Source organism: Lepidochelys kempii, chromosome 6 (genome assembly GCF_965140265.1).
Source record: "Lepidochelys kempii isolate rLepKem1 chromosome 6, rLepKem1.hap2, whole genome shotgun sequence".
Taxonomy (NCBI): Eukaryota; Metazoa; Chordata; order Testudines; family Cheloniidae; genus Lepidochelys; species Lepidochelys kempii.
This window is the reverse complement of record NC_133261.1, coordinates 23164575-23273520: the sequence shown is the minus strand read 5'-3', so window position 1 is coordinate 23273520 and position 108946 is coordinate 23164575. Positions and strand designations below refer to the sequence as shown.

The 108946-nt window shown below is 45.1% G+C and overlaps 3 protein-coding genes across 3 annotated transcripts; 1 reads left to right on the top strand and 2 right to left on the bottom strand.

Moving 5' to 3' along the window:
- Positions 1-7699: 7699 nt before the first annotated feature.
- TMEM80 (transmembrane protein 80) lies at positions 7700-22020 on the bottom strand. The gene is made up of 5 exons (XM_073347139.1): positions 20951-22020; positions 13725-13741; positions 11648-11741; positions 11443-11535; positions 7700-9135 (listed from the first exon to the last, which is right to left on the bottom strand). Exons 1-5 carry the CDS (start codon positions 20967-20969, stop codon positions 8930-8932), a joined length of 429 nt encoding a protein of 142 aa, XP_073203240.1. The 5' UTR covers positions 20970-22020; the 3' UTR covers positions 7700-8929.
- On the top strand, positions 21009-64917 carry DEAF1 (DEAF1 transcription factor). The gene is given in 16 exon segments (XM_073347137.1): positions 21009-22030; positions 24576-24673; positions 25100-25229; positions 27280-27426; positions 28872-29011; positions 29793-29858; positions 30572-30698; positions 32775-32903; positions 36530-36658; positions 48688-48938; positions 53218-53293; positions 53296-53325; positions 59112-59134; positions 59136-59177; positions 60831-60920; positions 64191-64917. Coding segments are annotated over 16 exon segments (1851 nt in total). The 5' UTR covers positions 21009-21762; the 3' UTR covers positions 64296-64917.
- Positions 64918-75465: 10548 nt separating this feature from the next.
- DRD4 (dopamine receptor D4) lies at positions 75466-107567 on the bottom strand. Its single transcript, XM_073350613.1, has 4 exons — positions 106813-107567; positions 83039-83151; positions 79900-80447; positions 75466-75797 (listed from the first exon to the last, which is right to left on the bottom strand). The coding sequence occupies exons 1-4, from the start codon at positions 107122-107124 to the stop codon at positions 75595-75597; spliced, it is 1176 nt and encodes a 391-aa protein (XP_073206714.1). The 5' UTR covers positions 107125-107567; the 3' UTR covers positions 75466-75594.
- Positions 107568-108946: the final 1379 nt, after the last annotated feature.

Here is a 108946-nt window from a genome sequence, read left to right as displayed (position 1 = left end):
TGCTATATCCTATGGCTGTGGTTCTCAGCCAGGGGTCTGGGGCCCCCATGAGGGCTGTGAGCAGGTTTCAGGGGGTCCGCCAAACAGGGCTGGCATTAGACTTGCTGGGGTCCAGGGCAGAAACCTGAAGCCCCACCTTATGGGGCTGAAGCCTGGGGCCCCAAGCCTTGCCACCCCGGGGCTGAAGCTGAAGCCTGAGCAACTTAGCTTCATGGGGCCACCTGTGGCATGGGGCTCCAGGCAGATGTCCCACTTGCTACCCCCTAACACTGGGCCTGGCTTTTATATGAAGAAAAACAGCTGCTGTGGCACAAGTGGGTCGTGGAGTTTTTATAGCATGTTGGGGGGACCTCAGAAAAAGTTTGGGAACCCCTGTCCTATGGGAAAAGGTACACGGCTTTAGGCTATCAGTATAGACTCCTGAGAGTGCTACTGCCCTGGTAAGTAATGAGTGGTTAGCCTCAAGGAAAAGGAAAGGGATAGAAAACTGGAAGGGCAGGGAGCGACTTAGAGGATTAGGAAGTAGTCTAAGGGCCTGATCTAACCTCAGTTGAAGTCAGTGGGAATCTTTCCACAATTTCAGTGGGCTTTGGATCTAATGCCAGAGCTGGAAATAGTCAGCACGCTGTGTATCAGCAAAGTCAAGACTGTGGCCGCTTTGACTGCCCACTCAATGGTATAAACCAGAAAATGATCACTAAGCATGGAGGAGAGTTTGGGGCTGGAGGGGTAGGCAGTTCACGCCTGCATGAAATGAAATGAGCTCCTGTTAAGCATGAAGGGGGAAGAGGGTAATGTGAACCCGTATCAGATAATTGTATAGAAAAGGTAGAGAGGGCGAATTGCAGTGGCCATTCTCTTATTACAAGGGGACATTCAATTAAACGAAAGGCACCAAATTTAAACTGAATAAAAGAGAGGCTTTTCCATACAATCAACAGTTAACTTGTGGAACTGACTGCCACAAACCATTGAGGCCAAGTTCTTGGTGAGACTCAAAAAGGGATTAAAGACTTATAGGGCTAACCAGAACATCCAGAGTTAGAATAGTAAATATTTAAAAAACAAACAAGAGTTTGGGCAGGGATAGAAATTCTCCTGCTTTATGGCAGAAGCCATCCTTGAACTATTAGAGCTTAGGAGGGAACAGTCCCACTTGGGGCAGGTTATCCCATAACTCCTGAGTGCAGGGTTTCCTGCACCTTCCTCTGAAGTAACTGGTGCTGTCTACTGTCAAAGCATGTCTGCACTGGAAAGTAAAGGTGTGTTTGTAGTGTAGGTAGGCCTACCCATGCTGGCTTTAATCTAGCGAGCTTGGCTACTTGATGGCAGCATGGGTTTTAGCATAGGCTAGCAACCAGGCCCTGGCAGGCTTCTTAGGTTGCTAGCCCATGCTGTAGCCCGAGCTGCTGCATTTTCGCTACTATTGTTACCCCTGCTAGCTAATTTAACAGGGTTTTGGACTAGATTGGCCCTGGTCTGATCTGATATGGCAATTCCTATGTTCCTACAAATAAAGTTTACTAAATTCCCACAGGCAGATTAAACACACACACACATTCTCCCTAAACACAAATCTTGCTTTGTTGTGGATAAAGCAGCTGATGAGTTCTTGAGGAATGCGGAGCTTTGTTTGTATTTCAGTTTTCAGTTTTGTTATTGCTTGCAAATGAAGGCAGCCCATGAAACAATAAGGCCCGAAATATCTCTCCAAAATATCTCTCAGTGCTAAACCCCTGGAGGCTAACTTGCTTCTAGGTATTGGTTGTTTCATGCTGGCAGCAAACACCCCAAGATGGCTCGACAACAAAGGCCTTTTCCCTGCAGCATAAACAACACCCAACACTCGATCTAAGCGTTTTAAAATACGCATTCCTCTTCCTTTTTAGAGGCAGTTTTCACCACACTTGCTCAGCCTGTTTCAGAAGGGCTGGCCCTTATAATTATACACGCCAGCAGGCTTGTACATTTGCAAATATTATCAGTGGCTTGATTATGCCATGCCCAGGCTCCAAACAGTGAGGCCAGATCTCAAAGGGTGTTACTGCTTAGAAAGATGTTCTGAGGTGAGGGGCCTGATCCTCAATAGTCATTTAGATGAATGCAAAGAGGGTATAAAATGCCAGCATGTCAGAATGGTAGCGTTTTACACCCAGTTTGTATTGGTGTAAATGAGACAGTGCAAGGGCAGTGGAGAATCAAGGCCTAGGAGTATGTAGGAAGGCATAGACTACAGTGGCCTACACTGTAGGATACAGTCTTCTTCCTTAAGCTGATTTCCTTGATGAGGCGGAATCATGGCATGAGACAGGCTGCCTGAATCAGGAAAGGAGTTTAACTACCACTGTGGACTGCTTTGTTGCAAAATAGCAAAGTAACTGGGAACGTCCTGACTCTTCAAGGGCTAAACAGAAGCAGAGCCATATCTATGAGTGCTACAGTGACACAGCTGCGGTGCTGTAGTCATGCCACTGTAGCTCCTGTAATGTAGACGCTTCCTATGCTGAAAGATGGTGGTTCTCCATCACTGTAGGACAGTAATCTACCTCCCTGAATGGCTGTAATTAGGTTGGCAGATGAATTCTCCCTTTGACCTACCCACGTCTACACAGGGGGTTAGCTTGGCTTAGCTACAGCACTCAGGGATTTTTCACACCCAAGAACTATAGCTATGTCGACCTAACTTTTAAATGTAGACCAGTCCTGTTACTGGGTTTTCTGCAACCAAAGTAAAGGTATAAAGCAAAGCTCATGAGCCCAGTCCAGAGAAGAGATCTAAAGTATAGCTCCCTGCAGCCAGGGGCCAGAGAATCAGAGACACCCATCTGCGTTCTCCTGGTTCTCCACTCATCTCTAGCCTTCTCTTTAGAGTTCATTCCTCCCTAATTCTCAGTCAGACTCTGGTCTCAACTCCTTACAGCATGTCCGCCATGTATTGTGCTAGAGGGGGTGTGATCCAAGGACTCATTGCCATCTGGCAGAGGGCACAGGAATACAAAGGGGCACAGGGATCCCATGGGTTCATCAAAAGGGGCCATGTAAGGTCTCTACTGAAAGCTTGTGTTACACCAGTCATCATAATCATTGCACAGAAAATATGTGAGGAGCTAAATGGGTATATACAAAAATTAAGTTCTCTAGGTCTGTAGTTAAAAGCAGGTTACTCAAATGTAGATTGTCTTGAGACAAACTTCTCTCAGCAGGGCATGGGAGACACTTATCTCCATGATGGACCACTGTGAATTGTATATCATACAGTAGGAGTCTATTAGCATACTAAAAATGCTAATGAAGAGCTGGTGGAGACTTCAGAAGGAAATTAAACAGGAAGAGGTAAACGGCAGGTGAAAAGACCCTAGTTTAAGGTGAACATCAAAGGTCTGTTCTGGTATATTTGGCAGTGCAGAGAGACACCCTGGCATCCTTCAGCTAGGAAGTAACCTGACAGTGGGTTTGCTTTATGAAAAAGAGATCTCAGCTAGGCTTGGCTGAAAACACTGGGAAGAAGTTTGGGAGAAGGAATCTGCTTCAGACAGGTTAGCTTGGTTAGGTTTAGTCTCTAGAATGAGTGGTATGATTTTGTTTTATATGTAACCATTTGTTCCCATCTCTCACTTCGTTTTTTATTTGAATCTCTATTCTTTCTTAAACAAACTTCCTTTTGTTTTATAATTGAACTTGAGTGCTGTGCATAGTGGTATAAGGTAAAGTGGTGAACTGTGGTATGCTGTTCCTTTGGGAACAGAGGATGTGGGATTTCTGAGGGTATACCGCGATCAGGGGCTGGAGACCACACGGACACTTTGAAGGGACCTGGGGCTGAAGTGCATCTCTTGTCAACCTCCAAAGTGAAGACAGGGTTGTGTAGCCCAAGGGAGAGTGCCTGACTGGCTGACAGGCTGGTTGTGGAAGGGAGCTAACACCCATCTAGCACAGGTCAGACTCCATCATGCTGAAGGCAGGTGGTAACAAGGTGACTCTCAGCCCTGGGTATCCTGAGAAGCGCCACTGGGGGGTATAAAATGAATTCCCTCAGCTGGAGCAGCCCAGCTACCCTGTAAATCCCTGCACGCAGGGAAGGCAACTGTTCTTCCTCTAGGTGGAGAGGGCAAATCGCCTCCCTGCCAACATCTGAATGGGGTTTATATAACCTTTGGATCTTTTCCTCCTTTCCTTAACACTGCCCTTGGTCATTGCTGCATCCTCCTCCTTTCTGGCACTGAAACATCAGAGAGAAATCAGCTAACAGATGACCTCAAGAGACTAACAGCTCTGACTAATGCCAGGCACAGTGCAGGTACAGAGTAAGCTTTCCCACCCAGCTCTGCTCGTGCACCTACTATATAACCTACGCCAGTCAGTTCCTAGACTTCTCCTGAGCAGACAGTGCCAATTGTATGGTGATTTTGTGACATGAAGAGAGATCCACTAGGGATTAGGGGCCTGATCCAAAGCCCCTTGGTGCCAATGGGAAGACTCCCATTGACTTCTAGGGGGCTTTGGATTAGGTCCTATTTTGAAACCACCAGCCGCATTTGAAATATTGACCTAAACAAGATGATGTGAACTTTGAACTCCAACACTGAACGCTAGTGAATTAAACCATTGTCTCCCCCAGTCCCTAAGATCAGTCCCTTTTAAAGGTGCCTTGCAAAGGGGAAAACAGTTGGGCTTGCACACTCCTTTCTACCAAATAGAAACCTTTTTTAAAAAACCCTTTCAGCTCCATAAAGAATATGAAAATAGCACAAGTGTCATTTCATCCTTTACAGGGCACCTTTAAATCAGCAGAAATAAAGTCAAATATAGGAACCCTGCCAGCCTTTTTCCTATATTTTTCTCCACTGACTCAGAGAAAGGACTTGCAGAGCCTGAGACCTTGTCTGTCAGTATTATTTTTAACTGCAAATAAGAGATATTAATCAAAACTTGGCTCCATCTAGTGAAAGACAGTATTGACTTGTCCACCACCGTTTCTGTTTAACAGGATATTCCTGTTTTGCTGTTGCTGGGATACTAGAGGAAATCCAAAATATTCTCTCACAATATAACTGTACTTCATGCTGTACAGCAGGTACAATATACCAAATAAAGTTAACAAATTTCTGTCCCAAAGAGTTTAGTCTATGGCCCTGATCCTGAAAGAAGCTCCACACACAGGCAGTGATCTGCTTGGACAGAGCTCGTTGCAGGATTGAGTTTAACTATAGGAACGGGCAGAGTAGCAATGGCAAACAGAGAGATGAGTGTGAGCATTATGGCTTGCTGGCTTCATGGAACCCATGAATTTTCTGAAGTGTGAGAGGGAGAGTGCTTGGCACATGCTAACCAGGAGATTGTTCAAAGCATAGGGGTGGCATACAAGAGGGCATAAAAGCATAACTACTTAACATTCCATGGATGGTATAAATCCGCTAGTTCAGTGGTTCTCAAAGCCGGTCCGCCGCTTGTTCAGGGAAAGCCCCTGGCGGGCCGGACTGGTTTGTTTACCTGCAGTGTCCACAGGTTTGGCCGATCGCGGCTCCCAGTGGCCGCGGTTCGCCACTCCAGGCCAATGGGGGCTGTGGGAAGGGCGGCCAGCATGTCCCTTGGCCTGCACCGCTTCCAGAAACCCTGGTAATTTCACGTCCCCTGGTACCAAAACTTTGCCCTGCCCATATGCAATTGAGGAGAAGCCTGGCTCTCAGCACTCCAGCACTTCTGTTTAAACATGCTCAAGCAATAACACACAATTTATGGAGAGAATGTCCCCCCCCTTGCTCTAGGCATCCACGATTTTCTCATCCACAAATGAGTGAATGAGATCAGGTAAAAGATGAGCTGTGATGACTGCCTAATCACGAACATGGGCAGTGGATTGAGGCTGCACTAGCAAGACAGCAGAAAAGAGGCTGTCGGACTTTTAACTCTGTGGTCACTAGCCTCCCACTTCTACAATCTCATTTCTTCTCTCTCCACCTACTGCCAATATAATCAGTAAGATCAGCCTCTGACCCAGAGAGTTGGGTGTGTCAAGCTAATATTATTAATAGAGCAGTAGGGCTCAGATTCTTCTCTGGAACATTAGACCCTGCTCTGATTATTTGATGCTGCTTGGGAGTTTAGGGCTTACCTACAAGGATAGTCACACTGGCTTAACTAACGGTGTGAATTTAAATCAGTTTAAACTCCCATGTAGTTACTTATTTTGATTTAAGAATGGCTTCAATTCGCCTTAAGTACATTAGGAACAAGTTGAAGCTAAGCCAAAAATATACCCACTCTAACCAAAATATGAGTATCGACAAGGGGATTGCTCCAGTTTAACTTCACCCGTGTGAGGGCAGGTCAACAAGGCCTTAGATGACTTCTTGGGTTATTAGTTTTCTTAAGTGTTACACTAGTTTCTTTCAGAGAGAATTTCAAAATGACTGACAGTCTGTACAGAGAATAATGCATACAGGTGACAATGTATCACAGAACATTGTGCTCCAGATGTAGACCCCATCTACCTCTATGGTGAAAAAGGTTGCAAAGAGCATGGAACACCAGGAGACATTGGATGGGTACTTTATCTGCACCAGAGCGCACATGACTTCAGGCATTAATTGTGGGACTCAAGACAACACTTGGAAATAAGAGAAAAAGTGTATTTAAATTATTAATGAAGTTAGACATTTGTTACCTCTAGCTGGACTAGTCTAATGTGCTCTATTTACAGCTACCCTTTCAGATCACCAGCGCCATGTAAAAGAGGGACGCGAATATAGGAACTCAGAGTTAACTATAAGGTGTGCTATCCCTGTCTGCTCTAATATAGACAATCAAGTAACTGTGGTTTTGTTTACATCGTTTTTCCTTTGGATTCTGTTAAGGGCCCCTGCATTTCTACCTTTGACTGAGATGGGTATAACTAAATACCAGGAAATGAACTTTCATTTATTTGCACACATACAATAAATCAAGGTATAAATATGCATGGTATGCTTTCGTGATATGCTTTCATCATGCATAGGGTGAGTGAAGCAGTGTTATATGTTTTGAATTTTGCTTTATTAACAGAAAATGTATGTCAGGGCAGATTCCATTATGCCAGGCAAATTTAGAAGAACAAAAGGACTGCCATTTGACTTATGTAGATTAAGCATGAAAGCATTCAGTCACTCATTTTATCTGCTGCCTCTTAGGACGCACTTCCATAATTCTCGCATTGACTTTGGGGTGAAATTCTGACCCTACTGAAATCAATGGGAAATTTTGCCATTGGCTTTAACAGGGCCAGGATTTCATCCCCAGGAGATCTGCCTGCAGAAATGCCGATTTTGACGTTAGTTACACTGTAGGTATAATGTGGCTCTGAAGCAGATGTTAACTAGCTCATGGACAATTTCCCTAATTTAAGATTGATCCTTTGGTGGCACAGTGCTGCCACATGGGCTTTTACATCACTGCCCCCCTGCTGCCATCAGAGCAGGGAAAAGGGTGTGTGGCTGAGCCACTACCAGGCAACACCAGTCCCTGGCTGCATTTTCAGCCCCCTGAAGTCATTGCAGCCTGGTGTAAATTAAAGCAGACCTCAGGATAAACTGGCCTGCACACAGAAGCAGCAAAATCAAAGGAGTTCTTTCCACACACTCTGCCTAACCGCCCCAACTTGTGCTCTGTGCGCTTAGCCATACCCCAGAATCTGGTCCAAAATATTTTGCACTTGCAAACAGAATTAGGGTGTAATGAATTCTTTATTTTTTTTTAAAATGATACAAAAATAAAACATATGAATATGAAGACTATAATTATGTACAAAAAAACCCAATGATTACACTGTTACAAAAACCCATGGTCATCTGCAAATCTTAGCTTGCATTTAGTCAAACAGATTTTAAAATAGTCATTTAACAGAACAGGAAAGGAAAGTTATAAAAATAGGTATATCATGTAGAGACTATAAAAACCTTACACAACATTAAAGCTGATCTTTCAAAAGGAAAAATCAAGGCCTAATTCTTATTTATAAAAAGGCCATTCTACACTGCTCAGGTAGTACAAAGGGGATGTAACATTCATGCCCATTTTAAAGCCCCATCTTTTACATTGCAAAGCAGAGATGTGGCCTCAGTGGAAATGAGGAGTGGTCGGACCTGTAGTTCCCACAACAGCTATAACTCAGCTCCCTTTTGCATAGAGGAGACCTGATTCGGCTCTCTCACACACTGGTATCAACCAGAGTAACTCCACTGAAGTCAGTGGAGTTACGAAGGTGTAAAAGGCACAAGTGAGATCAGAATAAGGACAACAGGACAAAATTCTGCCCTCACTACCCTGTTATCTTGGTAGTGCAGAACTGAGCCCACAGTATTTTCTTTTAATGTAGATAGGGTCTGGTTGACCTTTGCATTACTCCAGTTTTATGCCAGTGTGATTTCATTAAAATCAATGGTATTGTACCAACATACAACTAGAGTAACATCTTGGTTTATATTTGTTCTGATTTGGATACAAATATCTGATGCAGAATTTTGATTAAATACACATGTACCTCTTTAGGCACAGCAGGTCAGCACATGGACCTAATTCAGGAATACACTTGAATATGTGTGTAACTTTGAGCCCAGAAGCACTCCCATTGACTGCAGTGGAATTACTCAGACTTAAAGCGGAGCATGTACTTAAGTGTTTTCCTGAAGCAGGGACATTGCCACTAAATGAACTACTTAGTCAAACTACTTATTGGAACAGAACTACTGTACAGGATATTCTACCTGGTTATTCATGGGGGTCTGTGCCGGAATAGGGCTATATTAAACCTTGTAATATAAGGATGAGGTTCCCCTCAGTATTTTACACTGGAGAAAGTGAAACCAAATACCTTTACTGTTTAAAGATGCATGTTGTCCCTTTACTGAAGAAATGTTGGAAGCAGATGTACCTTACAACTTTGAGCAGCAGAGATTTAGCTGACAAATGCAGCAATGGCTATGATCTGTAGTAGTCCCTCAAGCCCGTATGTAAAAAGAAGAATAGCATTAATAATGACATCTGCTTTCAGCACGTAAGTCTCCCACAGCAGGAAGTAGACAGACAACATTATGCTGCCAACAGTAATCATTAGACTGATGCCTAGTGGAATCTCTTCTTCTGTCAGGTTACCCTTTGTACCTTGAGGAAACAAAAGGGTTACATGAATCTTTGACTGTTTAAAGGGACAATGTCTTGGGCCCCAACTCAGGAGAGCAGCCCTGATCAGTAAGGGCACTTAAACACATGCTTAACTGTAAGTACATGCTTAAGACTCTTTGAAGTCTATAGGACTTAGGTACATGCTTAAAGTCAAGCACATGCTTAAGTGCTTTCCTGAATCAAGGCCCCTGTCTGTAAGTTTAAGAACAAATCCCAAGACAGATAAGCACAGTCATTTCAACACTGACCAGGATGGTAGTTTGGATAAAAGACAATCTACTGGTACTCTAAGACTTGGTCTACACTATAGACTTCTATCAGTATAACTACATTGCTGAGGGGTGTGGAAAATCCATGCAGCACATGTGCACAAGCCCTAAGCACAACTCCTACATTATTTTCCCCAGATTAATAGATTTTAAAGTTAGATGTGATCATTACGATCATCTAGTCTGGCTTGTTGCTTGAAAGGCCATCAAATTTCACATAATTCCTGCACTGAGCCTGACAACTTGTTGACTAGAACAGAGGTTCTCAAACTGTGGTCCGCAGCCACGAGCTCCTTTCAGGTGGTCCGCGGATAGTTCCCTCTAAGATGCGTGTTTGGGCGGCTGCACATGAGAGAATGAAGGGCCACCCACTGTGTGGCTCCACTAATTAGGTGCCTGGACCCTGGAGAAGACGCACGTGTAAGGTGAGGTGGAGGCCTTGGGGTGAATAGAGAGTAGGTGGGAGAGGGCAGTGGGGTGAGAAGAGGGGGTGGGGGGAATTTGGGACGTGCAGGACTGCGGTGGCCAGAGAAAGAGGCAACTTTCCCCAGCTCCAAGGCTGCGGCTGCTGGGGAGTGATGGCCCTCCTTCCCAGCCTCAGCCATGTGGCTGCTATGGTGGAGGAGAGACACCCCCCCTTCCCAGCCCCAGCTTGGGAGCTGCTGCGGCAGGGGAGAGAGGGCCCATCCATCGCATTAGAAAGGTAAGACTACTGATATTAAAATATGAGTTGTGTGCTTTTATTTGTAGAACAAAAAAGTGTATTATTATTAAGTTTTTTTTATAGAGAGAGCTTTTATGCAAAGCGCTTTACAATAGTTAGCTAACGGTACAAACAACACTTGGAAAGATCATTAAGTGGTCCGTCAAGACCCTCAGCAATTTTCAAGTGGTCCGCGAAAAAAAAAGTTTGAGAACCACTGGACTAGATTATATCTTTTATAAAGAGATCCAAATATAATTTTAATATTTCAAGTAATGGAAAATCTACCACATCTCTTGTCATCTGTTCTAATTGTTAAGTGTCTTCGTTAAAATTTTGTACCTTATGTCCAAGCCAGTTTTAGGGTCAATAGTTTTGTGATTCATTTTTTAATTGCCTCAGACTTGGAACTTATTTTTCAATTTATAAAATGTTTTCATCAAACAGGCTCTGAGCACATATGCAGAGAATTTACTTTTAGACACATTTTAACTATAAACTGAAGACAATAGGCTAAATTCATCCCTGATGTAACCTAGCTGAATTCAGCAGAAGCCCATGGTGTATGCTGGTATAAATGTCTCAAGAACGCCTGGCATATAAAAAAATTAATCCCTACCCCCAACAAACAAACAAACCCCTTCTGACTGACTCAGTAATGCCTATGGTGGGAGTTGGAACCGAGGCTTATATGGCCCGTTATGCCACTCTAGCCCATTAACTCAATGCAAAGGGGCCAGAGTCAAAGTGAGCATCCCTCCTGCCCCATACCCTGCCCTCCAAGTGTAGTGCTGGAAGAAATGAGGGCTGCAAGAAGGAGGGGTGTGGAACAATTGTGGCAGCTCAGGTTGCTCAAGGAAGTCTTCTGTACTGGGTAATCCCCGGGGGCTATTTCCAGCCACTTGACCACTTTTATGCTGCTGGAGCAGTGTAAATGAGCCCTTCAGCAGAATCAGGGCCTCTGTGTTTTGAGCTTTATTCTCTCCCACAACATACATACTTATAAATAGCACAGCAATACTCCAGTGTTACATTTCCAGCAGTTCTTGTTATCTGTGAATCTGTCCCTTTTTAGTGGTACTTAAAAATTATATTTAACCAATATATAACTACAATCATTTGCCCTTCTGGCAATACAGATCAATCAATCAATTAATGTTCAGCAACATACATGTTTAACAGTCTGTAAAATAATTAGTTACGCTGCTAAATCAGCAAGTTTTGACATCCACATTCATAACATGATTAATGTGTAAAGACTATGAGGCAAACATTCCATCTTAAAGTGCACAATGATATTTAAGATCAACATACCCAAGTATAATCGGATTGCTTCTAGAGTGGCCATAATGAACAGCAGTGCAAGATCAAGACCCAAGTAATTATCTGGATAACTGAAAACTTGACCTGTTGAATAACAAAGCGTAAACAAACCAAAACCATTAAGTACATCAAGTCATCACAATATAACACGCACACTTCTGAGTTTTGTGTTTAGAATATGTATAAAGTAACTGACTTTTATAGATAATCATTAGAAGAGTTGCCAAGAAATAAAAGATGTAATAAAATCCATTTAAATAGAACAGTATCTGTAAAGGAACAGATGACAGCTGACAAATGTTATTAAGGATCTGTAACAGTAATGCAGTCAAGATCTATTTTATAAATTATCAGTTACAGCATATTAACCTCAAAATGTTACTATCCCTTATTTTCCATAGCAATCTATGCATGTACAGGTTTATATTGGCACTTAAGATACCAAGGTGATTGATATCTTGGAAATACCTAAAATCAAATTTTAAGATTCCAAATACTATGAATGTAGGACAATAGCTTTTTGGTTTCTTGTCAGTTTTAATACTTAGTTGTTAACAGGGCCCTCATTAGCATAGTATCTGAGCACCTCACAATCTTTACGGTATTATCCTCACAACACTCCGGCGAACCCTATTATTCCTAATTTTACAGCTGAGGAACTGATGCACTAGGCAAATAGTGAGTTGCACAAGGTTGCGCAGGAAGTTTGTGGTAGAGCAGGATCTTGAATCCAGGTCTCTTAAGTCCTTGGCTAATGCCCTAACTTCTGGATCAGCCTTTCTCACCAAATTTCCAGTTAGATCAATATTATAAGAGTGTGTATGTTGGGGAAAGAGTCTTCTAGCCAGCAGCCATTTATTTAATTTGTATTTCCTTGGTAGTCTGTTTCATTTGTTTATTATGCATTGTTTAAAGGGGGGGAACCACAGGAGCCAATGTGATACACATTTCAAATGCTGACAGCGCCTTCAGTAAAATATAGGAGCCAAAATCATGGAGCTGCACCCATTTCAACCAAGAGAGAATTTGGCATGGATTTCTAGTGACCATTTCGTTCTACTGTCACCCAGGTTTAAGATGATATTAAGTTTACATACGGAATATTTTAGTGTTAGTGCCCACCCAGTTTGGATGAGAATACCCGCAAGTCATGGGACTAGTCCAGTTCCCAAGCATGTTAATTTTAATAAGGCAGAACTTGGTTTTCCTGTTTCTCTGGTTGAAGGAAGGTGGAGCAAAAATGCTGGAGAAATTCCAGTAGCAGAAGTCTTTGAAGAATAAGGTGTCTGTCTCTTTTCTTAGGAGGTTATCACTGGGGGCGGGGAGAGGAGGAAGGGAGGGCGGAGCACCAGGAAAGAGAGACAAAGAGTGTGCTACAATGCTCTTTTGGCACCCCTTGTCAGCTATGGAATGTCAAGTCTCAGGGGTGTGTGCTGCATGGATTTCATGTGGCTCAGTCTACAATTTTTTAGATTGTTAGTACAGACCAACCAGTCACTCCTTCCTTCTCCTCTAATCTCCCTCATATACCTCGAAAGACCATGGATCTATGGTGACTGTTTTTTGTTTCAATTCTCTTTCAATTACTCATCTACACATCACTGACTTAGGATATGTCTTCATTCAGGTGAACAGCCCCTAGCTTAACCTACCCAGGATGTGAGCAGCCACATTGCAAAACCATACCTGAGTTACAGGGTCCACGCTGATTCATGTTTTGCTAGGACTTCTAGGGGCATATCCCATGGTTCTTAGCATTGCTGTAAGCTGACCCACTCTATGATTCTTTCCCAGTGAACTGTAGGAGAATGTGTCTGTGCTTTTCAACACATGGGGGAGAGGGAATTTTGGGAAAGCATCGAAGGAGTTGGACTATTGGCATTTGACTGGTTTAGCCTGCGCTCTGATTGCAAAGTGGGTGGGTTACCAGTACGAGTGAAAGCAGAACTTGACTGTCAACCTATAGCACCAGACCAGCCAGCTAGCCCAGGCTGAAAGCATAAGTATTTTCATGCAAGAGGGCTTCATGTGTGTATGGGTGCTGGGATAGCAGCAATACCCAAGTAGGAGCCTGGGATAACTCTGCTGTGAAGACATACCTTTAGAAGCTATCACCTACCAATAGTAGCTCAAACGGATGGTGTTGATGGTTGATGCCACACAAAAAAGGATACCAGTGAAAACTATGCTAATATAAACATTGTGCAAACTTATTAGACACTGATCTTGCAGGTCATCCCGAAGTGCAAGGGATGGGATGTCCAAAAGGATACAACTGATGAAGTTCTTCCTGCCATCGGAGGGAAAAATAAGGAATAATTAGGAGAAAATCAGCCTACATTTTCGTTACCAACAATGTTGCAAAATGCACATATGACTGAAATTTTTCCACATCAGCTACTTCAAATTTAGAAAATAACTTGTTTTAGGATCCATTAACCCTAAAGTCATTCTGTGAAAACTTCATGGAGAGAACACACCTTCTCTGGTGTGTACATCTCTTTGAAAACTCTTTGAAGCACTATATAGATACTAAATATTATTGTGTATCCGTACCTTCAGAGCACTCATTATGAATCACCTGATGACATTTCCCTGTTTCTGAACTGTACAAGAACCAGAGAAGCATACAGGGGAATCAGAATATGTCATTTGTTGTTAAATTACAACCAAAGGTTGATTAAGTCAAAACCATGGCCCCAGCCACCACAATGTTGCCCCTTTCCCCATCTCAAATGACACTTCCTTCTAACCATGCTCCCCTTACAACCAATCATTGAAAGTCCAGATAAATCCTTAACACACTGCAATTAAAAAAAAAGAAATGTATGAGCCAAGCAATAATTTTTCTGGAAGTGTCTAATCTAACTTCCCTGTAAAACACAAATTTAAGTTTTCTTGAAGTGTGGCAGTATTGACCTAATGAAAGCTCACCTGGCCATTGTTATCCCTTTTAGCACTCCATAGGTACATACAGAATTGAGAATTTCTTATATTAGCCCTATTTTTCAGAAGGCAAAACTAAGGCACTTTGTGATTAAGGCACTCATCCTGCAAAGATTTATGCCTCTGCTGCTTAATTTTACACATTGACTACTTACAACATGTAAAGTTAAGCTGATGTGGAAGTCTTTGCAGGATTGGGGCCTAAGGACTGGGCTACATGCAAATTTTGTATTGATATAACTATGTCAGTTAAGGGTGTGATTTCTTACCAAAATAGTTATACCAGAATAACCTCTAGTGTGGATAGCTTACTCCCTTTCCCAACAGGAAAAAGGGCTTGTCTACACTTGAAACTTGTTTCATTTTAAGGTAGAGTGTTAATTTAAAGTGCAATAACTCCATGTGTGGATACCCTTATTGTGGAATAGCGATAGCTCTTATTCTGGAATTCCATCTGAAAACAAGCCTAAGATACACCGTATGACACATGATCAGAAAGGGTTAAGCAGCTTGCAGGATAATTGACCCACATTCAACCGTTAGGGACATATTGGTAGATAATGTTTGTGTTTTTGTGTGTTTACATATATATTGTTAGAGGTTAACAATGTAATCGAGCAGTCCCTGTCTATGCTGTATTCTGTTAATTCTTTAATTCAGATATCAAAAGGAAATATCATTTAAATGAACTGTAAATATAGTGATATCACTGTATTATTATTCATCTCTCTTTGAAATGTACAGCAAATTACCTGTGAATGGTGGAAAACAGGCAATTGTCTTATGTTAATCCATGTAGCTAATTACCAGTGATGCTTAGGAAACAGGTCTACTTCAAAGTCTCCATGATTACCTATTGTTCCCCTAAGTCCTCCGAGCAGTCAAAAGAAGGCCTGGTACTATATAAAAATGTCTTGGTTCCTGATCCTTTTTATCTCAGATCTGCTTGATGCTTCATGCAGGAAAAGCTTAAGTCCTAAGACTGAGATCTCCAGAGTCCCATCTGAATCACCCTGAATGTGGACATAGAACTATAGCTTTGGACTAATTCTGAAAAATTACAACTACAAAAGCTCACCATCTCTACTAGGAATCTGATCTCAGAATTGTACTCATGTCTGTATGTATATTGATCTTTTAACCAATAGTCTCTGTCTTTTCTTTTTTAATACATTTTAGTTTAGTTAATACAAATTGGCTGTAAGCATGTATTTGGGTAAGATATGAAATATTCATTAACCTGGGAGATAATGTGTCCGATCCTTTGGGATTGGTAGAACTTTTTTATATGATGAATAAACTTTTCAGTAATCCTCATCATATTTGACTTGGGTGTCTGGGTGGAGGCCTAAGGCTGGGTTACTTTAAGGAAACTGTGTTGTTGGCTTCTGAGTAACCAGTAAAGTATTATAGAAGCGGTTTTGTGCTGGCTTGGTAAATCTAAGTATTGGAATACTCAGTAGCTTTGGGGATTGTTTGCCCCATTTTTTGCAGTTCACCCCAATTGAGTAACCTCAGTGTGGCTCCCCTGGGACTCTGGTCACACATCTGTATAACTGACTCCATGTTACAGGGGTTGTACCACTTTAATTATACTGGGCTAGATAAAGCAGTACAATTTTTGTGTATAGACAAGCCTTTAGGGAATTGCCCAAAGATCACACAGTGAGTCAGTGAAAGAGCTGGATTTAGAACCCAGAGCCCTGATTCTCAGTTCCCTGCTCTAACCACAAAACCGTATGCCATTGTCATTAGCCCACAAGTAGGCATTAACCATATTCCTACATTTGTACCAAGGACAAATTATATAATATCTAATAACCCTACTTAGCATCTATAGAATCTCAGTACATTTCACCAACATTAATTGCTTATGCCTCACAACACACATTTGTGAGATAGGTATTGTAATTATATAGTAATTAGTAATCTAGTAATAACATATCCACTCAATTATGAGAGTTGAAATCTAATTTTCAATTATTCTAAATTAGTTTAGACTGCCAAGTGCAAGATCACTTTGCTTTCAACGGCCTATAACAATGCTTGAATATGGGTCAACTCTATCTTTGGTGTAACTCCAGTGAAGACAATGGGTTTATACCAGGGATGAATCTGGTGCACTAATTCCAATTTTCAAGAAAGGATACAAACATGGTGCAAATCTTACATTCATATATGGGAGTGGGCTCTTAGGAGCATGGTTATCTATCTGCCATATTGTCCTGAGGGCCTTTTTGCACGTACATATGCTTGAACTGCATGTGCGTCTTAAGAAAACAGTTTTGAAATTTGTGCTTTTAGTGCTGGATCGTGCAGATACTCCATGAGCAGAATCCCACTGACTTTACTGGGAGTTTGATACACTGAACAAATGCAGAACCAGGTCCATAAAGTCTGTTCCAAACAAGTGAGTTTTTTAAATGTAGCCCCTGCCAAATTTTCTTAAAGAACACTGTGCGTGTGCATATTTGAAGGCAGAATTTGGCCCGTTTTCTATAAATCTGTTTCAGGATTCAGCATTTCTGATGCCAAAAATGTGTTACAGATGGTGCAGGTAGCAATCCCTATAACTAGGTTTGCCCAATGCTTCCCATTATAAGATCCTGTTTTCACTTACTTATATCTTTGCCCAACTTAAACCATTCAGGTTGAAATTTTCCATGCCAGGCATCTACCTCAAACTGATTTTTTTTTTTTTGAAACTTTCAGCTAAAATGGTTCAGTCATTTTGGAGAATGAGAGCATGGAAAATTTCATGTTGCCCATGTTAATGAACGAGTTGTAAGATTATTATCATATTTTAAGAAGCTTTCACAACTCCTTGCTTTGGATTGGAACTGGACATTTGACCGGGGGTCACCTGCTGTCTGGAATGTGCCTTTTGTTGTTGCTGTGAAAAACACCCAAGTAGGACCAAGTTATGAGTCACTGAAAAATCTCAGTTCACACATAGTCAGCTGATGTTGGCTACTAAATTATCCACAGATTTTGTTTGTATTGCACATGCTCCAGCCCATGGCAGCTCCTATGTATGATTGGACTGCACTTGCGCCATCCCCACAGAATGACTGAGCACACTCTGGGAAGCTGTGCCACTACCATAAGAAAAAATAGTATGTGATCATGTAATTAAATACTGTATCATAATGCATATGCACAAGGGAGCTGAATTAAGGTTGCACGACCATCCTTAAATCTGGCATTTCCCAACTTCTGAGTGCTTGACTTTGCAATCTTATTAAAAGAACATTGTTAGGCTTTTTTAATGAAGTATTTATAACAGTGAGAGAATAGCCGGATCTTAGCACACAATGGTAAAAATGCCTGAGCCCTTTCTACTAGCAGCTTAGCACTCATCCAGCTGCACCGTTGTTAGCAGCTGCTAAAATACAGATCCTACTTTGCTAGTATAGAAGTACACCATGAGAAGAGGAGCCAGGAGTCCTGGGTTCTATTTCTAGCTAACTTATCAACTTGTTATGTGACTTTGGACAAGCCACTTACTGTCTCTGGGTCAAATTCTGCTCTCAGTTACATCAGTCTAAATCGAGGGAAACTCTACTTATTTCATAAGAGTCCTTCTGGATTTAAACTGATACACAGCAATATCTGGTCCTTTGTACTTGTTTCCACATTTACCTATGTCACAAAGGTATTTAGAGGTTTCATTCATTAGTGTTTGTCAAGTGCTTTGAAATACTCAGCAGGAAGGTGCTAAAATAAGTATAAAATATTGTTATTAATAATAAAATGAAGGTTGCCCCACTCAGCAAAGGTCAGTTGGGAGGCTGGGTGTTACTGTTTACATTTCTTTTATTCATATTAAATTAAAATAATGAAAAACAACATAATACTGATTAACTCACTCTAAAAGTAGCCAGGAATGCTGTAATAAGTCAAGGAGAGTTTTGCCAAATACAAAATGTATGGCAGGGGACAAAATTTTACTGACCAATAGTTAATAATGCATTCATCACAGCTAGTTCACTGGTGCAGCATTTCTCTCCCTTGCTTTACCTCAATTTATAAGAGTATCCCACATGGAGAACAAATTAAACAGAATATCCATGCTGTGTTATGCATGTTGCCAGAAGAACTCATACAAAGAAAGCATGACAAGTTAGTCAGGATACGAACAATTCAGTTATGCTTAGTGGGGCAGATTCCTCACTAGAGCAGCAGCTGAGCCTCCCAAGCACATCCCCAGGCTGAATTCAGCGATACCGTTAGTAAAGCTGATTGGGAATTTTTCAACTAAATTTTTTACTGGAAAATGCTGATTACTAAAAACAGAAACTGTCTGTGGGAAAATGGTTGGGTTTGATTAACTTCTTGACTCCAAAAAATGTTGAAAAAAATCCAAATTGCCTAAACAAATCATTTTTGAAACAAAAAATCCTGTTTTCTGGTTCTAAATGACTTTTTAAGTTAGAAAAGCAAAAAAGTAAAAATGGTCAAAATCAAAATGTTTTGATTGACCTGAACTGAAATGGGGGGAGGGGAATAGTATGGTTCATGACAATTTTCAAGATGTTGGTCCAATTTTGGGTGAGAACATTTTTCAGTGTCTCAAAAAATTTCCTGGTACAAGAAAACTATTTCCTGCCCAGCTGTGGTTGTTAGCAAGAGGCAAGGCCCTCTGTGTGCAAGTGGTGAAGGGATGTAGCTTGCACAGATTTGAACAGGTCAGAGGGGGGAACACCAGGCAGTCCCTACCCTGAGGTGGGAGCTCTGCACACAGCTGAAAGGCAGACATTGGAAGCGCTCGTGCCCTCCAGTCACTCCACACATGTAGCTCTAGGGAGCAGCATGAGTCGGGGGAGGCAAAGCCAACCTATCCCCCTTCGCTGAGGATTGGGATGCAGCAGTGCAGAGCATGGAGCCTCTGGCTCCAGTCTAGCTGAGTTCAGCAAGTAAAAGTTGGAAGCAGGCAGGCAAGGGGCACAACAAAAGTTCCCTGGCTTGGGGAAGGGAGTCCACACCACTCCAGGTCTCTCCTGGAGAAAGGGAAAGAGGTCCTGGTTTCTCAGGCGGGGGGGAAAGAGGTCAGGGCAATGTGAAGGAGGGGAACCCCATACACACATGAGCCCCTCCTGGGCCCCCCTCAAGAAAATTCTGGTTGTACCCTTGCAGCCATCTGGTGCTTGCTCACAACAGGGGTGTGCACTGGGGACAGGTGAGAATGAACCAGGGTAACCCCTGTCCCTCCATCTCTTCCAGACACTAGCTAACCCCTGCCTCTTCCAGATACTCACCACCCACTGTCTGTCCCCTTAGACACACACCACCTCTCTCCATAGGTGGCAAGTTACATGGGCCCGTGGTGCCCATGCTCCACCAATATGTAGGAACGTGGGCCTGGCTCCACCAATGTTTGGGCTTACAACGCTTTGGGGGGGCCCATGCTTCAGGGGCATGTGGGGTCCAGCGTGGGCTACGGGGTTCGTGGGGGGGCCTGGTGCTGGCAGCAGTGAGTGACCTGGCCCCAGCCTGCCCCCACTCCACCCCTTCCCCCAAACCCCATCTCTTTCCGGCTTCCGCCCTCTCCCCCAAGCGATGGCAGGAGCTGGTGGAGCAGAGCTGGGGCTGGGTTGTTTGCTGCTGCCTTTACCAGGCCCCCCACTAACACCCCAGGCCGCCCTGGACCCCACGTCCCCCTGAAGTGTGGGGCCCCCCAAAGCACAGGGCCTGGGGCGGCTGCCCCAGTCCATCCTACAGATGGGACAGCTCTTCCTGGACCCCATATCCCACCAAACCAGGGGGCCCCCCAAAGTGCAGGGCCCAGGGCGGTTGCCACAGTCTGTCCTATGGACGGGATGGCTCTGCTTGGACCCGTTCTGGGCAGCACCAAAACTTATACAAACCTGCCGTCCCTGCCTCTCTCCTTAGTCCCCTGAGCTCCCTAGAAACCCACCTCCCCCTAGACATACAACAGCCCTCTCCTTCCTGCCCGGCATCCTTCGCCCAGACACCCAGCTCCCTGAACCCCCTAGACACTGATCCCGCAGACACCCTTCTCCTCGGAGTCCCCTCGCCCAGCGCCCATCGGCTCCCCTCAGGCACTGATCGCCCCGGAGCCGCCCCCTTTCCCGATGGCGGGCCGTAGGCAAGGCTTGCTCCGAGGCGAAGCGCAGAAGAGAGCGAGAGGCGGCCCTGGCGCCGGCGAGGCTGTTCCGTGAGCGTGGGAGCGAGCTGGGCGAGGGGGGGGGGGGCAGGCCTCCCTCAGGCTGTCCCGCCCCAAAGGGAGGTCGCAGTGCCCTGCATCGCGCCCGCCCAGCTCGACCCCGGGGCTAACTCCGGAATCGCTTCACATTCCCTTCGCGTCTGAACGCTCGCCGCGGCACTAACGCCGGGTTTCTCGCGGCGACTTAACCAGGGCCGTGCAGTAACCATGGCAACGCGGCAACAGAGAGACGGGGCCCATCATCCCGGCAGGGGCAACCCCCCGCACCCCGTCTGGCTGGGAACCGTCACCCGGCCCCGCTCTGAGCCCACCCCCTGCCCCATCGGCCGCGGAGCTCGCGGTAACGATGGCAACGCGTCCGCTCACCTCTCCTAACAGCAGCCATGTCCGCCTCCCCCTTCGCCACCCCTCAGTCCTCCAGCATCCCGTCACCCCGTGCGCCGCTCAGGCTTCGGGCGCCTTCGGCCATCGCCGCTTATTCCGGCGTGCGGTGAGGGCGGAGAGGAGCCCGCCCCTTCCCCTTCAGCCCCGCCGCCTTCGGGCCGCCTCGGAGCCCTTCGGCGCGCTCGGCCGGGTTCGTTCTGCTTCGGGCTGACTCGGGCGCCGGCCGTTCGGCTCCCCGGCCCGCCCGGCCGTTCGGGTGAGATCGGAGGGGGCTGGGCTGGGCTCGGCTCCTCGCTGCCATGGGGACGAGCTGGGAGGACTCGGGCGGGCTCGACTCTCATCGGCCCTAGTCCCCGATCGCCTCGGGCAGGTTCGGGTCCCTCCCCCCCGCCCGCCTGGGCTGGCTCTTCGGGCGACGTTCCGGGGAGCCTGGCGAGGACTCGGAGGGGTTCGGCTCCCCGGATCGGTCCGCATTCGGGTCACGCGGGAGGGGCAAGGGGATTCAGTCGAGCTCGGATCCTCGACTAATTCGCCTGGAGCGGCACTCGGGCGAGCTCGGAGGGACTCGGGGCTATTCGGGCAGGCTCGGAGCCGACTCGGGACAGTTCGGCGACTCGCTTTCGGCAGCGCTCGGCTACTTTCGGAGGGACTCGGGATCGCTCGGGGAAACTCGGAGCATTCTAGGGTAGCGCCGCGCCCCGCCCGGGGAATCGGGCTCGTGTGAGATCGGAGAGGGCTCGGGCCGCGCTCGGCTCCTCTCGGCCCCCGGCTACCGCCGCCTCGGGCGGGCTCGGATGGAGGACTCGGACTCGGCGGCGAAGCAGCTAGGCTTGGCCGAGGCGGCGGCGGTGGCTGCGGCGGCGGTGGCCGCAGCAGTGGCCGCGGAAGGATCCGAGCACCAGCGGGCGGAGGCGGCGGGCTTGGAGGCGGAGCCCGAGGAGGAGGAGGAGGCAGCCGCGCAGGTGACGGCGGTGACCGTGATGGCGGCGGATGCCGAACACATCGCGATGGGAGCCGAGTCCCTGCCGAGCGCGGACGATGCCGCCGCCGCCGCCTTCGCAGGTCAGAGCGCGGCGCATGCGCGCAGCGCGCGTGCCGCCCGGCCACGCGCTGCCGCCGGTACCGCCCCGCGCGCGCCGGGCCGGCCTTTCTAACGGGCGAATGCGCGCGGGAGAGCCGAGCCCCGGGGTCCGCGTTGGGCCCCCGGCGAGAGCGCTCAGCGAGAGCCGAGCGGAGATGGGGCGCTGCTCGAGGTCGGCAGCCCTGCACCCGCGTCCCCGGGCCAGCTCCCGGCAGGTCCCAGCGCTGGGGCCTGGGTTCCTCCGCAGAGAGCGAGCTCGGGGCGAACACGGCTCCGCCCGAGGGAAGGGGCCGCCTCGGTTCAGCTGCGCTGCTGGGTTTGGCTTGCTGCTGTCCGCCGCTCTCTCCCGTCCCGCGTGTCCCAGGGTGCGCGGTGCCCGTGCGGTCAGCCCCCCCCCCGTGCCTCTCGTCAGTGCCGCAAGTCCTGGGCTCGCCGCCCCCAGCTGAGATACACGGTTATCTTGGTGTTACAGCTGGGGAGGCAGAGCGGCGAAGTCACTTATCCCAGGCCACACAGCCAAGACCTAGTAAATTCAGAACTAGAAGTAAATAGTGTCTGACTCTTCCGCCCTTTTGCTAAGGTTGCCAGGTTTGGTTGGGTTAATACTTGGAGGTTTCATCACATGACACAGACTCCAGGGTAATCCTGGAGAATTGGCAACCGTACGTTTTGCCCACACTGCCTGTCTTCACAAAACACTGAGGAGTCTAGTGGCACCTTAAAAACTAACGGATTTATTTGGGCATAAGCTTTTGTGGGTAAAAAACCACTATTTCAGATGCGACGGCAACGTACTGCCTTCACAAGTATACCGTACGCTGTTTCCCCCCTTGAGCAAGAGGCTTCTTTCTGCACATCAGATCTTGACTTTGACCTTTTGCTCACGGTGTGTGCAGAGATCTCTCATGGGGAGTTTTGTCTCCCCCCAGATAAATGCAGAATATTGGAGACAAGATCTGTCATGCAGCCAGGAGCAGAGACTTCAGCCCATAATCAAAATTGAATTCTGTCAAGTCTAATTTTCTTTAATAATTTCAATGGTTAATATCAATGTTTTATTTTTTATTTTTATCTATTCAAATTTTCATAGTTGTGGGAAATTAAGGGAGGGATCAGACAGTAACTGTTTAATGACAATAGACATTGAGATTCAAAAAGTAAAGCTTTACAACTATTAACACAAAAATTGTGAACATCACATGTCAAACTGTACAAAGTAAATATAATTAAACTGTAATAAGTTGTCAAACAGCATATTTCTTACTTTGCCTATTTGTAAATTACAGTTGTTAGAATGAAAATATTTTTATCAGTTTGTGTGTGAAAAATAAAATCTGTGTTTACCGATAAAAATCGAATACATCCAAGGTTACCCATAACTAGCTGTCCATCTTGTTGCACGTCTGTCTAGGTGGGTTTTTTTCATGCCTTTCCATTCCCAGAACACAGAAATCCTTTTTTTTGTGTGTATACCATAAAATATGGCAGCAGGATTCAACCTAAGTATTCTGTATGTGCTCTGAACAGCTGTTACTTTACAAATTTTGTATGTAGTATAGTTGTAGCAATGTTGGTCCCAGGATATTAGAGAGACAGGACCTGAAGAAGAGCTCTGTGTGGCTTGAAAGCTTGTCTTTCTCACCGACAGAAGTTGGTCCAATAAAAGACATTACCTCACCCACCTTATGTCTCTACTTTACAAGTGTGTCAGACTCAGAGAACTTGTAGGATCTTAATTTGTGAAGCCCCACGTATTTGGCATACAACACCCATCTTGGATTCCCTTAGTTACAGGAGGGAACCCTTATGCCTACTCAAGAAGCTGAGTTTCATATACCTTGTAATTTATGCATAAACAGAAGTTGATATAAACCATGAGCGTCTATTGGCTTATACCAAATTTTCTTTAAAAGCAAATTTTTATAGATAGCAGCAGGAGAGAGACAATCTGGCAAACTTTCCATAACTAAATATGCTGTCAAACTTTATGCAAAATATAATTTTAAAAATTGGATACATTATAGCTGGTGTGCTAGCTGGCTCTGTCATGATATTATTGAAGTGGTAACAATTAATATATAGACAGAGGCAGGCAGCAATTCTGAGGTTTTCTCTTCCTTTTATCTTTAGGATTGTAAGTCAATCCCCTTTTACAGTTCTCATGCACACTGAAGCAGCTTCATTTTTCCTCCTAGTTAATCATATGCTGTTAAATACTGTCTCAGCCTCAAGAGCATTCAAATGATTAAGCCCAAGCCAGTTTTGACGATAGATAGCAATAATCAGAATGACATTTATTTCTAGTATAGATTCTTTGAAAAGATTTCCAGAGGTAACGCCAGAAGTGAAGTTGGGAACGTCCTCTGTGGATGATCTTATTCTCAAGGGGGTGGGAGGACCTGGAAAAAAAAATTGGAAATAATATAGGGAAAAAAGGAATACAGTTGTATTTTTCCCCCCTTTTAGCTTTAATGAGGTTCTGTGGATACAGCAGTATATTAAGTTCACTTCTGTTTTATGTTGTAGAAGTGACAACAGTAACAGTAGCCAATGTGGGTGCCTCTGCAGACAATGTCTTTACCACATCTGTGGCAAATGCTGCATCTATATCTGGACATGTGCTGGTAAGTTAAGGGTTTTTTTATTTTATTTTTTTTCCTTTAGAATGTTGTGGGCCCTATGTTGATAATCTCAGGATATGTAATATCTGCGGATGCGTACAACTCTGATGTTTAGTCTGTGTTAAGATCAAAGGAGGATTCTTCATTTCAACATGCAGGAATTTAGCAACATAACCAGCAATAAAGTTAAGAGTTACACAGCTAGCTCACTCTGAATATGTCCCCCCATGTAGCGCTGGTGACCTGAAGCACGTGGCCTTTGATTCACTGTTCTGAGGCCAGAATTTGGTTGACTTGAAAGCACGCACACACATCTAGCTACTCCCATACAGTTTAGAGTTGTAGGGGGTCCAGAGATAAGAATCTGAGAGGCATAAAAATAACCAAGGTTTTAATTATATTAATTAAAACTCTTTATTTCTTTTGTAGTCTGGCAGAACAGCCCTTCAAATTGGGGACAGCTTGAATACAGAAAAAGCCACTCTGATAGTGGTTCACACAGATGGCAGCATTGTAGAAACCACAGGGCTAAAGGGGCCCTCTGCACCTCTCACACCAGGTATAACACAATCCTGCTCTGTTTTCTAAACGTCACTCAGCTGGGCTAGCCCTATATCTCCTATTCCTATATTTGGAACTAGAAACTGTCATGTGTAATTCTTTGAAATCATGTTATAAGCATTGACTGTCACCTCTTGAAATTCTGTTGGTAGATCCAAGAGCAAAGTATTTCTTGGGAGTAGAGGAAGACTATTTTCTCCCCATTTTTTCTATAAGAAATCTATTTCTTTCGCGCAATCCTTGAGTTTGCTTTCACAAGCACACTCAGGAAAATCTTGCCTTTTTTCTTTATTATTCTCATGTTCACTTGTCTCTGCATTCCACCCAGGAAGATGAATTTTTATTGTAACTATTGATATTGGAAAAGGATGGCAACATTGATAAGTTCCGTCTCCTAGTTCTGGACTCATTTATATTTTAAACTTTGCAAATGGTCATGATTCTACCAAGACCTTTTGTTGACATTTGAATGTCAAGATAACACCGTTTCTTTGTTTCTAAAGATTATTTCTTAATTCAGGTGTGTGCACTGGCAGCTGCATTGCAGTCTCCTTTCTGTGCACAAGGTGGCGCAAAAGCTCTTTAACATTGAAAGTCACATTTGCTAGAAACAAGATATGGAAAATACCTAATACATCCATCCTCCCATAGCCATTGCAGTTTTAAATGACTCAAGTAAGAACAGTCATACTGGATCAGACCAATGGTCCATCTAGCCCATTATCCTGTCTTCCAACAGTGGCCAATGCCAGGTGTTTCAGAGGGAATGGAACAGAACAGGTAATCATCAAGTGATCCATCCGCTGTTGCCCATTCCCAGCTTCTGGCAAACAGAGGCTAGGGACTCCATCCCTGCCCATCCTGGCTAATAGCCGTTGATGGACCTATTCTCCATGAACTTATCTAGTTCTTCTTTGAACCCTGTTACTGTCTTGGCCTTCACAACATCCTCTGGAAAGGAATTCCTCAGGTTGACTGTGTGTTGTATGAAGTAATGGGAGTTTCATCATTTTCCCAGGAGACTATTTCACTGTCCATTTGAACTCACGATTAAGATACATTTCCTAATGCACACATACAAAATGGGAAATGATTGCCTAGGGAATAGTACTGGTGAAAGGGATCTGGGGGTCACAGTGGATCACAAGCTAAATATGAGTCAACAGTATAACGCTGTTCAAAAACAGCAAACGTCATTCTAGGATGTATCAGCAGGAGTGTCGTAAGCAAGACACATGAAGAAATTCTTCCACTCTACTCTGTGCTGATTAGGCCTCAGCTGGAGTATTGTGTCCAGTTCTGGGTGCCACATTTCAGAAAGGAACAAACTGGAGAAAGTCCAGAGGAGAGCAACAAAATAATTAAAGGTCTAGAAAACATGAGGGAAGATTGAAAACTGTTATGTCCCTCATTGGTCTTCTTTTCCAGATTAAACAAACCCATTTTTTTCAAACACATAAAAGGTTGTTACAAGGAGGAGGGAGAAAAATTGTTCTCCTTAACCTCTGAAGAAGAAGAACAAGAAGCAATGGGCTTAAATTGCAGCAAGGGAAGTTTAAGTTGGACATTAGGAAAAACTTTCTAGCTGTCAGGGTACTTAAGCACTGGAACAAATTGCCTAGGGAGGTTGTGGAATCTCCGGCATAGAAGGTTTTTAAAGAACAGATTAGACAAACACCTGCCAGGAATGGTTTAGTTATTAAGTAGTCCTGTCTTGAGTGCAGGAGACTGGACTAGATAACCTGGTGAGGGTCCTTCCAGTGCTACACTTCTGTGATTCTACGATTTTGTCTCCTTTATTTTCTTTGATAACATTATACCTAACCAGGGCTCCTAGAAGCACTCTAAATAATCTCATTGGTCTGAAAGATGCTGTTAACAGACTCTAAATTAAATTATATGTCATTTAGTATGTTTCTCTGCTCATTATGGACCGTCAGAGCTGTCTGAGTTAATTGCATTACAGTCTGGATATGACAGATATTAAAAATCCAAAGCTATGTTTGTGGGCATTTAGTATGTTTCGTCTTTCTTTTCTTAATCCAAAGGTTCTCAGTCTCCTCCCACTCCTTTAACACCTGGTCAAGAAAAAAATGGCACGAAGTATAACTGGGACCCATCAGTGTATGACAGCGAACTCCCTGTGCGATGCCGGAATATCAGCGGAATCCTGTATAAAAACAGGCTTGGTTCAGGTAAAAAGGCCCTTCCTGCCTTCCACAAGAGAGGGATGGTGACTCATGTATCTTTGTTCTGTGCTTGTTTTAATTGTGCTGCTCTTAAAAACCGGTTATGAAGGGAAGGGAGAATTTCCAAGCCAGTCTTCTCCTTTTGGATATTGCTCTCCTTGAGTGCTTTGGCCTCTTGCTACCCCACTCTGTTCCTTTGAAGAGTAGGAAGCCTGACTCCCACCCGGATTCTTTGGTTGTGTCAGAAGCTCTCCTATTCTTTGTTGCGTCTGCTGAATCTTGCCACAGCCACAAGCAGCACAGAGGCACTGGAGCTATCTGCCTGCAGATTCAGGCATCCATGATTGCCCTTTTGTTCACATATGGAAGCTTTTCTTCACAACCATAAAGGCTAGAAACTTAAAAATAAAAGTAAAGGAGAGCATTACTTCTGGAGAAGTCGATGCCATTTGCCTGGGAAAGCTTTGTACGTACTGCAGACATATAATTTAATTTAGATTCCTCCAGCACGGATCTAGGTGCTAATGAGACTAGGATGTGGAGCAGTCTAAGCCAGGAGTCTCAAACACACGGCCTGTGGGGTTATTTTCTGTGGCCTTCCAGCTCCCCACGGCACCCCCGGCCCCCAGCATTTACCTAGAGCGGCTCTGGCCCGGCACGCACCAGGGGCAGGGCAGGCTCCCTGCCTGCCCACCCTGCCGCCACGCCGCTCCAGGAAGCGGCCGGGACCTGGGGGAGGTGGGGCACAGGAGTCTGTGTGTTGCCCTGGCTGCGCCTCCACGTACCTCCCCCAAAGCTCCCATTGACTGCGGTTCCCTGTTCCTGGCCAATGGGAGCTTCGGGGGAGGTACCTGGAGGAGCGGCCAGGGCAACACACAGACCCCTGTGCCCCCACCTCCCACAGGTTCCGGCCGCTTCCCGGAGCGGCATGGGGGCAGGGCGGGCAGGCAGGGAGCCTGCCCTGCCCCCGGTGCGTGTCGGGCCAGACCCGCCCCCCTGAACGCCTCTTGCAGCCGAACCCCCTGCCCTGAGGCCCCTCCTGCACCCCACACCCCTCCTGCAACCCCTGGGGGCAGGGAGGGGGCGGAGTTGGAGTGGGGATTTCAGGGAAGGGGTTGGAATGGGGGCAGGGAAGCGTGGGGAGGAGGGGCAGTGGTGCGGCCCTCGGGCCAATGTACTCGTACTCATGTGGCCCTCGTAGTCATTTGAGTTTGAGACCCCTGGTCTAAGTATACACAAATGAACAGGAGGTGGTAAGCACTGGTTAATACAGCCAAGGTCTTAAATGAGTACAATTATTCTAATAGGGTGGGAATTACTAGACTAGTGTGCCAGATATTTGCATGCTATGGATTAATTGCTTCATCACCTGATGGTTTCAGTGCTTACATCTTCAGAAAAGTGAAAAAGTTATTCTTAGCCACTAGATGCCTTCTCTTGCCTTGTTTTAGGAGGCCGGGGCCGATGTATTAAGCAAGGGGAGAACTGGTACAGCCCCACTGAATTTGAAGCCATGGCAGGAAGAGCCAGTAGCAAAGATTGGAAAAGAAGCATCCGCTATGCTGGGAGGCCACTGCAGTGCCTTATTCATGTAAGATCAAGCGTGTGCTTATCTCTGCTCCGGGGGAAGGGAGGGCAGTGTCTGACTCTCCAACGTCCTGGCCAAATGCTTGTGTTCTGTCAGAGGGATGAGGGGGAGAGAGAACACACTGACCTAGTCACAGGAGTATTAAAGAGAAATCATTGTTACAACAGGGCACTTCATTAACAGTGATTTGGTTTTGCTGAGAACCAAGGGGTAGAACCTTGGCCAGGTTCCCAAGTTAAGTCAGTCCAAATGTTTGTTAAGCGCAAAAAGGGTTATAGCTTTATTCCAGTTAGAAGCTAACATGGGATAAGTTCCAGCACTGAACTCCATGTGGCAGAAATGGGGAACTGATAGCCTTAAAGGCTCCCCACCTGCATTACATACTTCTAATTCTATAATCGAACCTCTTTTACTGTTGTTTGGCTGGGAACAAGTGGTTCCCTTGCTCCTTATTAGGTTACTCCAGATATTTTACATCCCATAGTGTTAGAAGGGAGGCCCATTCTTTATGGGGCATTACTATTAAACAGACAATTGGGCAGAGATCCTTTATACTATTCTACTCACATTCACCTGCCCTTTGTCTTTGCTTTTGGAGTTCTTCCCTTGGTATATTCCCCACCATTCCCTTTGTTTCTGAAGAGTTGTCCTTTTTACTGCTACCCAGGGTCTTCAGGGAGTGGACAGATTCTCAGGAGAGGCCTGAATCATTTGCTAGAGTATGTTCATGCTTTGGGTGGTTTGTGACTCTTTTAATGCTGTCCTGGTAACTTCCCAATTTCAGGATGGGATTTTAAATCCTCATGCTGCCTCATGCACTTGTGCTGCCTGCTGTGATGACATGACCTTGGTGAGTTGCAAGTTTACAGCCACTAATTTGAAAACTTTCAGTGTTGGCTTTATGGTCTAATGATAATCAGTTAGGCTGTCACATGGCCATCAGAGTTTGTCATGAGCAACCTGAGACAGGAAGGGGTTGGGAGTGTTGTGGATGCAGTGTGCTTTGTTCATGACTAGAGTAAGGAAAGGGGTAATGAACTCCCTCTGTTTGATGTTCAGAGCTGCTCCTTAGATAATGATGGTAAGATGCCAAGTCTGGTCCCTTTTAGCTGGAGCAGACGTTTTGTGTGAGTGAGTAACATAATGGGGGTAGGAAGGTAGAGATTTTGTTGGTTTGGGGATATGCTCTTTGCTGAGACTGGTGATACCTTAGCCTTCAATTTTGACCGTCTTTAGTGCTGACCATGGAGTGACACCACCAGCTGTACTGAAAGGGTTGAGATCAGTAATACCTTAAATATTGTGCATCTTAACTGTTCTCTTTGGCCTGGAGAGAAGAAGCAAATATCTCTGCTGTAGTCTTAATTGGCATTTTGACAAAATGCAGCAGCAGGAGAACCCAATGGTTTGTTCGCTCTGTCTTCCTCAGGAAGAGCTGCTACATATAAAAGAGTATGCTCCCAGCTGTGTCTGAAGAATTAGAGCAAACATGATCAAGCTGAAAAAGGACAAAAAGTCTTAATAAGAAAGCTCATAATAATTGCTCATTTCTCTTTCTCTCAGAGTGGCCCAGTACGATTGTTTGTCCCTTATAAAAGGCGAAAAAAAGAAAACGAATTGCCTACAACGCCAGTGAAAAAGGATTCTCCCAAAAACATCACCCTGCTTCCTGCTACAGCTGCTACCACTTGTAAGTTCCCTTCTGGAATAAACCTGCCGGCTCTTTATTAGAGGAGCATTGTCATGATAGATCATATTTTGTCTTTTTTGCTTGATTTCCATATTAATTACATCCTAGAGAATCCAAACGGAAAGGCTTTAATAAATTTGATTGTTAGTTTAGCTTTGGTATGTCCTTTTGATTAAACAGTGAAACTAGACGGGTCTGACTAGTCCGTTTCGTTTGTTAGTTCTCGTGCATGAGCACAGTGTTGCAATAGTTGAGTTGTAAACTCAGTAGAAAAATGTTCAGCTCTGTTTCTAGGAAAATATTTTTTTAAGAATCTTGAAAACCTTTTGTTTGCTAAAACGTGGGTTGTATTTTTTTTCTTGCTGCTCAGGAAACCTAGATTTCCATCCCCATCCCTTGTCTTTTGGTCCAGTGGGCCATCAAAAGCTTTGGAGCCCTGGCCTTGTTCCGTAGAGGTTTAGAGGTAGATTTTTCCAGAACTAGTGCCTAACACCTGTTGGTTTGACTTTCACTTTCTGAGAGCAGGCAGGTTCTGTATATTCAGCCTCACGCTGTTTCTTGAGACATACTAAAAGAATCTAAGCTGCTGGAATGGTCTCTGATTTGGAAGTTTTTAGTGAGAGCTGCTGTATGGGCTATCTTCACCTTCAAACAGGTTTCTCAGAATATATTAAGCTTAACTCCTATCTAGATACCATGTAATATTTCTGTATTTTGTTTCTCACTGTTTTTGATTACCAAGATACTTGTGTGAAAACAAAGGTTCACTTTTATAAACAGTCTGCTTCCATTTCCTGTTACCTTCAATGATGTCATAGTTCAGTGTATGCGACTTTCCAGTCTCTTCCTGGTAGTGAAGTCTCAGGATTTGGATTGCAACTATACTGAATGAATTGGGCAGGAAGGGAAATACCTGTATTGCCTGAAGGAAAATTTTTGTTAGCCAAGAAAAATATTTAACTGTCAACAATACTGAGAAAGAAAATGTAGAAAATAGAAGTATATGGCAATTAAGTCAAAGTTTGTTTGAATTGTAAAGTAGTTCGATTTTAAGGGAAGAGGTCCAGAATTTGGGTCGACTCGGTCTCTTGCAGAATCCTGCAGACTTCAGTCTCATGATCAAAGCCTTGTGCTCAGGGGGTTCCAAAATTGGTTTTTGTTGATCAGTTTTGTTTTAAAAACACAACTGAACACAGGTTCTCTGGCTCTCTAACATGCTCAAATCAGCTTCTGAAATAAAGATGAACCTATTTGACTGTTGCTAGGAGCAGCCACCATCTTGTAACAGGTCCTTGCAAGAATGAGTATCTGCAGCCATTTCTCAAGCTTGGTATTTGTGTTTTTTGTGAAAAGATCTATCTGAACATATAATAGGCGCAGGAGTGAGCCCAAGATGGCAGGTGTGATTCCTTTCCTTGGGCTTGATTAGGGGAGTTAAAAAATATAGGGTTGTTTTAAGATCTTTCTAAATACCCTAGTCCACTGTCTTTAGAATTTTGGTATGGAAGGATTTTGTGGCTTTAGCGTTGCACATTATTCATTGTCTCAGAGTGGTGTGGGTCACCTTTTAAGGGAAATAAGGTGGTAATAGTCCAAAGAACCAAACCATAGTGGAAGTATATTGAGGTGACTCTAGTTTCTCAGACCAGTAATAGCTGCTCTCACTAAAGTTTCCATGAATTAGAAATCTGCCTTGTTGGATTTCCTAGCCCTGTTGCTTTATTTTCCGTTGGCTACTGTGTTGTGGCATCACTTGTGTAGTGATTTGAAATTGTTGTAATGCAATAGGAATAAAACTGTGCAGGACTGATCTGGGTCCCACGCTTCAGAGACTAAAATGAGCCATAACTCTGGGAAGCTGATGTGTGCACAATGAATTCAGAAGCCAAAATGAGATTTTTGTTTCCATTTACCATTCTGTGCGATGGAGGTGTTATCCAAATATTGATAACACAGGTCAATTACTGATCTGTGAATTCTGTGACTTAGGATGATTCAGAACAGGGAGATCAACAGCTAAACAACCAAGGCTTCAGAGTTGAGCACTAATTATGAAAGTGCTTCTGCTATTTCCAGTCACCGTGACTCCGTCAGGACAGATCACTACTTCTGGTGCTCTGACCTTCGACCGTGCATCAACCGTGGAGGCCACAGCTATCATCTCAGAAAGTCCATCCCAGGGTGATGTATTCACTGGAGCCACTGGTAAGTCCTCAAAACACACATGCAGTTTGCAGTGGTGACGTGTGTGGGGTTCTGAACTCCCATTGCCATTGAAAGCAGCTGTGAGACTTTTCTTCAAGGGTTTAACCAAAGGGTGTAGATTATTTATTCTCTTTTCCTCAAAATGACACCATCACTTTGAAATCTTGTCAATTTCATAAAATGAGTTAAAAATACTTTGTTACTGCACCTGCCACTGCGTCCTCCTTGGTAATTTTTGTGTTTTTTTACAAACCCATCTTCCACTTTTGTTTTCCTCTTCCCCTTTTACTCTGAAAAAACAACCCCCCAAAAGGGAAAACTGTCTGTGCAATGAAACTGACTGGATGAAAAATGCTGTCAAATCTCCAAAGTAAACTGAAAAAATAGAAATATTTTCCTTCTACTCTTTCAATAATAATTTAAGTATTACTTCCGCACAGTGGAAGGCAAAACAGTGTAATGAATTAATAGCTCGTCTGGCAATTCAAATAGTTCTGACAGAAGGAACAAATACCAATGTCAAAAACATACCCAACAATAGCATAGTGTCTCTTGCTTTAGAGTTTGGATTAAATAAAGTCCAAGTTATGTGAATCCTGTAATTTTTTTTAAAGTCTTCTTTCTATGTGTTTTTTTGTAAAACCTAAGGGGTTTTTCACCTTCTTCTGCAGCATGGGGTATGGGTCACTTGCAGTATTATCTGGGTATATCTCACTTAATCCTTTCCCTGCAGTTGTACCAGTGCCCAAGGCCCCTGCAACTTGATCCCTCCTATACTCTGCCTGTGTCACATAATAGTCTAGTATCCTGTAATAGTTTTAATCTCATTTCAGTTGTTGGATTTAGTATGCGGGTGCTGCACGGTGTAGGTGGCCAGTGATATACTTGTCAGGCTAGATGATTTGGTGGTCCATTCTGGTTTTACACTCTGTGCCTCTAACCCAGTGGCTCTCAACCTTTCCAAATTACTGTACCCGTCAGGAGTCTGATTTGTCTTGCATACCCTCAAGTTTCACCTCACTTTAAAACTTCTTGCTTACAAAATCAGAGAAAAATACAAGTGTGTCAGCACACTATTACTGAAAAACTGCTGACTCTCTCATTTTACCATAGAATTCTAAAATAAATCAATTGGAATATAAATATTGTACTTACATTTCAGTGTATAGCATGTAGAGTCATTGTATGAAATTTTAGTTTGTACTGACTTCGCTAGTGCTTTTTCTGTAGCCTGTTGTAAAACTAGGCAAATATCTAGATGAGTTGTTGCACCCCCTGGAAGACCTCTGTGTACTTCAAGAGGTACATGTACCGCTGGTTGAGAACCACTTCTCTAATCTATGCGCACTACCAGCCTGCATATTACATACAAAAGGAATACAGTCTGAAGGCAAGTTCCGTGGAACTAAAGTTTTATTTTTATTAACCTTGCAATGTGCAGAATAGTTGCACTGAAATGTAGTTACCATACTATGGGCAAAACTTCTGAAGGGGCCTCAACCCGCACTCTAAATATCTCCTGAAGTCTTGTGGTCCACTTTTTGTGCAGACATTTTTGCATGGCCGTGTTTTGGTGGGTGCAAAACTGGTATGGGACGTTTTCTTTAAGATATAGTGGTATGGTGATAGAACATAGTGTGATAATGTTTGAGGGGCAGTGTGGTATGGTGGAGAGGGCACTGGAATGGGACGCACAAGACCTGTGTCTCTCCTGCTGGCCTGCTGTGTGACCTTGGGCAAGTCATTTCACCGCCGTGTGCCTCAGTTTCCCCATCTGTAAAATGGGGATATTGATATTAACCACCTTATGTAGAGTGCTGTATGCTCTAATGATGACAAAAGTGCTATATGAGAGCCTGTAAGTGTATTATTTAAAGCATATTGAAAATGAAAAATGTGGCTGCAGTATGAGTTATTTATTCATAAGTGATTATTAGGTACTAGACTTGAGTTATGTACAGTGCAGTTTACAACAGTTCTTTTCATATAACAGCCTTCATATGAAGCCTCACCAAATATTTTTTCCAGGGAGAGGTAGGCTAATGAACTGTAATGCAGTGCAGTGGCTTTCAGATAGTTGGAGAGGAAACACTGTGCACAGAGGGAGGAGAACATAAGATAATGCAATCTGCGAGGTGGGATGTGAGTTTTGGGCTTTATTAACTTTCTCTCCTATAGTTTAATACAGGCTTTTGCCTTCTATGCAACATTGAGGTGCACAACAGGGAAAGAGAAGGGAACGAGGAGAATAGGGTATTCCGAATCACTCTAGTACAGTGGTTCTCAGCCCACGGGCCACTTGCGGCCCAGTCAGCACACAGCTGCGGCCCATGTGACATCCTCACGGTCATATGGGTAGTATATATTTTGTTTGGATGCGGTCCACATATGCAGCTCTCTCGGTCTTATGCGTCCCACAGTGGTAAATAGGTTGAGAACCACTGCTCTAGTATAATGCAGACCAATTTAAGGTGTGGTGTGAGAGATTTCAGAACATTGCCGTTCAGCTCCATGCTCGCTTACCAGTAGTTATTTAAGGTATAGTGTCTCGAACACAGAACGGGCAGCCAGGAGACCTGGGTTCTAGTGTCAGCCCTGCTTTAGAATTACTGTGTGACCTTGGACAACTGTGCCATCTTTGAGAATCATAAAACCTTTGTCAAGCATTTTGGAATCTTTGGATGATCTTGACAATATAGAAGTAAGTTTGGAGGGGAGGGGTGATAGTCTTTGTAGAAACCTTAAAAAGTGAAAGAGGAGACTCACATGGAGTAACAGTGGATGGACTGCCTGTCTGGCAGCAGTGTCAAATCACCGTAGGCAGCGAGTTATATGGGCCCGTGGTGCCCGTGCTCCACCAATATTCAGGAACGGCGGCACAATGAATTCAGAATGTTTGGGTTTAAACTTTCAGAGCCACCCTGTCCATAGGACAGACTGGGGCAACTGCCCTGGGCCCCATGCTTCAGGGGGACACGGGGTCCAGGGTGGCCTGGGGAACTTGCAGGGGGCCTAGCACTGGCAGCATCAAGCGACCTAGCCGCCCTGCTCCGCTCCACCTTGCCTCTTCCCACTCTTGCTCTGCCCTGCCCCGCCCAGCCCCCATTCCACCCCTTCCCCCAAGTCCCCGTCCTGCCCCCACTCCACCCCTGCTCCACCCTGCCTCTTCCCGCACCTGCTCTGCCCCCTCCCTGCCCCCATTCCACCCTTTTCCCCAAACCTTCACCCAGTCTCTTTCTGGCTTCCGCCCTCTCCCCTAAGCGATGCTGGGAACTGGCGGGGCGGGATGCTCACTGCTGCCGGTGCCAGGCCCCCTGCTAACCCCCCAGGCTGCCCTGGACGCCGCGTCCCCCCAAAGCGCGGGGCCTCACAAAGCGCAGGGCTCAGGGTGGTTGCCCTGGTCTGTCCTATGGACAGGATGGCTCTGCTTGGACCCGTTCTGGGCACCACCAAAAATTATACAAACCTGGCACCCATGCAAATCACACCACTGTTTCCAGAAGCATTCATAATGCTTATAGTTACCACAGATTTTGGAAACTCATGTCAATCTGAATACAAAAAATGTCAAAGCAATGTATAACAAGTGCTTTATGGGCTTATAATACTGTTCCTTCTTCCAATAGTACAAGATACTACTGTCCAGCAACCTTGCCGTGTCAGTCATCCAGAACCTCACTATCCAAGTTATCAGGACAATTGTCAGATTTCACCTTTTCCAGAAGCTGCACTGCCAACTTCCCATCCCAAAATAGGTAAGTTTTGTCTCTCTAAAATAATGGTTCCCAAACTGGGGTTTGTGAAATGTTACAGGGGGTTCTTGGGGGAAAAAAATCCCTAATGGAGGACAGTGCTGTCCCTAGGGACCCCGGGCAGCACGGGGCCAGCGGCATGGAGCTACTGGATTTCCAAGAGTTAAGCAGATCAAAGCAAGCATATCTATCACAGTGAGGAGATTTAAACTTCAAAACTCCTTATAAGAAATGGAAAGGGAGGTGGATATTTTTTGCTCTTTTTAAAATTAAATAGGTAGCTAGTATTGTTTTTCAAATTATTATGAAGAACTTGTTATAACGTGGGTTGTTTGCCTAGACTGCTCAAGACCTGAATGCTTGTCTAGGAGGAGCTCTTTGAGTTGGCTTCTTAAATACCTTCATGCTGTTTCACATCTGATATTCCTTGATGAAACATAGGAGCCTTGTCTTATAACAGGCTTATTCAAAGTGATACAAGCTACAAAAGTGAGAACTTGGAAGAGTGTTGCTGTTTTCATAATGTAATAAAAATATTGTAATGATAAATAATAATGAATAGTGTGTAATAAGCCTTCCATAAAAACAAATTTTATATTTCCAAGATCACTGCGTTTATAATTTATACTCAGGTAAAGGAGAAAATCCCTGGAAATATTCATTTTTAGGAGGGGGTTTGTGAGACTTGACACTTCAGTGAAAGGGGTTCACAGGTTGTTAAAGTATGGGAACCACTGCTCTAAAATAAACCACAGTTTGCAGTACCTGGGTTTACCCCATAACCTCAACTTCTTCCTTAGCTAATGATTGTACAAAGAAGTAAATTTACTCCTGTGTTCCTTAGCTGGACTGATGTTAAGAATGGGAGAGGGCAGAAATCTGTTCTTTGTAGAGGGTTTTCCACTTCTGTCTTGAAACCTTAAGAACCTTTTTTTTTTTGGTTTGTATCACACAGGGTTACATTAAAATCCCACTTCCTAAATCTGATAGAGGTTTCCTTTAGCAGCTTTTCACAGAACTGTGTTTCAGTGTTGTCAGCCAGGAGCTTTGGCTGATTTTGACTAATAAAGTCCTGTATTTGAGGTACCCTTTCCCCCTCTCCAAATACAAGTTCACATGCAGCTGACTCTAAAATTCCCATTCCTTTCTGTGGATCAGCAGGTTTTCGGTCACCTTCCCGGGAGGCTTTTCTTTTTTCCCCCAGGTATAATCTTATGATTCCATGACTCCAAAATCAGTTCTCCATCTCTTGAGACTATGAGATGTATCATCCCAGAATGATATTTGTGGTTTAGCAAGTTTCACAGCAGATCAGGGATCTGTTCAGCTGAGGACAAAGCTGCAGAAGGCAAATCATGTTACATTGAGAAGATGAGAATAAAGGTGCTAGATGAAAATCAGGCATTTAGTGACTTAAAGTTCAGGATAAAGTGGTTTGCTTTTGTGTTGTCTATTTTGCTGTATATATTTTTTTTTTCTGTAGGATTAATACAGTCATCTCAGAAAGTTTACACATCTCCAGAAATCTTTCTGATAACTGCATTAGTCTGGCCAAAGTTGTGTGTACATACATGGTTTGGAAAGGGATGTAGCCTTTGTTGGTATCTTACTGTGTATTGTGGGAGTTTTGGAGAGAACTAGTGGAGTTCTGCAGCAAATGCTACAAAGCTCCTTCCACATGACAACTGCGTTGTGTTATATTGTCTCCACGAGCAGAGTTCAAAAATAGTTTTGTAAAAGCTTATTGTGCAGCTCTCTTTTAAACTGTGCTAGTTTCCTTAACTGGTCTTGAAAGTTGTTGTGTGGACAGAATGTTAGAATTAAACTTTAAAAAGAGAGCACAGTAGATTTTTCCCTCAAAAAAAGCACACACCTAAACTTGAGTGTTGCAGGCAAAACAGGTGCATGCCCCTGCTCTGCTTCTTCTGAAAATCTAACCTTTAATGTAAGAAACAGACAACATGGGGGAGGTAATATCTTTTATTGGACCAACTTCTATTGGTGAGAGAGAGAAGCTTTCGAGCTTACGTAGATACTAAAGAAAAGCTCTGTGTAAACTCTAAAACTTGTACCACACTCACCTTGTCTCTCTAATATCCTGGTACTGACAGGGCTATAACAATATTGTGCACTTTAATGTCCTCTTTCTTGAAAGAGGCACCCCAAAAAATTCTACATAACTGATAAATAGGTGTTTTTAGAAGTGATCGATTGGGACACTGCTTTCAATTCCATTGACGTTCACTGGACTGGGATTGCTTTCCACTGGGAGAAAGGAAAATAACAGTATTATTGCTTAAGAATAGGCCTTGTCCCTCCTAAATGTAGAGTAGTTCATGCTTATTGCTCAGTGAAACTGTGGTGTGCCTTATGACTTCTAAGAAGAAAAACACTGGCCCAGATCATTCCCTCTGCATTGAGTATGACCCCTTTTAGGATCCCCTCCCAGCTCCCTGTAATTGTGGGAGTCATGCTGCTAGGGTTTCCTTTAGCTGCAGTGGTCACACCGAAAAGTTCATATAGACTTGGGGATGTATTATTTTCACTTGATCTCTCCAAGTCTGGATAGTGGACAAAGTACATCTGCTGTCCCCTCCCATTCCTCAGGTCAGCTTGTCTCCGTCCCCTTTCCCAGTATCAATCACAGAATGCACAGTGAGGCCTTTGCAGGCCTTTGGAGAGGTAGCAGGCCTTTGGAAGGAGAGTGGTGCTTGTCTGAAGGATTCCTTTTAAAAGAATGGGGAATTTCTCCTTGTTTGCCTCACAAGCTATCTTCTACACCAAAACAACAGTTGTAAAACAGGGATTTGATTCAGTAAAACTTGACACATAGTCAACCTGTCAAGAAAACCTCAACCTGTCAACAGCAAACTGGGAGTTACACAGGTTGATAACTGAGATGCACTTAGTGCCTTTTAACCAGTCCCTCAGGAATGGCAACTGACAGGTTTTGTGATATATCTGAAAACTGGGGAAGGTGTTTACCGGATTTGAAAAGGGGACAAGCTATTTCCAAAACATTGCCACTATGCAGATTGGGAGCTGCATGCGTTTTCTAGGCATAAAGTCTAAATACTTGGCTGATAACCTTTTATTTTCCCAAAATGTGTGTTCTCTAGTGCACTCAGTGCAATATAATGCATAGGTGCTAGAGTCCTTCCATACAGCACTAATGACCTGATGCCAGCATAGCAATGATTTTTTTAGTGGATGTAGGATAAGATCTGAATATGACTGACTTGTGCCCTTTATATATTTGTTTTCTGAAGTCAATGTGATAATAGTATTCTGAACAGAGAAAAGATTTACTTTCTACTAATTAGTTCAAAAAATTAGCACAAATCTTATGAACTGCAATGTTTTGTCTTACCAGTTCCAATAATCAGTACAGAAGAGTTCTGGTAAAGTAGATAACCAAAGTATGGATTCTTGTGCTATCTATCAAGAAACATGACAAGTTTTTGTTCAAACAGAATTATACTGTATAAGCAAAATAACTTTCCATCCGTACTGTTTAAAAGTATCAGTCTGAAAGAATGGGAAAAAATTTTGTGATCTAAACATATCCCTCCTTCACAATGTTTGTCTCTTGAATTCCTGTTCTTGTTGCCGGGGCAGATCTTGGTTTGAAAATAATTGAATATGTAGATCCTGATTGTATTGACAAGTAAGGTGGCATCTTACAGATGCTGTGTCCTACACATCAGTGGAAGATTTTCTTAATATATTAATTTTGTGTGGCTTATCATTGGTAGGTTGTTTTTTTTTTTTTTTGAAAAGCTGTGTACATGGTGCGATTTCAAGAAAGAGCTTAGTCACTAAATGTTGGCAAAATGCTTTATGTTCATAGAGCTTGCCCCATTGAAATTAAGGGGAGATGTGCTGCTGTTATTTATATGTATTGCAGTAGCACCTAGAGGCCCCAGCTGACACCAGGCTTCAATGGGAGCGGGAGCAGGCCCATAGGGTTCCATAGAGCTATTCTGCATAAGAATTGGTAAGGAGTACAGTGATCACTGGAATGCAAATTTCCTTTGGCATAAGTGGTTCATATCTTTCACTATTTCAGCCCAAAGGTGAATTTAAATTTATTGTTTAAAAGTCTGACCTGTCTCGAACTTCAGCCATTTTTCCTGTGACTGGGAAACCTGTAATAGCACTTTGCACTTTTCTGTTGTGCCTTTCCTCTGATTATCTTAAAGCATTTTACAAATAAATAACCCTTACAATACCTATGTGCTGAGAAAGTGTTATCATTCTGTAGATGTGGAAAACTGGTTAAATGACTTGTCCAGTCACATGACAAATTAGTGGCAGAACCCAGAATGCCTGACTCCCACAACTATGCCCATCCTCCTCCTCCTAACTAGTCTATAGCCTATGGTAGGCTTGGGAGGGTGCAATTTAAAACCAAAGTTAATAAGCAATTGAAAAATCACATCCAAGCATGCTCAGTGGGGTCTGAACACTTTTTATATAATTATTTGATGCAAACTTAATGTTGTATTAATGTAACTTTTACATTCAGCTATAGAGTGGTCTCTAACACTGATCTCTTCCACTTAATCTTTCATGTCACTTGTAACAATTACTAGGGAATAGACATTCCAGACAGAAGTGTTGGGTTGTTCTAAGTTCATGGTGTCCCTTTAAAACAGTGGTCCTCAAATTGTGGGATGTGCCCCCCCTCGGGGCCATGGAGAAACATTCGGGGGGCACAGCGGGGCCTGGGCCAGCCCCCACGGGGGACAGGGAGGGAGTGCCACCAACCCTACTCTGCCCCTGGCCTTGGCTGCAGCTCTGGCCTCCACCACAGCCTGACCGCAGCTTTGACCCCAGCCTCGGCCCCTGTCCAAGTCTCTGTTCCTGGCCCCAGCTCTGGCCCCCTTACCCACGTCAGTGACCAGTCCTCACCACCCCCCTGGCAGTCGTGGAGTGCAGACAGGAGTAAGGGGGAGCATTACCCTGAAAAGTTCGGGGGCCACTGCTTTTAAAATGAAGCTGGACAGCAAGCATACAGTAGGCAAGTACTCTGCTCGGGCTGGTTGTTGGATTAGATGACCTAATGGGCCTTTCGCTTCTCTAATTTCTGATTCTATGAAGCCATTCAGGATGGAGCCAAATGGATGTTTATTCATGTGGCAGCTAATGAAATGCGGAGGTTATTAACACTCGGGAGCTGAAGGTGAACAGTTTTTAAGCCCTTTTATTAATTCTCTTATGTTCCAAGAAATGGATATGTAAATACAGAAATGAGCCGGGCAGCTTGTAAACCAGAAGGAAAAATTAATTTCCTCTTCCCTTTTTAACCCTCATCAGGCCTTTCTATTTTTTAGTGCTTTTATCAGATAAACTGAAGTCCACATTACAAAGCAAAGATTTGATAACATAATTACCAGGCCACTCATATTCTTCAGTATTTGCTTTCTGTTTTGACAGAGTTGGGTTTTGGCACAGTGTGGTGGCACAGATATTTCAGGACAGGAAGCACATCTGCAAAGCCTGTATTCACTTGTTTTGGAGTTGTGGCCTGTAATACAAGATGTTACAATAACAATATTTTTAAAGCGAAGCTAGGCCTCTGCTGATCAGTTTGTAGGCATGTGAGAATTTTTGTGAACTGCGAAATTATTCAGTTAGTTGGCTACCTTGTGTGCTTTGGGATAACTTTTAAATATATCTTTCCAGACAGATTTTGATTCTCTTTAATCCCGAAGTAGCATATGACATTTTATAGCTACACTTCGCACTACTGGGTAGAGCAATGCGATAAATTTCTGCTCGGTCAAAAATAAATTTAAATCTTTGCTTCTCTTTCAGGGCGTGAGTCTATTGCTTAAATATTGGTCTTTTCATAAAGGAAGTGAATGAAGTTTGGTAAATGCCAGTCAATGTTTACGAGTCGTATGCTAACACTGAGAGAGCACAAATATTTCCTATTAGATAGTGTTATCAAATGTCAAACTGTAGTCCTTATTGTGTAGAAAATCCAACATTGGAAGAAGTTGTTGGCAAACAATCTCTTATGAAAGAGGGCAGGTCTCCTTAATGTCTCTAAATACAAGTGGTACTGTGATTATAGTGTGCAAACATCTGTTTTAATTTAGTGTCTTAATAAGGGTTTTCAGGGAAAAATGTCAGTCATCTGCTTCATGTTCCTGCACTTGCAGTGCTACCTGTCAGTAAAGGTCACCTGTCCAACCTACGTATCATACAGTTGGCTACTTCTGGTTTTCAGGAAGTACTAACCTCATCTAAATTCATGACAAGATTTGTCTTTCTCTTATCGTTGGTATATCGAGTGATAAATTATGACCTGAAAATTGCTAACATGTTATTACACTTATTTCAGTCCCTGACTTACTGAATATTCAATATTTGATGCAGTGAAATCACTTTTCTTGACAAGAACTTCACTAAGCTGAGGTTCACTACAATCAAAACTGCATTGCATACATTGCTGCAGTGTATTGAAGCAATTGAGGACTTTCAGTTTACTTCAGTACAGCCCCAGTTCAGGAAAGCACATAAACCCATCCCTATTCAGGACAGCACTTAAGCTTGTGCTTACTTTGAAGTATGTACTTAGGCATAAGCCTGTGCGTAAAATGAACAGGAATGATTTCCTGAATTGGGACCTATAAATGGTGTTTCATTGTATTTGAGTTTTTGATAGCTAGAGTTCCACTGTGCTAAGTTCTGTTTCCCCAGTCTGAAGCAAAAGAGGACAAAGATGGTTTTCTCTGGCTTTGCTTTCACCACTGCTGAGGAGATCACAGCCTCCTTTGGGAAATTAGTCTGACAACCTGAAGAGGGCTGTTAGTATCTAATGGCAATATCCATATGATTCCAGATACCTACGCTGAGTTTTTCAAAGTCCGGTTCCCATTAAAGTTATAGGATAGATCCTTTAGATGCTTTGAAGATTTCAGTCCTGGTGTGTTGCTTTATTTTCAAGAACCTCCCCTGTAGTAAACTTCCTATCATAACTCTAGAGCCGGTAGCTGCCATTTTAGTGAAAACAATATTTTGTACCCTGCAGCAGCATTTACTCTGTCAAACACCTTCTTCAGAGCTGAGCTATCATTCACAGTGCTGCTGCACTAGATGAAGACTTAGCCTGAAGTTGTTACTGAAAGCACTGTTACATTCAGGTGTATTCATCATGCAGGAGACAGAGGAGGATCTGCCTATGCCAAATAGAGAGACAAACTTGGTAGGAAGAGAAATTTTATTCTGACCCTTCTCAAAGGCTATCATCAGGCAGTGGTGAGAATTGAAAACTTCATTATTATATCCTTAACACCATTATTTCCAGCTGTGTTGGACATTGCTCTGCGACCAATGGTATTTGTAGATATGCTTCTGTCACTAGTGTATAAATGTGCCATTGTGTGTTTTTTAACAATGATAGTATTTATCAGGACTGTCAAGCGATTACAAAAAATAATCGTGATTAATCACACTGTTAAACAATAGAATACCAATTGAAATTCATTAAATATTTGTGGATGTTTTCTACCTTGTCAAATATATTGATTTCAATTACGACACAGAATACAAAGTGTACAGTGCTCACTTTATATTTATTTTTTATTACAAATATTTGCACTGTAATAAAATAAAAGAAATAGTATTTTTCACCTAATACAAATACTGTAGTGCAATCTCTTTATCATGAAAGTTGAACTTACAAATGTAGAATTATATAAAAAAAAAAAGGCATTCAAAAATAAAACAATGTAAAATTTTAGAGCCTGCAAGTCCACTCAGTCCTACTTCAGCCAATCGCTCAGACAAACAAGATTGGTTACAATTTGCAGGAGATAATGCTGCCCGCTTCTTGTTCACAACGTCACCAGACTCTGAGAACAGGTGTTCACATGGCACTGTTGTAGCCAGTGCCGCAAGATATTTACGTGCCAGATGTCCCTTTATGCTTCAGTCACCATTCCAGAGGACATGCGTCCATGCTGATGACGGGTTCTGCTCGATAAGGGTCCAAAGCATAGTGGACTGAAGCATGTTCATTTTCATCATCTGAGTCAGATGCCACCAGCAGAAGGTTGATTTTCTTTTTTGGTGGTTCGGGTTCTGTAGTTTCCGTATCTGAGTGTTGCTCTTTTAAATCTTCTGAAAGCATGCGCCACACCTCGTCCCTCTCAGATTTTGAAAGGCACAATCTTAAATCTTGGATTGAGTGCTGTAGCTATTTTTAGAAATCTCACATTGGTACCTTCTGTGCATTTTTATCAAATATGCTGTGAAAGTGTTCTTAAAACGAACATGTGCTGGGTCATCATCCAAGACTGCTATGACATGTAATATATGGCAGAATGCAGGTAAAACAAAACAGGAGACATACAATTCTTCCCAAGGAGTTCAGTCACAAATGTAATTAACACTTTTTTTTTTTTAATAATGTGTGTCGTTGGGGGGAGGGATAGCTCAGTGGTTTGAGCATTGGCCTGCTAAACCCAGGGTTGTGAGTTCAGTCCTTGAGGGGGCCATTTAGGGATCTGGGGCAAAAATTGGGGATTGGTCCTGCTTTAAACAGGAGGTTGGACTAGATTGACCTCCTGAGGTCCCTTCCAACCCTGCTATTCTACAATCAGCATGGAAGCATGTCCTCTGGACTCGTGGCCGAAGCATAAAGGTGCATACGAATGTTTGGCATCTCTGGCACATCAATACCTTGCAACGCCAGTTACAAAAGTGCCCTGCAATGCCTGTTTTCACTTTCAGGTGACACTGTAAACAAGAAGTGGGCAGCATTATCTCCTGCAAATTATAACCAAACTTGTTTGTCTGAGCAATTGGCTGAAGTAGGATTGAGTGGACTTTGTTTTATTTTTGAATGCAGTTATTTTTTTGTACATAATTCTACATTTGTAAGTTCAACTTTCATGATAAAGAGATTGCACTACAGTACTTGTATTAGGTTAATTGAAAAATACTATTTTTTGTTTTTTACAGTGCAAATATTTGTAATAAAAATAAATATAAAGTGAGCACTGTACACTTTGTATTCTGTGTTGTAATTGAAATCAATATAATTGAAAATGTAGAAAACATCCAAAAATATTTAATAAATTTCAATTGGTATTCTATTATTTAACAGTGCGATTAATCACAATTAATTTTTTGAGTTAATCACATGAGTTAACTGCAATTAATTGACAGCCCTAGTATTAACATTTGCTTTTTGTGCCTAGTATACTCATAGGTGTCTGCTTTGGCAATGGCAAGCTATGCTGGGGATTACTAGCCTGCTAAAGCTGAAGGCTCTGCTTGTTTGTTTTTGTTCTGTGAATCCTTTCACCATGGGTTGTTTCATCTTAATAGCCAAACATAACAGCAAGAGACTTGGTGAATATATTGACAGGGAAAAATTATTGAAATAAAGTACCAGATTGTGTTGCCACGCTTTCATAGCTAACAGATCTGATTGAGGAAGGCCATTTTTTGGTGGATTTTTAGATACTCATTCTAAAATGATTACAAGGAGGGTTCCTCAAATTGAGTAAGATTTCACTGGGAGCTGAATGTGTTGAAGAACACAATTTGTGAAACTGTGCAATATAACAAAGGGGGCACTTAATCGATCCCTTCTAGGCCAGTTAGCGGCTCCAGCAAGGTTCCCCGGTGAAAGTAACTTCACCAGCACAGTGCATTCAGGGGTGTATCCAGTTGAAGAGGAAGCCAGAAATCTGTGACAGTGCTGAAAGATACTGGATCTAAAGAGATGCGAATGAGAGGTTCCTGAGTGCAGTCAGCCACAGATGCTGTGGATTGCAAGGTATCTTATGTCATTGAATGGTTCATTCCAAGCTAACTTCAGTGAACCAGTGGAATAATGTTTTTTTTAACATTTAATGTAAACTTATTTCAATACTGGATGCCCCCCCTCCACAGCCTGGTTAATAGCAGGAGTGACTGTTTTCCTTGTAAATCCGGGATTAATTCAGTTTTCATTTTATCACTGCAGTTCATTTGGCCATTTTTAACACTCCAAGATACTCTTCCTGTGACTAACACAATAGAAATACATATATGGATAGCTAATATATTTTGAAAGTTGGTGGGATTTTGTTAAATTCCTTCGTACACCTTTTTAGCAATATGGTAAATATGAAAAATTCATGGCTGGGAGCAAAGAGAAGTGATATTTTGTTCTTTCTAATGCACCGTTGCTGTAGCAAGTGTGTCTGACTTAGCCATAATTAGACTCCCAGAGAGATTTAGAATATAAATTTTGGGACGGTGCAGTTATAGTCTGTTAAATGTTCATCGTTCTGTATTAATCTCATATTTTGCTAAACATTCCATGCTACAGTGAATGCTAGTGCAGCCAGCCTCCCACATGTTACATGAGTCAGTTTGACATCGTGAACGCTTGCAAAAACAAAGTGTAAGAATTTGTGGTCCCTGCTTTGCTTTGTGTTAGTTCAGATGACAGTGAGTGAAGAAGGAACATGTAGCAGTGGGGAATTGCCTGACTACCTGAACTTAGTTTCCAGATGTTCTTACATTTAGGGCTATTTTTAAAAGGTGTAGAAGTGGGGGTGTGTGTGTGTAAATGTTTTTAATGGGAGAAGGGATTTGCTGCACTCCTCTGCAACACAGTCAGCCTTAACTGTCTCCTAACTAATTGCTTCATGTGAGAATATGGCAAATAAGGATAGTCCTGGCTGTTGCATTTGCTCCTGCTTATTCATGGCTCTGTGACCTGTGATTGTACTTCTCAGGTCACAGCCCCATCTGCTTATAACAAATAAAGCTATTACCTACAATTCGGGCCTGCCCGTCCTTCCAGTTATCCAGTGCTGATAAGAATATGAGGATAATAATTTATCTGTGTTCTCCGGAGCTAGAAGTACTCTTGCTGTGGTCCTGTTCCTGCTACGCTGGCTCACCGGGCTGACTCCACCTGTGAATCTAAGAACAAGAGTGTATGCAATGTGAACAGATACACTTTATCCTACTCATTTTATGAAGGGTATAGTTACAGACTAGCATTCTCAATTCTCTGAAATTCGTCACCTACTTCCATTTTAGGCAATTAGGTAAGAGGCCTGATTTTCAGAGGCGCTGAATACTGCTCCTTAACTGAGCATCTCTGAAAATCAGACCTTCCTTAGGTACTTAAATATGGAAGTAGATTAACTTTTAGCATGCTCCAATTTCGAATATTTTGGCTACAGTACAAGCCTGCCCATCTCATTGCACCTTTATCCTCCTCCATAAGGTTTCTAGAAGAATTGCAACACTTTCCAAGAATGGGAATTTCATCCCTCAAAGAGCTTTTCAGTATATTCAGGGTCCTGTAGGATTTTGTGGCCTGGGATTTTTCTCAGAATTATGCTGCAGAGTTATATTCTGGAATTTAAGCTATCATTTAAAACAACAACAAAACCAAAAATGTATCTAGCCCTCATGGTTGTGAAGCAATCCTCTTAAATGTGAATCAGGTGTAAATGAATGCAGTTTGTTGTCTTGAGTTTGCAGACAGCCTGAAACAATAGCTCTGAGCGTGAACTGCCTCCACCACACACCTTCATCTTAATATGTAGCTAGCTGTGAAACTCAAAGTTGACAAATGTCCACCTTAACTATTTTGTTGCTGATCATTGTAGCAGAAACAGCCAATTACTGTGCTGCTCCTAGGGCCCCAATCTTTTTTCCATGCCTACCTAGGTTCCAAAAAGCTCAGCTGTCAAGTTGACTGCGTTAGGTTTCACTAGAGTTGCACTGTAGCTAATTCCCTCCCTAATAAGTCATAGGTTTTACAGACCCCTCTGTCACCGTGAGTTAAGTTTTTCAAGGGCATATGTTCCTCAGTCCTCAAGTTTGAAAGTTCCACACGGGATCACTCCACACACCTCTGTCACTAATCTGTTGAGTGGCTTGATCATATTTGTTTAACTGGGTTTTGGTTAGATTGAACTTCTAGCTGAGATATGAAAAGAAGCATCTTGTGGAGTTGAATCACTTCAATCCTGTGTGCTTTGTTTTGTTTTCTTAATATTCAGTGTTGACGTCTCTTCCTGCCCTGGCTGTGCCACCCACTACCCCCACCAAAGCCATATCCCCCTCAGTGGTGAATGGACTAGAGATGACAGAGCAACGGAGCTGGCTGTACTTGGAGGAGATGGTCAACTCCTTACTGAACACAGCCCAGCAACTGAAGACCCTGATTGAACAGGCTAAACAGGCCAGCTCCTCCTTCCGGGAGGCTGCTGTTACTCAAGCAAAAATCCAAGCCGACGTGGAGAGGAAAGAGGTAACAATGCTGGAAGAGATGACATTGCTCGAGTCTGTATTATCTTTGTTTCCGACTACTAAGTGAGCAAAGTGCTACCTTACTCGGCTTCCCCTGTGGTTGGAATGAAAGATTGACTAATGAGGATAGTCTCAGAAACCTCGAGTCCTATTCATCACCCCTGCAGGATCCTCATAACTTCTGTTGAAGTCACTCAGTTACTCATGTCTTGTGTTGGGGGAAGAGGGCACTCTGGGATTCTAAGAAGCTGAGGGTGCTACGGAAATAGATTAAATTCTTGCTTCAGTGGTCACAAATTCTGAGCCCTGGCATCGAGGATCAGTTGGTGTCTGGGAAGGGGATGCTGATTTCATGCAAGACCTATATACCACACAACTAAGAAATGGCAAAAGCTCCAACTGCTTAACTAGACAGTTACTCTGCTTTCTTTATGGCAAACTAGCAAACATTTAAAAGATGTTACTCAAGCTGCTGACTTCCTGCTAGAGGAGCAAGGGATGGGGCAGTGGCATGTTACTGAGCAAAGTGTGTTTTGTTTTTGTTTTTTGGGGGAGGAGGGGAGTTTACATTGGGCAAAATGTTTATTCAGCAAATTGTTGTCTTATTTACTGCTGAATAACAAAGTGTAGCTAGCATCTATTGCCATGGATACGAACTTCTGATACTGTCAGAGCCATTGCTGACTCCAGCTCTGTGGGTCTCCTAGATAAGGGTATAGAGAGAATCCATGAAAGACTGTATCTGGCAGGACTTGGATGCTAGAGCTGAGAGCTAGCAGGACAGTCTGAGCAGGATTTTAGTTACTTTAACAAAACTGACTTTTGTTTGTACTGAGAAACAGATTCTTTCTTGATTAACACACACACGGAGGGAGAGGGGGTTAAGTCTCCATTACATTCCAACTGGTGTAGTCTTTTACACCTGTTCACAGTGGGTGCAAATGCTATTTTCTGATTTAGCACCCAAGTTATATAGGTGTAAGGACTACACAGGATATGAGGCATTGGAGAATCCGACCCACAGGTCTTTGAGGAGATATTTGCAGGCACAGATGTTTTTATTGTTTTATAATTTGTTGTCTGTTTGTTTGTTTTTCCCCCTCTCCAGTTTATGCCCTGTCTTTCCTCAGGGCTCCCAGATGAAGAAGGCTGGTTGGGGCTCTCATTAGAAGGCCATTGATGCTACGCACACTTTATATGAAGGCATCTATGATGGCAATACAGACTGCTACCCTCCCACCAGGGCTGCGTTTACTCACTTCACTATGCTGCTCCTATTCTCTGCTGGCACAGGAAGTGAGGGATCAAATCCAGCTGTTGCACAGCAGTTCAGAGCGCTAATTTACAAGGGCAACTGCTGTGAGCCTGTGAGAGAGAGTGACTTTTTGTCAGTAACATACACCCCCAGCTGTACCATCTCTGCCTCTTACATTCTTATTTTGTAATATGTTGCTGATACTCGTGCTGCTGAGTGGCACTGTATTCTTTTGAGAAATTGTGTAGGTGATGTGGTCATTTATAATGACCCTTAATAACAATTGTAAAACTCTTACTTTTGTGGCTGCACAGATCCCTTTACCCAACCAGAAAAAATACTAATTTTCTTTTGGTTCTGCAAAACTTATCCAACCAATAATAATTGGAATCGGTGCTTCCAGGTTTGTCTAAATTAACTTTTTCAGCAAATGCCTTCTGGAAAAAATCAGAGACAAGCTGAGGGAGGTAGTATCTTTTACTGGATCAACTTCTGTTAGTGAAATAGACAAGCTTTTGAGCTTACACAGAGCTCTTCTTCAGGTCTTTGGAAGGCACTCAGAGTGTCGTGGCTAAGTACAATGTGGAACGGATTGTTAAGTATAAGGAGTTAATGCATGTTGCAAGAAATCATTCAAGGTGAAGTGTGCGGTTAAAACCTCTGCAGTCATAGGAGAAAGGAGGGTTACTGGGTTCTGGATTGTTGTAATGAACCATAAATCCAGTATCTTTATTGAGTCCATGATTTTTAGTGTCTAATGGAACCAACTGCAATAATACCTGGAAAAAATGAAAACCCTGCTAAAAAGTATAATAAAAGTATGTGGTGTTATTGGTAAATATATTTAAGCAAAACAAATCTGGATTATTTTTCATGTAGCTATTTCTTGATTTATATTTACTCTAGGGAATTTCACTGTAGGGAAGAGCTCAGGGTGCATGGGCAGGGATCATAACATTGGCATTTATTTTAATTCTCAAACAGTTGGCTTTCCACTTTTAATTATGTTGGTCAAACACTGTCTGGATCTGACAATGTTGAAAGCCAGTTGTCTTAGTCTGTAACACAAGAACCTTTTGTAGCTGAAGTAAACTTTCTGATACTTAAGATGAGCATGGGGTGGGGATCTTGCTGAGACTGCTCCATCACAAGTAACTGCTACTCTAATTGAGTTTTCAAATCTCCACAGTTCAGTGTTGGACAGGAACCTTGTTTTGTAAATATCTACTTTACTTTTTGCATGAACCAGCTAAATGTAAAGAGAATCCATTCTGTAGCAGTACCTGGAATGAACAGAGCAAATGTGCATTTTCTATGTTCAGAGAATCCCCACTGGTTAATGTAGAGTTGTAGACAAATCAGGAGGGGCTTTCATCAGTTTTCATTAACAGAAATGCTGAATGTAGTAGCTATCTTACCTCTGTTCAGGATCACCACCAGTTTTGTGCAATCGCTTTGCAATGCTACGTTTTAAGTATTTTGAAATGAAAGATCTTTTCATTAGATAAGAAATGCAGAGCAAGCCCAAATAAGGGATTAAACCAGAACAGAGCTATGGAGTCAGATCTTCCTGGAATGTGAATTTAACACACATCAGGATTAAAGAAAAAAATCTGTTAGATTGGAAATCAGCCGGCTTCCACTAATGGGTTGTTCAGTAACAAGCTTTGTTGCTACAGCTGTTAATACAAGCTTCGCTCTTTGCACATCTGCAGAATTGTTGCTCAGTTCAGCGACATGACTCTTATCTTGGCATTTGACACCTTATATGTAATGCTTAGCTTAGTTGAAGTGTACATTCACTGGCAGGAGAAGGCGGCAAACTGGAAAGTTTGCCCATGTATTACCTTTGATTTAGTCTTTTTGGATAGTGAGAAATAATGAAGCTGTGTTGATATCACTATTAAAGACTGGCTAATCCTTAAATATTGCAAATGAACCATGCAATTTCCAAATGACAGCAATTTAATTGGTGTTGCTGAAGTGAATCAAGCTGTGCCATGTACAGTAAAGTGGTATTTGCTTTTCTTGTGTTGAGATCTGTAGAATTCATAACCATGTGAAAGACAGACTTCCACTTCCAGTTATTGTGGACTGAAAGAGAGATTTGTGCTGGGGCTAGGTCTTCATTTGTTACTTGACCATTGATCTGAAAAAACATTTGCAGTCAAATTATTGACATAGACCTTCCTTCTGATATTCTGTACTAATGTTACTGTCTGATGATGTTTCATTTGAGTCACTGGAATGTTTTTTTTTTTAAATCTTTTTTTAAGGGGTGGAGGTTGCAGAGAGAGAATTTTTGGGAAAGGGGACTTGCTAAATGTAGCAAATAAAAATATATTCAGCGTTGTGTCATATAAATTGATGAAAACCAGCAAAACAGGCTTTAGGCTGCGGTTCGTTCCTTAAAGTCATCTGTTGTGTCTGAGTTGGGCAGGAGTGTTAGATCACTGGGTATACTTAGGAACCTGTGGCAATCGCTAGACACTAGATAGTTCAAGTGAGTGTGTGGGTTTAAGGCTGGACTGTTTAAGGCTGGCTTCTTTCTTTTAGAAAGAAAATTCATCCAGATACAGTAACGGAATATATATGAAGACAACAAATGTTCACATTTTTAAAAGGAATATTCGAAAATCCATTCCTCTATCACGTATCTCCCAAATCCTGTGTTCAGATGTTTATTTGCCTCTGACCAATGATAGCATCACAGATCTCATGCTCATAGCCGGAAAATGCTCCAGTTTAGATGTTTGTGAAGCCCTCAGCTGTTACAATGGAAATGTATCAGAGTAGCAGCTGTGTTAGTCTGTATTCGCAAAAAGAAAAGGAGTACTTGTGGCACCTTAGAGACTAACAAATTTATTAGTGCCACAAGTACTCCTTTTCTTAATGGAAATGTAGGATCACAAACTCCAAACTTGTAAGTTGAACATCTCAAATATTTTCTTTCAAGATATAATTGTAATTTTTAAGTCTACGTATATATTCAGGGACTAATTTTGACTGTCCTTTTTTTTTTTAGTTGATAGAAATTGGCTTAAGGAGCATGGTTTGGTGGGTAAAGTACAGGACTGGGAGTCTATTCCAGGTTCTATTTCCGCTCTGCCACAAATTTCTTATGTGACCTTGGGTAAGTCACTTAATGGCTCTGTGCCTCAGTTTCCTCATCAATAAAATAACAATAGTATTTACCTCACAGAGGCTTGGTGAAGTCTTAACAAGTGTTAGAAAAGTTTTGAGAGAGCCATGGATGGAAGGCATTATTGAGGTACAAAGTATTAATCCAGGCCATTCCCAGTCATTTTGAATCACACCCCACCTTAGCACTTCTTTTTTTCTTTTTTTAACTTGAAGCATCCACCCTTTACAATAGCAAGAAGAATACTGCCACCTCCTGTTGCTAATGTGTTTGTTCTGAGCATACTGGTCAGATTACTGCTTCATCAAAATGCATGTCAAATGGTACTATAAAAACACCCCTTACCATTTAAAATGGAGTGATGCTGCAACTCCGTACACCAGATCATAACTCCACTCACTCAGATTTGGCTCAGCCGTTCCTCCGTCATGCCAGCAAGGAAAGCTCTCTGCCATCCCATGCCTCCTAGCTCTGGGTGGGGTGTCCTGGACTCCCCCTAGTTGCATCCCTGCTGAGTTCAGGTTCTCAAAAGTGGGGGGGTAATGGCTGTTTAGCCCCTTTATTTCTGGCACCCATGTCTGTGCCCCCTAGAAAGTCTGACACCACCCTCCCCCGGTTGAGAATCTATGTATTAATCAGACACGTTTTTTAAATTATCCTCATAGCAGTTTTTTAAAGCTGAAAAATAAGATTCCACCATTTACTGTAGCAACCCCCTTGGCGCAGTTACTGTTACAGTAGAACTGTCTCAGTTTGCACACCAGAGTGTCTCATGCAGGTAGTACTGCCTCAGTGCTACAAATGGTTAGGATGCGTTGTCAGTCCATTAGAACCATTACAAATTCGCTGTAATTTGGTGTTACTGGTCCAGAGCATTGATACACATATGCAGTGTTGATCATGTCTGAGTTTCAAAGTTTAAATAACTCCAGCATTTTAAAACTATAATGAAATCAGTGTTAAAAGCTACTTTTTATTATGCATCACCCCAAAGGTTTTCTGAACTGAGACCACTTCTACTATCTCTCTGCAATCAGAGACTTCCTAGAACTAGTCCCAGATATGAGACACTGACATCTGTTGAAATACTTTGGACCTCAGTGCCCATAAGACACACCCAGTATATGTGAACATTTGGTGTGCATGCAGCTGATACTTTAGTTCTGTGTATGGCTATATGTTTTCACATGGAAACGCCAGACATCATTTGCATACGGTCAGCTTATTGTGAGTGACAGACAGACATCTGTGTTTTGGCTAAAAGTGATCTCACACATTAAAGAAAATCCTTTTTATCACACGTTAAAGAAAATCCTTTTTTTATCAACTATTGGTATTTCATGTGTTTGTATAAAAATGAAGGTCTCAGTATTTGTGTGTTAAACAATAAAATATTTATTGGTGTCCAGGAAGTATGATTTGATATTTCATATTTTGATATTCCTGTTTTCTAATCAAGTAAAATTCTCAGCCACCCTTATTGAAAGACCCTTAAAAGACTACATTTGATTGGTCACTGAATTCTGGTTTCACCGTGTCTTTTTGTTTAAAAAGAGTGGGATGATGGTGGGGGATACTCTGCATTTAAAGGTTGAGGATGCTCAGCATTTCATAGGAGGTGCTTAGAATGTTTCAGGATAAGCCCAAAAGGAATGGATGAAAGGCACAACTTTACATAAAGCCCGAAATGCCTGCAAAATCTAACATTTTTAGTGTTTGTTAAGCTGCCATTTAGTTCGAGCAGGTTTTAGAGAAAATGTAAACCCACCAAAAATCCGTTCCCATATTCTGTGCAAAATGAATACTGTTTAAGCCATTAAAAAAGCCCAAGACCCTAAGCCAAAGATATGAATATAAAATATCATTCCTCTGTGAATTAATGTAGAAAAACAATAGAAAAAGTCCCATCCCTTCAATGTAACACTGCTAGAGGGGATGCAACTTTTAAGGACCAGGCTAAAGATTAGATCATTTAACAGCTGGATTGTCTGAATTCTTTTCCCAGAAAGATTGAAACAGATCAGGGCAGGAGGCATGAAATTAAATGAAAAAGAGTCCGGCATTTAAGGAATCTAGGTGTACACAAAAAGTAGTTAGTATATGGATTATGCTACATAGGACAGCAATAGGCACAGTTCAGATCAGTGGTTCTCCAAATTTTTCTGGAGACCATATTATAAGAGAGAGATTCTCTTGATTCAGTTCCACACTCAGTTTCCCTCTGCTTGGGTCTCAAGTGACTCAGTTTCTGCAGACTGCTGATGGTCTGTGGCCCGTAATTGGAGGACTCCTGGTTCAAATAAATTAAGTGGAGGTGAAAATATCTTCATCTGCGTATTCCAGGAAGGAGTGGGGCCTAGAATGGGTACCTGATAGCTGTGCTTCCTGGTGGCTATCCTATATCTCTTCACTGAAAATTAGGTAGGGGAAAAGTCCTCCGCTATGGAGCTCACAGCCTGTGGCAGCCCCCTAGAGCTAGAATTCATTGGCTATCAGCATGGTGCATCTGTTTGTGTGACTGTGTAGACCACTGCTGAGGGGTTTGTTGTGGCTGGTTTGGACTGCGCTCGTGTGTGCATGTGTTGGAGGGGAATATTTAACATGCTGCACTTAATCTAAAAAAAAATATGCTGGAATTGTAAAAGGTTCAGAAAAGGGAAACAAAATGATTAGGATTATGGAACGGATGCCATATGAAGAGAGATGAATAAGACTTGGACTTTTCAGCTTGGAAAAGAGATGACTGAAGGGTAATATGATAGAGGTCTATAAAATCATGACTGGTGTGGAGAAAGTAAATAAGGAAGTGTAGTGTTATTTATTCCTTCTCATAACACAAGAACAAGGGGTCACCAAATGAAATTAATAGGCAGCAGGTTCAGAACAAACGAAAGGAAGTATTTCTTCACACAACACACAGTCAACCTGTGGAACTGCTTGCCAGAGGATGTTGTGAAGGCCAAGGCTATAACAAGGTTCAAAAAGGAACTTGATACGTTCATGGAGGGTAGTCCATCAATGGCTATTGGCCAGGATGGGCAGGGATGGTGTCCCTAGTCTCTGTTTGCCAGAAGCTGGGAATGAGTGACAGGGGATGGATCACTTGATGATTACCTACTCTGTTCATTCCCTGTGAAAACACTGGCCACTGTCGGAAGACAGGATACTGGGCTAGATGGACCTTTGATCTGACCCAGTATGGCCACTCTTATGTTCTTAATTGCTGTCATACAGACCAGAGCATTGAGTGCAAAAAAAAAAAAAATTATAGAAGCAGTGTGGCATTTTCCCACACTTCACGTTAGCTAATTGGTATTATAGGTAGTTTGCCTTCCACTTGATACTACAAGGCCTGTTTTCACCTTCCTGGAAGAACATGCATTTTCTTTCCAGCATGACTCTTTGCCTCTCTTGCGCAAATAAATATCTGGCAAGGTGGCAAAAGAGCAAACACTAGCTAGAATGTGGAGGTCAGACCCAGATTCTCAGCTGGTGTAAATTGTCAGTTCCAGTCTGTCTCAAGACTTGAGGTCACCTTTGCCCAGGAAACGTCATTCTGATTAAAACTGACTCCAAAGTAGAAACACAATCTCTAAGTAGTGATTATTGTTGCTGTTCCACTGAGGTTGCCTTTAGCTTGGACAGAATTTTGGCATCAAATTCTAGGCAGAAAATTGTACTTACTAAATTCTGCTGCAAGTATGACTCTGTTCACTTGTGTCTAAGCAGGACTAGAAGTATTAAAGATTCTGTGCATGGTACTTTGCATGCTACATAGATTGAGTCTCTTCATTTAATAAAACCAGAGCTAAACCAAGCCTCTTGCTATAAGGGGTGAGATATTTCCGTCTATTATTCTCCAACTCCCAAGAGTTTCTTAATTTGATCCCATGTCATGGTAACTTAAGGATTTCTAAGGTTGTGGTTTCACAGGAACGTAAATGCCTTGATGCCAGGTCATAAAGATGATCTGAAATTAAGCCCTTAATCTGTTTCAGTGTTGGGGACCTATTCTCAGGTAAACCTACTTTTCTTTATGGTGGTATATCAGGGTTTTTTTTTTAAACTTCCCCTGAGGTTTAACTCTGGGTCAGCACTGAATCTAATCTGGTTTCACTCCTTCCTTATGTGGGCCCACAGGGGGTTGTGGGGAGAAGAGAACATCTGTTGTACTCAGAAACTGACTGGGGGGGAAAAAAACTGAAAGTCCTCTGAGACACACCCAATGCGAACTGCTTTGGGACCGGTTACTTATGCCAGCAAATACGAGACAGCAGAGCAGATGGCTGTACCGCTGCATCTCAGAGAAACCAAGTTACAAACCTGGTCTGATATTTAAAAAAAAATCCAGCTTTGCCAGTCTGTCCTTGCCAAATGTGTCTACTCGGTTAGTGTGAAGATTATAGTAAATCCATAGGGTTTTGCATGCATGTTCTTTGACTTGACTAGATTGGCATTTAGTTCTACTAGGGTAGCTGGACTGCAGTGGAGCCTTTACCTCCACTTTTGTTTTTGTATTTTGGGGGACAGGATTGCACAGCCCAGTGTCGTTTCTAAAAGGTTTGAGACATTTATTTTGTCTGGTTTTTTTCCCCCTGTTCTCGTTTATGGGCTATTCCATTCCTCCAGAGTCTATCTGGTCTCCCTGGGTACGTCTACACTGCGATAAAAATCCTGTGACACAGCCTCAGCTGGCCCAGGTCTGTTGACTCAGGTTTGTGGGGCTCAGCTGTGGGCTAAAAATTGCAGTATATACATTCAGGCTGGAGCCCAGTCTCTGAGACCCTCCCCCTGCATGGGGTCAGAGCCCAGGCTCCCGCACGAGGCCAAATGTGTACACTGCAGCCCCAGCTCTGAGACTCAGTGCTGCAGTTTTCTATTGTAGTGTAGATGTGGATTTTTAGTGGTCTGAGGCAAATTTACTCAAGCGAAATTTGACTCAAGCTAGTGATCATGAAATGCCTTTAGCCGTATACCATTGTTACCTGCACTGCTTCTTCTGGTAAGTGTCATCTCATGCAAGACTCAGCCCTGGTCTACACTTACAATTTAGATTGATCTAGCTACATGTGTATAGGAGTGTTCACACCCCTGAGTGCTGTAGTTAAGCCAACCTAACCTTCAGTGTAGACATGGCTAGGTTGACAGAAGAAATCTTTCATCAACCTAGCTACCGCCGCTCGGGGAGGTCAGGTTTCAGAGTGGTAGCCGTGTTAGTCTGTATCAGCAAAAAGAACGAGGAGTACTTGTGGCACCTTAGTTAGTCTCTAAGGTGCCACAAGTACTGCTCATTTTTTTTCTGGGGAGGTCAGTTATCTAAATCAATGGAAAAACCCCTTCCATCAGTGTGGGAAGCATCTACACGATGTTGTGCACCCCTAGTGTAGACATGCCCTCAGACAGCCAGTTTAACGGATGAGCTCCTGTTTGGGTGGAGTGGAGAAGTGGGATTGCTTTAACACTGTGGTTACATGACAGTTACGTGAGCAATTAACCGGGATGTCTGATCAAAGCAAAATGTCTTCATGCAGGCTCTTTTGCTTACCTCGAGTGGACCCCACAGTGTCACTTTCTTTTAAGGAATGGTAATGGCTCATTCAGATGCCCCCAATCCAGTAGTGCAAAAGAATGAGCTCAAGTAATGGTATCTTTATTATTTATATTACCACCACGCCGAGGCACACTAATCATTTGATATAAACAGCTCCCTGTGCTGCCACACCTTACAATCATGATACATTTACCAAGTAATGGTTCCAATGTCTCTTTCATTGCAGCAATATCAAAACCAGTTATTTCAACAAACTGAAGATGTCGATGGTAAAACAGAAATTATCATCAAGGTAAGAACAAGACTGCTGTTGCAGCCTTTAAATCCCAGCTGTAAATGTCACATGCTTTAAGAGTGTTCTTTAGCAAAGACTGACTTTGCTGAGGATCAGTGGGGATGAGTTCACATGAGGTGTGGGAGCTTTAACTCTCTCCCTGGCTTTTATGCATTTATGTCTGAACGTTAGCACTATCTGAATATAGTTTTATTGAACTGGCTTTATTTCTAGGTATGCAGATAAGATGCAAACAGACAGTGTGAATGAGCTGAGTGTTAATAGGGGTCTGGATGTTAAATCAGTTGTGCCTGAAAGAGAGAAGCAGCAGCTAAACTAAATATGGCTTGTGTTAATGTTGCCGCAGTGTGACAATATATTCACAGCCAAGAACTACTTCCTGTGATGGCATTACACCATTTCTCCGACTTGCTAATGACACATCAGTAATTTGATGAGTTGGAAACTGAATGAGCTGTAAAAAAAATGTACCCTGACTGCCCGGGTTAAGTGATCCTCCCACTTAAATATACAGCTCTTTTCATTTTTAATTGAAGTTTTATTGAGATAGGGATAAAGCAATGGACATCAAAATATTTATGAAGCTAGGTGTTGCAGTTACAGAATCCATTCATCCTTTCTGTATGAAGAGAGATGGTGCAGTTACCCCCAGGTTCTGGGTCTGTGCTTCTAAAATAGCCTTTTTTCCTTCTGTCTCTCTTCCCTGTTAGGAAATTGCTGTTTCGATCATATTAGCAATCATGTTCTTTTCAATTAGTAAAGCCAGGAAAGCAGAAATTCAGTCCTCATTTTGTCTTCATGTGCCTAGATGTTGCTTCACATAATGTTCCATGTATGTAGGATCCCCCCCCCCCCCCTTGTGAAAATCAGAGAAAATTCAATGTGGTGTGTGAGCCAGCTATTTGAACTTCCATGCACACCTTTCTATCACAGTCAGGGCCAGTAATAAACTGGTGTAAAGGAGCTAAGCACACTGGTAAAATAAAAGTTTTTGTTATGTATCTGTAATGAAAATTGGGGAGCCCAGCTGGGGGTTAGAGTATATCTGTCTGTGACGGTTCCACTAGAGCGATGCATACTTAACACTTACCTGCAGCTAATTTTAGATGAAGTTCCCTTTTCCAAGCCTGTTTGAGTACCTGGTCCATTCTTGTTAAACCCTGAGTTTATCTGAAGGAGGCTGAAGGGTTAAACTTCTGCCTGGAGAGATATGTAAAGAGCTTGTTGGTGGATTCTGAAAGGAATCCTCTGTAATGAAGAGTTGTATATACCTCCATTGGCTGACAGCGTGTTCAGATACATCAGGTCAGCTTAAGTAAAACACTGTGGGAGGAGCCTCTGTGTGATATATTGCAAGGTTTCCCCAATGTCCCAGGGTCTGATTCATAGCTTTGGGTCGCTGTTTGCTCTTCAGAGAGGCAGACGGATGGAGTACTGGGAAATCGCTATGCTGGTTCAAAATTGTTTTGCTTTCTGAAGGGACTTAAGCTAAGATGGAAGGGAGAGTGGATTTCCAAAACTGTTCCCTGAGCCATTATGCTGCTTTTTCCTTTGCACTGCTATGAGCTTCAGCCTTCAAACTACTGTTTGAGTTGAAAGCATCTAGCTTTTTGTCATCCCTGACCCGGCCACTTTGTCCTTTTTTTGCAGCAGTCCTGTGTAAACTGTGGTCGGGAGGCAATGAATGAGTGCACCGGATGCCATAAAGTCAATTACTGCTCAACTTTCTGCCAGCGGAAGGTAATGGATTCTTTATAAGTCACAGATACCACTGTCTAAAGGCAATCAGCATAGCTGGCGAAACAGGTTCAAGCATGTACTGAATACCCCCAAATAAGCAGGGTAAAGAGGACTGGCCAGCATATTAGTATATGTGAGCTTATCTTCTAATGCGAGTCTACAGGTTGCAGACCTGACAGATCATGGCTGCTGTTCACACTGTAATCTCAGCAGGCACTCAGCATTACACCCATGACTGAGAACATACAGGCTGCCTGTAAGAGCATGGTCATTCTTGTTCTTGGGGAGTTTTTCCCGCATTTTTTAGGTTATTCGTGTTTTTTCTGTTTACCATCCCCAGGGTCTGTCACATCTTGTAAGTTTGTCAATCATATTTTTTTAAAAGGCAAATATACAACTGGGACGTATGTGTCCCTATAGCCAGCCTGCCTGCATGTTCCAGTGCTGAGCTGTGGTGGTTGTGACGTCACCAGCAGAGAGCATGCTGGGGCAGTATACCAAACAGACCCTGCCAATCAGAGAGAAGCCACAGTAGAGGTGAGGAAAATGAGACCATTTTCAGTGAAGTTCTTCTGTTTATGTGCATCATTTATCTGTATCGCAGAAACTAAAACTTCCTTTAAAAAGAGATTAAGGGTAGTTAAGTGTGACATCTCTCATCATGCAATCCCTAAAAAAACAAGGAAATAAGTTAACTGTCCCCTAATGCTCACACGACACATTTCCACTGACTCTGACAGACTCTGCATTGTCATTAGGAGTCTCCTTCAAGTGCCAACTGATAAAGGAAACACACCCACACAACACGTTAATCTCCCTCATGGTGTAACACACAACCTTCATTGTAACCTCATGCATGCCCCATGTATACACTGCACACTTAACCTGTGCCTGCGTGTCAATTACATGTTCATTGATGTTGCTACCACCCCTCTGTTTGTAATATTTGGAGAGGGTTTTCTAAGATTGGCAACTCAGCTGTTCAAGGTGAACTCCCAAGGTAAAATAAAAATCCAGGTCAGGCCTGAAACAGGTCCTGACCCCCTCACCAAGTGAATTGTCAGGCACATGAGGCTGTGACGGCTTGCATTTTTCTAATTAAATAAACCTTTTGTTTATTTTTATCCCAAACAGGTCTCTGTTGTGCAAACTGTGGGGAGTGTGTCCCACAATGACCTGCTAAAGGGGTCAGGTTTCACTCCGCCAGGGGTGATGAACCGAAGGGGAGAAGTCTGAGTGTCTGGGAGTTAACAACATAGGGTAGATGGATTTGGGGAGATTCTGGATCAGAAGGGCTGCAAGGCATAGCTAGGCTGGGGGAAGCCAGGATCAGACCTGTATGCTTATAGGCTGGCTGCTGGTGTCAGGGCTCTGACTCATAACAGCATCACACTGAGGCACTCAGGGTGACAGGGCAGGTGGTGATAGAACCCCTCACTGGCCTGAGTGATCCCCAAAATGTCCCAGAGGCACAGAAATAAGATTTAATGTGTACCCTGCCCTGGCTCTTCCTGCTTTAACAACTTGCCAGAATACATTGGTCTGTGGTGTTACTGATACCATAGGTAGCATGAGATCTCTGCCATTGGTGATAATACAAATTAATGGATTGTGGCATGGTTTAAGCAAACCAAGAAATAACTCAGGGTTTCCCAGGAGGGAAAAACAAATATGGAAAGGTGTGGTGGTATTGTATGACTTTTAAACCAACCTGGGATAATTTAAGCACTATACCCAGGTGTACAGACACTCTTTTCTTAACCTGTGTATTATACAATTTTAACATTAGCTTTAATAACATTTTTAAATCTTCTGTGCTGTGTGTTCCTCACATCTTGTTTACTGGCACATTTTGGACCTGTTCTTGCCAGAACTTAAAGGTGAACCAAAAATTTAGTTTAGCCAGTTATGTTCTTGGAGCATGTCCTAATTCAGTCCGGTTGGTTGAAGCCAAATGCAGTGAGAACAAACAATTTTTTAAATACTAAACAAATTAATGCTCTTCTTGTATCCTGTTTGCCTGGTTTTGACTTGAATAGTAATTACTGCTGTATTTCCCACTTAGAATGCAATTGTCAAAATAGTCAAAAAATGAATGAATGTTTGCTGCAATATCCTCCTAAAACCTACAAGTCATTTTCTTGAGAGTCTCAGGGCAGCAGTCCCATCAGATTACCTCAATGTAACATACACAACATAACGCAAGCTGTTCACTGTAAAATACTGAACAGTCACGATTTCACTTTCTTACTAGACAATGCAGGTGCCTTCTCCAAACGAACAAAACACCTCGCCCGCTGCTGATGCTGAAAAAATACAGTACAGTAGTTTAATCCAGCTATTTGTAGCTGCAACCCCAAACTCTGTCTTCTCTTGCTGGTATATATTAGACAAGTTCATTTATGATCTGCCTCCTTCCCTTCCTGGTCTGTGATCCCATCACATCTCATGAGCTAAGCAGGGTTGGATTTGATTAATATTTGAATAGGAAACCAGCAGATAAGAGAGGATATTACCAGAGAGGGATATTGGTCAAGGCCAACTGTCCCCTGTTCATAGTGAAACAGTGCCCCAGCACAATGAGAGAAGTGAGCTGTGTTGTTTTTCAGATGAGGGTTACAACCAAGGTCCTCCTCATTTTGTGATAATTAAAACTCCTGCTGTGTTTTTCACAATGGTGGGGTAGCTGACTTGTGTCCTGACTAAATTCCAATTGGGAGAATTGACCTTCTGCCTATTTAAATTCCCTTTGTGATTTCAGTAGGATATTTTATTCCTTATGTCCTCTCCTAAATTGGTATTGTTTTCTGTGCACTGTTAAGCAGTGGCTGAATTTCAGCCCAGTGTCAGGGGAAGCAGTTCCTTAATACGGTTTATAAAGCCTGATAAATATTTACAGATTCTTTGAGGAAACAGACATTCTATAAAAATAAGTTCTCAAGTCCATATCTGGTGCTACTGCTGTTCGCTTTCACGAGATCATACAGGGTACATCTACATAGCAGAAAAGACCAGCAGTGGGGAATCTCGGAGCCCACGTCAGCTGACTTACGCTTGCGTAGCAGAGCTAAACAGAGTAATGTAGAGGCTCTGGCTGGAGCCCAGGCTCTGGCTGGAGCCCAGGCTCTGAAGCCCAAGTTAGTTGATCTGGGCTCTGAGAGTAACTGCCACAGGTTTGATTTTTTTTTTTTTTTTTTTTTGCTCTTTAGATATACCTACAGTCTCCTGCCGCTGTCTCTTTTCACATTCTCTCTGCGTGCTCCTTTGCAGGATTGGAAGGATCACCAGCACATGTGCGGTCAGTCAGCCACAGTCACAGTGCAAGCGGATGAGGTGCACGTCACAGACAGTGTCATGGAGAAAGTCTCTGTCTGAAAAATCTACTTCTGAGGTCCCAGAAAAGAACAAGGGAAGGTGCTTGGCTGGATCAGCAAGCTGGATGGGAGCTCGTATTGCTGGATGTCTGGAAACTGAACTCTTCTCTTCAGGGAGCTCGTCTTATGAAGATGCTTGAGCACTGTGACATCATTTGCATTTTGGAGGTCTACACAGAATCTTAGCAAAGGAGACACTAAAGATATGTGATCTGGGAAAAATAACTAGACTTGCTGATCAGGAGGCCATCCTCACTTGAAGGAATTTTGGACTGTGAAGTTAAGCTTGCAAGACTTTGAAACCCCTCCGTTGCAGATTACAATGTTAGAGCCATCTCTCTTGAGGGCCATCTACAGTGGTTGGAGTGAAAGTTAAGATGTGCCAGTGTTCCATTCCACCCCATGCTACCCTACCTCTCATTTGAAAAAACAAATCTTCCTTCATTTGTTTAATTTAATTGTCTTTAAAAACGTACATCATAAACTATATTCTGTCACTAGAAGTCCTTTTTCTGATTCATTTTTTCTTCCAGGGCAAAGTTTTACATATTGGAAATTCTGCATGTGTATATAAACAGAAGATGTCATGTTGTTAAACAAAATACAGTGAAATCATGAAAGCACATATCTGTAACATTCCTTTTACACCAAGTGTGTTTGCCAGAGCACTGTTAAACAGACAGCGTGGACATATTTTGCTCAGCACAGTAAGGTGAAGTTTCATGACGCTGGTGTTTCTCAGCTGCCTTTTTGTGGCAGTCGTCTTGCCAAAATTGGATCTACCTGAGCCAAAGTAAGAGTATAAAATGGTTTCTTTCCTGGCATTAGTGTACTGACATCGGGACTTCACTGCAGCGATTAAAACAAAATGCTGAACCATTAAGTAAGTCTCTACAAAAATGGCTAATTCAATTAAATCCCTTTTAGTGACTTAGACTAGCCAGGCTAAGTGTCCCAGACTCCTGTGTAAGAGTACAGTAACTCCTCACTTAACGTCATCCCGGTTAACGTTTTTCGTTGTTATGTTGTTGATCAGTTAGGAAACATGCTCATTTAAAGTTGCGCAATGCTCCCTTATAACATTGTTTGGCAGCCACCTGCTTTGTCCACTGCTGGCAGGCAGAGCAGCCCGTTGCAGCTAGTGGTGGGGACTTGGAACCAGGGTGGGCCGGCAGCCCCCCTATCAGCTCCCCGCTCCCGTAAGTTCCCTGTGCGGCAGCCACCCAGCAGGCCATCAATTGCCTGCAGTTCAGCTGTCCCTCCCCGCACTGCCATGTGCTGCTCCTGCCTTCTGCCTTGGAGCTGCTTGCTGTGCGGGGGGGAGAAGAAGGGGGCTAATGTCAGGGTGTCCCCCTCCCCCCTGCTCCTACCCCTGCTTACCCCATCACCATAGAGCGGGGGGGACATGACAGGGCTCAGGACGGAGGGAGCTTGCTGGCAGCAGCTGCTGTCTCAACATGCTGATCTACTTAAAAAGGCAATGTACTTAGAGTGGAGCAGCTTACTTAAAGGGGCAATGCACATCTCTCTCTCTCTCTCTCTGTCAGCCATGCTGTCTCCCCTCCCTCCATGTGGGCTGCCTTGTAGAGTGTGGGGCTACATTTACAACAATGTTTTAATCCTTGAGGGCTCAGGGGAGTGCTAGATCATCATCTAGCAGTAAGATATTCCCTGGGAAATACCCTCTTCCACCCTCTGACTCCACCACCTCAACCAAGCTTCACAATCATCATTGCTGTATACAGTATTAAATTGTTTGTTTAAAACTTATACTGTGTGTGTATATATATATTTGTCTTTTGTCTGGTGAAAAAAGTTTCCCTAGAACCTAACCACCTCTATTTACATTAATTCTTATGGGGAAATTGGATTCGCTTAATATCGTTTCGCGTAAAGTTGCATTTTTCAGGAGCATAACTACAATGTTAAGCGAGGAGTTACTGTAATACACTGACCTGAGGCTTGCCATCAACCTGTGAAAAATTCTTCCTCAGTGCTTTTTTTGATACAGGCCTGGAACCTTCTACTGATGTGCCTTAGCCATTGTTTCTGTTCATTGAACATGAACTAGTGTCACTCATCATAGAGCTGATGTCCTGGCTTAAAATTTAAGCACAGTCCCAGTCAGTAGACTGATACATGGGCAGAAGTGAGGGGACTGATGCAAGAACTGTTTGGTGAAACTCCATGACCTGTTATGTAGGAGGTCAGATGAGATGATCATAATGGTCCTTTCTGGCTTTATAATCTAGGGACCCTAAAGTTATTGTAATAGTAAACCAGTATTTATTTTAACAAGGTGGAAACTGGTTTGTAATCTCTCATGTTGGGCTCCTGTACTGCTGGTATCACATATGGTCTCTCTTGAGTAAGATTGCTTCTACCAATAACAGTCTCTTGTCTGGAGCTCCAGCTGCTACCAAGAAGAACTGGATGGTTTGGAAGATAGTTGTGATGGAACATGAAGCCCTTTTCCATAGGAGGATGATTGAAATCCAACACAGGTTGGTGGTAATGATTATCAGTCGCTATCTGATGGCTGTCTGGCAGTCTGTGTGAAGAGTTATTGATCTCAATCCAGACCATATTGGGGAAAAGGAAATATTCTGTGACTTCTCATAGGTAATTGGAGCATATTCAGGGTGGCTTGGCTTGTTCCTTTTCATGACCTAAACTATGCTTGGTTCCCATTCTTGGGTTGGTCCCCCATCTGCTTAATAAATGCTAGAAAGCAAAACTTTCTTGAGATACTTCTGAGTTCATCAGAAGCAAAGTTGTGGCTTCAAGTTAGTGTAAAGCTCTTGACAAAGACATTATCTTATTTTGGCAGAATAAACAAAGTGCAACTGTGCCTTGCCACAGCATCTCACACCAGAACACAGAAGAGAGGCCTTAGGTAACAGGAAGATTAGTTTGAAAATAGCACCTTTGAGTGTTAATATTGCAGACTTTACAGGCTCTTCACTTTTAGACTTGAAATAACTATTTTCATGGCTTTTTTTTTTTCTCCCCCCGGCCAACCCCCCCTTCCCCTCGTTTTTACCCCTGTCAGGTTCATTATATTGTAAGGGACTTTATGCGCCACCAGAGAGAGAGAGAGAGAGAAATAGTTTCATACTGCTACTGTTGGAGGGCGAACCATTTCCCACAGCAAGCCTCTGAGTACGACCCCGCTAATAAATTAAAAACACTTTAATCTATTTATAAATGCTGGAGGCAAGCAGGGGTTGGGGTGGAGGTTGACAGCTCATGACCCCCCCCTCCATGTAATAACCTTGTGACCTCCTGAGGGGGGGGGAAACCGAGGCACAGAATGAGAGACTTGCCCAAGCTAACGTGTATTAGTGGTGAAGCCATAAATAGAATCCAGTGGTGAAATGGAGGCCCTGCTGCAGTCAATGACAAAACTCCCATTGACTTCAATGGGGCCAGGATTTCACCCTTGCTGTTTTCACTCACCCCCATTCCCCTGCTCTAACCTCTTGACTCCACTGTCTCCGCTCTCTTTTTATTATTAAAATATTTTCATATCTCCTGATTCCGACCCCAGTTTCCTGTTTTCCCCTGCCAGACTTCCCACAGCCCTGAGTTTCTTATTTGCAAAATCATTTGAATCAAAAGGCCGGAAACCCCAGTCAAACATCTCCTCTAAACTCAGTGGGAAATAACGCACGGGAGCTGCGAAGCATTTTCTGGAACACTTGTGTCACGGCATGAAGTCCCTCCTGCTGGGATGTTGTGGGGCTGCACACGGATTATGTCAACTGCTGGAATTAGCTGTATATAAAGGCACCTGCCATGTTGGGGGAAACTGACAGGCCCACAATTGTATCGCTCAAATTGCAGAAGGAAAATCTTACTGCCCGGCTTCAGGAGGCGAGGGAATTAATTCTGAGGCCAGTATCGGTGTGCCGGTGCACGGCAAAGTGGGCCCAACTCACCCCTGGGAGAAGTTAATAGAGTCAGAGAATAGCAGGGTTGGAAGGGACCTCAGGAGGTCATCTCCTCCAACCTCCTGCTCAAAGCAGGACCAATCCCCAATTTTTGCCCCAGATCCCTAAAGGATTGAATTCACAACCCTGGGTTTAGCAGGCCAGTGCTCAAACCACTGAGCTATCCCTCCCCCCCAGGGATGGATTTGGCCCACTGTGGCTCAGGAAGCAAGTGTTCTTGTGGTACAGTGAAAGTCTGCAGCCAAAGAGCTGACATGGCCCTTCAGGCCACAGTCAAAGGACTTTGGGGCCCTGCCTGGGGAGCCCTGTGTTGGGAATGTGGATCCATCTTCCTGTTCCCAGCACGAGGGCTAAGACGGGGAGCAGGGGGGAAGAATGTCCTGGGATTCTGTCAGCAGTGATGGGCTTGGGGGACAAGGGAGGGAGTCTGGACAGACTCTGGGACACAGTGGGGAAGGTAGCAGAAAAACATGTCACAGCCCACTCAGAATGCTAGAGCTGGCTCTGCTCAGTGAAGCATTCAGCTCTCCCAGTGCTGCTACAAAGGCCTCCAGCTGCTCAATGTGCATTCGGGGGTGCACCATGCTCTCCCCCTCTGTTGGCCATGCTGGCTGCTTCAGCTGTGTGACAGGAGAAGGAGAAATGAGGCCAAGCTGGTACAGGGAGAGGGCCTGGAGCTCTCTTCCCCCCACCCAACGGCCAAAGGAGAGCTGCTTCCCTCTCCCAAGAGCTAGGTGAGAGCACCTCCGTTCCTTGTTCACTTTCCAGATCTGCCCCACAGGGGACCCGCTCACAGGACAACCACCTGCCAGTGCTATGGTGAGGAAGAGGAGCTGTCTCAGGGAGGGACAGGGACAGGGGAAGCACTGTTGTCAAGGGAGGGGATGGAAGAGTTGCTGGGTATGGGGAGGGAGGGAGGATTTGATGGATAGGGATGGATTTTTGGGGTGGAGCAGATCTTACCCAGGGAAGATCATGTGTATCCCTGGCTGAGGGGGCAAATTGTTAGTGTCTAGCCATAACCTCACTATGGAAGGTGATGGCGGTAGTATCTTCAAACCCAGCAAAGACAAAATCCCCATTCCCAGAGCTATTTTTCCATTAGCACCAGCCAGGGAAGCACAGGCCATGGGAGGGACAGGAAGGAGCTGATTTCCAGCTCTCTCTTTACATTGCAAATTTGATGTTTTTCAGTCTGCCTCTCTGGATTGTTCACAGCTTGCATCATTTTTAAGCACTGTTCTGCTCACTTTTAAAAGTGAGTTGCAAAAATAAGTAAACGGGGCCTTGTGCCCCTTTCCTGTGTGCTGCTTTTGGAGGGCTAAGCAAGCCTGAAAGAGTTCAATGAGGAAAAAGAAAAGTGCTTGCTTTGCACAGTCGAAAACGATTCCCCCATGGCCGAGGGGACGTCTCCAACTTTCCCACTAATGGGAATTTCATGCTACCGCTGCATCAGCTGAACCAGTGCTAGCATTGGTGAAAGTGCGAGACCAGACAAGGCTTTCTGCCTAGTGAATTGCACTTGGGGCGCTCATGAATTCATAGCAGCTTGACGGGGTAGCCTTTGAAAGGGGCTGCTGCTTTTAGTGAGACTTCAAACTTTAATGTCCATTTAACTCCAATGCCTAATTAACACTAGTCTGCATTAAGTGTTCAGTGCTCCTAGCCCCTTCCCTTAGGGTGTGAATGTTCCCAAAGACACTCCAGCAAAGGCAGAGGATACCAGATGTGACAGTCCTGATATGTATATGGCGTAAAAACAAACTTTCCAGGGACTGACCATGTTGGGAGTAAGCCTAGGGTAATCTGTTATAAAAATGAGAGCATTGGTTTATTGCTGAGCCTGGCTCTCCTTGCAAAGCTGCCAGCTAATTAGAAAGGAGCTTCAGCTAGCCTGCAAATTGGCTTTCTTCCACTACTTACCACCCCTATGTGTTTGTCAGGAAGCAGCAGGGTCCCTCTCATCAGAGTTTGCTTAGTATTTCAAAAAGAAAAGGAGGACTTGTGGCACCTTAGAGACTAACCAATTTATTAGAGCATAAGCTTTCGTGAGCTACAGCTCACTTCCTCAGATGCATATCGTGGAAACTGCAGCAGGCTTTATATATACACAGAGAATATGAAACAATACCTATTCCCACCCCACTGTCCTGCTGGTAATAGCTTATCTAAAGTGATTTCCAGCACAAATCCAGGTTTTCTCACCCTCCACCCCCCCACACAAATTCACTCTCCTGCTGGTGATAGCCCATCCAAAGTGACAACTCTTTACACAATGTGCATGACAATCAAGCTGGGCTATTTCCTGCATAAATCCAGGTTCTCACATCCCCCCCACCCCCATACACACACAAACTCACTCTCCTGCTGGTAATAGCTCATCCAAACTGACCACTCTTCAAGTTAAAATCCAAGTTAAACCAGAACATCTGGGGGGTGGGGGTAGGAAAAAACAAGAGGAAACAGGCTACCTTGCATAATGACTTAGCCACTCCAAGTCTCTATTTAAGCCTAAATTAATAGTATCCAACCTGGATTTATGCAGGAAATAGCCCAGCTTGATTGTCATGCACATTGTGTAAAGAGTTGTCACTTTGGATGGGCTATCACCAGCAGGAGAGTGAATTTGTGTGGGGGGGTGGAGGGTGAGAAAACCTGGATTTGTGCTGGAAATCACTTTAGATAAGCTATTACCAGCAGGACAGTGGGGTGGGAATAGGTATTGTTTCATATTCTCTGTGTATATATAAAGCCTGCTGCAGTTTCCACGATATGCATCTGAGGAAGTGAGCTGTAGCTCACGAAAGCTTATGCTCTAATAAATTGGTTAGTCTCTAAGGTGCCACAAGTCCTCCTTTTCTTTTTGCGAATACAGACTAACACGGCTGTTACTCTGAAACTTAGTATTTCAGGAGATCATTAGAAAGAATGGAACAGTTGAAACTCCAGCTGTGAGAGTTCAGGGGGAAATGAACATCTGGATTCTAATGAAAGTCAAAGCATTTAACAGCTTCATATGCAACAGTCTGATGGCTGTGGTACTGTCGGAATGAAATCCTCTCTCTGTGGCAGGGCAATTCCCCTGTCTCACAGAAGCAGAGCACAAACCTGGATTTGTGCTGGAAATGGCCCACCTGATGATCACTTTAGATAAGCTATTACCAGCAGGACAGTGGGGTGGGAGGAGGTATTGTTTCATATTCTCTGTGTATATATAAAGTCTGCTGCAGTTTCCACGATATGCATCTGAGGAAGTGAGCTGTAGCTCACGAAAGCTTATGCTCAAATAAATTGGTTAGTCTCTAAGGTGCCACAAGTACTCCTTTCCACTTGTATTTTGTTTGTTTGCCCTTTTATGTCATTTTCAGTGCCCAGATCCTAACACTCAGCATTTATAATCTTCACACACACACACTCTCTCCTCTCCCCCCGCCTCCAGTGAGGTAATAAGGATTCTCCCCCTTTCACAGCTAGGGAAGTCAAGGTATAGAGAGGTATCTGTGGTCCAATTTTCAGTGGTGTTGAACACCTGAAGCTCCCATCGAGTTCAAAGGAGAACTTGGGCTGCTTGACACCTCTGACAAATCAGACCACCATAAGGGGTGTGTCAGTGTAAATCAGTGACAGAGCTGGGATGAGAATTGACCTGTTCCTGGCTCCTAACCTTGAGCTCTGTTCGCTAGGTCACAGCTCCCTGCACTAAGTGGGCTGTGTTGAATCTGACCTTGCTCTTTTTCATATGTTTTAAATACATCCTTATCTCCTGTCAGAAACCTTGAGTGATGCTGGAAGACCAGGTGCCAGCTTTTGCCCAGGCTTTAGGCCTCAGCTGAGCATTGATGAATGCATTGCTGGAAACTTGTCTGTTTCACCTCTGTGTTGTATGGTTAAGATGGGGTTTGGATTTGTGACAGTGGGTTTAGACTTTGATATTCTTGTAAATTGCTGCATACATTAATCTCACTCTTTATCACATGCTATAACGTAATATTTAAGTTTTTGCTTTGTAACCATGAACCCAGTCAGGCACAATCGTCTCCTGCCCATCAAAACTAAATGGGCCATTTTGGGACATCACACTCATGAAGAGCGAGGTGCAAAAGGGCTCATCCCATCAGCTTGAATTCTGGAAGAAGGCAATACAAATAACTGACCAGAAAAATTTTCCTCTTTTTTTTTGCTGTTTGGACCCTCACAGAGCTGGAGCTACAAAAGAGAAGCAGGTTTCAGAGTAACAGCCGTGTTAGTCTGTATTCGCAAAAAGAAAAGGAGGACTTGTGGCACCTTAGAGACTAGAGATCCCCACAGTCAACCTGGGTTAGCCCTAAAAGACATGCAAGGCTGACAGATTACTACAACTCTGTCACCTTTTGGAACCATAGACTAACTCATTTGTGTATATATTAGGGTTGTCGATTAATCAGTTTTAATTGCACTGTTAAACAATAGAATACCAATTGAAATTTATTAAATATTTTATGTATTTCTATATTTTCAAATATTGATTTCAATTACAGCACAATACAAAGTGTACAGTGCTCACTTAATATAATTTTTATTACAAATATTTGAACTGTAAAAATAACAAAAGAAATAGTATTTTTCAATTCACTTCATACAAGTACTGTAGTGAAATCTCTTTATCATGAAAGTGCAACTTACAAATGTAGATTTTGTTGTTGTTGTTACGTAAGTGCATTCAAAAATAAAATATAAAACTTTAGAGCCTACAAATCCACTCAGTCCTTTTCAGACAATCGATAAGAGAAACAAGTTTGTTTACATTTACAGGAGATAACGCTGCCTGCATCTTATTTACAATGTCACCTGAAAGTGAGAACAGGCATTCGCATGGCACTTTTGTAGCCGGCTTTACAAGGAAGGTATTTATGTGCCAGATACGCTAAACATTCATATGCCCCTTCATGCTTCGGCCACCATTCCAGAGGACATATCCATGCTGATGATGCTTGTTAAAAAAAAAAATGCATTCATTAATTTTGTGACTGAACTCCTTGGAGGAGAATTGTATGTCTCTTGCTCCATGGTTTTACCCGCTTTCTACCATATATTTTGTGTTACGGAAGTCTCGGATGATCATCCAATATATGTTGTTTAAAAACACTTCCACTACAGATTTGACAACACAAAGATGGTTCCGGTAGCAGATTGCTAAAAATAGCTACAGCACTCTACCCAAGGTTTAAAAATCTGAAGGGGACAAGGTGTGGAGCATGCTTTCAAAGAGCAACACTCTGATGCAGAAATTACAGAACCTGAACCACCAAAAATAAAAAAAATCAACCTTCTGTTGGTGGCATCTGACTCAAATATTGAAAATGAACATGCATCGGTCCACACTGCTTTGGATCGTTATGGAGCAGAATCCGTCATCAGTATAGACACATGTCCGCTAGACTGGTGGTTGAAGCGACATATGAATCTTTAGCGTATCTGGCACATAAATAGCTTGCGATGCCGGCTACAACAGTGCCATGCAAATGCTTGTTCTCACTTTCAGGTGACATTGTAAACAAGAAGCAGGCAGTATTACCTCCAGCAAATGTAAAAATAACTTGTTTGGGCAATTGGCTGAATAAGAGGTAGGACTGAGTGGACTTGTAGGCAGTAAAGTTTTACACTGTTTTATTTTTGAATGCAGTTATTTTTTGTACATAATTCTACATTTGTAAGTTCAACTTTCATGATAAAGAAATTGCACTACTGTACTTGTATGAGGTGAATTGAAAAATACTATTGCTTTTGTTTTTTACAGTGCAAATATTTGTAATCAAAAATAAATGTGAGCACTGTACACTTGTATGTGTTGTAATTGAAATCAAAATACTTGAAAATGTATAAAACATCCAAAAATAGTTAAATAAATGGTCTATTATTTAATCATGATTAATTTTTGTAATTGCTTGACAGCCCTAGTATACATGTTTGCCTGCTTTAACCTTGTAATAACTATTATTTATTTTGTTTACAGGACTGGCTATAGGCATTGTCTTGGGTTGGAGTACAATTGAGCTGGGGTTCAGTGATTGGGACTGGGAGTAACCTGACTATTTTGGGGTCTAGCAACCATCTATTACTAAGGCCAGCTCGCCTGGGTAGCAAAATAGACTGGAAAGCACAAGGGGACTGTCTGTGATGCCATAGTAGGACTGCTAAAGTGCTTTAGGAGTTCACACTTGTATCAGGGTTGGTGAAATGTAATTCTAGAACATACAACTAGTTTGGGGTCTTTGCCCTGCTTCTTGGCAGTCTGCCCTGAAATAGGCATGAGACTCTGTGATTGCATGGATAGATGCTGGCTGCAACAAAGCAGATAATGTGGCTAAGAATCTGCCTTGGAGGCCTGTCACAGTGGGGCTGGAGGGCCCCAATGTAGCAGCGAGCCAGAGGGGCCAGGATTTCTCCAGTGGAGCAGTAACTCCCTCTTGAGGGGGGGGTAGCATGTGCCCTGCTCTGCACTTGGCCATCTTCATGCCTGGCACAGCAGGGGCAATAACTACACTCCCCAGGGAAAGCCTCGACTAGCCCAGGCCAGGGGAGCAAGGACTGCTCAGCCAGAATGGGTCCATCATCAGGGTTTAAAATATTTTCTCCTGTGTTCTTCACTTAACACATGAACCTGCGCTTTCAAATATTCTCCACTATTTCCCTGATCAGTACATATTAATCCCCACTGAGTCACACTGCAGCAGTGCCAATAGGGGGGCACCTAGCTGTTAGTAGTTAAACTCACACCTCCTTCCCTGTACAGTAGGTCACCTGGTCAGTTTACAGTGAGCGCCATGGGACCAGTGCCCTTTAACATCTATCCAACAGGATGCTGGGGTAGCCCTCAAAGTAAAGGGGGAGTAAGACTAAATTAGACTCCTCTCAATTGTCTTTCCACAAGGGTATGGAGAGGCACCATGTGACAGTCTCACACCTTCCTCTGAAGTATCGGGCATTGGCTAATGGAAGAACCAGAACAACAGACCATAGGTCACTTTGGCTGTTACAGTCTCTCTCTTTTGGCACCTTCCAGATCTTAACACTGCAAACTGATCAGAGGTCCAATTTTTATTCCTGCATATTAAGAAGTGCATCAGGCCATGGGTACTATACTCCATGGACAATTCCTCCCAGGATTGGGGCAGGCTGTTGTGCTTTCAACATGAGAACCTTTCCCCATGCATGGAAAAAGTGTAAAACACAGGAATGTAGCAAGAAATCAAACTTTAATGAGCTATACAAAAAAACAAACAAACAAAAAAACCTAACACAGTGTCATCTTTACTGCTTGCTGTGCCTTGTGCTTTAGTTCCTCCCTGACTCCAGCAGGCACCAACCTTAGCAGAAGACATGCAAAGCTTTGCGGAAGAATTTCCTGAACTCTGTGTTGAAGATGGTGTAGATGATGGGGTTAAGGGCACTGTTGATGTAGCCCAGCCACGTGACAATGCTAATGACCTGACTGGGGATCGTGCAGGATTTGCACAGGGCTCTTGTTATGTGTACTACAAAGAAGGGTGTCCAGCAGAAGAGGAAAGCGCCTGTGAAAGAGAACAGACAGCAAAGTCAAACACTGCACACGAGTACCATGGGGGGGGAGGGGGGAAGAGGAGAAATGCTACAGGTAGATTGTGGGTTGACAGGTGAGGCTGTGTAACCCAGTGGGGCAAGTCACTTCCTTTCTCTGTGAAATACCCTCCTGCTATTTGTGTCTTGAGAGGAACTGTCTTTTACAACATGTCTGTACAATGTGGTCTAGGCATTACTGTCCAATACATATTACAGACTGTGCCCTCTAGGCTAGGTATAGTATCAATACAGACAACACAGCAGGTGAGCCAACAGCCAAAGAGCCTGAGACTGTATTGTGATATCAGAGAATTGCCATGCAACTGTCTGGCTTAGTGGGCTAAAGAAGGGGTTACAGCGATGGACAGAGATATATACACAGAGACACAAATGGAGGAAGTGGGAACCAGGACAGGCATTAAGCAACCTCTCTAGCCGTCTCTTCCTGCATCATTACAGACACAGATCAAGTGTGGTGCCAGCATCAAACTGCACATCAAGAGGAGGGGATACCAATCAATCACCTAGAACAGGGGCTCTCAATCTTTTCCATTGCAGGATTGTCAAGACCCACTGACCTTTTCATGACCCCAAATTGAGAACCCATAGCCTAGAGAAAAACAAGTATCAGGATATTAGGTTAAACCTTGTTGATACAGGGTGGGTATAACTGTTGCCTTTCATTCAGGATGTACGTGATTGAAATACTCTCCAACCCCAAACCACAGGCAGATGCACCAGAGCAGAAGCCCCTTCTCCAGACACACACACCCTGCTTGTCCCATCTGTTCTCAGTCACTCTAGGCTCTCTGTGCTACCATCCATTGGAGGTAGGGTAGTTTAAATTCATAACCGTGTGGCAGATGCTCAGATCCTACAGAGGCCACAAAAGCACTTAGGTCGGTTTCCCCTAGCAAAGGTCACGTGAAGTGCCAGCTTCCAAGTTTCCTACACTAAAAATCCTCATCTGACCTGCTGACCCACTGGCTTGGTTTGGATTGCAGCCATCCATGCTCTACCCTTTCCTCAAGTTGTAGATTCAGACCCATTAGCCCATCCAGCTGGCCCTCCTTCAGCTCAGGTTTTGCATAGTTGAGAAACAAAAAACTACCCTGAGTCATGCTTTGCTAATCAAAGAGCCTGTAATGTCAGGTTTGTTACAGTTAACTGGAGTCTTAAGCTGGTTTCCTTATCACTGTAAAACATTTCAGGATCCGAGACACACAATCTGGCTCGGCTTGGGGCTCTGGCAGTTCTCAGGGGCCTGGCTTTGCTGCTTGGAAGGCCTAAAAAGTCAACATTCTCTCCTAGTGCTCTTGAATCAGTGAGAGATTAACAACAGTGACTTCCTGAGCATGCAGAACAGAAGGGGGGTGGGGGAACCCCACGGCCTTTGCGGCCCTTTGACACACCCATAATGAGGGTCTCAGTGCTGTTGTACATGGATCAATTATAAGAACAGCTGGCCTTCCTGGAAAACCACTTCAAGAACAAACTGACCCCCCACCCTCTAGACCAGGGGTGAGCAAACTGTGGGCCACATCCGGCCCATCAGCCCATTTAATCTGGCCCTCAGGTCCAGCCGGGGAGCAGGGTCAGAAGCTTGTCCCACTTTGTGCAGGTCCCAGGAAGCAGCCAGCATGACCCCCGTAGTACGTGGAGGTGTGGCCAGGTGGCTCTGTGCGCTGTCCCATCCACAGGCACCGCCCCCGCAGCTCCCTTTGGCCATGGTTCCTGGCCAATGGCAGCTGCAGAGGTGGAACCTGCAGACGGGGCAGTGCGCAGAGCCGCCTGGCCTCGCCTTGGAGCTGGACGGGGGACATCCTTCCAGGAGCTGCTTGCGGTAAGCGCCGCCCGAAGCCTGCACCCTGAGCCCCACCCCTTGCACTCCAATCCCCTGCCACAGCCCTGATCCTCCCTCCGGCCCTCCAAACCCCTTGATCCCAGCCCAGAGTCCCCTCTTGTACCCCAAGCCCCTCATCCCCAGCCCCCCCAAAAAAACGCACCCCCAGCCAGAGCCCTCATCCCTCAGAGCCCCAGCAACCTGCCCCATCCCTGATCTCCCTCCCACCCTCTGAACCCACTGGTCCCAGCCTGGAGCCCCCTCATCCCCAGCCCCACCCCACATTCCTGCAGCGGATTTCACAACTATGGAGGTCAATCAGAGCGCAGTAATGGATGGACTGAACAGAGACACTGATTTATGGCTTATTACAACAATCTGTAACCCATTAACCCCCTCTTTTTGTCCTCTGACTGCAAAGGTGTTAATGGGCCACTCTACCCTGAATGGGCCCTTACAATATGTGCCAACTACTTATGCTAAACAATTTGTCCCACTTGTGTTTTGCTGTGATGCTGGGAATTCCCCTTTCTCAGACCTGAAGAAGAGCTCTGGGTAAGCTCAAAAACTTGTCTTTCTCACCAACAGAAGCTGGTCCAATAAAATATAGTGTTTCTCTATGCCTTCAGCTATCAGATTAAAGAGCTGTAAAGGTTTTAGGATAAGCATTATCATTAGCCATAAGAGAGGACAGCATGGATTGCCATATGGGAGTATGAGTATTTTCAGACAGGGGAGATGAGATAAGATTACCCCTGGTCAGAGCAGCTTTGCTTCCCTCACTTAGTGCATTGCAGGTCACAGCAGATGAGCCAGGATGGCCAGAGAATCATTTCTAGTTCTAGGTGCTCAATTAGTCATGATGATCCATCAAACCTGTGAAACTGCAGGGCTAAATCATAGCTCTTCCCTGCATCCCACACAGGGGGCAGCACAAGAAGCTGACTTGGCCTCTTTCACCCTCACTTTGGTGGGGGTGGGGGGAGGAGGAGTGCCCTGCACCTGGCAAAGCATACCTTCCCCTGGCATGTGCATGGGGGCAGGAGGGTGGTAATGGAGCCCTTGGCTCCACCTATTCCTCACCCAGCCCTGCCCACTCCCCCCACCCCCACCTGCACAGGAGAGGATGTAGCAGCTCCATAGAGACTACCTCTGTCCTGCAGTGCAAGTAGCTGCGGTGGGAAAGCACGTCACCTTACACCCCTGGACCATCTGCCCACGCCACGCTAGGACCTGGTCCTCAGTTGCACTTAGAAGTGCAGCTACTTAGCAAAACTAAATTATCCAAACCTCTAGGCCTTTTCCTGAGGCTTTCAGTACTGCTCACTTCCAGACAGGCTAGAAATACCTCACAGACAGTCCATCCTACCAAGGCCAACGAGTCATCATGCATTAGAGACTAAACCTCACCAGTTGCTTCTGCCCATTGAAGCCTGCGTGCTTATTTAAATGCAAGCTCACTTTCTGGAGCACAGTGCTGCAGCCAGGCTTGGGAATCGCAGGGACCCTGTCCTATCCGTAGCCAGCTGCCTGGGATGGACAATCACCTACCATGTGCTGATGATCATGGGATCCTTGCATTAAACAAAAGGATTCAAATACTCCCATCTTTGCTGCTTAGGGAAGCATTTCTGTCCATCACCCGTGAGCAAACAGATCTCACCCTAGCCCTTTGGGCATGAGATCAGAGAACTGGTGACATGTTTCTTCCTCCCAGTACAGCATCCAGTATTCTCACCATGCTGGGAGTGCTGCATTAAGGGTATATGGGGACCATTCTTCCTTGCCAGTCTTGCACCCAAGGAGAACACTGCAGAGCTGGAAGGGAAGAGTCTGGAGGTATCCCCACTGGTATGAATCACGCTGAAGTATTAAGCATGACGGCAAGACTGAAACACCAGGCAAGATCTTAGTCCAGGGGTTCCTGAGGCAGTCAAATGCTAATCCTGGCTAGGGGGTGGGTGGGAAGAAGGCTAGCGGTGCCCTGTTATAACAGAAGAGCCCACCTGGGGCCAGATTTTCGACTGCACTCAGGACCAGATTTACAGGGGCTTAAAAAAGCCCACAACGGGGGGCAGATTTTCAAGACAGCACCTGAATTAGAGGCCAATTTTTAAACACAGACAGTTCCCAATGGACCAAGCCTTTCTGAAAATCCCAGCCCCAGTGTCACCCCCCCACCCCCGCACTCCACTGCTCTAGCATCCACGTAATGAGGACCATCCACTCACCGACCACAACCGGCAGCACCTTCATAGCCTTCCTCTCCCGGCCATTGATCTTGGCCTGTTTGTGTCCCGGGTGGGAGTACTTGAGGTGAGGGTAGGAGACAGTCTGGATGCCACTGTTCATCATGTACCCCCTGGGGAAAGAGCACTCAGAGCGGTCACACAGACTGCGCTCCTGCAGCTTGATCTCAGCCTGCTTCCTCTCCATGACGGGAGGTGGGCAGCACAGCTTCCTGCCGCCCACATACATGCTACTCTTCAGCTTGGCCTTCCTGGCCTCCTCCCAGCGCTTGAGTCCCTGGAACATGGCACAGTAGAGGACCAGCATGACCGGACAGGGGATGAAGAAGGAGCAGATGGAGGAGTAGACAATGTAGTTGTTGTCCTCCAGCTGACACAAGGTGGGGTCCCTGTCTGGGACGTCGTTGAGGCCGAAGATGACCGGGGATGCCACGGCGAAAGCAAAGATCCAAGTGGTGGAGATGAGGATCAGCTGCCGCAGGTCTATCTGCTGCCGGCTGTAGTTCAGCGGGATGGAAACGGCGATGAACCTGTGACACAGAGAAAACAGGGTCAAGGCTGGTAGCATGGAGCTGCCCTGATCTGGGAGCGTGGTGCCAGCAGAGTGTGTCCTCTTCTCTCACCGATCACTGGGTGAGTTACCTGGGCAATGACTCTGACAGTAAATGGAGCCGTCAGTGCTCTCTCACACCTAACCCTGGATCAGGCTGAGATCCTGCTGCTGGCTGGGACCCTTTCTTCCCCTGCAGAGCGCCATCGGACCATTAGGCCACATCTGCCATAAGGCCATTCCCAGCAGTATCGCTACATTGATGTACCCAAATCCTCACCACCCACACGGCACCGGCACAAAGTGGAACAGCAGCTCAGAGCCAGCTGCACCAGCGTTAGCCCCCCATGGCACCTGTATTGTGTGGCACAATAGGGGTTTGTGCCGCTGTCTCTACATCCATGGTGTAACACTGGTGTGAATTCCCTTAACATAAGCAGAACTTTAGCTTCTCTTCAGGACAGGACAAATCTCATCTCATCCCTGGGTGAGATTCTATGACTTGTGCCATGCAGGAGCTCAGGCTGATTGGTCACCCAATGGTCCCTTCTGGCCTTAACATCTATTACTCCTGCCATGTTTGGGGGCCATGTTTGGTGGCCAAAGGATGGGAGGGAGGGCGAAGTCCAGCCATTTGTTTGCGTGACATCCACTGCTTTGTTCTAGGGAAGCTGCTCCCTTGGTTCTTCTCTGACCCCGCTTCGACACCCGTCTCCTTCACCACCCCCATTCTCCATCTAGGGATGCTCAGTTCCTTCCCAGGCTGTCGCTCCCTCTAGCAGACTGGCCGCTGAAGCCCTGTGTGGTGGCACGGCCTCTCCCCTCATCATTCCCAAGAATATGGTGCATCATACCCACAAGTGCCACTCAGTGCATGAGCTCCTGATCTCACTGCCACCTCCCAACCCCCACCTGGTATTTATTTGCCACCCAGCATGGCAGAAGGAAGAGAACAGCACGGTTCCCTGACAACAGGAAAGAGGCACTTTCTCAGCTACCTTCCCCTCACCCTAATCATTACTAACAGTTCCCACACATTGCCACTTACTCCCCTAGAGAGAGGGTGGCCATATCATTCCCAGGTTGGGTCTCCAGTGTAATACACGCCCACCCACACCATCGGCTTTCTACAGAACGTCTTGCCTGTGTGCCCCACCACCACCTGGGATTTTGGCATTCACCTCACCAAGACTCACCTCCCTCAATATAAAGCCTCTGCAGCAGGGAGGGGATAGTGCATTTTACCGTAGGTCACCGAGCATGTGCCAGATGGCAGCGGCCGGGTTATTAATGTGGATCAGTCAGTTCTGAGCTAGCAAAGCTTCTCCTTTCCTCACCTCGGGTTCCAGACAGCTGCTGTCACTTGATTTCAGGAGGCAGATGATGTATGTGCAATAACCCATGGTGTTTAAGACACTGACCATGGATTAATAGTCACAGCTTGCAATGGTGATGTAGCGAATGTACCCTCTGACAGAGTTATTAATCCTCCGTTAATAGGTTCTCAACTCTTATTTTGCTGACATGCCATAGCCGGCCTATTGAAATGTAAATGAAATGAGCGCCTGGGGCTGTAATTAAATCTTTTAGGGAGCTATTCTTGTTACAGGCGCACTCCCAGGAGGAGGTCAGGCTGGTGTTTGGCGCACTGGGACCACAGAGAAAAGAGGGAGCTGAGCTCTGCAAAGGGCGCCCTATGACCAAGTGATCACTTCCCAGCTGTTTCTTACTCATCCCTTCACTGGCCCAGCTAACGTATTTCTGTTCAGGAATCCACCACCACCTCCGAATCCCCGGGAAGAAGAGCCTCCCTGAACAATAAACAGCCTTTTGTGATGCCGCTGCCACCCAAATCATCCCGACCTGCTATGCTGGGTTCTGCTCTGCTTATTTCAAAGTGATAGGAAGACCACCACCACGGAGGCTTGCCACCAAGGAACAGGTGACCTCTGCACGTGGTGTGGGGCATAGCAGCTCTCCCAGCCTCAGAAACAAAGAAGGCATTCAACAGCTGTGTGAAGCGTGTTTGGTCTGAATCCAGCTTCTGATTGGACTGGGGTCTACACCACACCCACTGGCCATCCAAGCAGAGAGGCCAGGACTGAATGGGCCCTGAGACTTAACGCTCCGCTTGCCTCAGCTTGGTCCTCTGTGCTGGGAATTAGGGCAGAACTCTGGAATCCAAGGGGCCGAAGGCTTATTCTAGACATAATTCACTCTCTCAAGTCAAACCCAACAAGGGACAGCTCTCAGCAGCCCAGTTTCTGCCTTTGGCATCACTATTAACTGCTCCCAGGCTGCTTGGAAAGATGAGGGAGCAAATCTCCACCAAAACTGGGGCTGGAGATGGAGGAAATCGATTCAGTCCAAGAGGGATTTCCCTAGGGGGAACAGGGCTAGGGATTCCCTGCATGGGAATGAGGAAAGCCCCAGCCCATCTGACCTCAGCACCACTTCAATGCAGAAGGCAGGTGGGGAAACATCCCTTCAATGATTTCCCAGGGGAAGGGCTGTAAAGCCCAGACAACAGACAAGCTCGGATGGGCTAAGTAGCCGAGGGGGGGTGCTTACCGATCCACGCTGATAGCACAGAGGTTGAAGATAGAGGCGGTGCACAGCATCACATCCATGGTCATCAGTGCATCACACAGACCTGTGCTCAAGGCCCACACTCCTCCCTGGAACTGAAGGCAAAGAGAGAGGGGGAGTCAGTGCATGTCAGACCCTGACGCTGCACAGGGCTTTGCAGGTCATTACGGGTACACAGACTTGCACTCCTCACTAAAAACAGCTGTGCAGATATTGCAACGCGGGCAGCAGCGTGAGCTGGCCACCCCAGCTCAGATTCAGGGGGCCGGATTGGCTCAGGCTTATGTGATTAGTAGGGAATCTGTGCACCCTGGAACTGTAAGGATCACTTCAACGTGTTTTAATAGGGGATCCTAGACACATTCACAAGGTCTGGCATTGTCCTAGGGGGAAAGAAAACAAAAAAGGCTTAAAATCAGGTAATCCCTGCTCCGGCCTAGCTATAATCCCCCACTGAGATGAAGTCCATGCAGGTGTCTTATTCACACGTTGTCGATCACAGCTTTGTTATCCCTTAATTTTTAGCCTGGCTGGAGGTTCAGGCTCGGGTAAGGTTAATCATAGAATCATAGAATATCAGAGTTGGAAGGGACCTCAGGAGGTCATCTAGTCCAACCCCCTGCTCAAAGCAGGACCAATCCCCAACTAAATCATCCCAGCCAGGGCTTTGTCAAGCCTGACCTTAAAAACTTCTAAGGAAGAAGATTCTACCACCTCCCTAGGTAACGCATTCCAGTGTTTCACCACCCTCCTAGTGAAGAAGTTTTTCCTAATATCCAACCTAAACCTCCCCCACTGCAACTTGAGACCATTACTCCTTGTCCTGTCCTCTTCTACCACTGAGAATAGTCTAGAACCATCCTCTCTGGAACCACCTCTCAGGTAGTTGAAAGCAGCTATCAAATCCCCCCTCATTCTTCTCTTCTGCAGACTAAACAATCCCAGTTCCCTCAGCCTCTCCTCATAAGTCATGTGTTCCAGACCCCTAATCATTTTTGTTGCTCTTCGCTGGACTCTCTCCAATTTATCCACATCCTTCTTGTAGTGTGGGGCCCAAAACTGGACACAGTACTCCAGATGAGGCCTCACCAATGTCGAATAGAGGGGAACGATCACATCCCTCGATCTGCTCGCTATGCCCCTACTTATACATCCCAAAATGCCATTGGCCTTCTTGGCAACAAGGGCACTCTGCTGACTCATATCCAGCTTCTCATCCACTGTCACCCCTAGGTCCTTTTCTGCAGAACTGCTGCCGAGCCATTCGGTCCCTAGTCTGTAGCGGTGCATTGGGTTCTTCCATCCTAAGTGCAGGACCCTGCACTTATCCTTATTGAACCTCATCAGATTTCTTTTGGCCCAATTCTCCAATTTGTCTAGGTCCCTCTGTATCCTATCCCTGCCCTCCAGCGTATCAACCACTCCTCCCAGTTTAGTATCATCCGCAAATCTGCTGAGAGTGCAATCCACACCATCCTCCAGATCATTTATGAAGATATTGAACAAAACCGGCCCCAGGACCAACCCCTGGGGCACTCCACTTGACACCGGCTGCCAACTAGACATGGAGCCATTGATCACTACCCGTTGAGCCCGACAACCTAGCAAACTTTCTACCCACCTTATAGTGCATTCATCCAGCCCGTACTTCTTTAACTTGCTGCCAAGAATACTGTGGGAGACCGTGTCAAAAGCTTTGCTAAAGTCAAGAAACGATACATCCACTGCTTTCCCTTCATCCACAGAACCAGTAATCTCATAGAAAGTGATTAGATTAGTCAGGCATGACCTTCCCTTGGTGAATCCATGCTGACTGTTCCTGATCACTTTCCTCTCATGTAAGTGCTTCAGGATTGATTCCTTTAGGACCTGCTCCATGATTTTTCCGGGGACTGAGGTGAGGCTGACTGGCCTGTAGTTCCCAGGATCCTCCTCCTTCCCTTTTTTAAAGATTGGCACTACATTAGCCTTTTTCCAGTCATCTGGGACTTCCCCCGTTTGCCATGAGTTTTCAAAGATAATGGCCAATGGCTCTGCAATCACAGCCGCCAATTCCTTTAGCACTCTCGGATGCAACTCGTCCGGCCCCATGGATTTGTGCACGTCCAGCTTTTCTAAATAGTCCCTAACCACCTCTTTCTCCACAGAGGGCTGGCCATCTACTCCCCATGTTGTGATGTTGTAATGTTTCCACCCAAAGCACCACCCAGCAGAACTGGGATACAATAGAACCACTGCTGACTGGAGTGGGGGGAAACCCACCCGAAAGTCATTTTTCCATCAGGGTCCATAACCACCACCCCTGAGCCCTCGGAACAAACAGGTAACTGATTAATCCGAGATGGGTTCCCTAGTTAATTCACAGATCCTGAACCCCCAAAAGTGATTCCTCTTTCACTTGGTCTAAGTATGAATGCCCCATTTGCAAATAATTATGCAGATAATTTACTGCTCGTTACTACACAATTATTTTACCCTGCCACACTAGGTAACAAGCAAACCCTCTGGGAGTATGCTAAAACGGCTCCAGTTTTACAGGATATCTCTTGGTGTGATCACAGCCACCAGGCCTAGAGCAGGGCAGGGGAAAAGTGCCAGCAGCAATTTTCGTTCCAGAACTTCACCACATTTGTTTAGCACAGATTGCTGGAGTATAAACTTTGCAGACTATATACCCCACAATGGACCTTCCCCAGTGGTTGAATTGATCAGGTTGTGGAAAGCATTTATGGAAAATGAGTCCATTCTGAACCCTGCAGAAAGGGGAAAAAAACATTTTGAATTTCTTTATGAAATAATTTTCCTGGTTTTCAACCAGCTTTAGGGAGCCAGCTGACAATCAGCTACATGGATGGGTGGGCTTGATAGAAAGGAGACATTCAAGGAACTTCGGCCCAGCCTTGAGCTAATAAAAATGCTTGCATGGACATGAGCAGTGCAGAAGGGACTTGGCTCTGTAATGGACTGATGAAGGTGGAGTTTCAGGGTTACAATGGATAACACATTACTAGGAATAATACCCTTCCTTTGCAATGCAAATTCTCTAGTCTCAGAGTTGGTTTACGCTAGCAACTTACAAGGGTATAACTATTTCATATCCATAACTATGTTATACCAACCTAACTCCCCACGTAGACAGCGCTATGGCAATGGGAGGGCTTCTCCCATAACATAGCTACCGCCTCTCGGAGGGGGGGGGGGTGGAGTACCTGCACGGATGGGAGCCCCACCGGTGTAGGCAGCATCTTCACTGAAGTGCTGCGCAGCTGTTTTAAGTGTAGACAAGCCCTCAGCTTTTGGTAAAGTTAACAGTTAGCTAACAGAAGCAATGTCCCATAACATACAAAATACTAAGAAGGTTAGCAAACAACATTTGTGATGTCAAATAGTATGGATCATAATATGGTTTTAAATTGAGAGGTTCTGTCATTTATGAGGCTCTTTTGACCTTTCTGCAATAAAAGTATTGGGTGAGTTCTCTTTCTGTTTAAACAATAGCTTTAAATCTAATCTCAGCATCAGGGTCACTTGGCAATTCAGTCTTGTATTTCTTATCTTATCACAGACTGTATGTTTTGTGGGGGGCGGAGGGGGAGTGGTTAAATCTTCTGAAGCCGTATAAAACAGATGGCATTTTGGATGGATTTGGAAACCCCCCCACAAAGGTGACATGGCATGCTAGCATCGCGCCCTAGAATAAACCAGATGTTTGAGGCATACACACATCTTCACATTGCATCTGCTCCTCTCTCTCAGGGGGCCAGGTTATTTTGACCAGTGATCCCTCACTTAGTTTTGCCTGGAGATATGGGGCCTGATTCTGATCTCACTGACCAGTATAAGGGTCTGATCCAATGCCACTGAAATATATCGAAAAGACTCCCATTGTTTTCAAGGGGTTTTGGATGAAGCCCTAAATCAGGAGTAACTCCACTAAGGTTGACAGCATTACACCCATCTGAGACCAGAATCAGGACTGCAATCTCCAGAAGTTTCCTGCTCTCCATGATTGTTATTTGCTTCCAGTAGTGCACCCATGTGTGCTAGGTGCTGTACAAACCTAAAGCAAAGCACAGTCCCTGCTCAATTTTCATCCTCACCTGGGGACATTTATGCTTTCAGATGCAGTCAAAAATCTGCAAGCTAGTCCCCACAGGCCCTGAGCCTGAGTGCCGACTGAAGTCTGGAAGTCCATATTGACTGCATGGCTAACATCAGTACAGAGGCTGAATATTTGGTCCCCAATTATCTCCCCATACAACACCTAATTACCCACTCAGTAACCTTTGAGTGTCCTAGTTGCACTTCCCATTGCAGGTGAGCCAATAGCATTCTGAGACCCAAGTGCAGCTGAAGAAGTGGAGGATGTGAGCTGAAAACAGCACAGAGCTACACAGATCTCACAGAGCGCTGTTAATTATGACATTTGCTAGGGCACTATTGCTCGTCCGCTTATTGTACTGCGGAAACATCCCATCGCCGAGCTGAAGAGTCACAGTCACTCTCTTACACAGCCCTGGTGCAGTGGCTGCCCGAATATCTCATTCAGTTACTGCATTAGCAGGAAGATATTGATGGAACTAGAGGGAGTTGAGAAAATAGCAACAAAAATGATCGTGGGCGCTGAAGAGATAGAGATAGTGATAGTGTCTGGGGGAAGATAAAGACAGCTAAATATTTTTAAGGAAAGAGCTAAACATTTAGAGTCTGGCTAAGAGGCAACACCGTTGAGACATGCTAAGAATCTGTATGTGCCTGGGAGATGAAGAGGAGTTCTTTAGCAGGATACACGAGGGTAGAACTAGGGGCAATGTAATGATGCTCAGAAAGGAAGTAATTTAAACTGAATATCAGGAACAGCTTCTGGGCACTGAGATATTTTAGCCTGCGGAACGGTTTCCCAAGGCAAGTGGCAGAGACTCCACTGCTTGGGATAGGTGAACAAAGTATGCAGCATCGGGAACTACGGCATAGCACCATCCTGGGGACAGTGCAGGTATCTCAAGGGAGGGAGGCTAGAGAGTGACTTGCATCAGGTTAGGCCGGGGTGGGCAAAGTACGGCCCATGGGCTGGATCTGGCCCATCGGGCCTTTGGATCTGGCCTGCGGAATTGCCACTCCCGCACTGCCCCAGGCCCTGTGCCGCTCCCAGAAGCGGCCAGCACCACATCCCTGTGGCCCCTGGGGGAGGGGGAGCAGAGGGCCCCGCACGCTGCCCTTGCCTGCAGGCACTGCCCCCCGCAGCTCCCATTGGCCGGGAACGGCGAACTGCGGCCAATGGGAGCTTCGGGGGAGGTATCCACAGGCCGCAGGGATGTGGTGCTGGCCGCTTCCGGGAGCAGCGTAGGGTCAGGGCAGGCAGGGAGCCTGCCTAAGGTCCACTGCACACTGCTGCCACCCTGGAGCCGCTCCAGCTAAGCAGCGCCAGGCCGGAGCCCGCACCCCAAACCCCTCCTGCATCCCAACCCCCTGCTCTGAGCCCCCTGCTGCACCTCTCACCTCTCCTGCACCCCAACCCCCTGCCGCACCCCTCCTGCACCCCAACCCCCTTCCCTGAGCCCCCTCCCACACTCCTCCCTGCACCCCTGCCCTGAGCCCGCTCCTGCACTCCGTACCCCCTCTTGCACCCCAACCCCGTTCCCTGAGCCCCCTCGTATACCTCGCACCGCTCCTCTGCCCCAACCCCTTGCCCTGAGCCCCTTCCTGCACACCATACCCCCTCCCATGCCCCAGCCCTACATGCAATTTCTCCATCCAGATGTGGCCCTCAGGCCAAAAAGTTTGCCCACCCCTGGGTTAGATGCTCTCTCAGTAAGACCAGGCCTCATCCCTTATGTCGTTGGGGGGGTTGTTAAAGAAAACCATTTCACTGAAACCTGAGGCTCCCAGGTTCCTCGGGAATATCACAGGAACAATCTGGCAGAGAGACAGGCTGGGTGAGCCAATAGGCCTCTTTCAGCTCTAGCTTCAATTATTGTGACTGAGCCCTGCACAGCTGTGCAAGGAAGTAAGGGGGCATAAGGTTCCTCCTGCTGTGTGATTGTGCAGGGCTTCCCCAGATCAGGGGCCCTGGGGCAGGCAGGCAGAGCAGCTGCTTCATGTCCGACACACCTTTCAGGTGAGGATGTGGGGAGCGCTGAAGGTGGAGAAGACTGGATACAAAGTGGCAAGCAGGCTGCGGCTGGGTTGGGCCAATGCACAAGCTGGAAGGTCAAAGGGAACTGAGCCTTGGAATCGCTTTGGCTTTCTGGGGTGGCAGAACTTCATGCCTTCCCTTGCTCAGGGCTGAAAGTACACTCTGAGGGTATGTCTACACAACCCGCCAGATCAGTGGCCAGCAAACGATCCAGCAAGGATCGATTTATCGTATCTAGTCTAGACATGATAAATGGACCCCCGAGCGCTCTCCTGTCGACTCCTATACTCCACTGGGGCGAGGGGCGCAGGCGGAGTCGATGGGGGAGCGGCAGCCGTCGACTCACCACAGTGAAGACACCATGGTAAGTTGATCTAAGTATGTCGACTTCAGCTACGTTATTCACGTAGTTGAAGTTGCATAACTTAGATCGATCCACCCCCCACCATCCCCGTGTAGACCAGGGTTCAGTCTTGCCCGTTGTTTGCTATAGAGGGGGACTTTCGCACCAGGGAATCCTTCCCAGCACAGTAATAGGGGGCTGTCTTGGAGCCAGACTGACACATATGCCAACTGCTGTACATACTCTGTATATCTGAACAACACTCTGCTCCTTCCCAACCCCTCTTCCCCTCTCTGTGTCCATCCTTCAGTGAAATCTCAAGGTTGATTCTGCAACATTTCAGGTCATTTACAAGATGTGTGTCCCAGACCATGGACAGGGGCTAGAAGGAGATGTTTTTTTGGTAAAGCACAAACATCTTCAGTCATACAGGGGGCAGGCAAAGGGCCATCCAAGTAAATACTTTTTGTAAAAATGTCCTTTAAAAATATATATATATATATAAAATATAAATATAGATAAAATACATACACTAGTCTCTAATGAACCAATGCACATTGCACACTGGCCTCCACTGCACAGGACAGAAGCTTGAGGGGAATTACAATTATATAATGAAAATCCTGCTCCAGAGTGAGCATCTCCCCCCTCCCCCCGCGAGTCAGATTTTGCCACTTTTACTGATGCTTAGAAGTCCCTGTCTCTGGGCTCGAAGTGTGGTTTAACCACAAGCCCTTTATAACTGGCAGCACAACCAGGAGCAAACCAGAAACCAAATTATGATTTGAGACAGTAATGCTCTGGTTCCCCCATTCTCCAGACAGATGCCCCTGATCTTGGTGAGGGCTTCAGTGCCATTATAAATACACACAATAATGGGAACTAAACTTTGAATCCCTTCATCTCTGAGTGAGTAGAGCTTTGATATGTGAAAGTCTAAACCCTATGCTCATGCACCATCCTTTTCAACAGAAGCAACGACATTAATACCATATCCCTTTGAGTCCCCAGAATAGGAAGGGACGAAGTTTAAAAGAGAGGCAGGGAAATCCCCAGTTGGAAGCTGCTCACTGTCATTGGACAAGTCTCATTCAGGCAACCCAGTAAGTCTCAGACCAATTAAATACGATATTGTCATTTCTCAGGTCTTCCTGCAAAGTTAAAGAGATGCTGATGCCCCATGGAAACCATCAACAAAGACCTGCTGTAGAATTTCTATTTTATTAACTCAGTTTAAGGAATTGTTTAATCCAAAATGCCTCCATCCCAAGTTCTGACAACTTTCCTTCCCTTGCTCCAGTTAGAAGGATGGTCTATGAAGTTAGGTCTAAGATTTTGCACACGTAAGAACTCTGCTCTCTTTAGAAGTGATAGGTTTCAAAATCTAGTTCCCATCAGAGCTTTGATTTTATTAACATTGTAGGTGTCCACTGAGTTCTTTGCGAACTCAAGATTCTACTGTATTCAGAATCCTTCCCAAACACATACTTTACAAGGGAAGGGAGCTGCATGAGGACTAATAGCACCCAGTTGTGATGTCAGAACAGGGTTGTGATTTCTCCTGAGGAGTAGGACCAGATGGACTCCAGGGTAATGGTTATTTTTGGGCAAACACCCTGACCAGAACCTTGGAGCCAGATCAAGGTTCAGATCAGATTTAACGTTCTGAACCTCTCTCTAGAATTGGCCAAATACAAACACCTTGAGCTTTGGGAAGGCGTTTTGATTAAGTTCTCAACATCAAACCCTCAAGTCTTGCCACATTCAGATCCTGGGGGTGGGTCTGACTATTAGAAAGATAGTAAGTTTAGATCTGAGGGCCAAAATTTTCAAAAGTCCCTGTGAGTTTTGGGCACCACATTTTTGGGATGCCCAGCTTTAAAGGGACCTGATTCTCAAAAGGCAGGTGCTCAGCACTTTCTGAAAATCAAAGTGTCTCAAGTTGGGGACCCAAAATCGATAGTCACTTCTGAAACGTCTCAGCCTGGGGTTTTAGTTCCTCTCTAGTCTCCAACAGAGAAGGAGAGAGAAAATATAAAGGAGAATCACTTCTAAATAGAAAAAGTCTGTTTTCCATGTGGTATTAGCAGCATTTAACAATGACTTTTTGCCATGCAGCATGACCCTCTGGCTGCATTAGCTAAGGCACCTAACTCTCTTTGATACTTGACTGACTTGGAATTAAGAGACAGAACTAGCTTCACTAGGTCATGTAATGAATTGCTACCTAATTACAGTAGGTTGCAGGAGATTAGCCTGTCAAGGTACACAGTGTGAAGCTTTAAAGATTTTATATGGCTTAGGCTTCCTTAAATAGTGCTCAAAGGCAACTTAGTTTCCACCCACTTGTATTTTCTGCTTTTTAGGGGGGAAAAGTGCTCTGTTTTTTCCCATGGGAAAGAAACATCGGCAGCATTTCTGCCAAATGTATCTGTCTAGTGAACATTCTCTTCACACAGAGCAGATAACGGAACTCAATGTAGAAGTGGGTTCCCCCAGCTGCCACCCCTCCCACCCCCCCAAAAAATCCCATATACTAGGTCTTACAAAATTCTCTAGGTGTGGTTTGCACAGCTCTTGCAAGAGTTGCATCAATAACCAGCCTGCTGAAGGCTCATGCGAGGCCAGGCTAATTAACTAGTCTATTAAACTAGTCCCTATTCAAAGAGCTTTAGTTGTCTTAACATCACTTCTTAGAAGATGGACAGCCATAGGTCTGTGTTTGGCAGAGGTGACGCACACTGCCTTTAGCAGGATTCACTTTGACAGACAGTCTGATGTATTGGAAGGCACACAAAGCTAGATGCTTCAGGGCATAAGTCAATCTCTAGTTGACTTGGGTTAGGAAGAAGCTTTCTTTATGGGCAGGGTCTTCCATAATTATCCAGTATGGGGTTTCTTGCCCCTTTTTTTCAGAGTGGTTTTGAGGCCTGTGCTATAAAGGAGATCAGACTAGATGACCACAGTGGTCCCTTCTGGCCTTAGCTCATGGGGAGGGTTCATGGCTGTGAATCCAACGTGGAGGGATATGATCCCCTTCAGCCTGGACTTAGGCACCTAACTCCCTTGGCGAGGAGGGGCATGGGCCACACGCCTCTCCATGGCATTTCCTCCTAGCTAGCTTTGGTGGCTCCCCGCTCAGTATGCGAGTTTTTGTGACTCCCATTCTTAGGCGCGTAACACGTAGGCAGCCTGGGTGCTTAGTTCAGGGCTATGGATTTGCCATGTGGCAGGGCACCGAAATGTCAGGCATAGCAATGCTGAGTCTAAGTCCCCTTCGTGGAGCTAACCCAAGATGTCCTGCACCACGTAAGAATGGCCCCTCTGGAGGAATAAGGAGCAGCACTGATGGATTCTGAAAGGAGCTGCCTCTAGTCCTCTTTGACTAGCACTATGGTGACTTCAGGAAGTGGTGCTGAGAGAGAGAGAGAGAGAGACTGACATTCTCACAGACTAAAGGACCATTGCTAAAGTTACACCAGTAAAACGATTTTTACACGATCCTTGTGAAGGTGTAATTTACAGGATTTGAGATTCTAAGAATTTCCGGTTTACATGCCAGATGCACTAGGAGCAGCCACTGCTGGAGGTCTCTCGTTGACTAACCCAAACAAACTGTTCACTCTAGAAGACAGATATTTTGCACTGCACATCAGAAAACATCCTCTTTCCTCAGGAAAGTGTCAACCAGAACCAGCCTCTTACAGGACTGAAGGAAGAGCAAATTGGCTGGAAGAAACAAGGACCACCAGCAATTTGCCCAAGGTCCTTTCTCATGTCTAATCTTTGCAGCCAAGGTTTTTTTTGTGGGTTTTTTTTTTTAAGTGACTAGTAATTTTTGGCTGTCCAGCTTGAGACACCTTGAAGGGGTTTGACTTTCAGAAGGTCAGTGCTCAGCACTTTCTGAATAATCAGGCCCCTTTAAGTTGTCTCAGGTTAGGGACTCAAACTGAGGCACCCAAATATAGTCACTTTTCAAAATCTAGGCTTTGGACTGTAATCACAAGTCTTCACCACCACCTCAAAACCATTCTGGCACCAGATTATAAATATCCTTATAATTCTAGGGATGAATGAATTTGTGTGCCCTATTAAGACTGCATTATTCCAATAGAATCTTTAAGTGTTATCAGCGAAAGAAGACAGGTCTCCAAAAAGCCATGGGAAATACTGGAGGGAAGTGTTCTCATTCTTCATCTAGGACTTCAGTAGAAAAGTTCTCTAAATAGGTGAACAAACTCACATGACACACATACCAAGCAAGATGCTCTTTTATACTATACAGAAACCCAGAGTATCTAACCCCAGTCTAAAGGAATAGGTAATAAATGGTTGAGAAGTACTTTGTCCCAAGTATCTGTTTGGGGCAAATAACCAGCCCAGAGACCCAGAAATGCCTTGGCTCCAACACTGATGACCTGTAATCGGAGCATGTTAAGTTTAGCAGATGCACTGAAAATCTTCTCCTTTCCTCCTTAATCAATTATAAAGAGCTAAGAGACAAAGTAGTTTACGTAACCAAGCCACACAAATCTGCTTGCCGGTAGAACTTCCTGGTTCAGTTCTGTCTCAAAGTGTGATCGCTCAGCGTGGATTAAGAAAAACGCTCACAGAGTGCACGATACTTTACACTGGTACAGCATGCATCCAGTCCTGCTCCTGCCCTAGGCGCTGGGTAAAACTCCCATTCCTTTCAGCGGAAGCATGGGCAGGCCCGAGATGTCGCATCCCCCTTTCCCTCAGAGGAAATGCAGAAGCTCCTCCACTTGCACTTTGGGGAGTCAGGTTTTTAAGAGCTCAAAGCTGGGCAGGGTGCAGATGGAGCAGGGATACAAGAGATTCTTTGCGGCCTCAACCAGACTTTATTGGGTAAGGCACTCTGAGCCTAACAATAGTATGGGGAGCACCTCATCCTTCCCCCAAAGCTTTGCAGGTCTGGGCTCTTAACTGATACTCTGCCTCCAGAGGAAAAGTGTCCCACACTGACTGAAGTGCACTGACACCTACGCCTTGCCCCCACCACCATCACCGATGGGCAGCGTGGCTCCATCTGAAGTATCTTTGGGATCCCTGGGGACACTCCACACTCTCCCCATGGCCTTTCTTCCAGTCAGCTGCTTGGAGGTTGTCACACCAGCAAGACAAGGACACTGTGTGGTTCCTTCCCCAGGATCTCACCCCCAGCCTTTACTGAGGTGCAGCTCCTGGTGAAGCCATGGGAAATGGATCTGGGTGGGGACGGCAGGTTTTGGGCCCTAGGCACACTTGCAAGGAAAGTCATTTGAAAGGCAAAGCAACCCCTTCCATGTATAAAACGGTCCCTCATAGGTTGACCATGACCGGCTAACTTGCTTTTAAATCTCTCTTCCTTTGCCTACACCAGGAGCTAAGTGGGGTTTAAAAATGTGTTCACTGAAGCGTGTTCAAGACCATATTTTGCCACAAACCCCCCAGAGCAGGTAAGTCCCGGGGGTGTGTACACATGTGCAAGATGTATGCATGTACAGTACACATGTGTAACATACAGTTTCCATGTATTAGATAGTGATATACATATGATCAACTACATTTGTCCTGCACACCTCTGACAGTTCTCCAGCACTCTGCCCGCTAATCCACCTCTGCCTGACAGAATTAACCTGACATAGAAATGAGCCCCTTCCACCCCTAAGTTTACTGGTCTGAGGTGTCAGACGGACAGGCAGTAATCTAAGATCTGCTATCTCATGAGCCACTATGGTGAGAAATGGATGCTTTGTCCCACTGGGGAGCTGGCATTTCCCGCTCCTGTCCATCAAGATAAGGCTTCTAGCCCTGGTCAGTTGCAGGATATCAAACCTTATGTCACAACATTAGGATTTATAGAAAACTTACTCTAGAAGCTTCTCCACTCAGTTAGTTACAGAGTGTTGTTCTCTCTTGTAAAGCTCTCAAGAGTTGACTCATACTGCAAAGGCAGGTAAATCCAACAGGAAAAGTAGAGTATGTGGGGTGGGGATTGAAATAGCTTAAAAACAACCCTCCTCTCCCCCTCTCCAATGTTTAAACTAATTCTTTTCTGAAACAACGTGAGACAGATACAAGTGGTGCAATGACGGTTTTATTGGCAGAGCTTTACAACAACCTGCAGAACTCTTACAAGGAGGACGATGGTTGTGTGGTTAAGGGACTGTACTGAGCCTATGGGATCTCGGTCCAATTGGCCCCTCTGCCAATGGGAGCTGCGGGGGCCAGTGCCTGCAGGCGAAGGCAGTGCGCGGAGACCTTCCCCTCCCAGGAGCCGCTGCTGGACATGCCAGCCACTTCCGGGACTGGCGCAGGGCCAGGGCTTGCCTTAGTCCTGATGCATCACTGGACTGTTAGTGGCCGATCTCCCAGTTTGGCTGCAGGAGGGTTGGCAACCCTATGATCGACTGGTCGATGGTGGAGCCTCTGACAGTGGATCTTAGTCTCAGTGATCTACCGGTTGGTGACCACTGCCTTACATGCTATGCTACTGTGGCTCACAGCCCTGACACCAACAGCCAGCTTTACAAGCATGCAGGTCACACCCTGGCTTCCACTGCCCAGTTACTTTTTACAGGGTGACCCCAATACCCTCCCAGTTCTCAGCCTCCCTCAAATCATCTGCCCTCTAGTGTGCAGCCCTCTCCTGGAACACTCACAGAAAGAACCTTCTTCATTGCTCCTTTAAAGAGATAATCCACTGCAGCTCATTACTTTAACTGGAGTTGGACCAAACACAACACTATATTGTTTTATAATAGAAGGAAAATAAGTTTATTAAACAAAAAGCCATAGGCTTAAGTGATACCAAGTATAAGACAGAACTACTCAAGATAGTTAAGTCCAAAGCAGACTGCAAAGAGCTACAAAGGGATCTCACAAAACTGGCTGACTAGGCAACAAAATGGCAGATGAAATTCAATGTTGATAAATGCAAAGTAATGCACATTGGAAAACATAATCCCAACCACACACATAAAATGATGGGGTCTAAATTAGCTGTTATCACTCAAGAAAGAGATCTTGGAGTCATTGTGGATAGTTCTCTGAAAACATCCCCTTAATGTGCAGCGGCAGTCAAAAAAGCTAACAGAATGTTGGGAACCATTAAGAAAGGGATAGATAATAAGACAGAAAAAATCATATTGCCTCTATATAAATCCATGGTACGCCTGCATCTTGAATACTGCACATTTGGTTGCCACATCTCAAAAAAGATGTATTGGAAAAGATTCAGAAAAGAACAACAAAAATTATTAGGGGTATGGAACAGCTTCCGTGATGAGGAGAGATTAATAAGAATGGGACTTTTCAGCTTGGAAAAGAGATGACTAAGGGGGGAATAGGACAGCAGTCTAAAAAATCATGACTGGTGTGGAGAAAGTAAATAAGGAAGTGTTATTACTCCCTTTCATAACACAAGAACTAGGGGGTCACACCAAATGAAATTAATAGGCAGAACGTTTAAAAACAAACTAAAGGAAGTATTTCTTCACACAACACACAGTCAACCTGTGGAACTCCTTGCCAGAGGATGTTGAGAAGGCCAAGTCTATAATACGGTTCAAAAAAGAACTAGATAAATTTGTGGAGGATAGGTCCATCAATGGCTATTAGCCAGGATGGCAGGGATGGTGTCCCTAGCCTCTCTTTGCCAGAAGCTGGGAATGGGCTACAGGGAATGGATCACTTGATGATTACCTGTTCTGTTCGTTACCTCTGGAGCACCTGGCATTGGCCACTGTTGGAAGACAGGACACTGGGCTAGATGGACCTTTGGTCTGACCCAGTATGGCTGTTCTTATGTTCTTAAGGAATAAAGATAGAAAGGGTTACAAGAAAACAAAAGTAAAAATATACTTCTAAGACTAAAACTTAATTTCAGCAAGTTAAAATCTTTGCCTAAGCTGGTTTCTCACGTAAACTCAGTTCTTAGAGACATCAACCTCCTTGGTTGAAGGACACAACATTCTGTGATTTCAAGAGCTCTGGCCATTTGAGTCCCCCAAGTGATGGACAGCTATGGAGTTCTCATCCCTACCCCTTTTTTTAATAGTTCGGTAAATCTTTGAAATCATGTATCTTTTGTCTGGAGAAACCTATTTATCAACTCCCCCGATGTGCACGGTTTTAAAGTCATGTATTTCCAGCATATATCTATAAAGTCCTTTATGGGTTTACCATACATACATCATGCAAGAATATTAATAATCAGTGAGTTTGTAGTTTTCCAACGATATATTACATGCCACTTTTTGGGTAAATATCATGACAACATTGTGTTAGGTGTAGTGAGTATGTCAGGCCTCACAAGAGTTACTGACACAGAATAGTGAACCACCAATGGGCCTCTGTGTCACATGGCCTCTCAGCATTACTCAAAAAACAATACATTTCGCCAACCATGAATAATACAGTCATCCCAAACTCCTGGCCATAAAACCTTTACAGCTCACCACCGTTACATCAATCTTTTCTTTTCTCAGTTATTATAAACAGCACAGGTATGAAAGCTAGACACTCTTAACATTATAAGACCCCATTTTTCAGTGTTTCTAATTCTGCTAGACAAAACTATTTGAGCTGATTTTATATTATATATATATTATAGTTTCTGTTAAAATGGTTAAGCTATTTCTCAGAACAAGGTTATTTTCCCTAAACTTGTTCTGAGAAACAGCTTAACTGTAACTGTAGACCTAGGTATTGTTAATTTTTTTTTTTTTAAATTCAGCCTAAGGCAGAAGGCTGCACACTTCATTGCTTCTGTAGCCTGAGCTCTATGGGTTAGCCAACTTTAGGTGCAAATGGCTTTTCAGGTTTTCTGAAAAACCAAAACAGTCTATGCATAGAATCTATGTATAACCTCTAGCAATTTTAAAGAATGCTCAACTAAACCTCAATTTGATTGTGAAGTTGTCTAAGATAATCCTTTATTTTATTTTAGCATGATGCTTTTGGTCACCTCGCAGACTCCGAGTTCCAATATCGTGTAGTTTCCATAGCATGGGCAATTGCACGGCACTCATTGGTAGCTCACTAAGGAGGAGTTTCACATCAATGGCATTTGGATTGTCACTTAGTCTTAAAAGATATCAATTTTGTTTGTGGTATGATATAGATAGCAAAGTGTAAAATTCAAGTAATGATGAAATACACCTATGAAGGGACTTACTTTAAACTCACAATTTAAAAGTAGTATTTTCCATTCTTTTTACACACACACACACCCACCCACCCACCCACCCCGGGGTCATGGATCAGCATTCCCATCAGTACTCCGCCTGTGCCAAGGAAGCTAATGATCCAATCAGCAGATCAAACACAGTGATGAACCCTGGTCACATGCCACCTGAGGCACGTTGCGCATACGCTAAGTAGTATACACACCCTGCCTTATGTCAGGGGCTCCATATGTCATCCCCCCCATTTTCTGCTCCTCCCATTAGGGTTCCCCATTCAACACCTACCCAATGCCAGATATGTCTCTCTCCTTTTTCTCCCCCTTCCAAAGTACCCTTCTACCCACCCCCAGATTAAAAGGGAAGGACGGACAGCTGGTGCCCTCTCTCTTCCTGAGTTCGCTCAGTCACATAGCTGCAACTGGCCCAGCCACTCCCACAATCCCCTGGGCAGGCTCTTACCCATGGAATGGTCTCCCCAAGCTGCACACACTGACGCTGCTCCCTCTGGAGCAGCTGGGTCTCAACAAATCCAAAAGCCAGCTGCATCCTCCACCTCACCAAGCCAACAGGCTAAGATTTGGGGATGCCCTGCCTTGTTTCTCCTGGGACTCTGCCCAAGGCCACACCCACATGACCTCATCCCTGTGATTTCTACTAGAAATGTTTCATGATATGGTTCCCATGGCAATGGCCGGTGGGGTCTGTGACGCAGTATGGAGAGGGGCGAATTGTCCGGGGAATGTCGTCTAGTTTTACTGGGACTGTCTGCATTGGGGATGGGATAGTAGGGGATGAGCCTGTAACCTGAGCCAGGAAAGGGGTGGGGCCAGGTGACACCTTTGCACGGGAAACTGGACAAAGGCTGGAGGAGAGAGCCTGCTGGACGGGCTTTTGGTTTCAGTTTTGTGCTGGGTGGTGGAATGTAGGGAACCCCAAGGCTGGGGTCTAAGATCCCTGCCCCCCAGAAGGACTTGACTGAGGGGTCCTGGTTGTACCTACAAGCTTTCTGTTTTAGACTGTGTTCCTATTGTCCAATAAACCTTCCATTTTACTGCCTGGCTGAGAGTCACGGTGAATCCCAGGAAGAGGGGTGCAGGGCACTGACTCCCACACACTCCGTGACAGGGTCATCAAAACAACTGGTGCAATTATGCTGCCAAGCCTGGCCATACCCCAGTGCAGTCCTGCTAAAAAATAAGTGAAAATGGCTTTTCCAGTTCTCATCAAAATCAACAGGATTCTGCGCAGGAATGCCTAGAGCATTCCCTGAAATTTTGGAATTGATCAGGTGTGGTTTTCCAAAGTTATTGTGTTAAAGACAAACAGAGAAAGGCCATCATGTTGAGTATAGGGCCTAACTTTGCTCAGTCAAAAAAGTGCAACATCCTTAATCCTCTCTTGAGGACTAGAGTTTTAGCAGTAATAAAGAAAGTTGTGTTTGAGATACAGAAACACAGCCCACGTCAACAACCTCAACTAGCTCTTTTGATTTATTATTATTGTTGTTGTTGTAGTAACAGCCAGACGCCTCAGCTGAGTTCAGGGCTTCATTGTGCTAGGCACTAAACAGGCACATCTCATGACAACGCCTGCTTTGAATATATCACTGACAAAAAGGTGGGAGAAAGCAAGCATTACAGGAGTCACAGGTGAAACCCACTGAAGACAATGGCAAAACTCCCACTGACTTAGTGGAACCATGATTTCACCCCCAATTGTGTCTAAATCTTTTAGTCAGCTCTGTAAACCTCAATCACATTATCCATAGAACCACTAATGCCTCTAAAAATCTGTAATAAGAGATTCCTGCATTTCAACAAGAAATCGCAAGCTGCTCAGGCCTGTCCTGTTGAGGGGGGAATCCGCACTCACCTCTCTGACCTGCAGCAGTGTCTGCTCACCTTTCCTTCCCTAAGTGACATGTGAGACAAAGAAAGACCATGAGGGAATTAGTTTCTATGGCAAGTGATGTATCTGAGCTGAAAGATTCAGATCCAATTTTTGATCTCCACACCAAAGTTTGGGATTCTTAGATCCAATGTTCTCCTCACTACACAAAACCTACTCAGCCCAAACTTGAACTGTTACACTGGTGTAAATCCAGGAGTAACACCATTGATTTCAATGGGTTACTGCCATGATTTACTCCAGCATATAACTAAGCATAACTTGGCCCACTTTAGTGGGGCAGTTTGAATTGACCTGGACTGAAACAGAGAAAAAAAAAAAAAAATCAAGCACTGAAAATGAAGCACCCCATATTCATTCTCACACTCTCCCCCATGTAGACTGTATCCCAGCAAGATATAATCAGAAACAAACCTCTAGATGCACTGATGTCTGGCTGTGATAATATAATATAGACTAGCCCTATTAAATTGACCCAGCTTAATGAAAGTTGTCTTTTTAAACTGGTGCAAACTTGCATGTAGACAAGGTCATATTCTGAATGAGAGACAGCATGATCACTAATTTAGAGCAGGGGACTGGGAGGCAGAAGACTTGGGGTCAACTCTTGAACAAGTAGTAGTGGGGACTTTTCAAAAGCCCCTTTTGAGCACTCAGACAACAAATGGGTTTCAGAGTAACAGCCGTGTTAGTCTGTATTCGCAAAAAGAAAAGGAGTACTTGTGGCACCTTAGAGACTAACCAATTTATTTGAGCATGAGCTTTCGTGAGCTACAGCTCACTTCATCGGATGCATACCGTGGAAACTGCAGCAGACATTATATACACACAGAGATCATGAAACAATACCTCCTCCCACCCCACTGTCCTGCTGGTAATAGCTTATCTAAAGTGTGGTTTTTGGAGGGGGGTGAGAGAACCTGGATTTGTGCAGGAAATGGCCCACCTTGATTATCATGCACATTGTGAAGAGAGTTGTCACTTTGGATGGGCTATTACCAGCAGGAGAGTGAGTTTGTGTGTGGGGGGGTGGAGGGTGAGAAAACCTGGATTTGTGCTGGAAATGGCACAACTTGATGATCACTTTAGATAAGCTATTACCAGCAGGACAGTGGGGTGGGAGGAGGTATTGTTTCATGATCTCTGTGTGTATATAATGTCTGCCGCAGTTTCCATGGTATGCATCCAATGAAGTGAGCTGTAGCTCACGAAAGCTCATGCTCAAATAAATTGGTTAGTCTCTAAGGTGCCACAAGTACTCCTTTTCTTTTTTCAGACAACAAAGTAAACTTTCAAAACAGAATGTGGGTGAAGTTTTTCTTGGAAAACCTGCTCCCACTACTGTGTGCCCCAGCTGTCCAAGTACTTCCATCCCAGCCAAAGGGATTTTAAAAGCCTTGCTGTTCTACGATGCTATGCTCTTTCAGTATTGCTGCTGTTCTCCCTATATCTAGATGTTAAGTGACTTTTTGGGATGAGTGTGTAACATACTTCAGCAATGAGACACCTGTAGCAGGCTGGAACAGTCTGGTGTTTGCCCCAGCACCTGAATTGCTAGAAAAGCCTCTGAAATTAGACTGGATGTGTGGGATAGGAAAAGGGTGGTTACTGATTTTTAAAAGTAATATGAAAACGAACAGTTTTCCCATGCTGCTTTCAAATGCTGTAGGAATGCAGCACGAGGCATTAAGGGACACTTCTGACAAACTCCAGCCTGATTTTCAATGGTGATACTGATTTGTGGATTTCAGCACCTCTGAAGCATCAACGTTTTCAAAAGCTTATGGAAACAGAAATAGTTACTGGGATCCCCATCAAGGGGCTAACATGGGAGTTGGGCAGCTTGGGGATTTTCAAAACTGGTATTTGGCTGCACCCAGGTTGTCTGAGTATCCAGCACTTATGGGATTTTCAAGTGCATCCAACTCAAGGAAATTCCCCAGGTACTCAGGACTGAATGGAAATGCCTTCTAGATACACAGACATATGTACACTAGCACATTGTACATGCTAATGAGGCCTAGATCTACAGTGTAAGAGCCAAGCTATTTTCAGACAACATTGGTGGGGGCTCAGTGCACAGCATTTGGAGCTGGCCAGGTGATCGGGAAGATGGCAGGGAGGATGAGGGAACAAGAGAAATCCCAGCTTCAGAAATTGAGACCATGATTACAGAAGTGACACGCATGCCCCCTGAAAATGAACTGGTAGGTGCTCACAGACCCTCTTCACCAACATGAAGCTCGGGGTTCAGGCTGTAAATCGAGTGAACAGAGGAGGCAATGGCAGAACATACAAGTAAAGGCATGATCCTGGGTATTCAACCATCCAAGCTGTCAACACCTGGTTGGCATCACATACAGCCATGCTATTCAAGGAATAGGTGTATTTCCCAGAGGCTGCATTGTGTCAGTTGTCCTTCTGCGCCCACCCTCCCACCCCAAACGCACATATTGCACTTCATTGTGCCATCTACAATGCCCAGTACAGAGGGGAAGCTCTCTACGGCATACAATTCTTGCTGTATTTGGTGCTGGGCACTGCCAGTCCACAGAGGAACTTGTGCTCATGCAACCCTGTGGGTTATAGTCATTAGGAAGTCATCTATGCACTTGCACACATGTAAGCAGAGTCAGGATGGGCTCCACCCTGACATCTGGTGGTGAGGTGTGGCAAGTTGTGGAAAAGAACTTCAGGGGCTGATCTCATTTGCATAGGCACACCCACCCCACCTAGAATGAGGCCATAACTGCCCAAATGGTCACTTTGGCTGTTGTGGGATCCCCAGTGTCTCTGTTATTGGGGCGGGAAGAATAAATTGTTATTACCCTGATTATGGGAACTGTGCTTGGAACTGTACTTGGCCTTTTGTTATGATGGAGGGACTCACCATCAACTGAGTAGCACTCGCTAGGCAAAGGACATGGGTTCCAAAACTCTGTGAATTGAGAGAGACTTGAGACAGGTATTGGTGGTGTGGGCCCCTTTGTGAGGGCCTGAAGCACCAATTGCACCTCTGTCTCTCTCCACCGTGGAATGTCAGAGCTAATTTTGGGTCTATTAACAGTCTTGCTACAGGTACTGTGCTGCATTCACTTTGGCCTTATAGTGCATCAGCACTAAGGCTCCCACTACTATAAGCTGAAATCACTGAGCACTGTGTCAAGTAGTGGGGTGCCGGAAGATCTAGAGTGCAGCGGTGCTGTTTGTGGATAGGCTGGCGGAGTGTTCGTGAGACAGCGAGGTGAGCTGTGCAGAGCGGAGCCGTTCGTGAGACGGCGAGCTGTGCAGAGCAGAGCCGGTCATGGTAGAGTGGAGCCGTTCGTGAGACAGCGGTGTGTTCATGAGACGGCGAGCTGTGCAGAGCGGAGCCGGTCGTGGTGGAGCAGAGCCGTTCGTGAAACAGCGTAGCAGAGCAGAGCCCTGTGGGGCAGTCAGCTTCAGGACACGTAAGGTGCCCCTTACCTCTTTCTCCCACACACAGGCACATTTTAGCCAGACTGGGGAGTAACACTATGCAGATGAACTTTTGAACTCTGGGGCTGGACTTTTTGGACTTTGGGTGATTTGTGGATTGCTGGACTCAAGAGACGTTTGGGTTCTGGGACTCTGGGGTGGGTCTTTGCTCATGGTTTGGTTAATGAACGCTAGTTGTGGTGTTTCCCCAATTTAATGCTGATGTCGTTTACCTCATGTTACTAAAGATTCTCTACTACACCGAGACTCTGTGCTTGCGAGAGGGGAAGTATTGCCTCTTTGAGGCGCCTAGGGGGTGTGTAAGATTTTCCCAGGTCACTGGGTGGGGGCTCAAGCCACTTTTGCATTTGCTTTGATGAGAGGGAACCCCTGTGTACTGAACCCGACCCTTGCTGCTATCAACTTGGCCTGGCAGAAGGGTTACACACACAAGTGACAAACGTAGGTGCAAGCAGTATCTCTAATGGTCCTTTGCAAAGACCCTGAGACGAGATGGTGGAGTGCTACACGCCCAAATTTTCAGATGTATTTAGGAGTTGCTCCAATCAGCATTGCAAGATCTAACCTAGACAACAAAGTCCCATTTTCAAAAGTGATTTAAGCACTTAGGAACCTAAATCTCATTGAAAGTCAATGGAACTTAAGCACCTAAATCAGTTTTGAAATGGTACTTAAAAGGCTAAGTCACTTAGACACAGATTTTTAAAGGTATTTAGTCATTGCTGTACTCAGCATTACAACACATAGGATTTAGACTCCTAAATCAGTTATCAGCTGTCATCAGAATTTAGGCTCCTAAGTGCCTAAATTCCTTTTGAAGATTAGATGTAGGCTCCTAAATCAGTTAGGCATTGCAACAATGAGTGCAGCAATGCCTAGATACCTAGATAACAATCTGGCCTGTAGTGAGACTGACTGGGAAGCAGAGCATGGGGCTCTTCTAGGCGAGTGTCACGAGGGCTCACAGGTGCTGGATGGCTTTACAGCTGAGCTTACGCTTCTGTACGACCCTTGCCTCAGGAAGATCACGGAAAGTGCTCAGCAGTCCATGGACGCTGCAAGGAAGGTAAGGGCACCCCAAACCTTGCCCTCCCTAGCCTGCTGCCTCCTTTCCCTGATTTTCCTGATGATATACAACAGACCCAATATGGTCAGGTGCTGGATGGCAGTCTCTCCTCAGAGCTGATCTCCTTGCCTACAACCTCCAGTTTCCCCAACACCCTCAATGTCTGCCCCAACCCTGTCCAGCTCTCTTAACCTGCACTTTAACCCTTCTCCTCCAGCCCCATGCTAATCCTATAATCCCTCAGTAAAGCCTCTGTGTCTCTCACTCATGTCTGTGTGTGCATGCGTGAGCACAAAAGTGTTCTCACTCCGTGTGCTGTGTCCTCAGGGATTTCAGACAATTAGGGGGAGGACACTGCTGCTTGATCACTTTAACCTGGCCTTCCTGGCTTTACTAATGTCTCCAAGCCCTGCTGGGCCTTACAATCATAGAATATCAGGATTGGAAGGGACCTCAGGAGGTCATCTAGTCCAACCCCCTGCTCAGGACCAATCCCCAACTAAATTCCAGGAATTCTCTCTGGTCTGCCCTCCTCCCCCCCACAACGTGCACCTTTGGAGTAAAAAACTGCTGCCTCTCAAACGATTTGGGCACATCCAAACACTAGCTTGAGTGCCCAAGCATTGTCTTTTATGGGCCGTGGGAGTCTTTCCATTGACTTTGATGAGCTTTACTGCAGGATAACTATTTCTATTCACACCTGCAAGGCAAAAGCATCCCAGCTCTATAGCTTCTCCCTCTTGCATACGCTACAACTAAGCTTCGGAAAATAAGTGCTCTTTTTGATCATAACAGTTCTGCTGAGATAACGTAATAGGATCAGGCATATGCTGTATCAGAGTTTCTAATTAACACAGGCCTGACATTCAATCTGTTCCACATTTGCTACCTCTCGCTCCCCAGCCCCACGCAGAGCAGAAAAGTTACTCTCACAAAGTATTTTTGGCTGGGTTACCACTAGGAGATTTCTCCTACAGACCCGGATGGCAGATGTTCCACAAAACTGGCCACCACTCGTGCCACCAGCATAATAACCGTCCATCCAAATATCTAGAGCCGGATCCTCACTCCAATTGCTGAGATGTTTCGCATCCATGGGCCTGACCTTGCATTTCAGCTGGGCAGAGTGGACATATCTTGAAAGAAGCTTAGGAAACTGCCTTTTACTTTTGATTTGGAACCCGTTTGACAGGCCCCTAAAGAAACAAACACAACCCTAGGGGTAAAACAATCCCTCGCCCCAGCCTGGGGGAACTAGCCCCAGAGGCTACGTCTACACTGCACACCAGGCCTGGGTTCGGACTCAGGTTTGAGACCAAACCCCTCCGTCCGTCCCCCCCCACAAATCAATCTGACAGGGGGCAGCAAGCACTCAGGCCCCAGCTTCTGGGGGGCTCAGAGCCGCATTCCCACCGTGACTGGGGTCCAAGCCCTGTCCTTTGGCCGTGTGGCTGCGGCTCAAGCCGCAGAGCTGAGTCAGAAGAGCTGCCAGGCGCCCTCTGGCAGAGGGGGACGCAGCAGTGACAACCCCAGGTACCCAGCGGGGCTCAAGGCGGCTGGGAAGCACCCAGGGGGCAGCCGCCGGGGTGCCCGGGGCTCCGGGCCGCCTGCTGGAGGAGGCAGGGTCCGACTCACCTCGGAGTAGACGTAGAGGGGCAGGACGAGCAGGGCCAGCAGCAGGTCGGCCACGGCCAGGCTGACGATGAAGTAGTTGGTGGCGGTCTGGAGGGCGCGCTCGGAGCAGACGCTCAGGCAGACCAGCAGGTTCCCGCCCACGACGCAGACGATGAGCGAGACGCCGAAGACCAAGGCGGCGAAGTTGTAGCCGGGCGCCGCTCCCCGGGGCGCGGTGGCGTTGCCCAGCTCCCCGCTGCCCGGCATGACGGCCCGCCCGTCCCGGGGCACCCCGCCGGGGCCGAGGGGCAGCTCCGGCCGGGGGCGGCTCATGGGCTTCCCCCCCCCAACCCCGCGGTGCTGCGTGCGGGGCTCACGGCGCCCGGCTGCTGGCTGGGCGGGGCTCCGCGCCGGGGCTGCCCCCCCGGCCCATCCCGCTGGCGGTGGGAGCGAGCCGGCAAATGAGCCCGGCTCCTTCCGCCGACCCTCGGGCTAAGGAGGCGGCGGCAGCCCGGCGGCACGGCCCAGCTTCCCCGCGCCCGGAGAAGTCCCTGCCCCGCGGACGCAACTTTTCCCGCCTGCTCGCTGGCTGCAGGCAGCGGCCCCGGCTGCACCGGAGTGAGCCGCGAAGGCGGGTCCCGCCCCGGCCGCTGATCCCGGGGGTGGGGCGCGGCCGCCGGCTCCCAGCCGGGTAGGGCTGGGCCCGCCCCTGGCGCCCGTCCTCGCTTGGGCGCGGCACCCCGCGACCCCAGCCAGCGCCCCCCGGGAGCCGCGGAGGGACCCGCTCCGGGAGCCGCGGAGCGCTGCTGGCTTATGGAAAGGGCTGGGGCGGCAGCTCCGGCGGGAGCAGCGGGGGGTGGCCCCCAGCCACGTGGGCGGATGGGCGGACGAGCCCTCGGGAGGAGAGGGGGCGTTGTACAGCCTCATCCCACAGTACATCCCGCTTCTCCTGCAGCCAACTCGCGGCGACCTCCCCGGTGTCAGTGCCAGGAGCCCCCCCCGCGCCCTGTGCCACGACCCGGGACTCGTCCCTTTCCCCATGGGGGAGCCAGAGGTGCCTCGGGGGGCAGCAGCTCCGCGGCGAGGGAGTCTCCCCCTCCCGACAAGTGTCCCCAACGGTGCCTGTAACAAAGCTCCGGCTCTTTCCGAGATCATAATCCCTGCTCTACGGCATCCTATCCCGACATCTCCTTAGGCAGTAACGGGGTTAGTGCGAGGAGACTTGGGGCCGGGGTTACCCACCACATTCACACACACAACGAAACGCTGGTCACTCATTCGATTTAGTGAAAATCCATTTATATTGTCTCAATCCTACTCCGGGGCAACGCTCCTCCTGCAGCCAAAGGGAGCTGTATGTAGAAAAGTGGCCTGAGAATTAACCTACTGCTAATTTCTACCTAAATTGCCTTTTTTCCTAGCCTTCCATCTGTCCTAAAAAAACAACAAGGAGTCCGGTGGCACCTTGAAGACTAACATTTATTTAGGCATAAGCTTTGGTGGGTAAAAAACTCCTTGTTGTTTTTGTGGATACAGACTAACATGCCCACCCCCTGATACTTGACATCTATCCTAAGGTATTTATATAGCTCCAGTTCCCATAAAATCAGGACTCATTACACTTTTTAACCACGCAGACAAAATATCATGCCAGCGTTTTACTTCGACACTGCTGTTATTTTTTATTGTTATTATGTTGTTACTTGGATTAGCTGTACTTTTCTGTGTATTGCTGGGGACTTGGGGTTTAGCACCATTGAAATGAAGGGAGCTGAACCTATTTACATCAGCTGAGGATCAGGCCCTTTATAATCAGGGAATTCTCTACACTGTGGCGTGGTCTACAGGTTCTCTTGGCAGGAGTCTGAAAGAACCGCATTATGCAGGAGTGGCTAAACCTCAAGAGAAGCCACCCTGAACAAGACAACCTCAGCCTCCCACTGTGCCATCATGCGTATTGCATATGCAGGTGGCCCTAGATGCTCCATGACATGAGGAACCCCCTGGCTCCATCCCTGTGTGTGCCCCGGCCCTTTGCAGTGGTGGGAGGGGGCTCTCCCCTCCCAGAGAGGCAGGGGCAATGGAATGGGGCCTGGTTTCCCCTCAGCAGCAGTAGGGATCTCCTTTCTCTTAGAAAGTGGCACTGATGGTCAAA

Coding starts and splice junctions, on each gene's coding strand:
- TMEM80 (XM_073347139.1), bottom strand. Junction 11,536..11,647: donor TCTAATGATTATCTATAAAA/GTCAGTTACTTT, acceptor GTTATTCAACAG/GTCAAGTTTTCAGTTATCCA. Junction 9,136..11,442: donor AGCAATCCGATTATACTTGG/GTATGTTGATCT, acceptor TGTTTCCTCAAG/GTACAAAGGGTAACCTGACA.
- DRD4 (XM_073350613.1), bottom strand. CDS start 107,124: ATGAGCCGCCCCCGGCCGGAGCTGCCCCTCGGCCCCGGCGGGGTGCCC. Junction 80,448..83,038: donor TGTGCTATCAGCGTGGATCG/GTAAGCACCCCC, acceptor TCTGTGTCACAG/GTTCATCGCCGTTTCCATCC. Junction 75,798..79,899: donor GGTGCTGCCGGTTGTGGTCG/GTGAGTGGATGG, acceptor TCTCTTTCACAG/GCGCTTTCCTCTTCTGCTGG.